Source organism: Miscanthus floridulus, chromosome 9, assembly GCF_019320115.1.
Source record: "Miscanthus floridulus cultivar M001 chromosome 9, ASM1932011v1, whole genome shotgun sequence".
Lineage (NCBI taxonomy): Eukaryota > Viridiplantae > Streptophyta > Magnoliopsida > Poales > Poaceae > Miscanthus > Miscanthus floridulus.
In genome coordinates this window covers 36,789,870-36,934,048 of record NC_089588.1, presented here as the reverse complement: position 1 = coordinate 36,934,048, position 144,179 = coordinate 36,789,870, and the positions used below count along the sequence as shown (strand labels likewise).

Here is a 144,179-nt window from a genome sequence, read left to right as displayed (position 1 = left end):
ATTTTGGATTCAACCACTCATTGCAATAAATCAAATGCACCAGCATGTATGTACATCCATGTTGCTACTCCTTATGATGAATTTTAATATAATGAAAAATGTTCTTTTTCCTATATTTCATGTGCACAAAATTCATAATTAAATCGATTTAACTACATTTCCAAAGTAGCAAATTTTAGGGTGTTACAATTCTACCCCCCTTAAGATGAATCTCGTCCCCGAGATTCAGAAGACGTCGACTGGGAGATAGGGATACTCTATCTTTGGATTCCTCCTTACTTCCTCATGTAGTACCATCGTCTTGACAAGGATCCCACTTTACTTTGCATACATGTTAATCTTACTCCAAGTAACTTATCAAACTGATTCCAAGATTCTAAAAGGTACTCCAAACAATACTCAGGTAACTTCAATCACTAGGCCATGTTTTCTTTTTAGTCCATACTTATTAGACCTCTTTTTTCATATGTTCACCTTTCAACGGAGCCTTCTTACTTTCTTAGTCTAAAGTAGATTTTATTGCCAACCTTCAAACATTAATGACTTCAGATGCTCAAATCAAGTTGCTCAACTCTCAAATGACTATTCTTAGTCCATGGTGTCGTTCGAATCTTCTTAGCATAACTCTCTCTTGCTAAAGACATCGACAACAGCTTTTGCTTCTCTAAGTGATAGCACTTTTCCAAGTCATAAAACCTTGAAGGCTTCAATCCAACAATGATGTCATAAGCTCATAATCAACTTAGTAAAGATGTCCATTAGATTCTTGTGATCCACCTAGATGTCACTTGTTATGCCCAAATAGAATGTACCTCATGCTCCACAATGGATAACTCCAGATCATACGTCAGATGTTCCATCTCATGTTTTCTTGCATAAGCCTCTACTTTTTCTTCTTGCATAAGGACACACCCCACATCTTGACAAGGTGCGTCATAGTAGATATAAAGCTCTTGTCTTGATCTGGCAAAGCTAATACTTAGGTTTTACTTCAACCCTTTTTCACTACTTCAAATACTTAGCTGAGGTTTCTTGATCCAAACGAACTTAAAACCTTCTCCAGTAGCATTATCAATATCTTGATGATCTTGGTTAAACCTCTCTTGAACCTCTAATCAAATCTCATCATTGAAAACTTTGAATTTCTCTCTCACATCCTTGAGTACCACCTTTCTCATCAGATTAACCGATTCTTCCAAGTAAGAGCTAGAGAGCATAACTGAACTTCATATGGCACTTTGTTGAGCATTCGGACCCTTCTTAGTTGGATAGTTTGCATGGGTGTGATTGTCTATCTTATTGATCTCCTCCAAAGGTGTTTGTTCCTCTAAAGGTTTCGATCCTAGGACCTGTGGGTTATGGGCCCACTATGCTTCCGCTGCGCAAACTAGAACATATGATACTTCACCTTGTAAATTCTTCAACTTGGCTACCCCCTTAAGAAAATCAACTAGGGGGCATAAAAAGGGTAGCTTGCACCTCCTTCTAGATGAGCTAACTAGTATCAAGACATTCTGACATCCCAATGAAACTCTTGTGTATGGGCAAGGACAAGAAATCTAACATTCCTCGCGGGATGAAAAATGCAGCACAGTAAAACAGTTGTAACTCTCATTCTATTAATCCAATGAAGTTGTAGCTTATACCATTAGAAATCTTATCAAATCCTCCACAACTTCCTTATAGAAAACTTTTCCAAATTCTACAGTTTAGATAGTTGAAAATAGTGCAAAACAGAAACTGCTCTAGGTTTCAGACAACACAGATGTATCGTCTTATGATTTTCATACTCCATAACCAAAATAGCTATCAGGGTGACTCTTGTGGTTGGAGAAACATATTGAAGTCTACTATTGTCCTGAATTTTTTATGACTTTTGGTCCTCAAAAATAGAGATATAAGCCAAAGAGTGCAGGCTGCTCTGAAAAAACAGAATAGAGAAAACAGAAGACAACCAAAACCCAACTATTTATTTCATTAATCCTTATACCTTAGGCCTATGAACTAAATGAAATTATGGGAACACCCAACAAAATCATTGCAATCATTACAAAGATTCAAAACAAGCAAAGCATAATGACAATTCAACAAAGCAATAAAGATGCATAATTCAATCATTGACTCAACTTGCGATACTATCGTCCTCGTTATACTAGGGGTAACAATCCTAAGACTCATCTTCAGATTATGCAAGAAGGTGGTGAGAAATAGTTCTAAAAGCATATCAAATCAAGGGGGGAGATGAGAAGAAGGACTTTAAAATAAGCACCAAGGTAGAGATGAATAGCAAGGGTAGAGATATAGTAGAAAAGAAAATATCAAGGTTCATAGAGCAAAGGTTTTTATAGCAACTTTTAAACCTTAAAACGACCAGTTTCTACTAGGCTTGTATCCTACAATCAGCATTGCTCTGACACCACTTTGTAGCACCCAGTTTTAAGAGCAAAACCAGATACACACCATATGTGAGCCTAGGAAGTCAATTCTCACATATAGCTACAAATAAAGGTAATATCAATAGACAATGCTCAATGTATAACATACCTAGTATAAAGAATATAACCTTAGATAGCAAACAACGGAAAGACAACTCTGATCTTTGAGTGAAGACTCTAATTCCACAGAAACAACTGACTGGTTAATCACAAGCCTAATTCAACCAAACTCTAGCAATCTGGTACACATCAGGGATTTTTATCCGAATAATTGAAAAATAAAGCAAGCGTAAGTATATGTCGTACTCAACAAATATAACATAGGGTTCATGAGGCTCAAAAGGTTGATACTGATTTAATTGCGATTAGCTTTTAATGAGTCATCTTTTAGCAATTGGGTGGTAACAAGTTTATTCATAAGCCCATACAAACACATGATTAGGTAAACATGAATAATGGATAACATAAATAGTAATAATTAGTGAGCATCTTCATCATCAGTATCATTAGTGTTCATCATCTATTCCGTAAGGGTTCCAAGGCCGCTCGTGACCATGAGCACGACTGATATCCTAGTTTTACACTCTATAGAGGTTGTACACCTTCACTGTGAGTCATGATTTACCCTTTCGCCTGAGGTAGCTAATCTCTTGACCCACTTCCAAAGAAGGTCGGCAGGGTTCACTATGAAGCCTTTCAAAGGTTTGTCTAACAAGTTAGGGCCATTAGATTCACTCAACAAACAGATGTAGAGCCTCTCTTCCCGATGGTATAATGACGCGTAACCTATACACAAGGGGATAGAGGCCGCACTATACCTGATTCGGCAAGCCATTCTTACGCCAATAAAGGTAACCACTAACAAGCTAGAAAAGATCCTCATACTGAGCTAAAGCCAGAGCCATGTTGCCCACACAGCTGTACTGTAAGTCTCGAATGATCACTTACAGATAAGTCCTTAGGGAGAGAAATCTAGAGCACCATAAAAACAGCCCAATGCTCTAGCCCCCTGATTCCATGTTGCTAAAAAACATCTTTTAGTGTTTATTGCATATACCATTAGTCAAGTTATAAGATCATAGTGTTTAATTGAGCACTAGCATCATACTACCCAATGCAATACCCCATAGGTAACAAGGCACAAGGTAACAAAGCACTAGGAAATCCTTAGTGGCAGTCAAGGTAGACACATGCAGTATGAATTAAATGATTAAAGGTGTATAGGACAACAAGGAAGATTCCATGCTATACTTGCCTTAAAACACCGATCCTTCGGTAAGCTTTAATGTTCAATGTCATTCTTCTTCTTCTTCTCGATCACCACGTACATCTCACTAACAAGACGTACTCACCACACAAACATCCATACACATACATGCATAGCATACAATTACATCTATATTAGAACAGTACACCAATCAATGAAATAGAAGTTGAAGAGTTTGAAACATGATTCTACGCATCACTACGATCACATAGACGCGAAGATCACGCTAATCGGAGTTACGAAGATCAAATTATAACTATTCGAAGTTAAGAACAAAATGATCAAATTTTATTTCTGAAAATAGTGGCTTACATGTTACTAATACATAGATTATGAGAATACGAATCTAACGCAACTTGAACGGGTCAAATCAGAGTTAAAACAAAGAAGATATGGCCTACAGAAGATAGTGGTAATTTTGTAAATAGATGAAACTTAATTTTCAAACTGAAATAAATAAAATCTGATTTTTAAATCTGCTAGTGGACCGTGGGCACTAATAGGAGAAAGGGTAGGGGCTCTTTGGAATAAAATCAGGGATGGTGGGTTAGAAAATAGAAAAACGCAGGGGCTCTTTAGAAAAAAATACCGACAAAACGGTATGTTTTAATCTGAGCCATAGATATCAGATTGGACGGTTGTGGTTGGTTGGGGGCGCGACCGGTCGGAGGGGAGGACTAGTGTGGCGGCGCAGCCATTGCCGACGACAATGAGGTCGCCGACGAGCGCGGGAAACGGCCTACGGTTCACGATTGCACAAAACGAGGGTACCGGGCGAGCGAGGAGATGATAGCGAGCTCACCTATGGTATTCTCGATGGCAGAGGAGGCACGGAGATGACGCGGGGCATGGCGAGGCGACGACGGACGGCGGTGCTAGGTTTCATAGCGGTGGCGACGCTACGAGCTCAGGTGGAAGCAGCGACTTGCGCTAGAGCTATGTGGGGGCAATGCGGTGCAGAGTCTCCGGCTTTTATAGGGATCTTGGCGTGGAGGTCACGCCAAATCGGGCGGATACGGAGCGGAGTTGGAGCAGCGGTGGACTCTCGGCTCGGGTTAGAGTCCCGCTCGGGCAAGGCTAGAGGTGGGAGACGACTGACATGTGGGCCCTACAGGTCAGCGAGAGGAGAGCGCGGGGTCGAGCTATCAGCCAGAGAAAGAGAAGAGGGCGCACGCTGGGCTTTCCTTCGGTAAGCTAGGCCACAGAACTGAGGTGGGAGAGGGCGGCTGGGCTGCTGCGAGGTTGCGCGGGAATGGGCCGGCAGGAAGGAGCAAGCTGGGCCACGCAGGCCGAAAGGGAGAGTGGAGAGGGTTTCTCCTTTCTCAAACTTTTCCCATTTTCCTTTTTCAATCCAAATTCAAATATGATCCAAATCAAATTCAAATATAGTTTCAAATGTACTTTTCATTATGAGAACTTTTGGGAGATTTCCAATACTGAACTTTTGCAAACTTTTGAAAACTCTTTTGTTTTCCAATTCTCTTTTTCTTTTCTTTTTAGAGCCCTTTTCAAACTTATTTTCAAAAAACAATTTGAATTTATTTTGAATTTTGGATTCAACCACTCATTGCAATAAATCAAATGCACCGGCATGTATGCACATCCATGTTGCTACTCCTTATGATGAATTTTAATATAATGAAAAATATTCTTTTTCCTATATTTCATGTGCATAAAAATTCGTAATTAAATCGATTTAACTACATTTCTAAAGTAGCAAATTTTAGGGTGTTACAACAATATACGTATGAAAACACCCAAAACACTTCATATATATGCAACATCTAGATCTACTTTTGCCACAACCAGATGAAAACACTTGCAACATACGTATGAAACATTTGGAACACACACTTCAAACAGACGTGTATAGGCATTGCAACATGTGCAACATCTCGATCTACTTTTGCAACATTGATATGAAACACTTGCAACATACCTCTAAAACATCTAAAACACTTGAAGCATACTCTTGCAACATGCGCTTTCAACGCAATGTCACCTTGCTGCTTGCATGAATGGAGGCTCGTCGCTGCAGAGCTTGACACCGACACGGATGTCAGCGGCGACGCCGGTGCGGCAGCGACGTGGGAAACTCGCCGGTAGGGCGGCGTCACACAAAGCTCCTCCCCTCGCCTGCTTGCTAGAGCATCTGTTGTCGAGGCTTGCCGGCTTGGTGGCGCAAGCGTGGAGTGGCCGCGGTGGGCGGATGCCGCGTTACAGGTGGGTGGCGCGGTGGAGACGGAGTGGGAAAGGCGGGCGGTGCAATGGAGGCGGAGTATGGAAGGTGGACGGCACGGAGAGGCGGAGCGCGGTAGAGAGACTTTTTTAGTGGCGCGGGCGAGGCGGTCCGTCCGAATGGGCGGACGCCCACTTCATATCATTAGCGTTTCTTTTCTAGAATATGTTCTATTTTCTTATAAACATAAATAGTAAATAATAAAAAATCTATCTACAAGTTTTTATTATAACCGCTAAATTATTGATACAGTTTTGATTAAGAATAAAACTTATTATTCTTAGAACTTGGATTAGTCGATGGTCCAACTAATAAAACCATAAACTTAAATCTTAAGCTGTTTGTCATTCAATCTAATCAAATAAATCTATCTACAAGTTATACACATATATCAATGCAATCCGCGATGAGTGTTGCCATCGAGAGAAGTCTAGTCATCAACGCTTGACTGACCCGGCGACAACTAACTTCTTACCAATTTTGACCGAATATTAGAATAACAAACTTTTGTTGGTCTTTAAAAGAAATCGGAACTTGATATCTAACTCTACCAACACATGGATAGTATAAAAATTAAAGTTATAATATATTTATGAGTAAATATTATTATGTCTTACCATGGAAGGAGAAAAAATATCTATCAAGATTGAATTTTAGTTCAATATTGATTTAGTAGGACATTATCATATTATTATCGATATTAACTTATATTATGGATGACATGATCAAGTTATAGCTTTTAAATTTTGTAGAAAGGGTAAAAAAACAAAAAATGTAATATTCGTAACCATTGTACGGAAAAACGATCCTCAACCCAAAGTGCACAACAGTACAATCATAAATGGCCTATATGAATGCATACGGAGGAATCGAGGCACCGGCATGGCGAAGCGAGGCCACACATGCGGCGCCGCGTGCGGTGGCACTGCACTGCCGGCCGCTGCCAGCTAGGCGTACGTCGCCGCCGCGGCCGGCCGGATGATTGCGAGCCGCGCGCCGAGCCCCTGGCAGTAGCAGCTGACCCCGGCGCCGCGTGGCCCCACGAGGCATGCAGGAGGGCTCAGAGTCAGAGGTGGAACCCGCGCGGCAGTGAATGCTTCGATCGAGCTAGCTAGCTCTTCGTCAGGGGCCAATGAAGGAAGGAGGAGTGGCCGAGCTGTGCTGGTAGCGTTAATGGCGCTGGGCCTCGTGGACAGCTTACATTGGGTGTGTGTGTGTGTGTGTTCTGCTGGTTTGCTCTGCTCCGGTGCATCAGCCATCGCCCATCGATCGGCCATGCTCGAGCGTGTGCGTGCATGCATCTTCTGCAGATCGAGCTGCTGCTAGCGGGGGTAGTTGCATTGAGGTCTCCAGCAATCATCGGTGCTCGATCCATCATATCCGAGCTGTATGTTGTGTGCTCAGTATTTCACTGTTGGTATACACTGTGCCTTGGGTTGGGTACCCTGTTTTTGTCGTCACCTTAGCATTGCACCAGACCAGAGACCACCCATGACTTGCAAAAATATCTATAACTAATGTCATCGTGTAGCATGTCCATCTCTCGAGGTCGACGGTGTCTCGGCTGCCTCCTAATTTTGTAGCAATGCCTAGAATCGTTCCTACTGTGTTCCTCCGAAGATAACCTAGTGTATTCTTTCTTTGCCAAGAACAACATCACAACGAATCAGCAAAACAGCCTCACAAAGAGCATTTGCCCCAACCACAATCTGAAGCAGCTTTGTGGGAGAGTTCGAGCTCCTTATCACAACAGACAATCACTGTCGGCTACGCTTGAGCCAACAATAATTATGTTTCACTGCTAGGTCGTAAGTCTAGCATTCAGACAATGATGGAGATCCTATTCACCCGGCACTGAAGACCACTTTCACTGGGCCCCAACCACGCACCAGTAGTGAGGCCTCGTTTAGATTGCGAAAAAATTTCAACCCGATAAATAGTAGCACTTTCGTCTTATTTGACAAATATTGTCCAATCGTGGACCAACTAGGCTCAAAAGATTCATCTCGTGATTTCGAACTAAACTGTGCAATTAGTTATTTTTTTTATCTACATTTAATACTCCATGTAAGCAGCTAAAAATTGATGTGATGAAGAGAGAGTGAAAAAACTTGGAATTTGGATGGCATCTAAACAAGGCCTGAGATAAGATAAGAACCATCAATGATATTCCACTGCCGGGTCATAGCTTGACCCGAGAGTGGTATAACGATATTACTGTTGAGTTGTTGCTTGACCCAACAATGTCCTAGCTATAGCATGAAACCCCAACCTCTTCTTCCTCCTCTCGTCCGGCCTGAGCACACGCAGCTAAGGAGGCGTCTTTCTCCACCTTTCTCTTAATTGTTGCCGTCATTTTTCACCAAAATACTTATGGAGGGACTTGGTTTTTGAAGGATTGACATGATCTCCTTGCCTTAAGGTTGGTAACTAGCAATCCTTTGAATTTGTAGCCTGTTTTGCTGATTATACTGTCTTTGATTCACATGCTTGTTCTTTAGATAGCATTCTTCATAGAATTGTTCACCAAGGCATCCGAATTTTGGTGAATCCATTTGCTACAGCTAATTTAAGGTTAGTACCTATGGAACCCATTTAATTTGTAGCTAGTTTGATTAGTTAGACTTGTCCATCAACCCGTGCTCCCGCACGAGGATAACTCTGAGATACTTAAGCAATAAAAATTCTTAATTACTATGTATTAAGTAATAAAAATTATTTCATATAATTAATTTTGTTTTAAATCCAGAGTTGCACACATGTATAGAATTCATTTTGGCATTGAAAGGATCAAGATGCCCAAGAGGGGGGGTGAATTGGGCTAATTCGAAATTCTCTTGCAATAAACAAATCCTACGGATAGCCCAATTAACCCCTTGTGCCTAGAAAAGTGTTTCTATCAAACTAATGCACAACGAACTCACCACCTATGTTCCAACCTTACTCAAGCAAGCAATTCTATGGATGTAAAACAAGTATTGAATTGCTCAAAGTAAATACTCAAAGTAAGTGCTCAAAGTAAATAGGGAGAGAGAGGAACGCGGCGATGTTTTGCCGAGGTATCGAAGAGTCGCCACTCTCCACTAGTCCTCGTTGGAGCACCCGCGCAAGGGTGTAGCTCCCCCTTGATCCGCGCAAGGATCAAGTGCTCTTTACGGGTTGATTCTTCGACACTCCGTCGCGGCGAATCACCCAAAGCCGCTCACAACTTGAGTTGGGTCACCCACAAGCTCCGCCGGGTGAACACCAAACTCCCAATCACCACCAAGCCGTCTAGGTGATGGCGATCACCAAGAGTAACAAGCACGAACTCTCACTTGACCACGCGAAGCCTAATGAGAAGATGGATGCACACTTTGCTACTCTTGATTTGCTAGTGAGGCTACTCTCTTGGATTCTCAAATCACAAACACCTCACTAGGACCTTGCTCTTCTTGGCACTCACAAACGTGTTTCTCAGCTGTTGGAATGAGCAAAAGTTGCTCCACTCACGAGTGGAGCTTCTATTTATAAGGCAGCCTGAAAAACTAACCGTTATGAGCTTCTGCGGGGTGACCGGACGCTCCGGTCGTGATGACCGGACGCTCCAGTCAGTTCTACCCGCGAACCAGTATTTAAAGAGTCGACCGGACGCTGGCAGGGTCCGGTCAGCACTGACCGGACGCGTCCGGTCGTATAAAACCCTTACTGGAACCTTACTGGACTCGACCGGACGCTGAACCCTCAGGGTCCGGTCGCACTGACCGGACGCGTCCGGTCGCACTTTCCCAAGTCTGGACCCTTACTGGAGTCGACCGGACGCTGAACCCTCAGGGTCCGGTCGCACTGACCGGACGCGTCCGGTCGCACTTTCCCAAGTTTGGACCCTTACTGGAGTCGACCGGACGCTAGCTCTCAGCGTCCGGTCACACGACCCTCCAGCGTCCGGTCACAACAGACTTAACCACCTCAGTCAAACGAACTGACCGGACCCTGCGGCCAGCGTCCGGTCGCACCGGAGCCAGCGTCCGGTCAGTGTTTGACCCTCCATTCACTTCCAACTTTCGAACATATGTGAATGAAGTTTGCTCCAAAGGATCTTAGGCATTCATAGGAGCTGCCTCGAGCTAGTTTTAACAAGTGTGCACCACACCTAACTCACTAGACTCAACTAGGTCAAGCTACCCGTTCATACCCCCCTTCATAGTACGGCCAAAGGAAAAAACAAAGTCCTAAACTACTCTAAGTGTCTCTCCAACTCCAATTGACACTTAGAACTAGTTATCCTTAACCTTGTCGTGCGTCCTTTGAAAACCGAAACGATATCCATCGTAGGGGCATGACAACCTCGATTGCCCAATCGATCTCTATTACAATGACCTAACTTAATTGCCTCTGCAAAACACACGTTAGTCAAAGTAATCTTGTATTGACATTAATCACCAAAATCCAACTAGGGGCCTAGATGCTTTCAATCTCCCCCTTTTTGGTGATTGATGACAATACCACCTCGAGTATGTTATGGAGTGAGGTTTTTGACGGGCTTGGTTCATATAAGCTTTTGTCAATAAGAACAAAAGAGTTAGTCAAGCTTATATGACCCAAGCCAACACAATGTACTCAAAGGATATGAATTAAGCATGAGTACTAATAACAAAGCTCATTTGCTTCGAAGTATAACCGCGGAAGCAAAGGGCAAATGAGCATTACTCAAGTGATATGACATATAGATAAAGCAAAGTAGAAATCACACATGTCAAATATCACAATCACGTAGATAGCACTATCACATATATATAATAGTATGCATGAAAGTAAACACACGAATGCATAAGTAATAGTGTATCACACAAATGAAACTCCAAATGTATATAATAAGCTAATACTAGATAACTAGCCCCCCTAAAACTCGCTCCCCCTGAGTCTACATACTCAAACCCTCTCCCCCTTTGGCGTCAAACACCAAAACCTAAGGGTCGGACGGCGGGGCTGCAGCGGACGAGTCGGGCGCTGAAGTACGTGGAGCAAGATGGAACTGGGCGGCATCATCATCTGATCCTGAGCTCTGAACTGACTGACCCTCTGAAGCAGGAAGTGTCGCTGAAGCGGTCTGGGTCTGAGCTGGGGCTGGTGCTGCCTGTGACGCTGCAAGTAAGTCTATCGTAGGATCTGACGAGGCGACAGACGAGGGGAGCCTCTGAGTGGTCATGATAGCTGGAGCTGCTGTAGACGGTCCGGCAGTATGCATGTGAGGCGGAGTAGGCATGCCGGTCAACTCGCTGAATGATGCTCCAAGACTCCTGGAGACTGACGACTCAGGCACGAACAGCGAGGAAGACTGCTCTGGTGTAAAGCCCGTCTGAAAAGGCGTGAACTGCGGGGCAACACCCGGTGAGGCTAACCACTGGGACACCTGTACTGGAGGTGACGTGAACTGAACTGGAGGCTGTCCCTGACTCTGAAGCCCAATGGGCTGTACTGCTGGAGTCGTCGAAGTGGTAGGAGGCTGTGCAAGCTGGGGCGAAGGCTGTGGCATTGGGACCCCAATAGCTGTCACTACATGCTGCATGAATCCCATGAGCTGCTGCTGCATTAGTAGCTGCTGGTGCTGAAGGAGCTGCTGCTGCCGCTGGAACTCGTCCTGACGAGCCTGAAACTGTGCGAAGTTGGCAGCTGTCTCCTGTGCCTGTCGTGTCTGATCCTGCTGCATTCGCTCAAGAATAGCAATGAGAGCGGGGTCTGTCTGTGGAGCAGGTGGAGCAGAACTGGAGCTACCGGCCTCTGCATCGTGTCTGCGTGGAGGCATCTGAGGTATAGGCTGGTAGTCGTCGTCGGAGCTATCACTGTACTCGCTCACCTCCTGCTGTGCCTCTAGCTCCTCCTCCTCAGTAGCTGCAATCCCTCTGATGATCTCATCCTGCTGAGCTGCAGACTCTGGCACGTCGGGGCGATGGCTAGGCTGACTGGGTGCCTGAGGAGTGGCGTGTCTGATCCGCTGTGACAGGTTGTAAGCTGGGAACTCTGTGGTGGCACCTGTATACTCATCCATCATGCCAGGGGGCTTATCCATCACAACTCTGCGAATGAGGAAGGTGATCCAGTGAGCATAGGGAAGCTGCCTGTGACCCTTGAATCCCTCAGCTATAGTATCCTCCATCTCAGAAAGAAGGAGGTCCCAGATGTCAAACACTGTCATCTGCATGATGGCATTGAGAAGCCAGAGCTGTAAGCGAGTCAGGCCCTCCCTGTATCTCAACCTGGGAAGCAGTGTCCTCCTGATGATGGCCTCTAGTATCCTCGCTGTAGGAGTCAAGTCACTGGGGTTCCTGCTCGACCCCTCACCAAACGGCTCCTTGAAGCAATGCCGCACTAAATCTGTAGGGGGCACCTGCCCTCCATGAGGACGCCTGGGAGGCCCCTGCTGTCCATAGCAAACCTCATGCATCTTTACAGGCTGCTCCTGTAGTCTCAGTATCTCCTTGGCTCTGCCACTAGTCACTCTGTGGTCTTTGCCGTTGAAAGCAAAGTGAATGAATCTGTGATGAGGATCAACATAGAGCGAGGCATAAAACTGACGGACCCAAGAAGGTACATATATCCCTGTCCGTCCAATCAGATCTGACAGTCCTGGCAAATATGACAAGTATTGCCGAATGCCCTCTCCGGCTGCTGCCACAATGGACTCTATCTGACAGACCCTCTGTGATCTGAACACTGCCCCACTGTTAAGATATGCATTGTAGAAATCCTCATGCAGTGGCGTGTAGAACCCCTCAGCTGCTCTCTCATCCCTCCTCGGAGGAAACCAGATCTCAAACTCAACAAACCGCAGCTGCTGAACCTGCCTGGCTGTAGCGGCCCTCAAGTCAAGGTGTACCACTGGAGGCGGACCCTCTGGTCTAGGCGGGGGACGTGAACCCCTGCGCCGTGTAACTGGCCTCGGTGGAACTGCAGCACTGGTACGACTCGAGCGGCGTAGCTGAGGTGCCGGCTCGGTCTCCTGACTCTCCTGAGTCTCCTGGGCTGGCTGAGGCTCTGCTGGTGGGGGCTGCTCCTGTGCTGACGGACCCTCCTCAATGGCAACCCGTCGTCCTGCCAACGTGGCAGTCCCAGCTGGACTACCATGACGACGCTCAACCTCCTCAATCGCAGCTCTGACTGCGGGTGAAACTGGCTGATCTGCAATGACAACTCCGCTGCGGGTACCACCTCTCTCGGCACGCTCTGCGGCCTCTGCAACAGCTGCTGCTCTCGCTGTCTCGGCGTCGGGGTACTTGCGCTTCTTGGATGTTACTTGCTTGGTTGACTTGCCTTTGGATCCGGCTGGCTGTCGAGGCGGGGGCCTCCGATCATCATCACCTGGACCACCACCAACATTCTTGGTGCGAGCCATCTGAACTGACAAGATGGTGAACTGTCGCTGATGAAGATCAACTGTCAAACTGCTGCTTTCGAGGCTTGGCCTCGATCCTTACTCGCGAGCTTGGCTCCGAGTTTACTGCCAACTGCCAGACGAAACACAACGGAACCGACTCGCTGCACGATAGAATAGATGGATATACAAATAAATACCATATATCTAATAGATGCGAAATCCTAATAGAGAAAGCAATGTAGATGCGAAATTGAATCGTATGGCTTTCTACCTGACGAAACGCGAACCGAGAAGAGGTAAGATATCACGCGGGGGATTCTCGGAACCGGGCTAGGGTTAGGTCAAACGCCCTGAATGCAATGGGGAATCAGTGCGATTAGAAATTGATCTAGGTCACAATTGAGATCAAGATTGAAATACAAAGATTGCCATACCAATCAATGGGAGGATAGCCCTGGGCAACGATTGGGCAGCGAGGTGACCGGCGAGGTGCAGCAGAGGCGAGCTGGCGCGGTGGCTTGGCTGGAGCGCGACTGGCGAGCGGGGGCCGAGCGTGGAGGCGCGGCGAGGCGAAGGCACGACGGCGCGGCTAGTCAGGCGCACGGTAGCGCGGGCGCAGGCTGACCGGAGAGGTGGCGCGTGGCTGGGCTGCGACGGTGGCTCAGGCTAGGGCACGGCTGCGCGGGCGCGAGGTGAGGCGCGAGGAGGCGGCGGCGCAACAGTGCGGCGGCGACTTGGCGAGGCAGCGGCTCGGCGAGGCAGCGGCGGCGTGGCTTGGTGGCGCGTGGGCTAGGGCACGGCGGCGGCTCGGGCTGAGGTCAAAGAAGAAAAGGAGACCCGGATATATAACCCCCAACACGCGACAGAGAAGGAAACGGGAAAAGAGTCCTTAAGACGCGCGAGATCTACTGACCGGACGCTCCGGTGGTAGCGACCGGACGCTACCACCCAGCGTCCGGTCGATTCCAGAGAGGTCCAAATCCTCTGGAATCGCGACCGGACGCGTCCGGTGGTCCATGACCGGACGCAGGCAGGGTCCGGTCAGTACAGCTTGCCCTTTCTTCATCGACCGGACGCTGGACCCTTTCTGACCGGACGCACAGACGCAGCGTCCGGTCACTCCTTCAACAGCAGTTCACCTCCTGTGAACTGACCGGACGCTGGACAGCAGCGTCCGGTGCAGCGTCCGGTGCACCTTTTCCAGCAATTCTTCAACATACCTTCGCGCTACCTGTTCCCAATCAAGTCCCAACTTGAATAAGATCCAAATAAACACCAATTGGGACTGATGTGAGTGACCTCTCTCAAACCCTCATATTTTTCAAAATATTTTGCCTTAGGCTATAATTCTTTTTAAGAAAATAGGCAACAAGAGGGCAAATGGAACAAAATGACAAAACAACATTCATGCATATGTAATACTTGTAAGTGAATCTAGTTGCTTGTCAAGTTTGATCCAAGGTTAAGCTTCTTCACACGCTTTTCGGCGGTTATCTTAACCATGTTAGACAAGCCCTATATGCATTGCCACAAATTAAACATGTTGTATTTTACAATGAATGCAAGGGACAACACAAGCTCAATTTTTTGTGAAGTTACTAAAATCAAGTACATTGAGCTCGTTCCGCAATCTACAAAATGTAGCTTCATCTAGCGGTTTAGTGAAGATATCCGCTAATTGATCTTCGGATCTTACACCTTCTAGTGATATATCATTTTTAGCTACATGATCTCTTAGAAAGTGATGGCGGATATCTATATGCTTGGTGCGAGAGTGTTGAACCGGATTATTTGCAAGTTTTACCGCACTTTCATTGTCGCACAAAAGAGGTACTTTCTTTAGAACTACTCCATAGTCTAGTAAAGTTTGTTTCATGTATAATATTTGTGCACAACAAGCACCCGCGGCAATGTATTCCGCTTCGGCGGTGGACAAAGCCACACTATTTTGTTTCTTGGAGGACCAAGACACAAGTGATCTACCAAGCAAATGGCACCCTCCGGATGTGCTCTTTCTATCAACTTTGCATCCGGCGTAGTCCAAATCGGAATAGCCAATTAATTCAAATGAAGCTCCTTTGGGATACCAAAGGCCAATGCTTGGTGTGTGCTTAAGATACCTAAGGATTCTTTTTACGGCAATTAAATGTGTTTCCTTAGGACTAGCTTGAAATCTAGCACACATACACACACTAAACATGATGTCGGGCCTAGATGCGGTTAAATATAACAAGCTACCAATCATAGAACGGTAGAGAGTTTGATCAACCGAGTTACCTCCCTCATCTAGGTCGAGATGTCCATTGGTAGGCATTGGGGTCTTGATTGGCTTACATTCATCCATCTTGAATCTCTTGAGAAGATCTTTTGTGTATTTCTCTTGAGAGATGAATATGCCTTCTTTCATTTGCTTGACTTGAAAACCAAGAAAGAATGTAAGCTCACCAATCATTGACATCTCGAACTCCTTAGACATCAATTCACCAAATTCTTTGCATGAGTCTTCATTTGATGATCCAAAGATGATATCATCAACATATACTTGACAAATGAAGATATGCCCATCAAGCTTCTTGGTGAATAATGTGGTGTCGACCTTCCCAATGGTGAAGCCCTTCTCAATGAGGAAGTCCCGAAGGCGCTCATACCAAGCTCTTGGGGCTTGCTTAAGCCCATATAGTGCCTTGGACAACCTATAAACATGATTAGGATATCTAGGGTCTTCAAACCCGGGAGGTTGATCAACATAGACTAGTTCATTAATAAAGCCATTTAAGAATACACTTTTCACATCCATTTGATATAGTTTCATTTCATGATGTGATGCATATGCAAGAAGGATACGGATGGCTTCTAATCTTGCAACCGGTGCAAAGGTTTCTCCAAAATCTAAACCTTCAACTTGAGAGAACCCCTTTGCCACTAGTCTTGCCTTGTTCCTCACAACAACACCTTGATCATCTTGCTTGTTGCGGAACACCCACTTTGTTCCAATGACTCTTGCATTTTTTGGTCGCTCTTCAAGATTCCAAACTTCATTGCGAGTGAAGTTGTTCAACTCTTCATGCATGGCATTGATCCAATCCGGATCTTTAAGAGCATCTTCTACCTTGGTAGGCTCATAGCAAGAGACAAAAGAGTGATGAGCAATAAATGAGGTAAGTTTTTGAGATCGAGTCATCACCCCCTTTGTTGGACTCCCTATGATGAGATCTTGTGGATGATCTTGTAGGAGAGGTGTATTTCTTCTATTGACCACTTGAGGAGGAGGTTGTGGAGCATCAACATCTTGTGCTTGTACCACCATTTGCTCATGGGAGATATGAGTATCTTCATTTTCTACTCTCCCAACTTTTTCACCATCTTGTGGTACATTTGATGAAGAGGGTTGATTAATGACTTGTGCATCATCTTCATCATCTTTTGGCTTGATGTCTCCCACCGGAATATTCTTCATAGCCTCCCTCAATGGTTCATCACCTACATCATCAAGATTCTCATGTGCTCCTTGGGAGCCGTTAGATTCATCAAATTCCACATCATAGGTTTCTTCAACCAAGCCGGTGGCATGATTAAATACTCTATATGCTTTGGACTTCAATGAGTAACCAACAAGAAAACCTATATCACAACGCCTTTGAAACTTCCCTAGGTGTTGCCGCTTCTTGTAGATGTAGCACTTGCAACCAAACACCCTAAAGAAGGAGACGTCCGGCTTCTTCCCATTGAGCAACTCATATGGTGTCTTGACAAGGAACTTTTGAAGAAATAGGCGGTTGGATGCATAACATGCGGTGTTGATTGCTTCCGCCCATAGAGCTTCGGGAGTGTTGTACTCATCTAGCATTGTTCTTGCAAGAGTGATCAAAGTCCGGTTCTTCCTCTCAACTACACCATTTTGTTGAGGAGTATAGGTTGCGGAGACTTCATGTTTGATTCCAACTTCATCACAATAAGCTTCTATGTTTGTGTTGTCAAACTCTTTGCCATTGTCACTTCTTATCTTCTTGAGCTTCACTTCAAATTCATTTTGAGCTCTCTTGGCAAACTTCTTGAAACAAGATGCAACTTCGGATTTGTCATGAAGGAAGAACACCCATGTATATCTTGAATAGTCATCCACAATCACAAGACAATAGAGATTTCCTCCCAAACTTTTGTATGTTGTTGGTCCAAATAAATCCATGTGTAGGAGTTCTAGCACTCTTGTGGTTGACATGAAAGCTTTGGTTGGATGAGTGTTTGCAACTTGCTTGCCGGCTTGACATGCACTACAAAGCTTGTCCTTCTCAAACTTCACATCCTTCAACCCTCTCACTAAATCATTCTTCATAAGCTTCTTGAGTGAGCTCATCCCAACATGAGCAAGTCTTCTATGCCATAGCCACCCAAGTGTTGTTTTGGTGAATAGGCAAGTCTTCAAGTTTGCATCTTCGGAGGTGAAGTCAACTAGATATAAATTGTTGTATCTAAATCCATTGAATATCACTTGATTGTCATCTACCTTGGATACAACAACCTCCTTCTTGGTGAATAAGCATTGAAAGCCAAGATCACACAATTGCCCAACGGATAGCAAGTTGAAGCTCAATGAAGCAACATAGAGCACATTGGAGATGGAATGATCATTTGATATTGCCACTTTGCCCAATCCTTTGACCTTGCCCTTAGAATTATCTCCAAATGTTATTTTCTCTTGTCCATCTACCTCTTCATCTAGTGAGGTGAACATACGTGGATCACCGGTCATATGTTGAGTGCAACCACTATCAATAACCCAATGACTTCCACCGGTCTTGTAGTTCACCTACACACAAGAGATTCAAGCTTTAGGGATCCAAGCTTGTTGAGGACCCTTCACCTTCTCAACAAGTGACTTAGCCACCCAAATTTTCTTAGGCCTACTCTTGTTGGGGGGACCTAAGAACATGACTTTCATCTTTCCACTCGAATCTTTTCTAAGCATGTAGTGAGCATTGAAAGCAAAGGGTCTAGCATGCTTGGGCAAGGGTTGTGGTGGTGGAGTTTGACACTCATGAGCAAAGTGGCCTTCTTGTCCACACTCAAAACATCTCTTTGGCTTTGGCTTTGGCTTTGATTGTTGGTGTTGAGCTTGAGCCTTCTTCTTCTCTACACTTGCCATGTATCCAATGCCACTTCTATCCATCTTCATGACGGTATTCATGAGTAGCTCACTTTGGAGATGCTTGCCTCTAGCAAACTTGCTCAATCCCACCTTGAGATGCTCTTTCTCCATCTTGAGCTTCTTGTTCTCTTCTTTGAGAATATCATTGTTCTTTTCCTCCTTGAGTTTCTTGATTTCTTCTTTTAGCTTCTCATTCTCAAGGATCACCTCTTTGTCATGATCAAGAGTTTCTAGCACAATGGTGTTGTGACTTTTTATTTCTTCAAGATCTTTCATGAGCTTCTCATTGTCACTCTTGAGCTTGACAAACTCATCATAGTCATTACACTCAACCACTTGCTTGCCCTTGCTACTAGATCCATGCTCAATGCTTTCATCAATTAAATCATCACATGAGGTAGCTATATCAATCTTAACAACATGGTTAGTAGCATCATGTGGCTCATTTGGTAAGAATTCTTGTGCAATAATAAGGGTATCATAATTGATCTTTAGAGTTGCATATTCATCTTTTAGCTTATGGTGACTAGTGACAAGCTCATTGTGCACCCACTCAAGTTTATCATTTTTATCTTTAAGCTCTTTCTTAGAAGATTTGAGCTCCTTGAGTTTGGATGATATAGAATCATTTGTTTCTTTGAGCTCATCATTAGCCTTTTCTAATGTATCACACTTAGCTAAGAGTGAATCATTTTTAGCATCAAGTTTTTCATTTGTGGCTCTACTCTTTCTAATGATCTTAGTATATTTTCTTAGTATTTTGACAAGATCATCATATGTAGGTGAGTCATCATCATCGCTATCACTATCATCATCACTAGCATGTTCATCATCACTACTATCATCACTCTTAGTTACCTTGCGTTCACCTTTGGCCATAAGGCATAGGTGTGTAGAGGATGATGGCGATGGTGGCGGTGAAGATGCAAGATCAATAGCAATGGCGGCCACCTTTTCATCGTCACTCTCATCATCGGATGATCCACTTGATGAATCAATGTCCGTGAGCCAATCACCGACAATGTAGGCCTTGCCACTCTTCTTCTTTTTGTAGAAGTCCCTCTTTTTGCCATCTCTCTTCTTGTATGGCTTGTTCTTCTTCTTTTCATCTTCATCACTTGAATCATCTTTCTTGCCCTTGTTCTTGAACTTGTCTTTCTTGGGCTTTGTGCATTGATGAGCTAGATGGCCAAGTTCGCCACAATTGTAGCAATCCATCTCGGAGATTGGCTTTCTTCTTGAGCTTGTAAAGAACTTCTTTTTCTTGCCATCAAACTTGATGCCACTCTTATTTAGCCTTTTTAGCATCTTGGTGGTCTTCTTCACCATGAGGGCAAGACTTTCTTCATCATCTTCATCACTTGAGCTCTCATACTCAAGTTTTGCTTTGCCCTTGTCTTGGCTAGCTTTGAATGCTAAGTCCTTCTCTTTCTTCTTTGTAGAGGATGAGCCATCTTGTGGTGTGATGTGCATGTACATCTCATGAGCATTGATCTTTCCCAAGATTTGTGTCGGTGTAGCGGTGGAAAGATCACCTTGATGTAGCACGGTCACAATGTGCCCATATTTATCAATGGGGAGGACACTCAAGATTTTTCTCACAACATCGGATGGTGACATTTGAGTAAGTCCAAGCCCATTGACTTCCTCTACAAGAACATTTAATCGAGAATACATCTCATTAGCACTTTCTTTGGGAAACATCTCAAAAGAATTTAGCTTTTTAATCGCAAGATGATAGCGTTCCTCACGCTCACTCTTGGTTCCCTCATGGAGCGCACAAACGTCCGACCATAGAGCATGGGCGTCTTTGTGGTTCCTTACACGATTGAACACCTCTTTGCAAAGGCCTCTAAAAATGGTGTTGCGAGCCTTTGCATTCCATTTCTCATAATTTACTTCATCGCCTTGAAGTTGTGCGGCATTCCTAGGTGCGGGGAACCCTTGAGAGGCGGCTCTAAGAATTCCAACATCTAGAGCTTCTAAGTATGCCTCCATGCGGATTTTCCAATATGGAAAATCATCTCCCTCAAAGATAGGAGGAGGTCCATCCCCGTGAGACATCTTGCTCTAAGCGATTAAGCTTAAAAACGTGAGCACGAGGCTCTGATACCAATTGAAAGGATCAAGATGCCCAAGAGGGGGGTGAATTGGGCTAATTCGAAATTCTCTTGCAATAAACAAATCCTACGGATAGCCCAATTAACCCCTTGTGCCTAGAAAAGTGTTTCTATCAAACTAATGCACAACGAACTCACCACCTATGTTCCAACCTTACTCAAGCAAGCAATTCTATGGATGTAAAACAAGTATTGAATTGCTCAAAGTAAATACTCAAAGTAAGTGCTCAAAGTAAATAGGGAGAGAGAGGAACGCGGCGATGTTTTGCCGAGGTATCGAAGAGTCGCCACTCTCCACTAGTCCTCGTTGGAGCACCCGCGCAAGGGTGTAGCTCCCCCTTGATCCGCGCAAGGATCAAGTGCTCTTTACGGGTTGATTCTTCGACACTCCGTCGCGGCGAATCACCCAAAGCCGCTCACAACTTGAGTTGGGTCACCCACAAGCTCCGCCGGGTGAACACCAAACTCCCAATCACCACCAAGCCGTCTAGGTGATGGCGATCACCAAGAGTAACAAGCACGAACTCTCACTTGACCACGCGAAGCCTAATGAGAAGATGGATGCACACTTTGCTACTCTTGATTTGCTAGTGAGGCTACTCTCTTGGATTCTCAAATCACAAACACCTCACTAGGACCTTGCTCTTCTTGGCACTCACAAACGTGTTTCTCAGCTGTTGGAATGAGCAAAAGTTGCTCCACTCACGAGTGGAGCTTCTATTTATAAGGCAGCCTGAAAAACTAACCGTTATGAGCTTCTGCGGGGTGACCGGACGCTCCGGTCGTGATGACCGGACGCTCCGGTCAGTTCTACCTGCGAACTAGTATTTAAAGAGTCGACCGGACGCTGGTAGGGTCCGGTCAGCACTGACCGGACGCGTCCGGTCGTATAAAACCCTTACTGGAACCTTACTGGACTCGACCGGACGCTGAACCCTCAGGGTCCGGTCGCACTGACCGGACGCGTCCGGTCGCACTTTCCCAAGTCTGGACCCTTACTGGAGTCGACCGGACGCTGAACCCTCAGGGTCCGGTCGCACTGACCGGACGCGTCCGGTCGCACTTTCCCAAGTCTGGACCCTTACTGGAGTCGACCGGACGCTAGCTCTCAGCGTCCGGTCACACGACCCTCCAGCGTCCGGTCACAACAGACTTAACCACCTCAGTCAAACGAACTGACCGGACCCTGCGGCCAGCGTCCGGTCGCACCGGAGCCAGCGTCCGGTCAGTGTTTGACCCTCCATTCACTTCCAACTTTCGAACATATGTGAATGAAGTTTGCTCCAAAGGATCTTAGGCATTCATAGGAGCTGCCTCGAGCTAGTTTTAACAAGTGTGCACCACACCTAACTCACTAGACTCAACTAGGTCAAGCTACCCGTTCATACCCCCCTTCATAGTACGGCCAAAGGAAAAAACAAAGTCCTAAACTACTCTAAGTGTCTCTCCAACTCCAATTGACACTTAGAACTAGTTATCCTTAACCTTGTCGTGCGTCCTTTGAAAACCGAAACGATATCCATCGTAGGGGCATGACAACCTCGATTGCCCAATCGATCTCTATTACAATGACCTAACTTAATTGCCTCTGCAAAACACACGTTAGTCAAAGTAATCTTGTATTGACATTAATCACCGAAATCCAACTAGGGGCCTAGATGCTTTCAGGCATGATTGAGACAGATCATCATGGCACAGCTAATGATGTCACATTAGTTTGATTCCTTGGTTGGGTGTTTTCTTTTCCTTCATTTGTTTTGTGTCCAAGTATGGCTGACTTTGGGCGTGTTGGGATTCCCTCTTTAGAAATTGAATTGTGTGGATAATAATATTAAAAGGTTAGTTTGCCTGCAAATAAAAAAAAATTAATAACATGATTGAGTATTGGATATTTAGATGCATACCTTCAACTGTTTTCATAAATTAAAGTCTTTCATTGATTTGTTTCATGAAATTTTTTAGGATAACATGCAAGTCCATAACATTGATGTTTGGCTTGTCATTTGTTGGTTTCTAATCTTTTGCTTCATGAATGGTGTCGCCGACATAAGAGTCCTTAACACATTGTCGTTGCATCTTTGAAATTATTTGGTATGTATTTTTTGTGACCATGAAAAAGGAGGTAGTAATATTATTATGTTTCCATCCTGTCAGATATTGTGTCGCTCCTTTCATAATCATCTCGTTAGTGTAGATGACTTCCTAGGTTGTCATGATGTTCCCCAAGGTAACTTTTTCTATATTTATATGATCAATAGATATGACAATAACTGGATTGATATATTATTCAAAATATAGTATTTATGGAAAAGTTGCATGTGGAAGAAAGTACCTTGTTCATCTCGCCATTATATATCATTGTAGTTTCTACTTTTGAATGTCTCATATGATCGCATTGTGCATCAATGAGCCATTGAAGCCTTGCTAGTGTTTGCTTGTAGTCTGTATTTAATAGTGGGATTGAATTCCACCACCGTCGAATAGATTTGTTTTCATATTCTTTTGACAAAATCAAGAAGATAGATTAGTTAAATGTAGATATAGGTTAGGCGTATTTTTTGACCGGTGGCAATATGTTTTAGAGATTTTGGTGAGATGCTAGGTCACGTTTATTAATTGCATGTCCATGATCAATATGTTGGTTTTTAAGATAGGTTGGCTAGAGGTTAATATTTAGCAACATGTTATTATAATACCTGTTTTTATTTTATTTAAAAAGTAATGCAGATTGTAGGCTACACTCTTTGCTACTACAATGCAAAAAAAAGCTTTTATAGCTTGGACTGCAACAATCAAAATATTGAATCTATTATACTGATAGAAATAATTATTACGTAGTACTATTGTTTTACAAAAACATAGAGCGCTTAAAATGAGATCACCAGTATTGATATGGAGGAATATTTAGTCAATGTATAATAAAATTATTGAAATAACCATGGTTATTAGTTATTTGTCGTAATAACTTATATTAGATTTTACATGTGGATTCAGTGTTATTTTTTATTTTATATTGAAGATTACCAGTATTGAAATGGCATCATTGAAAGCCCTAATTTTGTTTTGAATAATTAATAAAATCATAGGACTAACCTTTGATCTAAGTGTGTGAATTAGATGAGGTAGTCCAATCCAAGTGTTAGAACACGATGATGGTCATGGAGAAGGTGATGGCCACAAATGAGATGAACCAGTGCTCCGACTTGAAAAAGAAGAAAGAGAAAAACAAAAACCAAGGAGATCAAGGCAAAGGTATAAGACACCATAGAGGGTGTAAGTGCGTTTAGGATCGATAGTCGTACTATAAAGAGGGGAAATCTTTGGCTAAGTGGTTATCGAGTGCCACTAGGTGACATGATTCTTACATATGCATTTAGGAACCTAGTGTTGCTAACATTTGACCCTTGAAAAATGCTAACACATGAGCACACAAGTTCTACACTTTGTGGTTAGCAACTTGGAAGCAAGGGTGAAGCGGTTGAGGAGATAGAGAAAAAAAAGTAGGCAAAACCCTAGGACCAGACCCTGACTGCGCTGGGACCAGACCCAGACAGCTAGAGTTCGATCAGTGTTCTGGCACGGCCGAGAAGGCGGTGTAGCGACCAAACCCTGCGCTGCAGTGAAACCAGACCCACGCGACAGAGTCCAGTTGTTCGACTTCGGTGGCAAGTGGACGCGTGGCGCTTCAAGGTGAACCAGACCCAGGCAGGGAGTCTGGTCATGACAATCGGACTCGGTCCAAGGGCTCAAAACCTTCTCTACATGGTTTTTGTCATGACTAAACCCTGTGCTTCGTGAGTCCGGTCATCTAGCACTGTTGAGTCTGGTCAGGTTGAGGCACTGGGCTTGCGTGCGTGGAGTTGTGAGGATCGGACCCTCCTCTGAGTCCGGTCTTGCTTTGTCAAACTGAGTCCAGTCCATATTTAGTGCTCGGGGAGCTTATTGGAAATGACCGGACCCTGAGTGGCACCGAGTCCAATCACTGCTTAGGTGAGTCCGGCCCTAACTTAAGTGTTTACGCGATCAAGATTTGACCGTTGAGATCAGGCGGCCGAGATTCAAAGCGAGGCCATGTGGCGACCATCTAGGGACTGGGCCCAGGTGATCAGACTTTGGGCTAAGTCCGGTCACAGAGTTTGGTCGGCCCTCCGAGGCTCCAACAGCTCTTTGAGCTTGGGGACCTCTATAAATAAAACTTACGCCTTAGGCTCCTTCTCTTGGACATTTTCACCTGTGATACATCCTTGTGAGCCTAAGCAAACACCTCTTACTCATCTCCATCATTGATTCATCATCATTGTAAGATTGGAAGTGATTCCAAGTGTATTTGCTTGAGTGATTGCATATAGTAGCACTTGGGGATCGTTGTGACTGCGGAATTCTTATTGCTCTTGTGGTTGCTGCCACCTAGATGGCTTGGAGCAGCAGAGGAGCTTTGGCATGTGTTGGTGATTGTTCATGGCCGCCTCCGATGATTGTGACGGGTCTTGTACCTTCCCCGATGAAGAGCCTAAAGGTAACTCTAGTAAATTGCTCGTGTCATTGAGTTACCTCACTTGTGGGTAGGTTCTTGCGGCACCATTTGTTGGCTAGGTGTGTGATACCTATTAGCCGCCAAACCACCAAGTGTTGGTCGACACAACAAGGACTAGCATGTCGGCAAGCACGTGAACCTCAGGAGAAAAATCTTGTGTCCCTTGTGTGATTGGATTTCTCCCGGTGATTGGATTGCCTTCATATTGTGATTGGTTCATTCCTCGACATGGCAGTATAATCACCCTACTCACTCTCTTACATTTCTTGCAAACTAGATGCCAAGCTCTTTAGTGTAGTTAGTCTTTGAGAGCTTGTTAGTTTGGTTAGTGTGGCCCTTTAGTTAGTCGTTGAGAGCACACTAGCTTAGTGAGTAGTGACTTAGCTTTTGTATGTGCCTAGTGATTATAGCAACTAGAATTGTTGGGATAGGTGGCTTGCAACCCTTATAGAGTTAGAGCAAAATTGCATTACATCATTTATTATACTAATCAATTGTTCTAGTTCTTTATAGAGTTTTTAAATAGGCTATTCACCCCCTCTAGCCATACTAGGACCTTTCAAGTGGTATCAGAGCTGTGGTCACCGTTTGATTGAAGGCTTAACAACCCCGGTGTCAAAAGATGGCTCAAGTTGTGTTCAACTATGTGGGGAGAAAACCATCGTTCTTTGATGGCACATGCTATGACTATTAGAAGAGAAAGATGAAGATGTATCTTGGTTCAATTAATGATCAAGTGTGGGATGTGACCGAGAGTGACTATGTGATTCTTGATCCCGATAATCTCACCAACCAAGATAAGGCCAACAAGCAATGCAACATAATGGCTCTCAACACCATTTACAATGCCATTGATTCCAAGGTGTTTGAGCAAATTAAGGATTATGAAAGAGCTAGTGAGGTGTGGAAGAGATTGGAGGAAACATATGAGGGCACATCGGCGATGAAGAGTGCCAAGCTATACATCCTCAAGGACAAGTTGACAAGCTTCAAGATGAAGGATAATGAGAGCATTCCGGAGATGTTCCATCGATTGCAAGTGATTGTCAATGACTTGAAGGCTTTGGGTGAGAAGATCAATGATGATGATGCCTCTCATCGATTCTTGATGTGCTTACCTCCAAGATTTGAGACATTGAGATTGATCATCATAAGAGGAGGATTGAAGCAATTAACCCCCAACAAAGTACTAGGTGATGTCATGATACAAGAGACATACCATATGGAAAGGAAAGGGGTTGATCAAGATAAGAAGAAGGATGAAGACAAGAAGAAGAAGAAGAAGAAGAAGAAGAAGAAGAAGAAGAAGAAGAAGAAGAAGAAGAAGAAGAAGAAGAAGAGTGTAGCATTTAAGGCTAGCTCATCATCTAAGAGCAAGGGCAAAGCAAAGAAAGAAGAATCAAGTGATGATGAAGATGCTAGTGACATTGATGATGAGGCCATGGCTCTCTTTGTGCGTAAGTTTAGAAGATTCATGAAGAAGAAGGGCTATGGTGCAAGAAAGAGAAAAGACAACAACAAGAGCAAAGATTATGTGAGAAGATGCTACAAGTGCAAGAGCAAGGATCATGTTGTAGCGGATTGTCCCTACAATAGTGACAATGATGAAGATGAGAAGAAGAAAAAGCAAGAGAAGGAGAAGAAAATGACCTTCCAAAAGAAGAAGGGTGGTGGCTATGTGGTGACATGGGATAGTGATGCATCATCTGAGGAGAGTGACTCTAGTGATGATGACAAGAAGACCCACTTGCAAGCATAGCCAACAAGCCATCCATCTTCGATACTCCATCAACTTGCCTCATGGCAAAGCCTGCCAAGGTAAAATATGATGTGAGTGATAATGATACTTGTGAAAGTGTTGATTGTAGGAGTGATGATTATGAGGAGTACACCAAGGAGGAGCTCATGGACATGTTGGAGCAAGTCCACACTTGCTTTGAGATGAAGAGAAAGGAGTGCAAAGAATTGAGCAAGAAGGTCAAATCTCTTGAGCAATCCTTTGATGAGCTCAATGCTTCTCATGAGAGTCTAAGGAAAGACCATGAGGATCTTGGCAAGGCTCACTCAAAGCTTGAAAAAGCTCACTCCTCTCTCCTCGAGCAAGTCAAGAAGGAGGAAGCCAAGAAGGAGCAAGTGATTGTGTCTTGTGATGTGGGACTAACATGTGATATTCTTGATGAATCTTTTTATAAGCCCATTGTTGTTGCTCCCACTAACCCTTCTTGTAGCACTACCACTTCTACTTTACCTTTAAGTGATGGTCTCACTTGTGATGCCTCACTAATGGTGGAAAATGAGACCCTCAAGAAGAAGGTAAATGATCTCACTCGTGCCTTAGGCAATACCTATGGTAGAGATGCCCGCTTGCTAAAGTGCTTGGATAGCTAAAGGTTTTTTCTCAACAAAGAGGGATTAGACTATACACCCAAGAAAGGCAATGTGGCCTTTGTAACTCACAAGACTAGTTTTGTGAAGGGCAATGGTCGGTTTTACAATAGATGCAAGTAAGTTGGGCATATAGAGCAATATTGCAAGAACAAGAACAAGTAAACTAATGTATCCTCAATTAAGTTTAATTCTTGTTATTTGCTTACCAAGGATGCCAATTGTGTGAAGGCTAAGTTTGTTGGTACATCGATGTTGGGCCCAAAGAAGAAAGCCATTTAGGTACCAAAGAGCTTAGTGACTAACCTCAAGGACCCAAGCAAGTTTGGATACCTAAAAAGAATTGATCTTCTTTTGTAGGTCAATTATAAAGTCGGAGGAAGGCATTGGGTGCTTGATAGTGGGTGCACACAATACATGACCAGTGATTCAAGAATGTTTAATTCAATCAATGCAAATGATAGCAATGGGGGTTGATAGTATCATATTTAGTGACAATGGCAAAGGCAAGATCAAAGGGCTTGGTAAGATTGCAATATCCAATGACTTGAGCATTTCTAATGTGCTACTAGTAGAGAGCTTGAACTTCAACCTTTTATCGGTAGCTCAATTGTGTGATCTTGGTTTCAAGTGCATATTTGGTATGGATGATGTAGAGATCATAAGTGTAGATGGCTCTAACTTGATATTCAAAGGATTTAGATTTAGATATGAGAATCTATACTTGGTTGATTTCAATGCTAGAGAAGCTCAATTATCAACATGTTTGCTCACTAAGTCTAGCATGGGTTGGTTATGGCATAGAAGGCTTGGTCATTTTGGAATGAAATAATTGAACAAGTTGATTAAGCATGATCTAGTAAGGGGCTTGAAAGATGTCACATTTGAGAAGGATAAGCTTTGTAGTGCCTGTCAAGCCAGAAAGCAAGTTGGTAACACACATCCTAACAAGAGCATGATGAGCACATCTAAGACATTTACATTATTGCACATGGACTTGTTTGGACCAACCACATACACTAGCATTGGTAGAAATAAATATGGATTTGTGATAGTGGATGATTTTACTAGATACACATGGGTGTTCTTTCTTGTTGATAAGAGTGATGTGTTTGCAACCTTCAAGACGTTCATCAAGAGAATTCACAATGAGTTTGAAACAACCACCAAGAAAGTGAGAAGTGACAATGGTAGTGAGTTTAAGAACACAAGAGTTGATGAGCTATGTGATGAATTTAGAATTAGGCATCAATTCTCGGCCAAGTACACTCCACAATCAAATGATCTTGTAGAGGGGAAGAATAGAACCTTGATTGACATGGCAAGATCAATATTGAGTGAGTATAATGTGAGTCATTTATTTTGGGCCCAAGTAATCAACATGGCTTGCTACTATAGCAACCACCTTTATTATCACCCAATGATGGAGAATACACCATATGAGCTCTTGAATGGATGAAAGCCCAATATAGCATACTTTCGAGTTTTTGGTTGCAAATGCTACATATTGAAGAAAGGCACTAGATTGAGCAAGTTTGAGAAGAAATGTGATGAAGGTTTCTTGTTTGGTTACTCCACTACTAGCAAGGCTTATAGAGTTTAGAATTTGGCTAGTGGTACTCTTAAAGAGGTTCATGATGTGAAATTTGATGGAACCAATGGTTCCCAAGAGGAAGATGAAAATCTAGATGATATGAGAGGCACTCAATTGGTCAATGCAATGAGAAACATGGACATTGGCGATATAAGGCCTAGAGAAGTGATTGATTTTGAAGATCACAAGAATCAAGTGCTCTCTAACTCAAATATGCAAGCTAGTGGTTCTTATGATCAAAATCAAGCCAGTATAAGTGATGACAAAGTGCAAGGTCAACAAGTGGCTAGTATATCATCTCAACAAAATGATCAATCAAGTGCAAGCAATCAAGTTCAAGTGCTCTAACCAACTAATGTTGTAAGAGATCATCCATTAGACTCCATAATTGGTGATATTTTAAAAGGTGTGCAAACAAGATTAAGATTGGCATCATTTTATGAATATTTCTCATTTGTGTTATCTATTGAACCTAAGAAGATAGATAAAGCTTTGAAGGATGTTGATTGGGTAAATGCTATGCATGAAGAGCTAAACAACTTCACAAGAAATCAAGTATGGGAATTAGTTGAGAGGCCTAAGGATCATAATGTGATTGGAACTAAATGGGTCTTTTGCAACAAGCAAGATCAAGATGAGATAGTTGTAAGGAACAAAGCAAGATTAGTGGCTCAAGGCTACACACAAGTTGAAGGCATTGACTTTGGACAAACATATGCCCCAGTTACAAGATTGGAAGCAATTATGATCTTATTAACCTATGCTTGTGCCCACAATATCAAGTTATACCAAATGGATGTGAAAAGCGTATTTCTTAATGGGTACATCAATGGGCTAGTCTATGTTGAACAACCACCCAATTTTGAAGATGAGAAGAAACCCAACCATGTCTACAAGTTGAAGAAGGCTTTGTATGGATTGAAACAAGCACCAAGAGCATGGTATGAGAGGTTGAGAGATTTCCTACTCTCTAAGGGATTGAAGATGGGCAAGGTTGACACCACTCTCTTTACCTAGAAGATAGGCAATGACTTGTTTATGTTGTAAATCTATGTTGATAACATTATCTTTGGATCAACCAATCAAGATTTTTATGAAGAGTTTGGAAAAATAATGGCAAATAAAGTTGAGATGTCCATGATTGGAGAGCTTAGTTACTTCCTTGGTCTTCACATCAAGCAAATGAAGAATGGCACATTCGTGAGTTAAGGCAAGTACATCTAGGATATGCTCAAGAAGTTTGGAATGGATGATGCTAAAACTATTAGTACACCAATGGGGACAAATGAAAACTTGGATAGTGATGCTAGTGGCAACATGGTGGATCAAAAGATGTATTAGTCTATGATTGAAAGCATACTCTATGTAACTGCATCAAGGCCGGATGTGATGTTTAGTATGCATGTGTGCTAGATTTCAAATCTCAACAAGAGAAAGTCATTTGAAGGCAACAAAGAGAATATGGAGGTACTTGAAGCATACACAAAATATTGGATTGTGGTATCCCAAAAGAGCTAGATTTAAGTTGATTGGATACTCTAACTCTAATTATGCGGGATGCAAAGTTGAGAGAAAGAGCACATCGGGCATATGTCAACTATTGAGAATATCACTTATGCCTTGGCCATCAAAGAAACAAAATAGTGTAGCACTTTCAACCACCAAAGCAGAGTACATTTCGATCAGTAGTTGTTGTGCTCAATTACTTTGGATGAAGGCTACTTTGAGTGACTTTGGAATCAAACTCAAACAAGTGCCATTGCTATGTGACAATGAGAATGCCGTGAAGCTCACCAACAACCCAGTTCAACATTCAAGAACAAAGCACATATATGCCTGTCATCATTTCATTAGAGATCACCAACAAAAAGGGGGCATTTACATTGAGAGTGTGGGCACCGATGATCAACTTGCCAATATTTTCACCAAGCCACTTGATGAGAAGAGGTTTTACAAGCTAAGGAATGAATTAAACATACTTGACTTCTCAAATATATATTGATGCACCCCCATTATATGACATGCCTCTCCTTCGAGCAAAGCAAGGTAAAATTGATTGACATGTCATTCATACATTGCTAAGGACTTGTTTAGTGCACCTAATCATTCCTCACATGTCTTAGACTCATTCATAAAAATGAAATGATTTGATGCTTGTATGGTACCACGATTGATTCTATGTTTGAAATGATCTAGTGGTAGCATATGACATGTTTGTGGGCTTGTGAACATAGTGTTTAATCTAGAAAATGAGCTAAAAGTGTTTAACTCCACATGGTCAAGATAACCCTTGAAATGAGGTGCGAAGAAGCTTGCCCTTGGATCAAACCGAGTTAAATATCTTTTGCAAGTGATCTAAATTGAACCAAATATGAGAAAATGATCCTCACTTTACATGGTTTCACCCCAACCTATCTAAAATTTGAGCTCACCTTTTGTGATATTTGATGTCAAAGGGGGAGAAGTAATTCACAAAGATAGTAAGATGGGGGGAGCAAACAAATGAAATGACATTGTAAGGGGATCAATTAAAATTTAAAGCACACAAGTAGGGGGAGCAAGCTCATAAACTTGTTTGATGCATTTGAATGTGCATTACATATTGCATAGCACAAGTCTTTAAATTCCTTATCCATGCTTGTGTGGCGTATGCTAGATTGTAGAAAATGATTGATGCAATGAAAACTAGCATGCATAGGATAGCTAGATATACCTGATTTTGATTTTACAAGTGGTACTAGAGCCTTGTTTCTAAAGTTGATCTCATGAGGTATCTAGTGGTTGTAGTTTTTCAAGTGATATCTAGCAAATCATGGTGCTAAGGATTTTGTTCAAATGGCAACTCTAATTGGTATCACACTTTAAAGGTCCATTCTTTACACCTTAGCATCATTTAGTAGCCATTACTTCCCCACACTTCCTAATCCATGCATATGTGCAAGCTTTCAAATCCAAACTCTTAGCACATATGTAGAGAGAGCTAATGCTACCAATTCAGGTTTATGAAACTTGTCCATATCCTTTATACATGGTAAAATGCTTGGGCAAGCAACATGAATTCAAAATGCTTTTATTGAATATCTTTGTGAAGGGTTGTCATCAATTACCAAAAAGGAGAACATTGAAAGCTCTAGTTTGATTTTGGATAATTGATGAAACCCTTGGACTAACCTTTGATCTAAGTGCGTGAATTAGATGAGGTAGTCCAATCCAAGTGTTGGAGCTAGATGATGGTCATGGAAAAGGTGATGGCCACAAATGAGATGATTAAGTGCTCCAACTAGGAAAAGAAGAAAGAGAAAAACAAAAACCAAGGAGATCAAGGAAAAGGTATAAGATAGGTTTTTTATTTTGGCACTTAAGAAACCATAGAGGGTGTAAGTGCGTTTAGGATCAATAGCCATACTATAAAGAGGGGTAATCTTTGGCTAAGCGGTTATCGAGTGCCACTAGGTGACATGATTCTTGCATATGCATTTAGGAACCTAGTGTGCTAACATTTGACCCTTGAAAAATGCTTTGAAAAATGCTAACACACGCGCACACAAGTTCTACACTTTGTGGTTAGCAACTTAGAATCAAAGCAAGGGTGAAGCGGTTGACGAGATAGAAAAAGAAAAGGAGGCGAAACCCTAGGACCAGGCCCTGACTGCACTGGGAACAGACCCAGGCAGCCAAAGTCTGGTCAGTGTTCTGGCGTGGCCGAGAAGGTGGTGTAGCGACTGGACCCTATGCTGCAGTGAAACCAGACTCGCGCAGCAGAGTCTAGTTGTTCGACTTCGGTGGTAAGTGGACCTATGGCGCTTCGAGGTGAACCGGAACCAGGCAGGGAGTCCGGTCATGATGATCGGACTCGGTCCGAGGGCTCAAAACCTTCTCTGCATGGTTTTTGTCATGATTGGACCCTGTGCTCCGCAAGTCCGATCATCTAGCGCTACTGAGTCCGGTTAGGTTGAGGCACTAGGCACGCACGCGTGGAGTTGTGAGGATCGGACCCTCCTCTGGGTCCAGTCTTGCTTCATCGGACTGAGTCCGGTCGATATTTAGCGCTCGGGGAGCTTACTGGAAATGACCAGACCCTGAGTGGTGCCGAGTCCGGTCGCTGCTCAGGTGAGTCCGGTCTTGACTTAAGTGTTTGCACAATCGGGATTTGACCATTGAGATCGGGCGGCCGAGATTCAAAGCGAGGCCACGTGGCAACCATCTAGGGACCGGACCTAGGTGATCGGACTCTGGGCTAAGTCCGGTCACAGAGTTCGGTCAGCCCTCCGAGGCTCCAACGGCTCTTTGAGCTTGGGGACCTCTATAAATAAAACTTGGACGCCTTGGGCTCCTTCTCTTGGACATTTTCATCTGTGATACATCCTTGTGAGCCTAAGCAAACACCTCCCACTCATCTTCATTATTGATTCATCGTCATTGTGAGATTGGGATAGGTGGCTTGCAACCCTTGTAGAGCTAGAATAAAATTGCATTACACCATTTATTGTACTAATCAATTACTCTAGTGCTTTGTAGAGTTTTTAAATAGGCTATTCAACACCCCTCTAGCCATATTAGGACATTTCAATCATATATTTATTGACATATAATAAACTTATTTAAATAACAATGGTTATGAATTTATTTATCAAATTTACTTATATTAGTATTTACATGTAGATTTAGATATATATTTATTTTTTTATAACAACGAAGGTTGATAATTTGCATAATGAAAAGTTTTACTTTATGTTATCTTTGTTAGTGACATATGTGGGTAATTTGGATATAAATAAACTTAGGAGATACTCTGCATTATCTTTCATAATGACAAATTTAGATAATTTAAAGACAAATTTATGGGCTACTTTGAATTAAATTTCATAAATGACAGATGTGCATAATTTAGATGTAAACTTATAGAGAGTTAATTTCAGCTTCACATGGCTAGGAAAACTTCGTCCTCTTTATTTATTTATAATAAAGTAGTCTGTCAGCATACATGTATCTTGTTTGTTGGCGTGGATAAATTGCCTTTGATATTTTATCGACATATTAACGTTCTATCAAATTTTTTATTAATAGATTAATTAACCGAGACGTGATGGTACTACAGATGTTATATTTCATTAATACATTACCAAGCGAATGTGATCAGTAAGATTCATCTAATATTTTATATTAATTATAATTGTAAAGGTCCATAAAATGATATTTTACTAATTGTAAAATAACACAGATATTTGTTTTATTAATACAGATATTATGTTAACTAATTGTGAACGTGGTAGTACACATGTTGTGAACCATGTGACGTGATTAATATGATGCATCTGGTATTTTACTAACTAACTATCGTTAGTTCTCAGGTACGACCAATCAAGTTTGTCTCCAATTGGTTAACTTTTTTTTCCTTTCTAATTTTTTTTAATTTGTAGTGGCATAGGTGGGTAATTTTCTAGAAAACAAAAACAAATCCAATGGTTACGGATGACTGGAGTTATTGATTTGATGGCCCGATATTTTTTATTAATGTGGGAATTTCTAATATTTATCTTTTTTTAACGCATCTAGTGAGAATTAACGTTGTGGCTCTATTGGGGCCTCTAATTAGTAATAGTAATTTTTATTAATAGATTAATTAACCGGAATTATTAATAGATTAATTAACCGGAATGTGATGGGTACTATATATATTATATTTTATTAATACATTACCAAGCAAATGTGATCAGTAAGATTCGTCTAATATTTTATATTAATTATGATAGTAAAGGTCTGTAAAATGATATTTTAATAACATAGATATGTTGTTTTATTAATATAGATATTCAGTTAACTAATTGTGAACGTGGTAGTACACATGTTGTGAACCATGTGACGTGATTAATATGACGCATCTGGTATTTTACTAACTAACTATGGTTAGTTCTCAGGTACGATCAATCAAGTTTGTCTCCAATTAGTTAACTTTTTTTCCTTTCTAAAAATTTATTTTTAATTTGTAGTGGCATAGTGGGTAATTTTCTAGAAAACAAAAAACAAATCCAATGGTTACGGATGGCTAGAGTTATTGATTTGACGGCCCGATGTTTCAGATTAATGTGGGAATTTCTAGTATTTATATTTTTTTAGCGCGTCTGGTGAGAATTAACGTGGTAGCTCCATTGGGGCCTCTAATTAGTAATAGTAAGATTGCTTTTAATTTTTGTGATGGCTTAGTTAGTCCATTAAGTTTCTACATTTTAATTAGTGTACATAGAGTAAAATTGTTCATGATGGCCACCATTTTTTTTATGAATCCATGTGACACAAGTATTTTAATTTGAAGCTATTAGTTAACAAGCATTCAATTTTAGGACAGTTTGGTTGATTTTCAGTAAATGGCTTGGCACACCTTGTAAGGTTACAACTCCCCTTTCACGCTTTTATGCATGAAAAAAAATCAGATGATGATAGGATGCTTAGCTACCACAAAAGCGTGTCATCCAGAGGTGATAGCTACACTCATAGTTAATGATTGGGAGCCCTTTTATAATGGTTGGAAATGCTTCCTAACGCTTCCTGATGCCTACCCAAAATAGTTGTTTTTGTTGATTTTTATTCATCAAGGGCAATATGGTCATTGTGAATCCTCTTCCTCCCAAACCGCACGCACCTCGCTCTCTCACTCACCCTAGGCCGCCGCCACCGCCCTACTCTCTCCCTCGCTCTAGCCGGTGCCACCGCCCTTGTACGCAGGGGCGGATCTGCCAGGGGGGCTGCCGGGGCTCAAGCCCCCCCCTACCCTGGCCACGCCATTGGAGCCCCCTTATCCCCCCCCCCCTGAATTTTTTAGCCATTAACAACAGGGAAGAAGGTGTTGCAGTGCTCCCGACGGAGGTTGAAGATGAGTTCCCAGCCCTCCCCCCTAAATGTATTTTCTAGATCCGCCACTGCTTGTACAGTGTCGCGCCGGTGGTCCTGCCTGCACTGCTCTCTCCCTCAACCTCGCATGGCGCTGGCCTGCCCTCCCCCTTAATCGTCGCTGACACGGAGCCCATCGCTCCTCCCTCCTCCTCGGCATCCCCGCCTGACGCGCGCCCTACCCTCGGCCCACTGCCAGGGTGAGCTCGCTCCCCGGAGAGATCTCCTTCCCCTGCAGCCTCCCCTGGCTCCGCTTCTTCATGACGACGGTACAGCTTTTCTCTCAGGCACACGCACATGTTGGAAACCTGAAAACAGTAACACTCTGTAGTTGGACCTCCGTGTGACACGGCCACTAATTTGTACATGTGCTATTTGATTGGGTAGCCACCATGGTTCCAAACTTGTTTCGTCTGAAATTGCCTCACTGTTTGAGTGGCATGAGGCAGGTACATGCGCTTGCAATGCTCCGCCTTTTATATCTGACATTCTGATATGTTTGATGATTTTTGTTAAAAATGAGCAGCAGTAATCCGGCTATTCTCTTCAATCACCGGTGCACCCACATTTCCCACCCAGAAAAGGCAAATATATATATATATATATATATATATATATATATATATATATATATATATATATATATATATGTGTGTGTGTGTGTGTGTGTGTGTGTGTGTGTGTGTGTGTGTGTGTGGAGTAAGCAACAAAGTCTGATTTTGAGCATGGACTTCTAATGTTGCTACAATAATAAATGAATAATCACTGGGTGTAGCTATCTCTAGGTTATGTAATACATGAGGCTGTCACCATTGAATTGATTGCAAGATGAAATTTGGCACTGAACTTGCTATTTCGGCTAGTATGTTTTGAATAGGTTATCAACCTGAAGTAATTACAGTAGTCAGGAAAATGAGTATTTCGTCCTTGTGGCTTTGCTTTCTTAAATGAATCTACTCCTATGTTCGTCCTGTTCCTGTGCAACCAATGGAGATCAAGCTAGCAGCAACCATATATTTCTCCAGGCTCCCTATTGATTAAGCTTCACATGCCTTTCGTCTATACACAGTGGAAATTGAAGCCGTATCTAATGGGTGCCGGCGGACGGCCACATCCCACGTAGATCCCCTGCAACGGAGCGTCCTCGGCGCGTACAAGTCGACGATAGCCACAGTGTGGCGACATGGCGACGCGCTGGGGCGTGACGCTGCTGCGTGCTAGCGTTTTCAGCCCGAGCGAGGACGAGAAGCACAAACACTACACCATCGACAGACATTCGGCAGAACTCATGTCTGGCCTCCGGCGGCAGCACCCATTCATGCATTCAAAACATTATTTTTATAATTATAGATTTACCGTTTTATCCTTAATTAAAATAAATAACTACGAAAAAGAAATTATCACTCTTTTATTTGAAGTCCTAATCCTCTCAACTTTGGAGACGTTGGGAGGCGTTATGGCGCATATGGGCCCACCGACCATAGACACATCCAACGTCTCTCGACGCCTCCCTCGTTGACGCCTCTCAACACCTTCCCTCATATGGGCCCATCAATCATTAACACAGCTAACGCTTCCTAACGCCTCCCCAACTATAGTAAAAAAGTTCAATGATTGGATGTCAGCATGCATCAGCAAAAGAAACTCTCGAAAATATTCAGCCATAAAAATATACGACAAAGAGAAGGAAAAAACAAAATTGGTGTCCAAAGCGTTCAAATCCATTTTTTCCCCACATTAGCCTAAGGCAAACAGAAACTTTGTGGGTGCAAATCCAACTTGTTCTCTATGCAAGCACAAGCACAGGCCTTTGAATTTCGATGTGGCCAATAGTATGCTGATGCAAGTATTACCAGACATGAGGTCAGAAACTTCTCGCTCAGTCTCAGAAGAAGCTTCCGAGCTCGTGCGCGAAAGGGACATTCAGAGACTCTGAACATGTATTCACTGGACTACTAATGGCGACTTAGGAGGGGACAGAAGGATGAGCACTAGTTTAAGGATGCCACGAAACAGTACGTGGGCTAATGTCCAATTAGGGCAGAGCTTTCTGTCTAGCTGTCTGATTTAGTCAGAGATTTGGGCTGACCTGAGACATGTGCCGGCCACAACATTTTCACGTATTATAGGTGAGCACGACATGTTTTGGTTTTTTTTTTTTCTCTTCAATTGATGTCAGCGCGTAGGGTAATGACACGTTTCGTGCCTCTAGTGCTCGCACACTTTAGTTTGTTTATTGTAGTACGAAAGTTACACTGATGTGAGATGCTAAAATATATTCTTGGCCATCTCCCAGTCCCAGAGTAGAAGAGTTAATAAAGCTTGAACATTTAACCACCAATGTAAGTATGTAACAAACCTATGCGCAAAAAAAAAAGTATGTAACAAACCTGAAACATGTACATTAACTGTTGGTTAGTATCAATAACGTAAACAAATTTACAGGGAAACGTGGGAAGTGTGAACAGAAATGAGAGCTTCAACACTGAAATCAAGCTGGATGACACTCATGATCGTTCTACATGGCATGATTATACTTCGTAATAGTAAGTTTGGCACACTTTGACTTAAAATCGTCAACCACACGTCAGTTCAGAGGACATTTTTACACCTCAGATAACAATAATGTGCTGGGAAACACGAATTGTCTTAGGTGAGGGTGGCATGTTTTTTTTCTCATTTAATTTATATAGACACATTGGGACTTCAAATTGTAGCACAAAAATTATGCAACGAATTGCAAAATTCCTATTGTTTTCCAAACAAAATGATAAATTTATTTTTCTCCTAAGGTAATTAAATTACAAACATTTAAAATAGTTTGACTAAGGACACAAATAGAATTACATTTTTTTGGACCGAGGTAGCAACTTCAGCTTACTCATCTTAACTACTACAAAAATAATTTTTGGATACACCTTTTTTTTGGAGGCTGTTGTTAAACTGCGTCTACAAAATATTCAAGTGGGGCAATAGCCATTGCCTCTCGGACTAATTTACATAGGTGGCCTTCTTCAGTGGTAGGTTCCTATATAGTTTGTCTCTGAAAATTGAGAGCTAGCCAACATAAACATAACACTATAGCGTCTCTCCTCTATCTCCTACTATACGCTCTACTCCGAGTCTCTCCCTCTCCTCTTCTACCGATGCCTTTTCTCTCCCACGTTCGCTATTTCCCCCACCGTCATCCTCTCCCATTAACACCATCGATCTCTCTCTTTCCCACGTTCGCTATTTCCCCCACCGTCATCCTCTCCCATTGACACCATCGATCTCTCTCTTTCCCACGTTCGCTATTTCCCCCACCGTCATCCTCTCCCATTGACACCATCGATCTCTCTCTCCCACGTTCACTAGACTGGAATAAAAGAGTTCCATTATCTAAAAAAATATGTCTTCATGAATTCAATAATAAACAGTAGCATTGGTTTATACTTTTTTATTTATTCAAAAATAAGCAAAAGAATTTGTATATATGTCGACCATGTGCGCAGGCATTGTGCTAGTTGACTATAAATTTGAACTTTTACAGAACCACACATGTACAGACCTTTTGCAATGACCGAAGCATGCAAGCATATCCAAATGTGCTTTTAATTTATTATGTTTCCAAATTTTGAATGCGTGCACACAATAAATCCGGGAGTTCTGCATTTTCTTGAGTATTTTTAAGAATATATCTCTTCTTCCCTCAAAATTGAGAAGTGATTTCCTAACCTACACAATCGTGTTGGGCCAAATCTACTACATTCTTTTCTGCTGAGAGCCCATTAGGCCATTACATCAGAGTCCTTTTCTTTTCTTGGGCTGAAACCCATTGCTTCTTCGCCAACCCAGACTTTTCCCTTTTCATTACTCCCAATCATCAACCAAATCGACCAACCCCCAACGTCGTGTTCAATACATCTCTTCTCTCTTGACCTCCATAACAATATCTCTTGCTGTCTCTCAGCCGAGCCAGTGCATCATAAGATCAAGTGGTGGTGGGGCCTGGTGGGTGACGGTGAGTGCATGGGCCGAAAACAAGCACGCTGACATATGGCACATCATTGTACATGTCATCTATGGATAATGGACCGTGCGTGACCATCCTGCTTGACGTAAATATGCTGTTCGTTCAGTTTTGGCAGTTAGCAAATCATGCATATATTGCTCCCAACGACTATATGGACAATAATCCTTAGACCCTCTAAACTACCTAGTACCATACATAGTTGTTAACTTAAAGATTGATGAAAATGAAATATTATATATAGCCCAATGGTTGGAACTTAATGATTGAAATAGTCATGGTTCAGCCCCCCATATGTGCTATAGAGGTCTTTTTTTAAACTTATTACTAAAAAATTGATAGGGACACCGGTCTTAGTGGGATTTAATTAGAGTTTCATGAGCATTAAATAAGCTAACATGGCATATGTGAGCTTTATGGAGATGAAACTTATTTATACTGTTTTCAACCAGTGGCGGAGCTACAGGGTATGCTGGGTATGCACCGGTATACCCTGCGCAACCTGTATGTATAGTATATGTATATGTATATGTATATGTATATGTATATGTATATGTATATGTATATGTATATATGTAAGCAAAGTCAATCGAACAACGCGCCTACCAGCTGCTTTGCGACCCCGACGGCCTTTCAGGCCCACGTGGTGATGCAGGCACGAGGCCACATCACATGACGGCCTTTCAGGCCCACGTGCATGCGGCCACATGACGGGAGGTCAGGAGGGTTCTCACGTCTTCTTCTAGCCGCCTTGGCTTCTAGCCGTTCGTGATCGAGGTCGTGGTGCCGTGGTGGTCTCCCTTCATCGATGGGAAAGATGCTTGCCAGTTGCCGCCTAGCCATTGTAGCCTCGTTCGTTCTGGCATCGATCGAAGGTATTGAAGATTCAGACTTCATAATGACTCTGCAATGGAGTCTTTGCCCACAGTCTTGAATTGATGAATCTGCACAGGCATTCAGGCCAAGCGGCAAGTACCCAACATCGAGATCAACATATCCACGTTCCGCCTAGGCTGCTCTAGTGCTGCCTGCGCTTCCGCGATTAACGACTCCCAGCCCCATTGCCGGCCACCGAAATGAGATTCAATCTCTACTCTTTTCTCTTTTTTTTAATCCTATCTAATATGATTGAGTTATCTCTATATTTGTAACAATATATTGTTTTAGCTGTTTATATTGTATATTTTATGGATGGTTTCAATTAAATCTCCAAATTGAAGACTTGTCGTGTACTTTTAGTTCACTTATATTGATTATATGTTACAAATTCATAATTCTTACGGAATTATCAAATGGTTTTACCAAATTATATATGAATTTTTTTGGCTGGGATACCCTAAAGCAAAATCCTAGATCCGCCACTGTTTTCAACACATAAGAATATTGAAAATTAGTACACAAAACTTCCTTTGAAACTGACCTTAAGAAGACGAGAGCGAGGACTCCTAAAAGGTACGGTGGTCCTCATGAGTCAGTGACAACCAGCAGTGATATACAGCGACACACGCTAGAATACTTCGACATAGATCACACAGTTGAGTGCAGCATGCTTGCATGCGAAGGCAAGAAACATTGCTTGCTGAAGCAGGCACACATGCAGGTACGTCGTCATCTGTAGTGGCCATCCTGCTGTATCCATCGAGCGGCAGTATGCTTACCTTTTTGAAGTTCTGAGTATTTTCACATTTGATGGCTTTTTTTCATTTGAAACGTTTATGGGACTAAATATATGTCTTATTTTTCTGATTTTTATATTTTTTTTTTTGTAATTTTTTCTAACAAATAGACACATCATATACCAAAGCTACAGTTCTCGATGAGATGTAAAACACTACTAGAGAACAGACTTTAGAACGATGTCCCAATTTGGCATTAGCCTCGGCATTTTTTTGCCCCCGGGACTAAAGGTTCCTGCCAAATGGTCGTCCGCGGAGCATGGATCTTTAGTCCCAGTTTGGGTGATGCCCCGGGAATAAAGATTAATCTTTAGTTCCGGTTTGGCCCCCTAACCGGGACTAATTATCCCGGCCTATAGACCAGCTCATTTCTTCCTCCCCGAGCCCGAGCCATTCCATTCAAATTCACTGCCTCTGTTCTTCAGCTTGCTGTTGTTCTTGCTCTCTCCCCCTCCATTGGTGTTGCTCTTCGATTTTGGAGATAACAAACTTAATCCTCTTATGTTTTATCAGTAGCTTATCTCATTTTGCGATGTAGATGCATGTGTAACTTTATATGTTGGACTTTATTATGATTTTATGTCATTTTTAGGATTTTATGTCATTTTTAGCTCAAAATCATATGATGATTTGCATATATGTTTGGATAAACAAAAGTTAAATTAGTTCATCAAAATCACTTGATAGTTTAGTATTGCTAGTATATGTAGCACATTTCATGGTTTAGTTAGATAAATAAATATTTTTATTTTTTTAATATATTACTTTAGAAATGGGAAATTTACAATAGTTTGCAAAAATAAGTATAGAAAGTAACTTGATATGGTGGATTTGATTATGATTTCTATGTCATTTTTAGCTCAAAATCACATGATGATTTACAATAGTAAAATCACTTGATAGTTTGGTATTTTACTATTATACATAGTACATATTTCATGGTTTAGTTAGATAAAAAAATAATTTTAGTTTTGTTTAAATATATTATTTTAGAAAATGTGAAATTTACACTAGTTTGTAAAAATAAGTATAGAAAGTAGATGACAACTGGTACCGGATCATCGGCCTCTTGTTCGGTTGCGAAACGACTGAGGCCAGAACTCCCTCTCATTATCTGCGGCAAGTGTAAGCAGAAGATTGTGATGGAGTACCGAGTCAAGAGACAGGGACCCAGCAAGGGTCGTGTTTTCTACAAGTGCTCGGATCGCGATGTGAGCTTCTTACGCATTTGATTATTATGGCTAATTGACCTACTTTTCTTGAATATTTTTGACTAAATATTTTTTGGCTTTAATTTCAGTAGGAAGGCAATGGATGCGATGGTTGGTACTAGGAGGAAGATTATGCTACATACGTGTAGAATTCGGGTACGCTTGAGGTAGCGGCTACTGATGATGAGGCAGTGAGCCAGCAGGAGAAGCTTATTGATATTCAACAGACGAATGATTTGTCTATTTTAGTTGCGTACGATCATGAAATAATTATGTTACTGAAGTGCATTGTAGTTTTAGTTTGTTTAGTGATAGTTGGGATTGCTTACGTTGTAGCTAGGCTTAGTTAATTAATCAACCATGTGTGTGTCATCTATGTTGTGTAATAAAATACTTAATTATGTTCAAGGTTTTCATAATTTGTCGTGTAATGCAGATTATGTCACGCCATTGGATGTACAATGCCGATCGCCGCTCCCAAGACTTTATTGAGGGCGTGCACTATTTCTTAGGTGTGGCCGAGGCAAATAAGCGGGATGGTTTCATGTGTTGTCCATGTGCCCTATGTAAGAATTTAAAGAAATATTCAATCTCAATGAGTCTTCATTCACATTTGCTTAAGTCAGGTTTCATGTCAAACTATATATGTTGGATTAAGCATGGAGAAAGCGAGGTCATGATGGAAGAAGGTGAAGGAGAAGATTTAGACATTGATGACATTATTGCTCAGTATGGTGCCTTTGATGATACTACAATGGGGGAGAGATGAAGAAGAGGTAGCGGCAGAAGATGATCTTGGTGATGCTCTTGGCGATGCCATTCGTGATGCACAACAAGAATGTGAAAGTGAAAAAGAGAAAGTTAAGTTCGAGCGCATACTTGAGGATCATAGGAAGTTGCTATACCCAACGGCCGAAGAGGGGCAAAAAAAGTTGGGTACAACACTGGAATTGCTACAGTGGAAGGCAAATAATGGTGTATCCGATAAGGCATTTGGGAATTTATTGAACCTCATAAAGAAGATGCTTCCGAAGCCAAATGAATTGCCCACCACTATATACGAAGCAAAAAAGGTTGTCTGCCCTTTGGGATTAAAAATCCAGAAGATACATGCATGTCCTAATGACTACATCCTCTACCATGGCAATGAATACGAGAATTTGGATGAATGCCCGGTATGTAAAGCATCACGGTATAAGATCAGGCGCGATGATCCTGGTGACGTCGAGGGTGAACAACATCGTAGAAAGAAAATCCCTGCCAAGGTTATGTGGTATGCTCCTATAATACTCCGCTTAAAATGTTTGTTCAGAAATAAAGACCATGCAAAGTTATTGTGGGGACATAAAGAAGACCATAAGGTAGACAATATGCTGAGACACCCAGCTGATGGGTCCTAGTGGAGAGCGATAGACAGGGAATTTCTAGAGTTTGCAAATGAGGCTAGAAACTTAAGGTTCGCCTTAAGTACAGATGGTATGAATCCTTTTGCGGAGCAGAGCACTAGTCATAGCACTTGGCCAGTTACTCTATGTATCTACAACCTTTCTCCATGGTTATGCATGAAGCGGAAGTTCATTATGATGCCGATCCTCATCCAAGGTCCGAGGCAACCTGGCAACGACATTGATGTCTATCTGAAGCCATTAGTTAAAGAACTTCTAGTTTTATGGAACAAACTAGGTGTACGTGTCTAGGATGAGTACAAACAAGAACACTTTGACCAACGAGCAATGTTGTTCGTAACAATCAATGATTGGCCTGCTTTAAGTAATCTTTCAGGTCAGACAAACAAAGGATATAATGCATGCATATATTGTTTTGATGACCTTGACAGTATATATTTGAAAAGATGTCAAAAGGTCATGTACCTTGGCCATCGTCGATTCCTTCCTTTGAATCACCAAGTAAGAAAGAAAGGGAAGCATTTTAAAGGTAAGTCAGACCACTGGAAGAAGCCTCATAACTGAACCAAGAAAGATGTACTCGCAATGGTCAAGGATGTGAAAGTAGTATTTGGAAAGGGACAAGGCAGCAAATCTGTTCCCAAAGATGCTAAGGGACATGCACCCATGTGGAAGAAGAAGTTTATCTTTTGGGAGCTACCCTATTGGTAAGTCCTAGAGGTCCGCAATGCAATTGACGTGATGCACCTGATAAAGAATCTTTGTGTGAACCTGTTAGGATTCATGGGTATGTACGGAAAGCCAAAGAATTCACTTGAAGCACGCCAGGACTTGCAGGGTATGAAAGAACAAGACAACCTTCATCCGGAGAAGACAGATGATGGACGTCATTACTTTAAGTCCTGCTAGCTACACGCTTAGCAAAGAAGAGAGGGACAACATGTTCGAATGTCTAAGCAGCATCAAGGTCCCATCAGGATTCTCCTCCAATATAAAGGGTATAATAAATGTGCCAGAGAAGAAATTCCTAAACTTAAAGTCCCACGACTACCACGTGCTTATAACGCAATTGCTTCTAGATGCTTTAAGAGGAATTCTACCTCCACATGTACTTCTAGCCACCGTGAAGCTATGTGCATTTCTCAATGCAATTTCTCAGAAGGCAATCAATCCAGTGGAACTAGCTACTCTACAGAATGATGTGGTTCAATGTCTTGTCAGCTTTGAGTTGGTGTTCCCTCCATCCTTCTTTAATATCATGACACACCTCCTAGTTCATTTGGTGAAGGAGATTAGTATTCTTGGACCTATGTTCTTACATAACATATTCCCCTTCGAGAGGTTTATGGGAGTCTTGAAGAAATATGTGAAAGTCCGTTCTAAGCCTGAAGAAAGCATCGCCCAGGGCTATGGAACAGAGGAGGTCATTGAGTTCTGTGTTGACTTTATTCCTAACCTTGCCCCGATTGGCGTTCCTGAATCACGACACGAGGGGAGACTCAGTGGTAAAGGAACTTTAGGGAAGAAAACATATATCGGCATGGAAGATGATTATTTCAATAAAGCACACTACATAGTTCTTCAGAACTCGTCATTGGTGCATCCGTACATCGAGATACATAAGGAGTTCTTACGATCTAAGTTTCCAAGGAAGACTGAAGCTTGGATTAGGCGTCAGCACATGGAAAGTTTCAGTGATTGGTTGCGAAAAGAATGTCAAGGCGATGACAATATTGATAAGCAACTGTATTTGTTGGCTAGGCAACCATCGTGGCATATCCTCACAGACCAAGGGTACGAGATAAATGGAAATACATTTTACATAGTTGCCCAAGATAAAAGGAGCACCAATCAAAATAGTGGTGTTCGCATAGATGGCACAGATCCAAATGGGAATATACAAACATATTATGGCTGCATAGAAGAGATATGGAAACTATACTACGCACCTAATTTTAAAGTCCCTTTGTTCCGGTGCCAATAGGTGAAGCTGATCGGAGGAGGGGTAACAGTCGACAAAGAGTATGGAATGACAACAATGGACCTCAACAATATTGGGTACAAAGACGAACCATTCGTCCTTGCTGCCGATGTGAGTCAGGTGTTCTATGTGAAAGACATGTCTACAAAATCAAAGAGAGGAAAAAACGAAGACATCAACTCAATGATCAATGAGCCAAAGCGCCACATAGTTCTTTCTGGGAAAATAAATATAGTAGGAATCGAAGACAAGTCAGACATGTCAAAAAATTATGAAAGAAATGTCTGAATTCCACCCTTCATAGTGAAGAAAGATCCAACCATCATGTTAAATGATGAAGACACAAGATCATAACCAAGGGTCATACGTCAAGAAGAAATTCACTGTTGTGCCCGCATGATACAACGATGCATGTTTAATATATTATGTTTTAGAGATGGATATTATGTAATATGTTATGACTTCACATTGTAATATGTTTAATATATGTTTCAAATTTCACAAGTGTGACATAGTTTCAGAAAGTCTATATGAGATTCAAGAATTTATGACTAGTGTTTGATAAAACTTTCTCAAATGGGAAAATAAGCTATGTAACAATTGTAGATCTTGCTGAGATGATCAAACTTGGTATTCAGAGTTTTTTCATCTGAGGTCATTTAGTGTCTCATTTGAGCAAGTTTGACCAAGTCAAATTTGGTCAAATGAAAAAAACAACACTTTGACTCTAGTATTATGAATTCTAAATGACTTCAAATTGAAAAGTTTTGAATACCAAGTTTGTTAAACTCATCAAGATCTACAATTGTTGTTTTGGTCAACTTTTCATTTGAGAAAGTTTGGATGGTTCAAATTTGTGATTTTTAAATTTTAACACCTACAAACTAGTTTTCGGAACCTTAGATTATCTCAAATTGAAAAGTTTTGAATACCAAGTTTATTTATCTCATCAAGATATACAATTGTTGTTTTGGTCAACTTTCCATTTGAGAAAGTTTGGATGGTTCAAATTTGTGATTTTTAAATTTTGACGCTTACAAACTAGTTTTCGGAACCCAAGATTATCTCAAATTGAAAAGTTTTGAATAGCAAGTTTGTTCAGCTCATCAAGATCTACAATCCTTATATAGGCCATTTTTTTATTTAAGAAAGTTTGAACAAAATGTAGTTTAAATTTCATAAGTGTGTGACATAGTTTTAAAAAGTCTATATGAGATTCAAGAATTTGTGACTAGTGTTTGATAAAAACTTTCTCAAATGGGAAAATGAGTTATGTAAAAATTGTATATCTTGCTGAGATGATCAAACTTGGTATTCAGAGATTTTTCACCTGAGGTCATTTAGTGTCTCATTTGAGCAAGTTTGACCAAGTCAAATTTGGTCAAATGAAAAAACAACACTTTGACTCTAGTATTATGAACTCTAAATGACTTTAAATTGTAAAGTTTTGAATACCAAGTTTGTTAAACTCATCAAGATCTACAATTGTTGTTTTGGTTAACTTTCCATTTGGGAAAGTTTGGACGGTTCAAATTTGTGATTTTTAAATTTTGACGCCTACAAACTAGTTTTCGGAACCCTAGATTGTCTCAAATTGAAAAGTTTTGAATACCAAGTTTGTTCAGCTCATCAAGATATACAATTGTTGTTTTGGTCAACTTTTCATTTGAAAAAGTTTAAATGGTTCAAATTTATGATTTTTAAATTTTAACGTCTACAAACTAGTTTTCAGAACCCTATATTGTCTCAAATTAAAAAGTTTTGAATATTAAGTTTGTTCAACTCATCAAGATCTACAATCCTTATATAGGCAATTTTTTTATTTGAAAAAGTTGTAGAATAAAAATACTATATTTTCTCTATTTTTATAGGTTCAACAAAAAATTCCTGTCAATTTTGGTCAAAAACCGAAAAAAAATTGAAACATTAATGTTACAATAATGTGATAATAAATTTCCTATTGAATAATATTAGTTTTATTAATTTGAAGTTACAAATATATTTTTGCATTAACAAAATACTTAGTATTAGTAACATTTATATTCTATATTCATAAAAGAAATTAAAAACTTTAGGTTACAAAATTTTTCTATTTACAATAAATAATTAGTTAATCAATAGTATTTTTTAAAATAAATATTGCAAAGTATTGAAGTTGCTATAGAATTAATTGATTAACCTAGTATTAAACAAGGAGAACAAAATCAAAATTCCAGGCCTTTCCAATTACTCTGGCGGGCTGCAAAAATTTTCAGGCCTTCAGTCCTGGCCCAGGTCAGGAACCGGGACTAAAGGGTGGGCGGCAATTTCGGCCAAAAATACCTTTAGTCCCGGCTGCTAACATAAATTGGGACTAAAGCTCCTTTAGTCCTAGCTGGTAAGCCGAGCCGGGACTAAAGGGTTGGACCTTTAGTCCCGGTTCGGCTTACCAGCCGGGACTAAATGGCGTTTAGTCCCGACCGGTGTTACCAGCCGGGACTAAAGGGTCCCGGCCTATATATATCGAACAGTTCATGTTCTGTTCATCTTCTACTTTTCGATCTACACATCGATCTCGTCTCTGCCGTGCCGCCCGTCGAGCTCGTCTCTGCCGTGCCCACCATCGTCGTCTACCCCCGCCTGGCCACGCCATCCACCCGGCCCGCATCGCGCGCCGTCTCTCGGCCACATCCCGTCTCCACCGCCGCACCTGAGCCCACCCTTCGTCGCCGACCGCTTCCCGCCGGCCTCGTCATCGAGCCCAGCCCGACGGTCGTCGAGCTCGTCTGCCGCGCCGCGCCGTCGTCGTCCCTCGCCCGGCCGCGCCAATCCACCCGCATCGATCTCGCTGTCTCCGCCGTACGCCGTCCTTGCGCAAGGTGCTCAGCTCGGCCCCGTGGCCGACCAACACGCCCTGCCCGACTCGCCATCCGCCCCAGCTAGCCTGCTAGCTAGCTGCTCTCGGCCATATTTTTTTTACAAAGTTTCTAGTTTTTTATATTGTTTTTGATATATATGTTAGATTAAAATGTATGTTAAATTTAATTACTAGTTTATTTAGATAGTTTTTGATATATATGTTAGATTAAAATGTATTAAAATTTAATTAGTAGTTTATTGTTAGTTTTTTAGTTAGTTTTTAGATAGTTTTTGATATATGTTAGATTTAAATGTATTAAAATTTAATTAGTACTTTATTTAGATAGTTTTTAATTATAGTTTTTGATATATTTAGTAATTATTATTCTATCTCTCTTTATATATGTGTTAGATTTAATTTTGATTTAGTAATTCTATCTATGTATATATGTTAGGTTTAATTAGATTTAGTAATTAATTCTATCTAGATATATGTGTGTTATTATATTTAATTGGATTTTGTAATTATATTCTATCTCTCTATATATATGTTAGATTTAATTTTGTTTTAGTAATTGACACATGCATATTTTATTAGTAATTCTATCTCTATATCACATGCATATTTGATTTTAGTAATTTTATCTATATATCACTTGGATATTTTATTAGTAATTCTATCTATATCACATGCATATCTAGAGAGAGATTCTATATGTATACATATGTACTTAATTATTTCTATGTGTATATATACATGTACTTATTTCCATGTGTTGAGAGAGAGAAAATTGTATCTAGAGAGACATTCTATGTGTTATCACATGTATATCTAGAGATATATACATATGCACTTATTTCTATGTGTTGAGAGAGAGAAAATTGTATCATTCTATGTGTATATATACATGTACTTATTTCCATGTTTTTTGATCGAAAGTGTTTTTGATTCGATTCCAAAGCCTATACCTTATTATTGTTTATCCTTATGAAATATTATGTGTTATTATATTTAATTGGATTTAGTAATTCTATATGTGTTATCACATGTACTTATGTTATGTGCCATAGTAGTTCTATCTATGTGTTATCTTGAAGATACAAATGGCTGCTTCGGATGATAACTTGAATGATGACATAATGGTGGATATTATCAACGCCGACACCAATGCGGATGTAGATAACACGAGTCAGTACTTTGCTGATTATGAGGATATCCTGAATATCTCGGTGGTTGAAGATCAACAAATTGTCGCATAAGAAAATACTGGCGAGGTATATTCGATTATCTATCATCTCTTATAGATGCATGCATACGTATATTTATTGTTAATCATTATGTTTCTACTCATGTAGCCGGTCTCTGGATCTACATCAACCACCGGCAAGAGTAGGAAAGTCCGAGGGCGTTTCATAATATCAGAATTCGACACCGACAAACCATTGGGACCACATGCTCAGATATATGTCAATCAATGTGGGTTCATTGTAAGGGATAGGATCCCAGTTAGTGCTCGTGAATGGAAGCAGAAGATATCCGCTCCTAATGTTAGTTTTATATCTGATCGTGACAAGAACCTAGCTTGGAGAGATATCACTCAGCATTTCACATTACAAGTAGATGATGCTTTGAAGGAGCTAGTGAGGGATTGGACAATGAAGAAGATGGCAACATTGTTCCAGAGTTAGAAGAAGACATTGTATAAAAAATTTATCTTGAAGAATGATACGCCGGATTTCAATGCTAAGGCGTTTGTCAAGTTGGGGTCCTATTGGGATGACTTCATAGAATACAAAACATCTCAAGAGAGTGAGGAACGTGTGATGAGAAATCAGCAGAATGCCCGACAGAAGTAATACCATCATCGCATGGGATCAGGTGGTTATAGGAGTGCTATTCCCAAGTGGCAGAACCTAGAAGCAGAGATTACTACCAAGGGAATCATACCTGAAACAATAGAGAAGAACTGACCTCAACGCGCGAAGAATTGGTTCTACGCTCATGGGGGAAGCCTAGACCCAGACACTAGCAAGCTAATTTTCGGCCAAAAAATTGAGAGAGCAACACAGAGACTAGCTCGTGCTAGAAAAGTAGCTGATAGTGGTGTTTTCAAGCCCAACAGAAAGAAGGATGAATTGACATATGCCCTAGAGAATCCTGAACACGGTGGTCGAACAAGAGGCTATGGGGTAGTTCCATGGCTACAAGCATTCCCAACAGACAAGGATACCTACAGAAGCCGCCAGAGAAAGAATGATGAGGAGGCAGACCGAATTCGTGTATTGGAGCAATTTGTTAATGAGTCACGACAAGCATTGCTTGAATCACGTGAACGAGAAAAATCTCTTGAGGCAAGAATGCAGGAGGAGATCAAGAGGCAAGTGCAGCTAGCAATGAGTCAAATGCAATCGCAATCAACGCCAAGAGTCACCATTAGTCCTGTTGGTCAGATGAAAAGCAGTTGTGCTTCCACGAAGCTGCCAGTTATTCAAGATGACACTGGGTTGCGCTTCCCTGTTGATGACATTACCAAGCCTCTAACAACATGTGAGCTGCATATTCCATATGGTAATAATGCATCAATCATGGTGGCTGTCAGGGTTGTATCTCCAATAGACCGAACGAAGACACCAAGAATCCATGGGTCAGTTATTCAACCTGGATATGCTAGCGTCTCAGTCGATAGAGTGCTCAAAGGTTACAGCAATGTTCCTCTTGACATTGAAGGCGGTGATGGGGAGAAGACACTAGGAGAAGCAGACAAGACATTTATTCAATGGCGCAAACGCTTCATCATCATTCCTGGGGCGCCACCGCTTCCCCTACCTCACCCTAGGTACGGATGAAAGTGAATGAAATATTATTTTCCATTAATTTTATATTGACTTCAAAAATAATTGACTCACAACTTATTTTTGTAGCAGGGTCTCCCCCAGCCTAGCCCAATCATTCATTCCCCATCTCATCACAGCATCGCGGGGGCGAGACGACTTCATCCCCATGACGATCTCCAACTCCTACACCGGCCCCATCGCCTCCACAACGATCTCCAACTCCTACACCGGCCCCCACCGCCTCCACAACGATCTCCAACGCCGGTCTCCAACACCGGCCTCATCGCCTCCACGCCGGTCTCCAACACTGCCCTCACCCCCTCCACAGCGACGCACTACAGAGACATCTAAGGTCCCGACGGCAAAGAAGACCCCGAAAAAAAGAGTTATTTCTCAAGAAATACTTTCTGAAAAGACTGATGAGCAAATAGTAGCTGAAGAAGACAAAAAAGTGAAAGATTTTTTTATAGATATCGAAAAGCAGAGACAAGCGAAGCTTAAGGAGAAGCCGTACTTTTACATACCATGAGATCTGCTGAGGCAGAAGGTCGAAGCTCACAAGAAAAAGATGCTTGAACTTCATAAGCCTCCGCCACTATCAGACTATGACCGCTCCATCGTAAAGTCACATGATGCAGATAAGAAAAGGAAAAGAGCATCAGGGAAGGATGTCCCACAGCTCGGACAACAGAAGCAACCAATGCAAAATCTTATTGTTGCTAATGAATATGGTTCCAACATAGAAGTCTATCGACCAGACAACTCTGGTAAAGTGTCGGTTCAAGACATTAATGCTTTTTTTGAAGTAATTGGTTTAACCTTGGATCAATTGACGGGCAAAGCTCCAATCCAGAACCTGGAAGTTGATACCTGGAAGACTTATAAATTTGGCAAAAGTCTGTACAACCCTGTGGCTCTAAATGAATTGGGTACGCAAATGTACTTGCTCAACAAGTGGTACATGCAGGTGTGTGGCAGGGGTGAGGAGTGGATCTTTGTCAGATTTAGAGACCATCATTACTTCTGTGGCGATGACATCTTACATATTAGTTTCGAAGAATTGCATCAACTATACCACATGGACGCTCTGGATAAATCAATCATTAGCTGCTTTTGTTTGTAAGTGATTCTTACTTTTATTTAATAAACTCACTTCCATGCGTACGTGTATATAATTATCATCACATGTAACTTATATTTATATACAGATTCCAGATGTCAGAGCTCCAAAGAATATAAGACACCAGTGTTGGCTTCATTGATCCTTATATCGTATTCAAAACCGATATTATTGTCAAGGAGCAGTGGGTATCTGAAGCACAGAAGAATATCATGAGGTTCTTCGTGAAGCAGCACGACAAGACAACAATACTTTCCCCATATAACTTTGAGTAAGTGTTAATAGTAATGTAGTCTACACATTTTATGTAATATCAATACAACTTATATGCATGTACGTGTGTGTATAAACCAATATAGGTTTCACTGGATACTCATTGTCATTGAGTTAAACTCAAGTCGGTTAGTAATCTTGGACTCGTTGAGAAAAGAGCGGGCACTATACCAAGATATGATAGACATTATCCAGGGGTAATTTCGATCTCTCGCGCACAACTATTATTGAATAGACTTTGCCATAATTTATTAACGATAGTACATTATTGGTCGCACAGGGTTTGGAAAGAGTTTATTCGGCAACACCGCAAGGATTGCAAGGCACCACTTAATGTAGTTGAAATACTAGTAAGTTGTACTCTATATACTTCCACACGTGTTTAATTACTATATCGTACTTCAATTTATGTGTGAGATGATGAGAATAATCTTCTTCTCGTACAGTGGTGTTTGCGGTAGCAACCAGGTAATAACTTGTGTGGATACTACGTTTGTGAATTTATCACTGCGCACATAAGAAGAACTCCTGAAGATGTCCTCAGAGTACTATATATCAATTTTTTATTTATTTTTAAATGAATATATATATATATGTATTAATACTTTTCCTTTTATTTCAAATGCAAGACTGAATGGTTGAAATAAAGGGTCATGCAAAAAGACCATCTGAAAGCAGTTCAAGAGTCAATAGCATGATTTCTTCTAGAAAAAGTGCTAAATCCCAACGGCAAGTTCTACTTTGATCCTAAGGAATAAATGATGTAAATTAAATGTTTATTGATATCGTTATTTTCGAGAACAAGATTATGAAAGTGTTGTATATATACATATATATCTATAATATATATAGTTTCATACTTTATTCGAATATAATAATGCTCGAGATGAGAATTGGATGTAATTATATGCGTGCGTGTATTTATATTAGCAGCGTAGAATACGTACATAAAAACATATTATATATTAAACAAATATGTGTAACTGGACTGAAAACAAATTAAACAAAAAAAAAAGAAAAAGAAAAGGAACCTTTAGTCCCGGTTGGGGTTACCAACCGGGACTAAAGGGTGTGGCCACGTTTGCTCGACTGGAGGGCCTTTAGTCCCAGTTGATAACACCAACCGGGACTAAAGGTCCCTCTTTAGTCCCGGCTCGATGACCCGGGACTGAAGGTTCCACCTTTAGTCCCGGAATCGTTGTCTCGGCGCGGTAACCGGGACTAAAGACCATTATCGCCCGGGACAACAAGACCATCATGTAGTAATGAAACTTCATTGTTAAAAACTTTTCATTCAAGATCATTTGGTGGCCAAATATTCATTCAATACTTGCATTGGTCACAACAAGTGGTATGTGGCGTGGTGGTAGAAAGGGCTTGCCCAATACAAGAGGTCATGAGTTTGAATTTTAAGAAACACACGTATTTATATTTTGTGTGAAAAATTGTATGGCTAATTAGGACTGATTTTCAATTTCGAGAAATGGAAAAATATTTCTATGGGCAGACCACGTTACCGACTGCTACCTGAAAACTGTTTCTGTTGTATGAAAGTATTTTCTTTTCCCAAACATCATTTGCACTTGACTAAATAGTCAGTGGTGTGAACGTGTCCACACGACCTATTCAGTAATTCTCTGCATGGCTTCTTCACACTCCACGGCTAGCTTGCTGTGAAACTGTGAAGTGTGATCATTCACGTAAATGCAAGAGATGACTGCGACGTGAATCACCTATTTATAGCTTGCTGCGATAGTTGGTGTTGTGTTGCCTCATGGTGAGGAGCTTATAAAAAGACCCCCATCTCTCCTGGCCTAGCTACTTGCTCTGTGTTGTTGAAGTCCTACTTGGTTGTTCAGGCAAGTTTGAGGTGCCATGTCTCACTCAGTACTTAGCTTGTAGTACTACTTTAATTGCAATCTTCCACCCAACTCAGCTGATATCTCTTAGCAGCTTCAGTTCTTCCCATATTTATTCAATAGACGTACCGACAGAAATAGACTTCGCAGGTTGAAGCACATGGGTTCCAAGGAAGGACTCCCCCGTACCGTCGTCCACTTCTTGCTCCTAATTGTCTGCATAGCCAGCAAATGTCTAGCAGCATCAGGTCTGAATTCAACGCAGATGGTAACCCTCAAAGTCGATGCCTCACCAAAGCTTGCTCGAAAGATCCCTGATACATTCCTTGGGGTGTTTTTTGAGGTGATGCTGTTTCTTGCTATACACCAAGTTTTATTGCTTGTAATCGGATCAATCCAAGTATACATGATCCCTAGCTGTGTTCTTCGCTTCTTGCAATAACTAGCCAGGTTATACTGCAGGAGATGGGCCACGGAGGAGCTGGTGGAATATGGGCAGAACTTGTTAGTAACAGAGGTAATTTAGCTATATATCAATGATTGAAGCAGAACTGTCAGATCAATCATGTATATTTGGGCTTCAGAAGTTCATTGTACAGCTATGCTCAGAATTTGAGGTTTACCATAACCAGCTTCTGGATTTATTGCTTCAGGTTTCGAAGCAGGAGGCCCCAATACTCCGTCAAACATTGACCCCTGGCTCATCGTTGGCGACGACTCCTCCATTTTTGTAGAGACTGATCGTTCGTCATGTTTCAGTCGAAACATAGTTGCTTTAAGGATGGAGGTCCTCTGCAATGACTGCCCATCTGGTGGTGTTGGCATTTACAACCCAGGATTCTGGGGCATGGTAGTGTTTTCCCCTAAAAACACCTCAGTGCTCTAATGTTTTATTTGGTTTTCTCACGAATATTCAGTATATTTTGATTTTCTGTTCCATACTTTTTTTGTTATCATCAATAATGCTAACGTTTGTACTTCCAGAACATAGAAGATGGGAAGGCATACAATCTAGTTATGTACGTTAAGTCGCCAAAAACTACATGCTTGACAGTTTCACTAACAAGCTCTGATGGATTGCAAAGTCTGGCTTCAGTTAACATAATGTTCGTATCTTTTTCTCATGTTTGGACCAAAAGAGGATCTTTGATTTCACGCTCTCTTAAAATATTGGTTATGCAGAGTTGCAGGGAAGTCGAAGTGGATAAAGGTGGAGAAGAAATTGGTTGTTGAAGGAACTAACAGAACCTCAAGGCTTCAAATAACATCTAAGAAGAAAGGAGTTGTGTGGTTTGACCAAGTATCACTCATGCCCGCAGACACATACAAGGTCTATTATGTTTCTGTTGGATCTTAATACTGTAACTCTGAAAAAACATAAACCATTGGATCTTAATACTGTAACTCTGAAAAAACACAAACCAGACAAAATAGGAAGTGTAAATTTTTAATAATAACACATATAGGTGAATATTGTACTAATTAAACCTGTAAATATGATGCAGTGGCCAACTAGTTCTGCCTGGCACAAGAAAAATATGGTCCCCTGTAACACAAAAGGGATTTGCTTCATGCTCTATTCAGTACTGCTAATAATTCAGTCATGTGCCATGAAATCTTGGACCAGAGTGACCTTGGTGTGTTCAATATATATGTTAGGACTTACTTTCGGAAAACAAACATATGTTAGGACTTGCTTCATCTTCATAGCAACAAATTCTGTTTTCTTCCTATTTATCTGAGTATTTAACAGCCAATTTCTCTACATGTACAGGGGCACGGTTTTCGTAACGGACTCGTATCCATGCTTTTGGATTTAAAACCACGATTCTTAAGATTTCCTGGTATGCTTGTTTTTTTATAGGATTCTTGATGACTGGACATGTGTGATGTATTGTTATATGCTCAGATGTCTTTGAAACAATTTACACATTGCATGCAAATATTGTAGGGGGTTGCTTTGTGGAAGGTGGCTGGCTAAGAAATGCATTCAGGTGGAGACAATCCATTGGTCCGTGGGAAGAGAGGCCAGGGCACTTCGGAGACTGTTGGCAGTACTGGACCGATGATGGTCTTGGATATTTTGAATTTCTTCAGGTACAATATTGCACTGTTTCAACTTTCAACCTCTCCTTTTTCTCACATCATCACCTAATTATTACATTTGAAATCCATCCAAAAGCTTTCTGAGGACATAGGTGCTGCCCCAATCTGGGTATTCAACAATGGTAATGCTTTTTAGGTTTGTCAGATCATAGACACCATTACTCTTTTAAGCTGATGCAAAGTTCAATCTTAAACTCAGGAATCAGCTACAACGATGAAGTTAATACTGCTACTATTGCCCCCTTTGTGAAGGTATGGCTCAAGCTCGCTAGTTCTTTGTTGAGCATAGTAAACTTTTAAGGACCAGTCTGCATGAATGATGCCAAAATTCTTCCCATCTTAATTGTTACTGAAATATATGTCGTGGTGGCTTGTTCCTTCACTCTCATGTTTGTATTTACCAAGCTTCTACACGATTTAGTACCTAGCTTCAGTATTTTGGAACTGTTTATCTTTGCACAGGATATATTGGACAGCCTAGAATTTGCTAGGGGCAGTGCAAATTCAACATGGGGCTCTGTTAGAGCTAAAATGGGGCACCCTAAACCATTTCCAGTCAAGTATGTTGCAATTGGAAATGAAGATTGTGAGAGAAAGTTTTACAAAGGTAAATTGATGGAGTACTTTTTTATTGCATCTATTTTAAAATATAAGTTGAATTACAGAGAAGGTAACATAGTTGGGTGATGCTATCAATACAAAAGCAATTAACAAACAATTGATCAACCAACTTCTCTCTATGCTAGAAATCTAATTATTTTGATTGGGCTTAACCGCTCTGTGAATTTTTCAGCTCCACTCCACAAACTCCATAGTGTAGCAACCAACTCCATGTGTAGCAGCTAGGGTTAGGAGAGGTGGCGGCTAGGGTTCCAGGACTAGGGGTGCTCATATCACACGAAGAAAAGAATGGCAAAGAGAGGAGGGTGCAAGACTGCAGGATAGAACATGAAGCGATACGGGGAAGACTTGTGTAAGGCGTTGTGGTGGTGGGTAATTACCCGGTACCACGTAGCACCATGACAAGATTTGAAACTAATGTTTTTGGAGTAGCACTTGAGGAACTAAAAAAATGTGGATTTAGCCTCTAGATTCACTTTTTTCATGAAGTTAGAGTTGGTGGAGCTGGGGTCTTCAGCTTAGATATGTGGGAGCGGAGTTGAAATTCCGTGGACCTATTCCAGATAGGCCCTTATTCTGCAAGACTAGAAACATAAGAAAATGGTGTTGTTATATTTCATAAAAGAAGAGTCTACTATTTTTTATGCTGCCGGTGCTTACCAATTGTACTCCCTCCGTACTCAAAAGTGAAGTCGTTTTGGATAAGGCTTGGGTCAAACATTAGGAATATAAATCATGAATAACTTCTAAGTTGTTGAGTTTGGATATGTGAAAACCATATGAATAGAGTTATCTTGAAAAATGCTTTCATAAAAATATACATATATCACTTTTTGATAGATATTTTTATAAAAATAAGAAGTCAAATTTATACTTTGGAGACCGTGTCATTGTCCAAAACGATTTTATTTTTTAGTATGGAGGGAGTACTTATTAAATTATTATAATATATTCAGATGCCAAAATTTAATTTAAATCATTGTTATTTCCTCAAATTAGCATATACTCCCTTCATCATCAAACTAAAGGAATTGAAGCATTCTAAATTTGTTTCAAATTATAAGGCATTCTAGGTGAATTAAATCCCAAAAGTCTAAATCACATGCTTACCGGTCATTAGTGTCTACCATCAGGTTTAAAATATGATAAACACTCTATAGTCAAGGGAGGGTTACATGTGTTATTTGCGTTAGCCCATAATCTGTTCTAGAATTTTTAGGGTACAATATATTTGATGACAGATGGAGTAGTAAATGTCACTTCTCTCGCTTCCTTTATCTATGTTTTCTATCTAAAACATTTGCAAGCTAGCTTTAGGGCCTCTTTAGATCTGTCCTCTAAACTTTAGAGCTAAAATTTTCAAATAGGTGCTCTAAAATTAGCTCTCAACTTTAGCTCACCTCATATTAGAGCTTTAGATCTCAAAAATGAGCTAAAGTGCTCTACAGTTTTTAGAGCTCTATAGGAGGATGGGATCCAAACAGGCCTTAGTCATAGTAATATATGGTTGTGTCTTTGAAAATATAAATTTAAAAGTTGTAAAAACAGAAAAAAAAATAATAGGCACAAGTGCAATGCAAATATTAGAATGACAAATTGTGAAGTCTTGAGGTGGTTTTCCCAAGGCAAAGCTAATAAATGTCAACCTTAATACCATTGGTGTAGATTCGACCAAGGTCACTCCTTACAAGGTTGGTCATAGAGTCAATATTTTGGTTAACATTCCCATGTTTCAACGACAGTTCCTAGTACCTGTCCTACCTTCTATATGGGGGGGGGGGGGGGGGGGAGGGGTGGGGGGAAGTGAAAAAAACTGATCGTAACTCCCAATGGTAGTGCACAAATTCAAAATAAATCATGTAGTTTTGCAGACGAATCGTACTTTTAGTTACAAGATATTCTCTACTGCTATTGGACAGGTAATTACCTCAAGTTTTACAATGCAATAAGAGAGGCCTATCCAGACATTCAGTTGATTTCGAACTGTGATGGCTCATCTGCACCACTTGATCATCCTGCTGATATATATGACTTCCATGTAAATTTCTTTCTGCCCTATCTTTTTCTCTTATTTCCCAGTATATATTATGTGATTGATCATTATTCATCGTCAAGGTCAACTTGCTTTCTCTTAGATTCCAACCATACCTCTGTTTAGGTCTATGCCGATGCCAAGACTCTATTTTCCATGAAGAACACATTTGACAAGTCAACCCGCAGTGGACCCAAGGTAAATCCCAAATTTAGTGCCTTCCAAACCACTTCATTTTTGGGAGCAATTGAGATGAAATAGTGCTCCCTTTGTGACTACATATGACGATCTTAAGTTAATTGATCAACTTGTTTGGGTTACTAAAAGAATTTTCATCCATCACATTTAGATAAATTGGGGACTACATATTGGGATGCAAGCGGGTTAATCCGCGAACTCACATATAGGCTTAATATATTGCGGGTTGCTGTTTGCACTCCTAACTACGTATGTCTTAAGTAGTGATTAGATTACTGCAATGTTTAATGTTACTTTCATGTCTACAAACAACTAAAATTTGGTTTATTTTGATCTTATTAAGAAGTGATTGCTGTGATGTTTGATCTTACTCATGTCTGGAAACAACTAGAAACTTGGTTTATTTTTATTTTCTTGCTTATTTGCGAAACCCATATCATATTCATGGGTAGATTGTAAATATTTTCCTAAACATGATATTGGTGCAGGCTTTTGTCAGCGAGTATGCAGTTTGGAAAACTGACGCAGGTAGAGGAACTCTTCTTGCTTCATTAGCAGAAGCTGCTTTCCTTACTGGACTGGAGAAGAACAGGTGGCATATCTCTCTCTTCAAACATGCTACAGTATTTAACAAGATTTTTATATGTGGGTTACTCGGTGACCACACCTGAATCTTGTTGTATCTGGTCATATATTTCCCTGACCTGATGGAATTAGACCCGTTCTTGTTCCAGTGACAAATCATTTTTTATTGTGAGGATAAGATGATCTTTTTTTGGTTCTTTGCCTTGCCAATGTGTTTTTTCCTTGGCAGTGATGCTGTTGAGATGGCTTGTCATGCTCCACTATTCGTAAATGACGATATTGAGAAAAAGTTAGTATTAATGGCTTTATGCTTTCATTGTTGTTTCCTTTTGTTCTTGTTGATCTGGAATTCAGTAATTGTGTTTGAAAAAAAAAACAGGTGGAACCCAGACGTCATTGTCTTCAACACCTGGCAGCATTACGGGACTCCTAGTTTCTGGATGCAGAAGATTTTCCGCGAGTCTAGTGGTGCTATGGTTCATCCAACCACAATCAGTTCCGGCAGCTCTGCAAATTCTCTAGCAGCGTCTGCAATTACCTGGAAGGATTCAGAGAATCGTTCGTTCCTAAGAGTAAAGGCAAGTAAAATTTCTTGCTTTCATCCTAACCTATATCTGCAGGATTCGGACTTGTACTAATTCCGAAAGCTCTTGTGCACTGCAGATTGTAAACTTCGAATCTGATGCTGCTAGAGTCACAATCTCCACAACTGGACTTGAATCTAGCATTGATGTGCTGCGATCGACCGCCACTGTTCTCACATCAACCAATGTGATGGATGAAAATTCTTTCAGTAATCCAAACAAGGTGACCTACAATTTTGGCTTATCCATAAAATTACCTATTAGAGACTGGTTCGCTGTTGGTTTTGGTCTCCTTGCCCTGCTCATCTGTATCCAGATCCCTCTGTTATACAATTGTGCAGGTCGTGCCTGTCAAGAGCCAGCTATTCGAAGCAGGAGCGCAGATGCAAGTCACGCTGGCTCCTCACTCATTCACATCCTTCGATCTTGCTCTCGCTCCGTCCAAATTTGTCACGTTGGCTGATGTCTGAGCAGTGATACCCAAATGTCAGTAATTGAGGAGATGTCAGTATAGTGCTAAAGAATTGTGTACTGTTAAAAATGACACTGAAATTCATGTTTTTATCTATTTGAAGATGCCATTAGAATTCCTACTTTTCATTGTTCAAACTAGGTACCACAAGGCAGTGTATAATTTTAGGAAAAAGATTGGAACTGGTTTTTCCTAATTTTAGGAGGCCATTTCTATGAATTTACAAAGATTAGATCAGATATCAAGATTTTTAATTGCATATTTTCATTAAAAAAAATTGGATATTTAAAAAAAAAACTCTACAATTAATTTTCTTTTTGATAAAGTCTAATTAGTTTCTTCAACTTTCAATTTAGTTAGATTTAGCTCCCTCATTACTACGTGGTGCCATTTAGATTGGCCAACTGTCAACTGTCCAAGGAGCAAATTCAAATGGTTTCAAAAGTTGGAGTAGGTAAAAAACCGGTTTTTGTAGTCACGAGGACAAATCAGACCTTGACAAAAGTTGTGGAGGTCAAATGAAGATTTTCCAAAAAAAAAACGTTTTCCAGCCTTTCCGTGTTTGGCCGGCCCACTCATAGCTCATTTTATTTGCCATGTTGGGCCGTTCATCGTGCCTCACGTTGTGGCTCAGCACGGCCCGGTGTTCGTCCGGTGCCAGCTCGGCCCTTTTTGGCCTCGTGGCGTGCCCTGAGCCCGTGACAGTCGCACTTGGGCCGTAACAAAAAGCTAAGCGTCGCCACCGCCTGCAGCCCACCACCGGAGGTCACTCAGGGAAGACGAGCTGTCGCCGGAGGCCGGAGCTCCCCGGAGGGCCTGGAAGATGATCTGCTGCAGCTTGGATTACCGTCCCCGTCAAGTGGCCTATCGCACCCGCGACATCGAATGGCTGCACTGCCGCCTGCCGGTGAAGAAGATCATCGCCGCCGTTGCGGATTAGTGACGGCCATAGCAGAGGGTATTCATCCATGGAGGCTTGTCCTTAAAGAAGCGCCATGGAGCTCGTAACCTCAAGGTCCGACGCCGATGCTGTGGGGGTCAGGGCTTGGGTAATGTAGTTTCCCCCGTTCTTTTTCCAATGTCTTCCCCCTCCTAGAATGCTTGATGATAGTTTGGTTGACTTATTATTAATATATATCTATAAAAGGAACAGAGAAAACCAGAAATAGCGATGCAATCTAAATTTAGCCCTCGAGAAATCCTCACCTCCTCTCATTTTTCCCTGCTTGCTCCAAGTGCTGTGCGGATAATTTATTTTCCCTCTTTTTTTAGATTGTGATTTATTTTCCCTCTTGAAATTATCTGTACTTTTCTTTGTTAGACTAGGAAAGGGAGAAAAGCTAAAGAAATCTTGAAACAAGAAAGCATATCATGGAGCAGTTAACTCTGATCCAACTTCTGTTTTGCATATTACTTTTCCCACCTTTCTCTCCTCCATTTGACGATTAGAATGGAGAAAGGGGAAGGTGGGGAACATTGTTCAATTTTTGCTGCCAATATATTTTCTTGAAAGGAAGAAGAGCAAGGAATCAAGTTCTGAGGTAAATCCTAATTGTCTTGTTAGGAAATTGCAGTTTTCTGTTATCGCTATTAGCCCATTTCCCTTCTTGCCTCTTTAGCTTGGGATTCCAGTCTAATGCTTATGGATATCGATTGGTCCTGTTTTGGGTTTTCTACACCTCGTGTTACATGTTTTTGGCTGCAGTGGAGAACTTCAATTGTATTGATCATGGTGAAGAAAATTATTTTCCCCTTTATGTAGCCCCAATGATGCCTTTGAGTAAATATAGGGAATCACAGGAATTGTCTGTTCCAGACACAGGCCCTAGAAGGTGATATTTTTTTCTTCATCATTGCCTGAATTCCTAAGAATCTTTTTCTGAATTCTGGGTTGTGGAGATAGAACTGTACAATTTGTGGGTGGCAGATAGACATCAGTCATTGTTAACATTCAATCTATACATCTAAATTTTAGTCAGTTCTCTGAATTACAATTTAATGTATGATTGGAGTTTCTTGTAATTAGGTTTCCCCCCTCTGAAATTCCAAGGAAATACCAGTCTGGACTCCATAGAATTGCATAAAGACCTCATTAATAGTTACTAGTTTGGAACTTTGAATAAGAATTTCATCAAGGCTATTGTTGGACCAAGAGTGCCTGGCTTCATGCACTAATTTTTGTGGTAATGAAGATATTCGCCAAGAATCAGCTGCAAAGGTTAATACACATCCGATGCATTCAGTCAAGTGGAAGGGCATAAACGTGCTTCTAAGTCACCTTTGTCCTAAGTGTTCTAAAAAACATGATGGCACAACTTCAGGAAGCCAAACCACTGGATGCACATGTTGGCAATGGTTCTTCACACACCGTCTACTAGTAATGATTCTGCAACTGTAGCAACTGCCAATGGTGGAAATACTGAAGTGCTCACTTCTCAGGCCAGAAGAAAATGGTTTTGCTCCTAGTTACAAGTTGGACAATGCAGAGACGTCAGTTTCAGCTGTTGGCCACCATAGGAAACCAAGCATGCACCATAGACTGAAAATATGGATCAGCAGTGGGCATAATGGCATAATAGGAAAATATGGGAATAAGTTGGAATTGGGTGTCCCCCATGTAGCTAGGCCATTATCAGATGAACATGCGAAACCTGGATGGCCAGATTGGCTCATAAATGTGGCACCAGAGGCAGTACAAGGTTGGTACCCTCGGCGACCAGATTCATTTGAGAAATTAGACAAGGTAAATTGTTAATATGGTGATACAAGTTGCTTAATCTGGTACTAGTTTTCAATGTTATTACTTCTTGGAGCTAACCTTTTCTGTTGTCCTTTTATTTTAACTATTTAACTTCTTTCCAATTGCAGGTTGGACAAGGAACTTATAGCAGTGTCTACAAAGCCCGAGACCTTAAAACTGGCAAGTTTGTCGCACTCAAAAAGGTGCGTTTTGTCAATGTGGAGCCTGAGAGCGTGCGCTTTATGGCTAGAGAGATTCTTATTCTACGGAAACTCAATCATCCAAACATCATCAAGTTGCAAGGGATCATAACATCTTCTGCTTTCACAAAGCCTGTATCTTGTATTTGAGTACATGGAACATGATCTTGTTGGTCTTGCTGCGACTCCAGGCCTTAAGTTTACTGAGCCACAGGTGATTGTCATACTATCCTGGTTCATTTGTAAAGGTGACATGAACTTAAATATTTTCACATGAATCCAGGTCAAATGTTTATTTCAGCAATTACTCAGTGGCCTTGATCATTGCCACAGCAATGGAGTCCTGCATCGGGACCTAAAGAGTTCCAACCTCTTGATTGATAATGATGGTGTTCTGAAGATTGCGGACTTTGGTCTAGCAACCTCATTTGATCCTGACAATCAGCAACCACTGACTAGCCGTGTTGCAACATTGTGGTACAGACCACCTGAACTTCTTCTCGGTGCTACCAAGTATGGCCCTTCTGTGGATTTGTGGAGTACAGGGTGCATTTTTGCAGAACTGCTTGCTGGCAGGCCAATCTTGCCTGGAAGAACTGAGGTACAGGCAACTGTCACAATTTTTATGATACAGGATAGGCTATACCAGTATCTTAGTTTACACAATTTTACCTTATGCTCGTTTAGTCTGTATTGTGATTTCGTCAAACAATGTTATGGTAGGTGGAGCAACTTCACAAAATTTTCAAGCTCTGTGGATCACCTTCTGGTGACTATTGGAGTAAACTGGAAGTACCACAGACTGGGATGTTCAAGCCCAGCTGCCAGTATAGTGGGTGCATTGCTGAGACATTTAAAGATTTTCCACAATCAGCTCTAGTTCTTCTAGATAACTTGCTTGCACTACAACCAGATGCTCGTGGAACAGCTGCTGAGGCTCTCCGAAGTGATGTAAGTTCTAAACACCTTTTACTCGTCACTGTTGACCTTTTTGTTGGTTTGGAATATGACATGCAACAGCTTCTGAAGTCTTGTTTGTTATTTCAGTAGTTCAAATTTAATGATACGAAAGCACTTAAAGTTATGGCCTTGATTGCAGTAGAGCAACAAATAGGGCTCTAAAGGACACTAGTATTTGGACAGTTATCCTCCTACCACCAATGAGGCTCAGTTGACAATTTCAAACCAGATGCTACCTTCCCCAGTAAAAATATATTTCCCTTTCTATATATGCCTAACTGTAGTGAAAGTTGGATAGTTTTCGTGAGTTTTTAATGACTACTGCTGAAATAAGAAACTCTATTTCTGCATCAATTAGGAACTAGTTCAAAGTATGAAGATAAATCATATTTTTCTCGAACACGCAGGAGAGCTGCGTATCGTTATATTAAGAAGAAAAAAAGGGTAAAAAACCCTTACTATGAATGAAATTAGTCAATACCTTTCCCCTAAAAGATTAATTAATGCTAACTAGTGTGCCTGGTCACTGAGCTGAAATTGCCCTGTGCTTGACTACCAGTCGAAACATGTTATCATGTGAAGTGCAAGTACTTGGGTCGCTTCCAGGGGAAATTTACAGTGGTTTCTTTCTGTGATTTTCTATCTAGTTCAGAGGTAGTTTCTCAAAACCTAGTCTGGGTCCATACAAATTGATCAGCTGTCTGATATTCAAAGACATCCTTTTGGAGATTTTTGTACTGTGGCACCTAATGCATGGATCCAAAATCTGTAGTTTTTCAGGAAAAAACCACTTGCTTGCAGCCCCTCAAGCCTACCAAAGTATCCCCCAAGTAAAGAGTATGATGCTAGACTTCGAAGGGAAGAAGCAATGAGGTACCATTTTTCCTAATATTTTCTTATTGGCTTCAGGGTGTGCGAGGTTGCAATCAAGAAGAATTATTGGTTATGTTGATGTATTGTCTTCTTGTCTCAACAGGAAAAGAAAGGCAGCTGAGAGTGTAAGTGGATTTCGATCTGTCGAAACAGATGGAAATCATTTCGCAAGCGAGAAAACAAAGGTTGCTATGATTAGACCTGAATCTGCTGATGCAAGGAATGAAGTACTTGGTTCTCAGAACAGCAACCTGGGCTCGAAGGGCCCAGTTGTGGTAAGTAGAGTACTTCTTAAATACTGATTTTACATACTGTTGTACTCAACGAAAGAATTGTGGTTGGTACCATCATATTTTCCACTTACTATTTCTCAAAGTATTTTGTTCTGCTCTGTTGACACGGATATACAATTTCTTTTTTGTAATTCTTGGGATTGGTTAGTTCCAGATTCAATGGATACAGAGGTTTTATGTTCTGCAATGATGTGAATCCTATGCTACCGATTGCGGATTGCGCTTGTTTATGTAATATTTGCAATTGTTGTATAAGCTGAGATGCATAGAGTTTGCGTGGACATTGCACATATTGACTTATTTTTCTATTGGAGCAAGTTTGCTGCTTTGACATTTTTTTCCTCTCGAACAGCGCAGGAGAACTTTTGACATTACATCAGAGTATTTTTGGTGTTTTTCTTTGTCTACCATTAACAACTTGTTTGCTATACTTCTATCTGATCAGAGGTACGAGGGCAAAAGCAGAATATATCAGCATTCAGGTTCAATGATTACAGCAAAAGGAAACATGGAGCGGATGCTCAAGGAGCATGAAAAGAATATCCAAGAAGCAGTGCGCAAAGCGCGCCTCAACAAGAGCAGAGAGTTGTGAAGCAGGTTGCTGAGGATAAACTGTTGACCATACTGTCATTTCCATGTTTTGACTCATGCTGCCCTAAGACCAGATCAAAAGATTAAGTCGCTTTTGCGTTGATTCAATCCTAGAATTTTGGGAGATCAACCACCTTAGCTGGATTGGCATGGAGTTCAACTGCAGGTTGTGCCCAGCAGCTTCTGAACATCACCCACTTATTGTTGTGCCCTCTGCTGCAGCGTCTTTCTTCTTCCCTGAAGCTTCGAAGCACATATCAGTGGTAGCCTGGTAGGAGAGGCCGATGGCCAATGGTGTGCTGTTCTCAGCTAGGCTTACACCCCCCAAGGCCCCAAGCACATGATCCTCTAGATCATTTGAAAAATTGGCACAGAAAGGCCTTCGACAGCCGCTATTCTGCTGTACAGACAGATTCGTAGCAACTTATATCTCTGGGTTCCCAAGGATCCTGGTGCAGCAGTCATATATTAATGCGTAGAGGTCTAGAGGAGAGAGAAGAGAAACTTACAATCAGCTTATGCACAAGAATCAAGAAGTTCTGTGAGACAGACAAGTGGGACAAGTGGGCTATAAGTGGGCTGATAGATTGGTTGTAATTTTCCATACAGCCAGCAGCCGGCTGTATCATTAGCGTTGCTCTTATATCTCTGGATTCCCAAGGATCCTAGTACAGCAGTCATATATTAATGTAATAAGTTATTATGCCTCTCACAGGGTAAGTGCTCCCTTTACCACACTCCAGGTGTTTGTAAATTGGTCCGGTTTTCTGACCTTGCAATATGAACAGCGTGTTCGTTATTCAAGCAATTGTCCATGATTTTGGGCTCCACAAGAAGCAAAACTTGGAACTACCATTTCGGCTGCAAAATTGAGCTTCCATTTCCCACAAATCTTTTCATTTTTGAAAATACTATGAATCAAACCCTGATCTGGTAACAAATCAAATGAAGAAGCAATGGTTTCAAGTTCCGTGTTCTACAAAATGTTGAGAAGTCATTATTGTGAGATCACAAGACATTTTCTACAGCATTTCTCCAATGAAACCTAAACAAAAGATGTCCGTATATCTGACTTTACTAATTGTTTCATTATGTCAGACAGTTTCTTCCCTTGGAAGTTATGTTCTTTTTCAATCGTTAGTTACAACATCCAAGTTGCGGGTGTGATCCTGTTGTATATATTTATGTGTATTCTCGATTTGTGGGTGCAGAAGGAACAAAATATAAATCTGACTGTTGTAGTAAGAGAAAAAGTAAATTGGAAAAAATGAGCTAACGGGTTGATGCTTGTTGTAGATGTCAAATGTGGTGCTTATACGGTGAAAATGATTTCTTGTGAAAATTTGTTCTTGGCCTGTTCAAATAGGCAGAGTCACCTCTATCACCAATTCCACCTCTTTTCATAATATTTGCCACAAATCCTTTCATTTCACGTAAATACTCTGAATCGAAACACTGAAATGATGACGACTCCATAGAGTTCAGAAAGAAAAAAGCGTCTACACAAATGACGAAATAAAGCTCAGTAGGCTTTTATGGAATGTTCATTTCGTCATCCTGGAGTTCATATATAACTCCAGATCCCATTCCCGCCAAGGATTATACACAGACACCGACAAAAAAAGCAAAACAAAAAAAACACGAAATCACACACACACCAATCACAGCGTCAAATGCTGTTTCACCAGAACAGAAAAAAAATTCTGAACTTCAGATTAAATTTATGAATGCTTATTCGATCTAACTCCTGTAACAGTAGCATATATTAATTAGGAGTATATCATTATTAGCATATTAATGACTATCTCAAGGGCAAAATGGCATGGCGTCCTTGTCCCTGTGGCTCGGAATGGAGAAGTGCCGGAGCCTGCCAGCTTCCTCCTTGAGGTACGCCTCGCAAAGGAACGCCCTGGTGAAGCTCTCCTCGGCCGTGCCATCCACGCCGTGGACCAGCACGTCCGTCTCTCCCGTCCCCGGGCGCCGCGCCCTCGCCGCCACCGCGGCCGTGTATATCGCGCCCGGCACCGGCGCGTCCACCATGATCACGTCCCACTCCGCCTCGTAGAACGCTGCCGGCAGCCCGCGCGGCGCCAGCGCGCACGGCGACTGCTCCAGGTGGTCCGGGTCGAGAGGTTTCGTCGGGGAGGCAACGGCGCAGTCGGAGGAGTTGTGGAGGGCCAGGAGGTCTTCGTCGGACAGCGTCGTCATGGTGGCTTCTTGTTGGAAGGCGACGGGGTGGGCCTGGAGGTCGATGCCGGCCGGGTGCGCGGCGCGGGCGGAGGCGATCCGGTCGGCGTCCGCCTCGAGGAAGAGCGTGCGGCCGCCGTGGTTGAGCGCCGCCCAGAGCGCGCTGTCGGGTCCCAGCCCGAACACCAGGAGGCCGCACGGCGCGCGCCGCGCAAGCACGCGCGCGGCCGCGCCGGCCTCGGCCTCCGTCTGGCGCGGCGTCTCGTTCGACGTCGCGTACTGGACCAGCGCCTCCGCGACGGATGCCGGCACCTTGGCGCACTCTTGGTGGTGCTGCTCCTGCTGGTCATCAGCGTGGTGGGCGACGACGGCCGCGGGCGGCGTGGAGGCAGCGACAGGGGCAGCGGTGGTGGTGGCGGCGCCGGCGCCTGCTCTGGCGCCGCGCGACGCGGCGGAGTGGAGGGTGCGGAGGGTGAAGAGGAGGAGGAAAGCGGAGGTGGCGGCGGCAGCGAGCAGGACGACGCGGCGCGGGGTGACAGTGTGCTTGAGCTTGGCCTTGGCGGAGATGAGGTGGGTCTTGAGCTTGGCCTTCCGCGCGTGCATGGGGCTCGTCATCGTGCTCAGGAGCACACTGCACACTCCCTACTCTGAGCGAGAGGATGTGTTTTGCTTTTTTTAGCCTTTTTGGCCTTTCGAGTGCCGACAGTTGTGCGTTGGGACGGCAATACTTTGGTTTAGACTTGCATTGGTTGATGCTTCAAGATTCAGCAAAACGTCGTAACATCAGCAGCTGGTCTGTGAGGTGTGTGATGAGGACTAGGCGCCTAATGTTTGGTGCGGCCGCGTGGGTTAGTTAGATCTTCACCTGGAAATACAAGAAGCAGCTCCCCCAAGATATACCATCTCATGTATCCTTAAAATGCTCATAGAAGATGATCTTCTATCGCTAGTACACAGAACGGTTTTACTGTAGGTACTTTTTCTTCGGCACTACTTCAACGGTACTTTTTAGCGAAAGAATATTATTTTTTCTCTCGTAGAAAATCAGCATCAGCCGCAGCCAAATTTCAGCAAAACGAACAGGGCCGGCGCTTTTGCTGGCTGCTAGTGTAAAATCAGCAAACTTCAAAAAAAAAAATTACCAGCCGCCAATGTGAAATCAGCAAGCTTTATTAATGCTATCTAAAAACCGCCACTATAAATATTTACACTCATAATTTTCTTAAGAAAACCGCATTGTAAATGATTTCTCATATTGCAGATCAGGCTCAAAAAATAGCAAAATAAGTTGTATTTGCGCAAGAGACACAACATATGCGGTTCCTAGGATTGAACTCAACACCTCACGTCATACACCCCTTACCACTACACCCCAAACTCAGTTATGACTTAATAGCAGAAATATCCCATTAGTATTCACTCCAACATATTTTGAAATGGATATTTGAAGCCTTAAACGGATTAATAAAAAGACTACAAAGTTGTAGATCTCGTCGAGATCTACAACTTGCTTTTGATCATTTTCTCATTTGAGGTCATTTGAGAAATTCAAAAAAAAAATTATTAATCTTAAAGCACAATTTTCGAGCTAAATGAAAAGGTTATCAACTACAAAGTTGCAAATCTTTTCGAATGCTATTTTTTCAGACCATTTTTTCCATTTGAGGTCATTTAAAAAAGTCAAACAATATATTTATAATGACGCTAGGTTAAGGAAACTGTCATTACTGGTGGTAGACTAAAAAACAGTCAGTAAAAATAAATCTACAGTTTGGTGTTGTGCACTTGGAAACTATTCTTTTTTAGTTTGGCTTCGTTTTCTATTAGAAACAAGAGTGTTTTATTCATAACGTATAATATAACTAGAAATAAAATATAAAAAGTCTAGAAGATTGAAAAAAAAAAGACTATATAACTAATCTGAACTTTGATGTTGGTCTACTTAACTCACGGACCAACAAATTCAGGTATTCAGGGCGCGTTTAGATCCAAAAAATTTTAGATTTTGGCTCACTGTAGCATTTCGTTTGTATTTGGTAATTAGTATCTAATTATGGATTAATTAGGTTCAAAAGTTTCGTCTCGCGATTTCTCGACCAACTGTGTAATTAGTTTTTTTTCGTCTACATTTAGTACTCCATGCATGTACCGTAAGATTTGATGTGACAGGTACTGCGCAAAATTTTTTGGGAACTAAACGGGGCCTCAATCTGATCTATCCAAAACCATTTACTAAGCCATAAATGGTTTTCATTGGAGGTTTCGATGCTGAGCATCTATACACTGGTAGAGAACCGAGCTTTACTCCCGGTGGGGAACCCCCTCTAGTCCCGGTTCCCCACCCGGGAGCAAGCATCCGGGACTAAAGGGGGGGTCCTTTAGTCCCGGGTCAGGAACCGGGACTAAAGGAGGACCTTTAGTCCCGGTGGGTAACACCAACCGGGACTAAAGGTGCCTCCTGACATGCCACGATGGCCGGCACCTTTAGTCCCGGTTGGTAATACGAACCGGGACTAAAGGTTTTTTTCTTTTTTCTTTTCTTTTCATTTTTTTGTTTTCTTTTCAAAATAGGTTTTTGAAGTCGTATTGTACGCTGCTAATTATATATTTATACGCGCGTATAGTATGTTTCGGTTCAAGCACAATGAACGTATTAAATCACACAATTCAAGCATAGAAATATATATATATATATATATATATATATGCATGCATCATATATATATTTACATGCATGCATGCATATGTGTATTTTACATTATATTATTTCATGTGCATATATTACAAAAGATTGCATTATAGTTGTTGTGACATAACAAGTTTCTTCTCATCCTCTAGCTTGGCTTCAATGGCAGTGTTGGGTCGAAGTAGAACTCGCCCTTGGAATCGATGACCTGCTCATTAAAAAATCCGGCTATAGACTCTTGAATTGCTTTGATTTGGTCTTGCCGTATGACCTTTTCCTCCAACCATCGAGTCTACAGGTTTGAATTAAAGGAAAATAAATTAATATATGTACATATATATATATAAAGACATAGTAACACAATCAATAATAATAATTAAATGAATATATAGTGTATTTTTAACGTACTTTGAGTCTCTCTGTAGGAGTTCTTTGGGAGAGCACCTTGATAAACTTGCAAACATAGTAACCACAGTAGTTGTTCCCCTGTTCCTGCCTCAGACACCACTTTACGAGAAAAAGATTTGTCATCCAATCTGGTGATCCGGTGAAAGCTATATGTTTAATTAATAAAGATGATGCGATTCAGGGGACTTACTTTCAATGGGATTACATTCAGTGGCGCTTTGCATTTTTCCATGTGTTGCTTCTCAATAAAGGTTTTCCAAACACTGCCCAATAAAAAATTTGCCACGTCATCAGATATAGTTAATCATCATGTTTGTGTGTATATATAGTTGCTAGAGATCCCGAAATTACCTCTGGATAATATCTATCATATCTTGGTAGTCTTGTTGTGGTTTTCTCATCGAGTCATAGATTATCAAGTGACTTTTCACCAGATCGATGTCCATCAATATCCAGTGATTGCTGCATGTGTTTATAGGATATAACGCATAACACTCATTAATTAACTAGAATCAACATATGAGCCATTAAGGCTATGATCGACATGATTAACACTCACTTGAAGTTATAGGGAAAGAGTATATCCTTCTTGTGGCGTTGGTTCACTAAGAAGTTCATGAGGTTACTCTCTGACTCAGACTTCCAATTAGTCATTGGAGTAATTGGGTCTTTGAATACTATATGGGGATCAACAAAACCAATTTCATTGCAGCCTTCCTTTCTGAGCTCTGTCATTGTAAATCTGCATATATATAGTACTTGTTAGGATAATTTATATGCATATACACACATATGATGAGTTTAATAATAGATCGAAAGAATTATTACTTACAGGCAATAGCAGCTAATGATAACTTTGTCCAGAGAGGTAAGGTGGCATAGTTGATGAAATTCTGCAAAGTCAACATACATAACATCATCGCCACGGAACCAATGTTCGTCTCTAATTCTGACACCAACGCAGATGTCTCCACTGGTAGACGCCTGCATGTACCACTTGTTTAGCAGGTACATTTGCGTCCCCAGATCAGATAAGGCTTGAGGGTTGTATAGACTCTGGCCTAGTACAAATTTTTTCTTCCAAATATCAACCTCCGCCGCACTCTCAATGTTTCCATCACCAAACATCTGGTAAAGGTCGAGACCAGTCTCATCAAGAAATTCACCAAGGTGATCCAAATCGACATCCGGAGGTATGTTTGCCTGATGCATTAATCCTAAATTCGAACCATATTCATTACCAACAACTAGCGGGGGGATTGATTGGTGCGCTTGTTGTCCGAGTTGGGCAACTCCTTTCCCTGCCCGCTTCTTTTTCTGTGCCACCTCAATTGACTTGGTGAGAGTGCGGTCATAGTCTGATAACGTTGATTTGGACGGCTTACGAGATTCCCGCTGTTGATGCTGGTAAGAAGTCACCTTTTTTCTTAAAATATCCGGAGCTACGAAGAAGTACGGTTTCTCTGGGTTTCTCCTTGCTTCTTGATTCATTTTAAGTTTGTCATAGAATCTAGACATGTCTTTTTTATATGCATCAGTTCCTTCTTCCTTCTCTTCAGATATTATTTTGGGAATAGCCCTTGGTTTCATGGTGGCTTTCTTTGCAGGCGGGGACTGATTCTTCGTTTGAGGGGCTGGCCTCTTGCTAGGCTTCTTGGTAGGCGGGGGCGGGGGAGGCGTTGGAGACCTCCTTGGAGGTGTTGGCAGCGGCGTTGGAGACCTCCTTGGAGGTGGCGGCTGTGGCGTTGGAGACCTCCTTGGAGAGGGTGTGGATGCAGCCTCGTCTTCCAACACAATGTCATCGTACAGAGCACTATGATGATCTGGCGATTGAACAATTGGATTTAGGTTGGGGGAGGATCTGCTACAAAAAAAGGAATGACATATTATTATGAGCAGATTGTTAATTATTTAAGCCAATACAAATTAATGATGTAGTGTTTTCATCCGCACGTACCTATGGTGAGGTAGTTCAGAAGGAGGTGGAGCCGACATCCCTGGAATGATGATGTAGCGCTTGCGCCATAGAATGAATGTCTTCTCCGCTTCTCCTAGAGTCTTCTCGCCATCACCTCCAGGAATGTCAAGAGGCAAATCACTAAAACCTTTTTCAGCTTTATCTACCGAGATGGTGGCATATCCTTCTTGGATTATATTCCCATGAATCCTTGGTGTCTTGGTTCGGTCGATAGGATTAACAAGACCGATAGCCACCTTGATTGTGGAATTCTCCTTCGGAATGTGTAGCTCACACGTTGTACAAGGTTCAGTGACGTCATCCACAGGGAAGCGCAGTCCTGTGTCCCCTTGATTTGGTATCTCCGTGGAAGCGCAGCTGCTTTTCAACTGAACAGATTGGCTAATGTTGATTCCTGGCTCTGATGCCTGCTTGCTTGCACTCACTGCTATTTGCACTTGCCTTTTGATTTCCTCCTGCATTCTCGCTTCAAGGTTTTTTTCCCGCTCCTGTGTTTCACGCACCGCTTCCTCCAACCTCTGGAGCCGGTGTGCCTCTTCTTCCTTCTTTCTCTGGCGACTTCTGTAGGAAGGTCTGTCCTGAGGGAATCCATGCTCCCACGAGACACTTCCTTTGCCTCTAGTTCGGCCACCATGTTCAATAGTCCCGATGGCGTATGTCAGCTCATCCTTCTCTCTGTTGGGCCTGAACGCACCACTAGCAGCAGCTCTCTGAGCATAAAACAATCTTTCTGCTGCTTCTTGCAGTCTTGCGCCATAAACGCACTTCCCTGTCTCCTGGTCTAGTGTTCCCCCATGAGCGAAAAACCAATTCTTTGCACGTTCTCCCCACTCGAGTGATTCTGGTCTGATACCCTTGGCAAGAAGGTCTGCTTCCATTTTGTTCCACTTCTTAATGGCAGTCGGGTAGCCATCTGATCCCAAGGTATGGTGGTATGTCTTCTGTTGGGCATTACGTTGGTTCTTTATCACCCGACTCACACCCTCTTCTGAAGTCTTGTACTGTACAAACTCATCCCAATAGGGCCTCTGCTTTGAGATCGGGCCTGGGACAGTAAAATCTGGTGCTATGTTCTTCTTGACATACGTCGTGTATAGGTGTTTCTTCCAAGTCTGAAACTGGGTGGCCATCTTCTTCATTGCCCAATCCCTAACTCGCTCCTTCAATTCATCACCATCTATTATATCATCATAATCATCTGTTTGGAGCGTGAAATGTACCAAGACATCATTCCAAATTAACGCCTTGTCACGATCGGAGACAAAACTGATATGAGGAGCATTGGTCTTCTTCTTCCATTCACGGGTACTAATCGGGAGCCGGTCCCGTACAAGGTAACCACAGTGGTGCACAAATTTCATTTTATTCGGCCCCCCCGGTTCTCCTGTATCCACATTGAACTCCGAGATGATGAAGCGACCCTCCAATGGCTTTTTGGGACCTCGAACATTTTTACTCTTCGTTGTAGTTGTTGATGTCGATCCAGAGGGCTACAAAACATAAACATTATTTTTAATGTCATGAGCACACATAAGACATATGATAATATATATATATAGCTAATAATAAAAAATATATACTTGGCCAATATGTTGTTGCTCATTTTGTTCAAGAGCTAAGTACTGACTCCCGTCATCTACATCCTCTTGCACGTTATTTTTAGCACCATCATCGCCGGCAACTTGAGTGCCAGTGTTGATCAAATTCATCATCAACTCCTCCTCATCCATATTTCTCGGGTCGGCCATCTAGCTTCAAAAAACAAAACCAATATATAGTACGTCAAATCTTTGCTTATTACTAGGGCGAATTAGGGCACGAGAAAGGGCGGTGTGACAAGAGTGGCGGTGCTCCACTCCGCCGTATATATGTCTGTACACATGGGTGAACGAGGGCGGCGGTGCTCCGCCGTATACATAGAAACGCATGGACGAAATGCATATGAATACAAATGACGTATATATACGTGTCGGCGCGGTGGCCGGTGTGCTGACGACGATGACGTGAGGCGGGCCGGCGTGCTGACGACGACGACGACGTGAGGCGGGCCGGGGCGGTGTCGGTGCGTGATGTTGTGATCCTATGTACCATGTGATCAACCATGTAGTCATTCATCATATGAGAAAATTCTATGTTAATAATATAAGTATAAGCCATTATGAAATGTAAGTATATGTGTCTTATTGCTCATATAACCATTACTATTTCCGAAATGATAAGAATTTATTTTCTTCTTCTACAGGCGATCTCTGATGCTATGATAAAATTTCGTTAACAAACATTGATCTATGAAGATAGAAAAAATTCTTCTATTGAAACTGCATCTTGAAATAATGGCATATCATATAGTGATGAATATATGGCGGTTGATGGGCTGGATCATTAGCGGATGGTTCGTAGCGTTGTTTCCAAATAATATATAGCGTGTTTATTATACAAGCCATGGATTTACATCGATCTAATTAATTTCTAAAGTAATTTCATTGGTGATCCTTAATTATACTTGTCATTTAGAGTTCCAAATATTCAAAACTTGCCTTAAGATATGTTTTTATTTAAAATCATTTAGAGTTCCAAATATTCATTTTTAGTTTCTATAGATTTTGTGATTCAAAATTTGGAATTTTCAATCGACCTCGACCGTTGACACATGGCTTACACCAAAGTTGTAGTTTTCGACGTGATCTATAACTCGGCAGTGGAGGGCTCGGACGAATGTACAAAGAGATCGACGAATATATCACCTCGAAGCTCGGCAGTGTACGTACTGGAGGGCCTCGGGCCGGCGCGGTGGGGCAACGCGCGGTGGAGGGCCTCGGGCGCGGAGGAGGGCGCGGTGGAGGGCCACGGGCAAGCGCGGAGGAGGGGCACGGGCGCGCGCGGTGGAGGCCGCACGAGGAAGAAGATGGCGGCGCCGGTGTCACGGAAGGCGAACGGACGCGGCGCGAGGTCGAAGAAGAGGGCGGCGGTGTTCGACGAGGAAGAAGACGAGCAGATCGATCTGCCAGGCGCTGGAGGTTATATAGCAGAGGAGAATTACTCCCGGTGCCAGCCACCAACCGGGAGTAAAAACCCTTTACTCCCGGTGCGTATTACCAACCGGGAGTAAAGGTGCCTTTACTCCCGGTGCGTGTTACCAACCGGGAGTAAAGGTATACCTTTACTCCCGGTTGGTAACACGCACCGGGAGTAAAGGCTTTTTTTGGCGGGCCACGAAACTGCAGCCCACCTTTACTCCCGGGTGGGCTTCCCACCCGGGAGTAAAGGTGGCCTGCAGTTTCGTTTCCCGCCTGTTTTAAGCAATAGTCTTGTTAAATACAATAGAAACGCAATAGTTTTTATTAAATACATAGTAAATTAAATAAAAGGCATAAAATTATTTTGTTAAAAATATGAATTTTATTTTTGTTTATTGCACATAGGAAAAATCGATAACCTAACTTTTTTTATTTTTTGTTAGAATTATAAAACATAATGTAACTAATATTTATTATTTCGTTAATGCAAAAATGTAGTGTTTAATTAAAATTATTAAAATTATTGGTTTTGGACAGGAAATTTGTTTTCACATCATTTTAACGTTAATATTTTAATTTTTCATCACTCAGTATCCTAATTTACCTTTTTGAGAGAGAAATCCCACCAAATCAAACATTGATTTAATTTGAAATATGACATAATAAACATCTGAATTCACAATTATTACATAATATCTCAAACACACACTATATTAAATTACTATATCATCAAGTGGGCACAGCAGTGAACTTCTTCTTTACGTATGTCCCTTGGTTATGATCGCTTCGTAACCATGGAGTGTCCTCATCATTTACCAAGATGCTAGGGTCTTTGTTCACTTTGAAGGGCGGAATTCGGTCATCCTTTTCATATTCTTCTGACATGTCCGACTTGTCCTCAATTCCCACGATGACTCTTTTCCCTGAAAGAACTATGTGGCGCTTTGGCTCTTTGGTTGAGTCATTATCGTTTTTCCCTCTTTTTGGTTTGGTAGACATATCATTGACATAGAACACCTGATTCACATCCTTGGCAAGGACGAATGGTTCGTCTTTGTACCCAATATTACTAAGGTCTACTGTTGTCATTCCATACTCGTTGTCTACTGTTACTCCGCCTCCGGTCACCTTGACCCATTGGCACTTGAACAATGGGATCTTCAAAGTAGGTGCATATTCTAGTTCCCATATTTCATCTATGCGTCCATAATATGTCTGCTTATTCCCATTCGGGTCTGTGGCATCTATGCGGACACCACTGTTTTGGTTGGTACTCCTTTTATCTTGGGCTACTGTGTAGAATATGTTCCCATTTATCTCGTACCCTTTGTATGTGACGATATGCCATGATGGTTGCATAGCCAATAAATACAGTTGCTCATGGATGCTCTCATCACCTTGACATTTTTTTCGCAACCAACCGCCGAAAGTTTCCATGTGCTTATGCGTAATCCAAGCTTCAGTCTTCCCTGGAAACTCGGATTGTAAGAGATCCTTGTGTGTCTCAATATACGGATCTACCAAAGAGGAGTTCTGTAGAACTGTGTAGTGCGCTTTATTGAAATAATCATCATCCGTACCAATATATGTTTTCCTCCCTAGTGTCCCCTTTCCGCTTAGTCTCCCCTCATGTCTCGATTCAGGAACACCAATCGAGTCAAGGTCGGGAATAAAGTCAACACAGAACTCAATGACCTCTTCTGTTCCATAGCCCTTGGCGATGCTTCCTTCTGGGCGAGCACGGTTGTGAACATATTTCTTTAGGACTCCCATGAATCTCTCTAAGGGGAACATGTTGTGTAGGAACACAGGACCGAGAGTGAAAATCTCCTTGACTAGGTGAACTAGGAGGTGTGTCATAATATCAAAGAAGGAAGGAGGGAACACTAACTCAAAGCTGACGAGACATTGAACCACATCATTCTGTAGTTTAGCTAGATCAGTTGGATCAATTGCCTTCTGAGAAATTGCATTGAGGAATGCACATAGCTTTACGGTGGCTAGACGTACATTTGGAGGTAGAATTCCTCTTAATGCAACTGGAAGTAATTGCGTCATGAGAACGTGACAGTCATGGGACTTTAAGTTACAGAATTTCTTCTCTGTCACATTTATAATACCCTTTATATTCGAGGAGAATCCAGATGGTACCTTGATGTTGTTTAAGCATTCAAACATGATTTCCTTCTCCTCTCTGCTTAGAGTGTAGCTAGCAGGACGTAAGTAATGGCGTCCATCATCTGTCTTCTCTGGATGCAGGTTGTCTCTTTCTCTCAAACAACGCAGGTCCTGTCGTGCTTCAAATGTGTCCTTAGGCTTTCCATACACACCCATAAAGCCTAGCAGGTTCACACAAAGATTCTTCGTCAGGTGCATCACGTCGATCGAGCTACGGACCTCCAGGACTTGCCAATAGGGTAGGTCCCAAAATATGGACTTTTTCTTCCACATGGGTGCGTGACCGTTAGCGTCTTTCAGAATAGGTTGGCTTCCATGTCCTTTTCCAAAGACGACTTTCACATCATTGACCATATCGAGTACATCCTCACCGGTTCGGTTGCGAGGCTTGGTCAGGTGGTCTGCTTTCCCTTTAAAATGCTTACCTTTCTTTCTTACGGGGTGATTTGCAGGAAGAAATCGACGATGGCCAAGGTACACGACCTTTCGACATTTTTTCAAGAATACACCTCTAATATCACCGAAGCAGTGTGTGCATGCATTATATCCCTTGTTTGACTGTCCTGAAAGATTACTTAGAGCAGGCCAATCATTGATTGTTACGAACAACAATGCTCGCAGATCAAAGTGTTCCTGTTTGTACTCATCCCACACACGTACACCTTCTTTATTCCACAAAATGAGAAGTTCATCAATAAGTGGTCTCAGGTACACATCGATGTCATTGCCAGGTTGCTTCGGGCCTTGGATGAGCACAGGCATCATAATGAACTTCCGCTTCATGCATAACCAAGGAGGAATGTTGTAGATACTTAGAGTAACAGGCCAAGTGCTATGACTACTGTTCTGCTCTCCAAAAGGATTGATACCATCTGTACTTAAAGCAAACCTTAAGTTTCTTGCGTCATTTGCAAACTCCGGGAATTCTCTATCGATTGCTCTCCACTGGGACCCATCAGCAGGGTGTCTCAACATATTGTCTACCTTACGGTCTTCTTTGTGCCATCATAACAATTTTGCATGTTCTTTGTTTCTGAACAGACGTTTCAAGCGTGGTATTATAGGAGCATACCACATAACCTTGGCAGGGATTTTCTTACGTGGACGTTCGCCCTCAACATCACCAGGGTCATCTCGCCTGATCTTATACCGCGACGCATGGCATACCGGGCATGCATCCAATTTCTCGTACTCTTTGCCACGGTATAGGATGCAGTCATTAGGACATGCATGTATCTTCTCTATTTCTAGCCCCATAGGACAGACAACTTGTTTTGCTTCGTAGGTAGTGGCGGGCAATTCATTGTACTTCGGAAGCATCTTCTTTTGGATTTTTAGTAACTCTCCAAATCCCTTGTCAGATACACCATTCTTTGCCTTCCATTGCAGCAATTCTAGTGTGGTTCCCAACTTTTTCTGCCCTGCATCACAAGTTGGGTACAACAATTTCTTGTGATCTTCTAGCATCCGCTCGAACTTGATCTTCTCCTTTTCACTTTCACATTCTCTTTGTGCATCACGAATGACCTGACAAAGATCATCAGCCGGCTCATCTTCTGCGGCTACCTCTTCTTCAGCTTCTTCCATTGCAGTATCATTGAAGCACGCACCATCAGGAATAATATCATTGTCGTCCCATTGTTCTTCTTCATCTTCTTCCATTACAACACCGGTTTCTCCGTGCTTTGTCCAACAAATATAGTTTGGCATGAAACCCGACTTGAACAAGTGTGAATGAAGAGTCCTTGAGCAAGGATATTCCACCGTATTCTTACATATGGCACATGGGCAGCACATGAAACCGTCGCGTTTGTTTGTCTCGGCCGCACGTAATAAAGAATGCACGCCGTCAATGAACTCTTGTGAGCGGCGATCAGCATTATACATCCAATGACGGCTCATCTGCATTACATGACATAAATATCATATTAAAACCTAGATTATAATTAATTATTTATACAACATGCGTGCCACCACAAAAGATACAAATTTATGAAAGCATCGCTACAATGTAGACAATCCCAACTACCACTAAAAGAACTAAAGCTAAAATACATTTCAGGAGCACAAGGATTTCGCGACCAATCTCAACTAAAACAGACAGATCCCCCGATTGTGCAACATCTTTGGGCTTCTTCGGCTGGATCACTGCCTCATTAGCCGCCGTATCTGCCTGTTGTGCAAGATATTTTTGCACGAGTTCAACATACTCTTCCTCCCAGTAGAAGCCTGAACATCGTCCACTGCCATCCCACTGAAATTAAAACAAAAAACTAGAACTTTAATCACAACCATCATGAAAATAGGTATAAACTAACCATAATCATTAAATACGATAAAATAACTCACATTGCGATCCGGACACTTGTAGAAGATACGATCCTTGTTGGGACCCTCCTTCTTCACTCGGTACTCCATCACAATCTTCATCTCATCACGACACTTGCCGCATGGAATGAGAGGAAGGCCCGGCCTAAGTCGCTTTGGAAACCCATGAGAGGCCGAGGACCCGGAAGCAGTTGCCATCTACTCTCTATACTCATTTTTTAATACACTATAAATTTCTTCTTTTATAAACAAATAAAATTAACAAACTATAAAATTATCTAGATCTCTAAACAATGATATTTTTAATGGTCATTGTGTTCTCGTCTTTTACTGCGGCAGGTAAGTAATTCATATGATATTTCCGCAAATTAACAGAAGAATGGGAATGTACACACATAACAGACTACTACGACGATATCGGGACGTGTGAATAAATAACCATCCGTACTAGTTGACCTTGCTTACGTGATCATCTCGGCGAGCATTTCTCCACCGGACAGCACCGTACTTGGTCAAGGAAGAGCTCCGATTCTATGAGGAAGGGAACACGGTCTCCCACGACCGTTGTCGCTCTCCCTCGTAGAATCAAAGCTCCTCCTTGATGTCCGTTACCGCTCGACAGAGAACATGCTTGCCGAGCTGAACACGGTCCGCAAGTTCAACTAGTACGGATTTTCTATAATTTTCTAACTATTTTCTAAGTTTTTATTTATATATACTACGTTTAGGTACGGTGATTGACAGACTACTACGACGATATCGGGACATGTGAATAAATAACCATCCGTACTAGTTGACCTTGCTTACGTGATCAGCTCGGCGAGGATTTCTCCACCGGACGGCACCGTACTTGGTCAAGGAAGAGCTCCGATTCTACGAGGAAGGGAACACGGTCTTCCACGACCGTTATCGCTCTCCCTCGTAGAATCAAAGCTCCTCCTTGACGTCCGTTACCGCTCGGCAGAGAACATCCTCGCCGACCTGAACACGGTCCGCAAGTTCAACTAGTAAGGATTTGCTATAATTTTCTAACTATTTTCTAACTTTATATTTATATATACTTTAACCTTCTTTCATGTAAATATGCAAGCTTAAAGTGATTTTGAGCTCAAATTGCTTACAAATGAAAAAAAACCACAATAAAGAACCATAAATATATATAGTGAATAAAATGGCATAAGAAAATGGTAAAAAATGAGAGTATGAGATTGGTAACCTTTACAACTGAAGAATCGACGGAGGAATCGAAGAATGGATGGAGGAACAATGGAGGGAGGGAGGAAGCAAGAACACTACTGCAGTGAGCTTCAAAATGTGCTGAGCTCGGGCTCGGAGAGGAAGGAGGAGACGGCCGATTTATAAAGGGAGAACATTTAGTCCCGGTTGATAGATCCAATCGGGACTAAAGGTAACTTTCCAACCCCGGGCGCAGCCATGGCCCGGGAGTAGACCTTTACTCCCGGTTGGAGCCACAAACCAGGAGTAAAAGTATACCTTTAGTCCCGGTTGGTGGCTCCAACCGGGACTAAAGGTCCCTGCCACCTCTGTCTGGCGCAGTAGCCGTTGGGCAGGGACCTTTAGTCCCGGTTGAAGCCACCAACCGGGACTAAAGGTATTTCTAGTCCCGGGGGCAAAAAATTCCGAGACTAGAGCCCATTTTGACCGAGGATCAAAGGTCTGTTCTCTACTAGTGATAGGCCCCACATGTCAATGCCACTGCAACAGGTCCACCTGTTAGCTACCATATCCTTCAACCTTCTATCATCCTCTTCAACGTATCCCTCTACGTGACCGGCCGTCGCACGCTCTCGTCAACAAGGTCACACGAGGTCAAGTGCCACGGTCACCACATGGACCACGTGGAACAGTGTAATTAATTAGGATTTTCGTGTGTCATGGCGTATTTCAAAAAACCCTCTAAAACTCTTATATGCCTTTAATCCAACCCAAAGCTCGCTCATTTTATGAATCACGAATCCAATAGTTTTTTTCCTTTCATGCACTGGCATGTGGGTCCTAGATGGCACAGAGGTAAAAACTCCACTGTGCTTAGTGGCCGACCAAATTGTTGTTGTTAGGTGAGACGGTAGAATACTTTATTTTTTAGGTTAGAAGGTGAAGTAGACCACATAAGATACGAATAATATCACTGAGAAGTAAATAGTAGCACAAGAGAAATGAGCAATATCATAGGAGGAATCGGGTGCTTTATTCTCATCATGACATAATTTCGTATTTTGGGCGGATCTTGTCCTGGTTTCAATGACTTTGATTTCTTTTGTGTCTTACGTACTTTGCATGTCTTCTAAGGCCTTCAATATGTACACTTCTATATTTGGGGTGGTTGATCCTTTGATCTTCGTCATAGCCTATACCAAGGTCTCTTGTATCCTTAAGACTAAGCATTTGTATACTATAGCAAACCTTGTTAGTACCATTAGTTATGTTGTCACTCAACTATCAATGATCCATGTTTCTTACTAATATCATTTTAGATACACATTAAATGTACAAACAAATTATTTATGCAAATTTTATATCCCATATTTGTATATAATTTGACTATACATGTTAATCAAAAGGGACAATTGTCTGGCGGACATCCAAAGTGATGGTTGTTTGCTGGCGGACACTCCGTTTTGAGCAATTTGCCAGAAGACACTCTGGTTCGGTGAAATTAGGCCACAGGACACCGTGGACCGGTTGCAACCGGTTTAGGAGAGAAAAAATTTCGTTTTGGACATCCGGTGCCCTCCCCAACGCGACTCGACAACTCCTCTCCCGCTCCCCTCCCCTCTCTGCGGCTCTGCCCCACAGCATCGTGCGCCCCTCCATCTCACCGGTGGCGCGCTGGCGCGAGCCCAGGCCCCCGCGGCCCTCCTCCCTCACCCCCGACCCGCCCTAGATCCGTAGCTGTCGGTGCCCATCCTGAAGGTCCCCCCCCGCCACCCGCACCACCCCGACGCTCACGGCTACGCCCACTGCTGCACCCGCGACGTCAACGTCCACCTCCCTCTGCCTCGGCATCGGCCCCGCATCCCCCGACGGGTGGCCGCCGGAGTCGGAGCAGCCTCCAGCCAGACGCCGGTGGGGTACGTGCAGCTTCCCGTGGGCATCACATGCCAACTCCTGCTTAGCGGGCGCCAGCTCCCTTCCTCCTCAAGCACGTCTGCGACGACGCCGTCAGCGGGAGCAGCGCTGCGCTGCGGTGGAGGCAGAGTCGAGCAGCACCGCCACCGCGGAGACCTCCGACAACGCGAGCACGGTGCTCGCCAGCTCCTCTAGCGCGGCGGCGCGGGAGGCCATGGAGTCCAGGCAGAGCCGGGAGACGAGCGCATCTTCCGCGACGGAACAGGAGGCGGCGACAGAGGAGGATGGGGCCGGCGCGGGCGCAGAGGCACGCGTTGGAGGCGAGGAGGATGGGGACAGCGCGGGCGCGGAGGCGAGGAGAGCGAGGCAGCGGTGGAGGAGAGCAGCGAGATGGTGTGGAGGTGGCCGAGCTTGACAGGCACGTCCCCTACGGTGGATAGGAAACAGAAAGAAAAAGAGAAAGGGAGAGAGGAAGAAGAAAACGATAGAAACAAGAATGTTATTTCATTTAATTTCACTGAATCAGAATATCTTCTGGTAAACTGCTCAAAACAGGTGCCCGTAAACGACCAGCCAGACGATTGTCCCTCATCAAAATTATTAGTAAAAAATGACCCGGGGGGTGGGGTCCACGAGAGACCGATCGTCTCCAGTCCAGTTCAGTTGGCCAGTTCGACACGAAGCACACGGCAAAACCGGAACAGAAAGCCTTGGAAGGGCCGAGGAAGAAGCAGAACAAGCTGAGAAGGGGAGAAGATTCGGATGGGGGCGAAGAAGCAGGGAGGAGGCGGCGGAGGAGACCAGAAGGGCCTCCTGTGGAGACTGCCGAAGGTCACCTCTAAGGAGCTCGGCAAGATAGGCCCCGCCCTCGGAATCGGCATCGGCTGCGGCGCCGGCGCCGGCGTCGGATTCTTCGGCGGTAAAACTCCCCTCCTTCCCATCTCTTCTTGTAAATAGTAGCATTTCTTTGGTTTCTGGTCAGTTCTTGTCTAGAGGAACCGTCCGCATTGCTCTCTTCTCTTCACGCCCCGATTGATTCGGTCGATTAGGGTACCCTAAATGAGATTTAGCTTCGGTAGATTGGTGCGTACTTTATTTACCATCCCTTTTGTTGGTTGCCGGGACGCTTGGCTATTCTATAATCTCTCTTCTTAGTGATTTGTTCTTGAGGCTATGTAGTTTTGGCCATAGGTCATCATCACTCTGGTTACCACTTACCAGGTCGGGGGTTTTAGTGAGGATATATGGCTTCCCCCAAGTCGCAGTTGTTCAAATAGATTTGTTTCCTCGGAACCTGCGGATTGGTTTTGAGGATTTCCTGATCTGGCGTTGCTTAATTTATTCCTGAGAGATTTTATCTTTTTTCCGAATCAGTAGTGATTCTGATTTTTTTCTTGAAATGGTTTATTAGTAGATTGATTACAGGTGGTATACTATCAGGATTGCAGGACTTGGCCTTTTTCATGTAATATAGGTTTACTCAAGGGTTTATCAGTTACAGATTGTTGCGATTGGTGCACGATCACAGTCCTAAATAAGGAATCTTATCAGAAGATATTTCACTATTTTTTTGCAACATTCACTGGTTCAGTTAAAACGTCTTATCCTAAGGTTGGGAACTTGACAGTGTAGGCATTATTCCTAACAATTTATGTTTTTGCTAAGTGTTGGCACCAAGGCAGTGTTCTGAAAAACTTGGGCACTATCTGGCAGTCGGGTGACACTGGAAGTAGTCAGATGCTCATAGAACAATTATTAAATATCTGAAATGATGTGCATTTCACTGCTTAATCCTTGAGGGCGTTAGGATAATTATTCCTGCCTAACAAGCTGTGGTTAATTTCCTGATTATTTGTGGACTAAATGTTGTGTCACTTCCAAACAAAAAACAAACGTATAACTCCTGGACTTTGGGTTTCTTACTTAATTTTTTGATTTATGTGTATTAAAAAACTATGTACTCCCTCTCTCCCAAAATAATTGCACATCTCGCTTTTCGACGAGTTAAACTTTTTAAACTTTGATTATAACAACAACAACAACAACAACAACAACAACGCCTTTCAGTCCCATGCAAGTTGGGGTAGGCTAGAGTTGAAACCCACCAAGAGCCCGAAGTCACGGTTCAGGCACTTCGATAGCTGCTTTCCAAGCACTCCTATTCAAACATAGATCAGTAGATATATCCCAAGCTTTCAAAACTCTTTTTATGGCAACATATCAGGTGCAAACCAACTAATCTGTGTAAACTTGGAAACTACCAATCAGGACCACTAGATGCTGATCCAATGAATGGGGTGAGAGGTGGGATTTTTTTGCGCTTAAGCCCCCCACCCGCCGTCCTTTTTTTTTGCGCTTAAGCCCCCTCACCCTATCCATTGGATCAGCATCCAGTGGTCCTTATTGGTAGTTTCCAAGTTTACACAGGTTGGTTGGTTTGCACATGATATGTTGCCTCTTTTTATTGCCTCCCCTATGTTAATTTCGGTCTTCCTCTACCTCTACTCATATAATTAGCTTGGCTTAGAACTCCACAATGCGCTGATGCCTCTGGAGGTCTCCTTTGGACATGGTCAAACCACCTCAACCGATGTTGGAGAAGCTTTTCTTCAATTGGTGCTACCTCTAGGCGATCATGTATATCATCGTTCCGAACTCGGTCCATTCTTGTGTGACTACAAATCCATCGCAACGTACACATTTCTGCAACACTCAGTTGTTAAACATGTCGAATCTTTGTAGGCCAACATTCTGCTCCATACAACATAGCCGGTCTAATCGTCGTTCTATAAAACTTACCTTTTAGCTTTTGTGGTATCCTCTTGTCACAGAGAATGCCAGAAGCTTGTCGCCACTTGATCCACCCTGCATTGATTCTATGGCTAACGTCCGCATCAATATCTCCATCCCTCTGTAGCATCGATCCCAGATACCGAAAGGTATCCTTCTGAGGCACTACTTGATCTTCCAAACTCACATTTCACTCCTCCTGTGCAGATCCGCCAAAGTCGCATCTCATGTATTCGGTTTTAGTTCTGCTCAATCTAAAACATTTAGACTCAAGGGTCTGTCGCCATAACTCTAGTTTCCTATTTACTCCCGCCTGGCTTTCGTCCACTAACACTACATCATTAGCGAACAAAATACACAAATGGATATCCCGTTGTATGTTCCTGGTAACCTCATCCATTACCAAGGCAAAGAGATACGGGCTTAAGGCTGACCCTTGATGAAGTCCAATTTTAATCGGGAAGTAATCTGTGTTACTATCGTTTGTTCGAACACTAGTCACAACATTGTTGTACATGTCCTTGATAAGGGTCATATACTTTGATGAGACTTTATGTTTGTCCAAAGCCCACCACATAATATTTCTTGGTATCTTGTCATAAGCCTTCTACAAGTCAATGAAAACCATGTGGTGGTCCTTCTTTTGCTCTTAAAACCACTCCATAACTTGTCTTATTAAGAAGATTGCTTCTGTGGTTGACATTCCGGGCATAAAACCAAATTGGTTTGTTGATATCTGCGTCGTTCCTCGCAGGCGCTGCTCGATGACTCCCATAACTTCATAGTGTGGCTCATCAACTTAAATCCCCGATAATTAGTACAACTTTGGATATTTTCCTTGTTCTTGTAGATTGGTACCAATATGCTTCTTCTGCATTCCTTAGGCATCTTATTCGATCGAAAGATATTGTTGAACATCTTGGTTAGCCATACTATGGCTATATCCCCGAGACATCTCTACACCTTGATTGGGATACCATCAAGGCCCATCGCTTTGTCCCCTTTCATCATTTTCAAGGCTTCTCTAACCTCTGATTCTTGAATCCTCCGCACAAAGCGCTTGTTAGTGTCATCAAACGAGTCGTCCAGCTGAACGGTGGTGTTCTCGTTCTCACCATTGAACAATTTATCAAAATACTCTTGCCATCTATGCCTGATCTCATCCTCCTTCACCAAGAGTTGCTCCCTCTCATTCTTTATACACTTGACTTGGTTAAAGTCCCTTGTCTTCCTATCGTGAGCCCTAGCCATCCTATAAATGTCCTTCTCTCCTTCCTTCGTACTCAAACGTAGGTAAAGGTCCTCATAGGCCCGCCCCTTTGCCTCACTCACCGCTCGTTTTGCTATTTTTTTGCCACCTTTTACTTCTCTATGTTCTCTGTACACCTATCATGATACAAGCGCTTATAGCACTTCTTTTCCTTAATAGCCTTTTACACATCTTCATTCCACCACCAAGTGCCTTTCGAGTCGCATCAGCTCCCTTTGGTCACTCCAAGCACCTCTGAAGCAACCTTCCGAACACATGTTGTCATCTTCTCCCACATGCTGTTTGCATCGCCTTCATCCTTCCAAGGGCCCTATTCAATGACCTTTTCTTTAAAGACCTTTGATACATCTCCTTCTAATTTCCACCACTTCATTCTAGCAACCCTAGCTTGTTTGTTCCCACGAGCTTGCACCAGAAAGCGGAAGTCAGCCACCACCAGCTTGTGTTGATCGACCACACATTCTCCAGGTATCACCTTACAGTCCACGCATTTTCGTTTATCCCTCCTTCTTGTAAGGACAAAGTCGATTTGATTAGAGTACTGGCCGCTATTAAAGGTCACTAAATGGGACTATCTCTTACGAAAGAAAGTGTTAACTATCATCAGATCAAAAGCTATGGCGAAGTCTTAAGACTTCCTCTCCCTCCTGGTTCCTACTATCATATCCGAAAACCCCATGAACCGCCTTGAAACCCGCACTTGATGTACCTACATGGCCATTAAGATCACCTCCTATAAAGAGCTTCTCGCTACTAGGGACAGTTCTAACCAAGCGATCTAAGTCTTCCCAGAAAAGCCGCTTAGCACTCTCATCATGGCCTATTTAGGGGGCATACGCACTAATTACGTTTAAGACCATATCACTAATGACAAGTTTAGCCAAGATGATCCTATCCCCTTGCCTTCTCACCTCCACCACACCATCCTTGAGACTCTTATCAATCAAAACACCTACTCCATTTTTATTTGAAGTTATTCCTGTGTACTAGAGCTTGAAGCCGGTATTGTCCACCTCTTTCGCCTTCTGCCCCTTCCGTTTAGTCTCTTGGACGCATAAGATATTTACACGTCTCCTAATCGCTGTGTCCACTAACTCTCTTAACTTACCCGTAAGGGACCCTATATTCCAGCTATCTAAACGGATCCTAGTTGGCTCGACTAGCTTCCTTACCCTTCGCACCCGCCGAGTAGGTGTGAAGACCCTTGCTCATTTTGCACCACACCCGGGTGCCGATGTGACGCGCCACTAAGGATGTGACGACCCGATCCTTGCTCACTTGACACCGTGTCCAGATCGCGACACGGCGCGTCACAGGGGTGACGACCCGGCCCTTACTCATTTAACACCATACCCGGGTTCCGACATGGCGCGTCGCTAAGAGGGTTACGCCCCAACGGGATTCTTTTGGGTTTCATCTCCGTAAAAGTGGCTAAATTTTTACATTGGCTCGCCGCTCCTAACATAACCCTCCTCCTTTACCAGGGCTTGAGACCTGCTATGCTGGGACACCAAAGGCGCCCCACCATAGGCGGAGTTTTTTTAAACTTCGATTAGATTTTTAGAAAATATGATCCACATTTGTATCTCCTAATATGTTTAGTATGAAACTATATTCCAGTATTAATCTAATGATACCTATTAAGCATCACAATATTTTTTTGGGTATATCTTTGGTCAAACTTAAAAAGTTTGATCCTTGAAAAGCGAGATGTGTAGTTATTTTGGGACAGAGGGAGTAAGCATGTATGCTCTTACAACATCAAAATTTTCCATCTCAGACCATTTGATGTTTGAATTGAATCACATCATTACCAAGTTATACATGTGCATGGTTGTCAGCAGAAAAATATCAATTCCTAATGCCAGTGGCATAGTGATTGTTGATATTGTTAGCATTCTGAAAATTGAGTGGATGAATTAATACCTGCCACTTCAGAATTGAAAAAAAAAATGATACACTATCTGACGGATGCGGATCTCATGTCCACTTTAGCCAACTAAATAAATGGAAGATCCGGTTCTATATTTTAGGGGATAAAAGACCTAGGGGAGGGGCTGAGGGAGTGAGTGTATTGACCTATATCCTATGGCGTAAACCATACATAGGAAAGCCCCACATGGCACCAGGTGAGTGTACATCTAAATATCTAGAAGACTGTGAAGGATACAATGACCTTGTTGTAGTTGAACTTTGAGGCTGAAAAGCTCACTTGGCTTAAGCACAGGGTGAAATTCTGAATGATAAAATATGGTACGGAGAATCATGAACTCCAGACTCCAGAGACATACATGTATGAAATGATTTTTACTTATCAACTGGTTCTTGTTGCTCACACCTAACATTAGAGCATATATATGCATAATTTTTATTTTCAAAGCTTAATATGTTTCTAGATTGGTGAAACTAGGAGTTATGGAGATTTAGTGGTTGTGTGCCTGTGTTATTATTTTACACTAAGCGTAGAAAAGATGTTTTAAGTAATTTGTTTTTCATCATGAATGTTATATGTCTGCACACTTATATTTTTTCCATGATTACTTTAGGTGCAGGATTAGGCTATGGATTTCCTGGACTCACATTAGGCTTTGGAGTTGGAGCTGGATGTGGTGTAGGAATTGGCTTTGGTTATGGGTTGGGCAAAGGAATTGCATATGATGAAAACAAAAGATACTCCAATGTTGGCAAAATGTTCCAGGAAGCTCCACATCTTCCTACGTAAGTTTATTGTGGACACAAGAAAAGAATTTGGCAAATTTGTTTTCACAGGTGTTTGATTCATGGTGTTGCATTGTAGGTAGCTTTTTCTACATACGGCATGAGTCCTAAGTTTGCAATAATAATTCTTTTACCTGATTTATTTGTGTGGTGGCTAGTTTCAATCTTTCCACATCAACAATAGTCTTATTGAATTAATGAAGTCTTTTTAGTCTTTATAATGCTTTGTTATTGTTGATTAGTGTTAAGGATGACCTTGTAATAATACTCACAAATCATGCGCCATAGTGCCAGTAATTCATTTCAACACTATATGGTCTGCTCACTACCAAAAAGAAAAAGGAAAACTCTCCAGTTTAATTTGAAATTAATGTTGCGTGGTCAGAAACTCAAATCAGCACGTGCTGTCAATACATTTGATTTCAAATATATTATGGTGCCATGAAGCATGATATGCTAAACTGCTGTTTTTCCCTCTGAATATGGTGTGCAATCTAGAAGTCAAGGTGGAAATTGCAAACTTTTTTAATGGCACATATGGCATATGGCATTGCTAACTTTTATAATGCAATTGCAAAATATTTAATGGCAAACAGGGAAAACTTTTCCCTCTGTACCATTATAAAAGTTTGCAATTCCATATGTGCCATTAAAAAAGTTGAGTGGACACAGTGCCACTGGTCCGAACTTTTTTGCCCTCCATGCCATTCCGTCCATATTTGCCTCTAACGGTGTCAAACAGATGAATGAAATGACCATTTTGCCCTCAAGTCAGTTAGAGTTCTAATTTTCTTTCGTTTCCTCCTGCGCCACTCAAGTCAGTTGGAATCAGCACGACATCGAATCAAATCGTCAAAACCGAAACTGAAGATTGCTCTGCACTCGTTCTGTTCTTGGCTGGCATTGAACAGCCACCATAGCAATCAACATTCAACAGGGACCTCTGCACTTTTCCTGTTCAATTCTGTCAATGACTTGGCCATCATGAAGTTTATTCCCATCCTGATCCACGACATGGCACACTGCAGAAAGGCAAAGCAAAGCCACACACCCACCACAGATCACACATCAGGATTGGAGAAAAAAAGGAGGATAGAAAGATCACAACCCAAGCAAAAGCCAGACTTTGCATCACCCCACAAAGGCACCATCTTTCTCTCATCTATCTTCTTAAACTTTCCAAAGACAGTAGGGAAGGAGGCCGAGGCACGGCACTCACCATCCATGAACCACCCTCTGTCGGAGGAAATGTAGGCCTGATTGATGGTCAGCTTCAGATCGGTCAGCATCTGAACCACATCTAGCAAGGTCCCATACTTGTTGGTGCTGTCCACCTGCAGCCAGAAATCGAGCAACCTCGCTCACCGGTCCTGCATGCGCAACGGCAACGTCGTGCCTGCCTGTGATGCGCGCGGGCCCAGCGTGCAGACTGCAGAGATAGGGGAGAGAGAAGGTGTGGTGGAGCGGAGGGGCATAGAGTTGAGAATGAGTGGCCTATTCAAGCAGGGGTATTCTGGACATTTTCACTGGCTGGCCCCACATGTCAGGGCTGCCAATCCATGAAAACCCAACGGAACATGGACGGAATGGCGTGGAGGGCAAAAAAAAAAATCGGACCAGTGAAACCTGTGTCCGCTCAACTTTTTAATGGCACATATGGAATTGCAAACTTTTATAATGGCACACAGGAAAAGACTCAAATTTAATAATGAACATTTTGAAAGCCCATATAATCTTACTGTTATCTTCTCCTGCAGCTGCTTGTTGGCAGCCTTTCATTCTTGCACAAGAGGACAGAAAGGAGGAATGGTTCGCCTTCATGCCTAGGCCAAAAATTTAGGAACTTGTGTGACATTGCTGCTTCATAGTATCTGCTTATCCTGAGGTCTCTTTGCCAAGAACTCATGCTGTGGTGGGCAATATGTATGTGCAGTTGCTGTACATAACACATGCCTTCGTAGGTCACCTGCCTATCCCAATAAATTGCAAGAGCAAGCAACAGATGTTAACTACAAAAGTACCCAAGATATAACTGACACCTGTAATTTAGTAGGGTTAGTATGGATTTATATTGCAATAACCTCCTTAATCCACATTCTGGTGTCATGGTAATATTATATTATTCTGTGTCTTGAAGAAGTGCTACTGAACTATCACCTGTAATTTTTAAGGACATGTACAACAATGTTGTGACTAGAGTTCGAACAAGTGATGGAGACACGGATGACTTCCCGATTAGGATAGGACTACATCAAGGGTCAGCTTTGAGCCCTTATTTGTTTGCTTTAGTGATGGATGAGGTCACAAGGGACATACAAGGGGACATCCCTTGGTGTATGCTTTTCGCGGACGATGTAGTGCTAGTTGATGAAAGCCGGACAGGAGTGAATCAGAAACTGGAGTTATGGCGGGAGACTTTGGAGTCCAAAGGTTTTAGACTTAGTAGAACTAAAACTGAGTATATGAGATGTGACTTCGGCACTACTACTCGGGAGGAGGAAGATGTTAGTTTGGAAGGTCAAGTAGTGCCTAGGAAGGATAACTTTCGATATTTAGGATCAATGCTACAGAGGGACGGGGATATTGATGAAGATGTTAGCCATAGAATCAAAGCAGGGTGGATGAAGTGGCGGCAAGCGTCTGGTGTCCTATGTGACAAAAGGGTACCACAGAAGCTAAAAGGCAAGTTTTATAGGACGGCGATTAGACCTGCTATGTTGTATGGTGCAGAATGTTGGCCTACGAAAAGACGACATATTCAACAGCTAAGTGTCGCGGAAATGCGTATGTTGCGTTGGATTTGCGGTCATACAAGAAGGGATCGAGTTCGGAACGATGATATACGTAAGAGATTAGGGGTAGCGCCAATTGAAGAAAAGCTTGTCCAACACCGGTTGAGATGGTTTGGACATGTGCAACGGAGACCTCCAGATGCACCGGTGCGTAGTGGAATCCTAAGTCAGGATAGTAACGTGAAGAGAGGCAGAGGAAGACCGAAGTTGACTTGGGTAGAGGCAATAAAAGGAGACTTGAAAGGATGGAATATACCCAAAGACTTAGCCTTAGATAGGAGTGCTTGGAAGATAGCTATTCACGCGCCTGAACCTTGATTGCTTCTGTTGGGTTTCAACTCTAGCCTACCCCAACTTGTTTGGGACTTAAAGGCTTTGTTGTTGTTGTTGTTGTTGTTGATAGTCTCCACTGAAAGAGAATCTTTAAAATTTTTGAACAGACTAAGCGCACTCAATTAGATGATTGTCTCCACTGAGAAGATGGTTCTAATTCTCCGATTAGAAGAAATACTGTAGTCAGTAGCCATAAATAGTAAAATAGCATGAGATTTATTTGGTCTCCCAGCTTATTACCTTTTCCAGGGTATGTCATGTCTTGGACAAAACTTCACCAATTTGCTAATAAAAGAACATTCTTATCGTTGTGTGATGTTGCTCATCATTTCTCACTCCTCTTTTCCAGGGACACTGTCGTTGGTTTATTTGACGAGCTGGTTATAAACACCAAGAAGTTTGTGACAGCAACATCAAAAGGAATTGAAAAATGGCGTTGAGCTGCACCGCTGCATTGTCATCTCTATTAGTCATCTTGAACTTTTTTTTTGAGACGAATCTTGAACTTTGTCAACGGAGATTGCTTGCAAGTAGCAATTATCTTGAACAGGCAGTAAGACTTAGCCCTAGAGTGCAGCCTGTTGCATCTCATGACTTTCTATTGCTCATCAGCTAGTAGCTTTGTATTTAGGTAGGATCCTGAGACAATACATATGATTTCTGGTCGATGTTTATTAGTTACAGTGCACTGTATTGTGGGTTGCTCATCACTTCTGTTAAATTGGAGGAAATTTGATGCTATGAGCTTCAGATGAACTCTGTTTCGTGCTTGTGCGTGTGTTTTTCACCCTTCTGGTATCAGTGTGTGGCCTGCAATTGTTGTCTTGGCTGGCTGGCTCGCTCTCTCCCTCTGGTTCGTTACTCTGGGTCTCTATCTATCCTGTTTGGACCTATCTGCTGTTTGGACCATTTAGCCCCAACTGACAAACAAGTTCACAAGAGGCCCTGAAGCTGCCACATCAGCACCCTCTAAAGTTGTCACATCAGCACTCTCTAAAGTTGCCACATCAACACCCTCATCTGCCAAGTAAGCACAGCCTGCCCAATCCCATGCAAGCAACAGATAGCCCTCATGGGCACACAGCCAATGGCAGCTCCCATGGCCAAATCTCTGCTGGGCCCACAGCATCCTCCGATCCTCATTTTCATCCATTTAAACTAGCTCACCTTTTCCTCCACAAACACCCATCAGCCATCCCCTCCTGCAAATCTTTCTCTGAATTGTGGGTCTCCAGCAATGGCGGCGCTCGCTCCATCGAAGATTCTGGGCACCCAGCTCAACTTCGCCGGCTCCTCCCGCTACGCCACCGCAGCGCCCACCGCGGGGGCTCATAAGATTGTCTCCCTCTTCAGCAAGAAGCCTTCCCAGAAGCCGAAGCCCGTTCCAGTATCGTCCTCTTCTCCAGACATCAGCGACGAGCTCGCCAAGTGGTATGGTGAGTAAACCTGGCCCCAACTGCTAGGAATGCACCAACTTCTTAGGATTCAAATTTGCTTCAGGGTTCCCTTTTGTTCGGCGTTTGATAGAGCTTTGCCATGAAATCTTCAGAAGCTTCTTCTGTAGTAATTGTCTCTTGTTTTATGTTTGAGATATAGAACTTTGCCCATGAAAATCTTCAGAAGGTTCTTGTATAGTAATTGTCTCTCGTTCTATGTCCCATTAGGTCCTGACAGGAGGATCTTCCTGCCGGATGGGCTCTTGGACCGCTCGGAGGTGCCGGAGTACCTCACCGGAGAGGTCCCTGGAGAGTAAGTCACATGACTCCAATTTCGCCTTCTATAAGGGTTTTTGTTTGTTTCAGAAAATTTTGATTTCAGGTTAGTACTACAAGTCAGTTTAAACAAAAGTAGAAATTTCATAGACCAGAACAAAAGAAGTTTTTTCTTGAAAAAAAGTATTTTGTGGTCAATATCAGATTTTTCACCAAAATGGCGCAACATTGCTGTTTGTAGAATTCGTTCTGAAAGTACACAAGTTTCTCAAGCTCTTAAGCCAGCATTTGAAATTTGAACTAATCTTTGTTACACTTTTAAACAACAATCTTCAGCGATTAAGGCCGTCCTTTCCTCTACTTTTCTTGAAATGAAATGCTGCAGAAAATCGACGTTAACGTATCTGAACTGAACTTTTTTGCTCTTCCAACTTACAGCTATGGCTACGACCCTTTTGGCCTGGGCAAGAAACCAGAGAACTTCGCCAAGTGAGTCTCAGATCTCTATCCCAAACATATAATTTCACAGCCTGACCATTGAGATTCTAGTCTCATTCACGTACAATATATACAAGCAAAGAATTGGATTATAGTCTCCACTATTCAGCAAAATCTTATCCTACCATCAACGCCGTGCAGGTACCAGGCCTACGAGCTGATCCATGCCAGATGGGCCATGCTCGGTGCCGCTGGCGCTGTCATCCCAGAGGCCTGCAACAAGTTCGGCGCTAACTGCGGCCCTGAGGCCGTCTGGTTCAAGGTCCTGATCACCACCTCTCAGAATCATCATACTACTTCAGTAGCAATTTTTTTTCTTTCTCAGATCAGATTCAGATATATACCGTTCCCAAAAGAAAAGATTCAGATATATACCGGAGAATTGCATGTCATTGCATTTATTTAAGAACAAAATAGAACACAACATAGTTTTACAAAGATTTCACATTTTAGTTGGTAGATACAACAAAGTAGCAATATCAGAATCTGAAAGTCTGAACTGAAAGCTCATGGATGGTGTCTGTCACTGTCACCTGAATGCATGCAGACCGGCGCCCTGCTCCTGGACGGCAACACCCTCAACTACTTCGGCAACAGCATCCCCATCAACCTGGTGGTGGCCGTGATCGCGGAGGTCGTCCTCGTCGGCGGCGCCGAGTACTACCGGATCATCAACGGACTGGACTTTGAGGACAAGCTGCACCCCGGTGGGCCCTTCGACCCGCTGGGCCTGGCCAGCGACCCCGACCAGGCCGCGATCCTCAAGGTGAAGGAGATCAAGAACGGCCGGCTCGCCATGTTCTCCATGTTCGCCTTCTTCATCCAGGCCTACGTCACCGGCGAAGGCCCCGTCGAGAACCTCGCCAAGCACCTCAGCGACCCCTTCGGCAACAACCTGCTCACCGTCATCTCCGGCGCCGCCGAGAGGACGCCCAGCCTGTGAGGACGGACGCCACGAAGAGAGCAAATGCCAAGTCATGCGCTGCTGCTGCCGTCTTTGATTTTACCGGGAAGAAAGCTGTATGTGAGGGTCTGAACGAAGTGAAGAATGTGCCATGCCCATGCGTGTAAATTATCAAGAATGGGAAGAATCATTTTCATTCTGATCTCTGATATGACTGCTGGTTCAATTTGTGGCTGAGATGTGCTACTTAAGTTTTTGGAAGTTAATTAGTTCGTGCACTACTGAGATATGCTACTTAAGTCAATTTGTGCCTGACAGCCTGAGAATGAGATATGCTACCAAGTCCCCTCATTTAAGATTCCATTTTTTTTTTGAAACAAACTGGGCAGGAGAGCTTCGGATTATCATATATTAGTAAAAAGTAGAAAGCTCGGACTGGACTTTAAGATTCCAAATTGGAACTCTTGAAACATGCACTCTGTGAATGGAGAGTATTTGGAAGTTAATTAGTAGTTCGTTTTGAAACACGGCGAAGAAATCCACTTCGGGCTGGGCTAGGTTCGGACCAGGCCAACAAAAGCAGTTATTACTGGGCCTACATTCTGTACCCAGACCAACCCATTGGCAAGGGCAGGCTGGGCCGCCCTCTCTCTTTTTTGTTTTTTTTTAAAAGCCAGACCAGATTTGCTCAAGTCTAAACAAGACTGACACTTTTTGTTGCAATGAGAGGGGTTTCACAGCGGAGCATTGGACATCAATTCAATTTGTACCCACCAAATAGTGTCTTTGATTTTTTGCTCAAAAAAGAATATTGTTGTTTTAGATGAATGATTGATGAAATGTGTTTAAGGTTTAAATGAATTGACATGTTGTTTTTAAGTATTGGTTCTGATCTTAGGGATTTTTAATTGGCACATATCCTTTTCTCCTCGTGATGAAGTGACTACGATCTATTATTTCCTCCGCATGCATATAAGCTAACACTAGACTGGACATCAGTCCCGATTTTCCAACCAGGATTACAAATCTAGGACTAAAGGGGGTCTTTAGTCCTGATTCTGGCAACCGAGACCGAAAGTGAACCTTTAGTCTCGATTGCTATTACCAACCGGGACTAAATGCCCCCTCAGAAATTGCACCGGGGCTGGCACCTATAGTCCCAGTTGGTGTTCCCAACCGGTACACAATGTTCTTTTTTTTCCATTTCATTCCTTTTCATCTTATGGTTTCTTTTGAATTCAAATTTTTTTGTTTCGATTAGATTTTCATATACGAATTCTACGCTGCTAATATACGTCCACGTATAAGGTTCCGTTCAAGCATTATACATAAATAACACACTAAAATGTATGAAACTACATATATACAAATATTTCAAGATGTTGTACATGCATGGAATATGTACATAATAAAGTCACAAAGACCTTTGTACTGATCATGTCCTTTGAATTTTATTCAACCCTAATTATCTTCAATCGTATGGCTACTAGGTATTAATTCTTTATGGTCATAGTGGTACGCGCCTTTGGCATTTATGACCTCATCCACAAGAAATCTTGCCAATGCCTCTTGAATTGCTTTGATCTGGTCACATCGCATAACCTTTCGCTTTCTCCATTCAATCTTCAATTCAAATGAAAGGAAAAGTATGAATATATATATGATTATATATATCAACACAATAGTAATAAATAAATTGTGTATATTTTTTACGCACTTCAAGGATCTCTTCACATGTTCTCCTTGAGTACTCCATCATGAACTCGCAGACGTAGTATCTACATAAGATGTTCCCCGATCCCTCCTGCAGACACCACTTTACGAGAAAAAGATTCATCATCAACCAATAAAGCATGGTAATAATGAATTGAACTAAATAAAGATGCGGTGACCTAGCTAGTACTTACTGGGTATTGGACTACATTCAGAGACACTTTCCACTCACCTAGCTACCTTTTCTTCAACTTCCCCCATTGCAGTATCATCAAAGGCACCGTATTCAGCAAAACCACGAATAATCATGTTGTCATCATCTCCTTCTTCTTCTTCATCTTCTTCCATTATAACACCTCTTTCTCCGTGCTTAGTCCAACAAATATAGTTTGACATGAAACCCGATTGAAAGGTCCTAATGGCTAGAGGAGGGGTGAATAGCCTATTAAAATTTTCTACAACAACACTTAACAAACCGGTTAGACAATTATGAGGTGAAGCAAGTGTTGCGCAAGCCTACTAAAAAACAAGCCACCTACCACAATTCTAGCTTATATAGTTTCTATCCACACAATAGCTATGACACTACACTAAGTTAGTGTGCTCTCAAAAGCTAACTAAAGAGTCACACTAACCAAACTAACAACCTCTCACACCTAGCTACACTAAAGAGCTTGACAACTAGTTTGCGGTAAAGTAATGAGATTGAGCAATTTGTTTATAACGCCATGTCGAGGAAGGAGCCAATCAATCACAAGAATGAATACTAATGAAGACCAATCACCTCGGAATCAAATGATGAACACAATGATTTTTACCGAGGTTCACTTGCTTGCCGGCAAGCTACTCCTCGTTGTGGCGATTCACTCACTTGGAGGTTTACACGGTAATTGGCTTCACACGCCAAACCCTCAATAGGGTGCCACACAACCAACACAAGATAAGGATCACACAAGCCACGAGTAATTCACTAGAGTACCTTTTGGCTCTCCACAGGGAAAAGGTCAAGAACCCCTCACAATCACCACGATCGGAGCTGGAGATAATCACCACTCTCCGCTCAACGATCCTCGCTGTTCCAGACCGTCTAGGTGGCGGCAACCACCAAGAGTAACAAGCGAATCCCGCAGCGAAACACGAACACCAAGTGCCTCTAGATATAAACACTCAAACTATGCACTTGGATTCTCTCCCAATCTCACAAAGATGTTGAATCTATGATGGAGATGAGTGGGAGGACTTTGGCTAAGCTCACAAGGTTGCTATGTCAATGCAAATGGCCAAGAGAGTGAGCTTGAGCCAGCCATAGGGCTTAAATAGAAGCCCCTATGAAATAGAGCCGTTGTACCCCTTCACTGGGCACAACACAGGGTGACCGGACGCTCCGGTCATATTGACCGAACGCTGGACCTCAGCGTCCGGTCACGTGATGTGTGCCATGTGTCCCCTCTCTTCAAATACTGAGCACTCGATCTCAACGGTCAGGTAATGACCGGACGTAGCAGCTCAGAGTGACCGAACACTGAACCCCAGCATCCGGTCGTTTCCAATAAGCACCTAGAGATGACTTTTCATGACCAGATGCGCCCGGTCATGCTTGACCGGACTCACCCAGCGTCCGGTCACACGACGACTCCCCTGTGCATGACCATGTCAGTGTGACCGGACGCAGACAGCCAGCGTCCGGTTGTTTCAGCGCCAGCGTCCGATCGACGACCGACGCTGCGCTTCTTCTGCTGCTACTGACCAGACACGCCGGTCCTTCAGGGACCAGCGTTCAATCACTTACAGTGACCTTCGTCTTTTCTGTCTAGGGCACCGGTGGCACCATTGGACTGTCCGCACTCTACAGGCGGACACTCCGCTGGTGAAGTTCCTAACCCTTGCTCAAATGTGCCAACCACCAAGTGTATCACCTTGTGCATATGTGTTAGCATATTTTCACAAACATTTTCAAGGGTGTTAGCACTCCACTAGATCCTAAATGCAGATGCAATGAGTTAGAGCATCTAGTGGCACTTTGATAACCGTATTTCGATACGAGTTTCACCCCTCTTAATAGTACGACTATCAAACCTAAATATGATCACACTCTCTAAGTGTCTTGATCACTAAAATAAAATAGCTCCTACCATTTATACCTTTGCCTTGAGCCTTTAGTTTTTCTCTTTCTTCTTTTCAAGTCCAAGCACTTGATCATCACCATGGCATCACCATCATCATGTCATGATCTTCATTTGCTTCACCACTTGGAATGTGCTACCTATGTCATGATCACTTGATAAACTAGGTTAGCACTTAGGATTTCATCAATTCACTAAAATCAAACTAGAGCATTCACCGATGTAAACAGGTGTTCGTAAATTTTCCTTGAGCAAGAATAATCCTTCTCATTCTTACATAGAACACATGGGGAGCACATGAAACCATTCCGCGTGTTTGCCTTGGCCACATTTAAGAAATCATGCATGCCCCTCATGAACTCTAGAGAGTGGCGGTCAATGTTGTACATCCATTGCCAGTTCATCTGCATTACATGACGTACACCATATCAAAAACTTGTAATAACCCATATTATACAACATGCATGGTTAGTAGTTAATTAAAAGATCCAAAATATCCATCAATCAACATGATTAATTAATATCTTATACCACACAACTGTTTCACGTACTCTCGAACATTAATTTATTAATGTAACACTCTAAAATTTGCTCCTTTTGAAATAGATGTAAATTGAGGTAATTTTTAATTATTGTGCTCATGAAAACATAGGGAAATAATAATTTTTCATTAAATTAAAATTCATCATAAGGAGTAGCAACATGGATGTGCATACATGTTGGTGCATTTGATCTATTGTAATGAGTGGTTGAATCCAAAATTCAAAATGAATTCAAAATGCTTTTGAAATTGGCTTTGAAGTAAAAGAAAAGAAAATTAGAAAACAAAAGCATTTAAAAAGTTGTAAAGATTTATTTTTGGAAAACTTACCAAAATTTCTCATTTTTATTTGAATTGAAAAGTGTATTTTAAACCATATTCAAATTTGATTTGGTTTACATTTGAATTTGAAAACAAAATGGAAAAAGATTTAAAAAATGAAAAATTCCCTCTCCTCTTAATCTGGCTCGAGGCCCAGCTCTTCCTTTTTCCAGCCGGCCTACTCTCTTCCTATGGCCCAGCTTTTCTCCTCGCTTCTTGCTTCCCATAGGCCTGCTCCCATCCCGCTGGCCCATTTTCTCTTCACCCTATCCCCACGGCCCAGCCGAAGGCCAGCGCACCCACGCTCCCTCTTCTCTCTGGCTAGCAACCTGTCCTTGCCGAGTGAGTCGCCGATAGGTGGGCCTGCTTTGTCAGGGTCATCCCCCTCCTCTACTTGTGTCTGGCATGGACTCTACTCCACCACCGAGAGTCTGAGGTCGCCCAATGTTGCCTTGCCTTGCGCCTCAAGCAGCCCGGCCTCATAAATACTGAGCCCCGCACTCTGCCGCCTCCTCATCCAGCTTTGGAAGCAAGCCATAGCCGCCCTATGCCCTAAGCAGCACCGCTGTCCGAGTTCGCTGAGAAGAAGCTGACACCGCTGTGCCAATTAGCCGCTCCTCCGTCACGGTAAGATCATCCCCAAGATTCGCGTAGAGTTCTCAAACCAGCAGAGCCCATTAACTCCCTCTGTCTCGCTCTGTTTTGGTCTCCCCCACGTCGTCGTCGCTCCGCCACCGCCATTGCTCATAGCCACCCACCTCTGCTAGATCTTAGCCACCATAGATGGCCGTGCTGAGTCCGTCGTGTTTCCCTCTAGCTCCCGGTGCAAACCCCAAGCCAAATCAAGCTCCGTAGGCTGTTTTCCCAATTTCTCTGATGAGGAATTGCCTTTGTCGGTGAAGTCACCGCCGTCTGCTACTGTTCTAGCCCAGCGGTACTTCCCCTCCCCTTCCCTGATATAATCTACACCCTCCGTTTTAGATCTAACGACCACCAAAGGCCGATACCTCTTCGCCTATTTTTTTTTCAAAAGAGTCCCTGGGTTTCCCCATAATTCTACTCATCGTCTCTGATTTTATTCCATAGAGCCCATATCCTCCTTCTTATTTCTACCCGCAGTCCATTCATCGTTTTAAAATCAGAATTTGATTTATTTTATTTCAAAAATCAAGTTCCACTTATTTACAGTTTTGCCACTACCTTCTGTAGGTCGTATCTTCTCCGTTTTAACTCCGATTTGACCCGTTCAAATTACGTTAGGTTCATATTTATGTTGTCTATGTGTTCATACTACTGTTAAGTATGTTTTCAACTTTTAAAATTCATGATTAGATTTAATCTATTATTTTATTAAAGGAAATCTTGTTTAAATCATATCTTCTATGTTTTAGCTCTGATTTGGCCTGTTCAAGTTGCACTAGATTCATTGCAACGAGATATATGCGTTAGTAACAATGTTTATCATCTATTCTGTAAGCATCTTTAGCATGGGATCTTTCTTGTTGTCCTATTCACCTTAATATCACTTTAATCATATGCATGTGTCTACCTTGGCAACCGTAGTAATTTTCCTAGCTATTTGATATCCTGGATTCCTTGATTCCTATGGGTTATTGCATTGGGTAGCTTTGTTAGTGCTCAAACTAAAGCCATGATCTTGTAACTTGACTAATGGAATATGCAATAAACACTAAAAGATGCTTTTTAGCAACATGAAACAAGGGGGCTAGAGCATTGGGTTATTTTTATTGTGCTCTAGATTCCTCTTCCTAAGGACTTATCTGTAAGTGAACATCCGGGACTTACAGTATGACTATGAGGGCTACATGGCTCTGGCTTTAGCTCAGTATGAGGACCTTTCCCAAGCATGTTAGAGGTTACCTTTATTGGCGTAAGAATGGCTTGACGAATTAGGTATAGGACAACCTCTACTTTTATATGTATAGCCGTGATGGAATTGTGCCATTGGACAGGGGGGGTTCCTATATCTGTTTGTCGAGTGAATCTAATGGCCCTAACTTGTTAGATGAACCTTTGAAAGGCTTCATAGTGAACCCTGCTGACCTTCCTAGGTAGTGGGTCAAGAGGTTGATCACCTCGAGCGAAAGGGTAAATCACGACTCATAGTGAAAGTGTACAACCTCTGCAGAGTGTAAAACTGGTATATCAGCCGTGCTCATGGTCACGAGTGGCCTTGGAACCCTTACAAAATAGATGATAAACACTGATGATACTAATGATAAAGATGCTCACTAATGAATATTATTTATGCTATTTATTATTCATGTTTACCTGATCATGTGTTTATATGGTCTTATAATAAACTTGTTGCTACTCAATTGCTAAAATCATGACTCATTAAAAGCTAATCGCAGTTGAACCAGTATCAGCCTTTTGAGCCTCATGAACCCCATGTTATATTTGTTGAGTATGACATGTACTTACGCTTGCTTTACTTTTTAAATCTTTGGATAAAAATCCTGGATGGGTACTAGATGGCTAGAGTTTGGAGGAATTTGGCTTGTGATCAACCAGTCAGTTGTCCCTGTAGAATTGGAGTCTTCACCCAAAGATCGGAGTTGTCTTTTCCACTGTTTGCTGTCTAAGGTTATATCATTTATACTAAGTACGTTATATATTGAGCATTGTCTTTCGATATTACCCTTATTTATAGCTATATGTGAGATTTGACTTCCTGGGCTCACATATGGTGTGTATCTGGTTTTGTCCTTAAAACCAGGTGTGACAATTAAAGCTTTGATACAATGTAGACAATCCCAAATAACACTAAACAAACTAAACCTATAATGCACTTTAGCAGAATAAGGATTTCATGACCAATTCCATCTAAAACAAATGGATCATTCTTCTGCTGGTTCACTGCCTCATCATACATAGGTGCACTCTCATCACCCGCCTCAGTCTCCTTTGCAAGAGATTTTTGGACGTGCTCTACATACTCATCCTGCCAGTACCAACCGTCATATGATCCAGTGCCATCCCATTGAAATTACAACAACAAATCAAGAACTTTAATCAAAATCATCATGAAAAATGGCTACAAACCATAGCAAAACATGACAAAAAATTACTCACTTCATGGTTCGGACATGTGTATAAGATGCGCCCTTGGTTGGGACCCTTCTTCTTCACCCTGTACCCCCTCACAATCTTCTGCCCACACTTGCCACATGCAATAAGAGGGAGGTCTGGCCTCAGTCGCTTAGGGACCCCATGCGAGGCCAAGGACCCAGAAGCAGTCACCATCTACGACTCTCTATACTCATTTTCGTCAACTACTATAAGTTTCTCATATTGTGAACCATGAAATTAAATGAGATATATACTAAAAAACTTTTATTTCTTAATTTACTAAACCATGCATGAAATGAGGCAATGAAAGGTGCATACTAGTTTGGATGAGCTACTATAAGATTCCTTCATCTACATATGCAAACTATCAAGTGATTTTGAGCTCAAATGCCATATAAATAAAAAATATCCATCATTATTTCCAATCTAGAAAACAAAAAAATTCTCTATTTCTGGACCATGAAATGAGGCAATGAAAGGTGTAAACTAGTTTTGATGAACTACTATAAGCTTGCTTCATCTTCATATTCAAACTATCAAGTGATTTTGAGCTCAAATGGTATATAAATAAAAAAATCCACCATCATTCCCAATTAAAAAACCACAAATTTCTCTATTTTTAAACCAAGAAATGAGCCATGCTAGTGATGAAACATGAGAGGATGAAGTTGGTAACCTTTAGAACCAAAGAATGGATGGAGGAATGAAGTCTTCACCAATCCCGCAAGCATGAACTCCTTCCACGAGAAAGAACAGAGAGTAGGCAGAGAGCTTGAAATGGTTCGGGTTGGGGGAAGAAGGAGAAAGTATATAGCCCGAGACATGTAGTCCCAGTTTATGGTATAAACCCGGACTACAGGTAGAGTTCTAGTCCCGGTTGGAGCCAACCGGTATTAAAGGTTTAGTCACGGCTGGTAGCTCCAACTGGGACTAGAGGGTGACCTTTAGTCCTGGTTTGAACCATGAACCGAGACTAAAGGTCCCATCCTGCTCCTCTCCTGCAAAAGCTACGCCTCAAGCTATTGGGTAGGGGACTTTAGTCCCAGTTGGTTGCTCTAACCGGGACTAATCCTATCTTTAGTCCTGGACCAAAAAATGACCAGGACTAAAGCTTAGAACCAAAAGTCTGTTCTCTACTAGTGTAACAAGCAAATAATGGTAGTGATGAGCAATAATTTATTGATATGCAAAGGGACATTTGTTTAGCTTTATATATGATTGATAGCAGGGTAATCTCAAACACCTAATAAGAATTAAAATTGGAGGTTTACTTTATTGGAATTTGTCTCTCCATTCTTCGTGAGCCACTCTAAAATCTAAGATGAGTTATTTTCCTCTCTTTTTTCCCCAATAGTCGACGGTCTTACAACTATAGGTTTTGTTGAATGTCATTTGCCTGTATTTAAACTCATTGACTTTATATGTCTTGGAATATTTAAACTCATTAACTTTGCTATGCCAAATTTGCTGTCTTTTCGTAGCCAAAGACACTACTATAGAAAAACTTAACCGAGGCATTTGGCAAAGGGGCTCGGAGGTGGGCGAGCTTTTGAATTGCCTCGGTTAATGCCTGGGATTAACCAAGGCGGTCATTTTTATTAACCGAGGCGGTCATAATTAACCGCCTCGCAAAATCGATTTACCGAGGCGGTTCCTAAAATCTATTAATGGGCCTCCAAAAATGCCTCCATTTTCGGAGGCGGGCCACCCTTAATGTACCTGAGCCCACTCACAGTCCATCTCTGCCCATCATGGCCCAACAGCGGGGTCACAATATATATATATCAGATGAAACCCTAGCCCATCTCCACTCCCTCACTCATCTCTCTCTCACACAACGCCTCCCCTCCCTCACCCGAGTGGATCTCGAGTGCCATCTCCGCCACTCCCTCCATCTCCCGTGCCTCCCTCCCTCTCCCTCTCCCTCACCCGAGCGAATCTGGAGGCCAGGGGGACAAGCTCGCGGGCGCTGTGGCCTCGCGGGCCCGGTGGTCTTGCGGGCATGGCTGCCCGGCGGTGCGGCGCGACAGTGCCCCTCCTCCCCCACTCCCTCCTCCTCCGCAACGACGCCCCTTCTCCCCCACGTAGCCGATTTGTTGGCGGAGCGGCCGGATCTAGCCGCCCGTGCTCCCCCAGCGGCGGATCTGGTTCTGGAGGCGTGGATCTGGTAGTGGTGCGACCGGATCCGGTAGCGGAGGTGCGGCGCAGGGTCGACCCTTCTCCGGTGGTGGTAGGTGCTGAAATCCGGCAAGCGGCAACGGCGACACACACATCCAGTGGGTGACGGCGACGGCCCGTGGATGGGCTCGCTGGGCTTGTCCATGGGTTTTTATTTTTTTATTTTTTTATTTGATTAACCGAGGCGGGCGATCGACCGCCTCCGTTAAGGCCAGATTAACCGTGACCTTTTCATGGAGGCGGATGGGATGCCCGCCTCGGTTAAGTTTTCTGTAGCAGTGAGAAGTAGTCTCACATGCATTTTCTTATGGCCTGTTTGGAACTACTCTACTCCGATTTTTCTAGTTCTGCTCCACCAACTCTACCGTAGGGCAAACTCCACTATGGAATTACCAGAGCAGGTGGACCTGTATCAGCATGTAGCTTTGCTCTGCTTATAGGGATGGGAGGTTTTGGTGATAATGGCCAATATTGCCCTTAGAAGTTGTATGTTGTATATTATTATTTTAAAAATCATTTGCAACACTATGTTAACAATTTTTTTTTAAATAAACTCTTTCATATTAGCAACTTATTAGGAAGTGAAATTTCCATGGCGCCTTCTAATCCTACAAAACAATTTTGCACTAGAGTTCAAAAACCAATGCTCACCGAAGCAGGAAAAAGAGAATCTAAAGAACAAATAAATAATATTCTATCTAAAAATCAATCCGAACTCATCAGTGCTCCTCTGTGCTGCGAGCATGAAGGTCTAGGAGGCCCTTGGGCAACTGGTGCTAGGCCATGGCCACCTGCAGCCACCTCTGAGAGAGGTTGTAGCCAGCCGTGGCAGCGGCCTGGTCGGCTGCAGCCTGGTCATCGGTGGCAGCAGCTTGGCTGCCCGCCCTCCGCGAGGAACTAGCCACCCACCGCTGGCCACTAGCTGCCCAACCCTAGGAGCCGGCGCTAGAGTAGATTCACAAACAGAAGGATTAGAGATTTAGGAGTTCAGGGAAGATAAGATGGAGGAGATTTGTGATTCAAAAAGGGATCCATCCCGACCAGCATCGTTGGATCTATCCATCCCGGCTATGATCTCACCGGAGCGTCGCTAGAGGCGGCGACGCTAGGGTTTCGCACTGGCTTGTGCACCCACAGAAGAGAGAAGTCGCAAGCAAAGCTGGTAGAAGAAACACGGGAAAAAAAGAAGTGTCAAATCTGTAAGAATGATTCTTTAATGAGTGGCAGTGGTGGGTAATTCCTCGTCAACTCCATGAGGAGGTACATAAACCTTGTTTCCATAGTACCCCTAGAGGAGCTCGGTAAAAATGTGGTTTTGGCACTTAACTAACTCCACTGTTTTTTTAAACAGAGTTTTCGGAGTTAGGCCTGTTTGGCTAGATAAGTTTGGAGCAGAGTTGAAAAAGACGGAGAATAAGGCCTTAGCGTTAAGGACTGCTGTTCGTTGTCTCGTATGCATTGTTTGCACTGATAAATAAATTAAAATATGTACCTCTGAAGAAACAAAAATGCACATGACAGCTGAGCTGGTCAGGTCGAAGGTATCAAAATAAATAAATGAACATATATTTCGCGGATCTCCCATAGTATGGTCCTTGCCCTTGCATGAATAAATGGTAGTACGTGCATATGAAAAACGCAGAAGACAGGAGGCGGGGACAAAGATAGCTCACACACATACATTCCGGCCGTTCCGAGTTGTACACCACGGACACGGACACGGACACGGATGGCCCAGCGCTGCGAATAAGTAATTTGGTTGCGTTAATCCTGGGGCGTGTCGGGACGTACCTACGGATTATTGCCGCAGGGCTCTTGGTGGTGCTTTGCATTGCTTCTGCTTGCAGGCCCCCAGCCATGAATGGGAATGGCTGCAATACTGCTGCTGCTAGCTGATGCACGGCAGTCTCGGCAGGCCGGCGCCAGCGCTGTCATTGGCCGGCCGGGCCGGACCACAGGATCTCGCTGATCTACTCCCCCATCATCCGATCCACATGCCAAGTTTGGAGCTTTGGGCACGCCATATCTCAACAACCGGCCAAATTGTGCTTCGTTTCTCAACATCTAGCTTATCAACCTGTGCTCCAACACGACCTATGACAGTACGTTACATGAGTTGTTGGGGGATTCAATCTCATAAAAACACAGCCCCCGAACTTAAAAATTGTCTAACGAACTTTTTTCCTATAATTGACATGCAGGAATAAGGGCGAAGATAAAAGTGTTGACTGCGCCGAATTCAGAAAGAAGAGAAAGAGACTAGACATCCGAGTCACAGTTGACGAGCAAGTTGCGAAGTCAAAAACAAATTACCCTGACTCAAAACAAGGAAGCGAAGACGACGCGTCGACTTCGCCTCACAAAAACAAAGAAAGAAGCGAGTGACTTTTAAAGTCAGGACGTACACGAAGACAAACTATTGGCGGACAAGTTTCAATAGCATAGAAATAGAAATGTAAAGTTGGTGGATAAAATGACCATCCTATCCTCGTAGTTTGAAGGGGTCGTATTCCATTATCTTGGGGGTATTTTAGTCATTTGTATAGAAATACGAAGGCTATGACCTCTATAAATAATACCCCACCTGACATGTATTGTATGATCATGAAATGAATAAGAATCCTATTTTGATTCTGTTCATTCGGTGCTTGAACTCAAAGTTATCTTCACCCAACATAAGTACTCCCTCCTTCTCAAATTATAAGTTATTCTAACTTTTTGTAGAGTCAAAGCATCTCAAGTTTGATCAAAATTATAGAGAGAATTACAAAAATTTATGACATCAAATAGGTATGCTATAAAAATATAATCAATGAAGTATCTAATGATGCTTATTTGATATCATAAATGTTATTATTTTGTTATATAAATTTGGTCACACTTGAAATGCTTTAACTCTCACAAAAAAGTTGAAATGACTTATAATTTGTGACGGAGGGAGTAGTTGAAAATTTCATGGAAAAATTAACAGCACAACTAATTAAAAATTATTATTTTACTCTACAAGTCTATATATGTTCATTTCGATCGGAACGCTGAACCCACTTAGATACTCTATAACCCTATTTGCTTACGGTAGATCTAACGATAACTTTATATGCGTTTTCATCCTACACATGTGTTTCTATGGATTTTATTTAAACATATTTAGTTGAAATCTCAGCTTAAGTTATATAAACTTTTCTTGCATTCCTTTTTGTGATATCATGAATCTATATTTTGACAATCAACTTTTAGTCTTATTACTTGTTGCAATTTCTGTATACAGGTGTTAACCTCAAACTCTAGATGGTGATATATTTTTATCTTTTATTGAAAATTTTGTTAGATATTTTCAGTAAAAGATGGACTTTAGGTCATAAACTCCACTCTTGGTTACTACAATAACATAAACAAACTTAAAATATTTTTCCACGGGTTGATGAACTATAAAACTATATATTTACGGTAATGTGTGGTTGTATGCATGATCTATATGGTGACAGCATCATTTATATTTATTTTGAATTAATAACAGTTGTACAACTTGGTAGTTTACAAATATATAAAAGACACTTTACGATTATTTAATTCTTTTCCACAATAACTTAATAATTTGGACATGTGTTTGAGAGTTATTTTTTTTCTATTTTATAATGACAATTGTGGGTAATTTAGATACAAACTAAAAAGATTACATTATATTATCTTTCACAATGATAGAGACTAATAATTTATAAAAGTAAAAAGTAGGAGTTACTTTAAATTATCTTTTTCATAATAGAATTTGGTTGTTTAGATGTGGATTTAGAGGTTATATCTTTTTTTTGTAATGTCAGAATTGGGTAATTATTTTAGAAAGCACAATAGAACCAACCGTTATTCTCTATAGTGATTAGAGTCAACCGAATTATGGGCCAGATGTTTTTGATTATTATGATAATTTCTATGGTATATACTTTTTTCACTAATGTCCCTTGTGATTCTTTGTTGAGGGCCTCCATCATGGATCATTTATATGTAAATTTAGGGGGTATGTTAAATTACCTTTTATAATGGAAGAGACGGGTAATTTAGACGTAAATTTAGGGATTACTTTAGTATTGTTCATGGCAAAGGCGCGTTTTACTGTTTAGGAGATAACACACATCCAACGCCTATTATTGGTGATGTTGATTAAAATTTACTAAATTAAAGACTAGATGTTTCTGTCTTTTTTTCAAATATCAAAGATTTACCTATTTTCTAGTGCGTCTCATAAACATTACCATGTAAGAAAATGGGATAGTTGTCTCAAATCTCCGTGTGGATTGAAGTTGTGGCACTTACCTTGAGTTTACTTGTTGCGTGTTGATAAAACATCATGCAATGGTGTTGAGTACTCGAGTCTCGAAGCCAACTGCCCCCTGTCCTTTGCCGTGGCAGGTCACATGCATGCTTGCATTGCATGCCTGCGTGCGTGGATGAGCTCGATCGCTAGCTAGCTCTTGGGCCTCGTGCGGTATTTTAGTACTCTATATATACACAGCGCCGTGGATTGATAGGGTCTTTACTCTTTAATTCATTTGTCCTTCGATTATTCCTACCAAACCTAGCTATATTTCCCGTACGTGTTCCCTCAAACTGGCCTCGTACGGAGAAACCGTACGTGTTTTTATCATGCCCTAAGCATGCTAGGATTAGTGGCCTGGTGAGGATCCATCATCCATGCATGGAATAGGATTATAGCTAGGAACAAGCAGCTAGCTAGGCGACGACTGGTTGACATGGCCAAATCAACTTTGTGTGCGTGCCTTGTGGCCATTCGCCGGCACAACAGGAGGAAGTCGGGAACTTGGGTCATGACTGGCTCCGCTCTCCCCACAGCAGCTGCAGTGACAGCATGCATGTCCAGTGATTAGGCTTTGAGTACACCATAGATTGTGGAAGCTAGCCAGTAGATTTTAAAAACTTTGTTGGGACATAGGAGACCGTTGGATCCATAGATTGCAAAAGCTAGGATAGGCATTTTTTTAGATGGAAAATTTACCAAAATGCCCTTGATCTTTAGTTTTTTATGAGGCTGCTATGTGCTATGTAACTATCGCTCCTAGCATAAAACACTATTAAGTGACCACACAAAATGGAAAGTGTATTGTACTTGCAAGGTTCTTACATATTTACATAAAATTCTGTACAGAACTTCAATTGCACGGCATTAAATATTTGCCCATACAAGTAGACTATCCCAATACCTCTAATTCCACGTAGCAAACAAACCATTAGCAAGGTTATTACGAAATACATTCATGTCATTATCATCATCACCTGATCCACTAGTACCACTACTTGGTTGAGATGAAGATGGCATGGACATTGGCAATTGGCATGTCGTTCTCATCACGTACGCTCACACATGCATGTCAAAGCTTGTACATCTCATTGCACCTTCGTCTCATATCAAATTATGAAGGGTCATACATGCCAGTATTATTTTAGATTTCTTTATCATTGGATAACTTGGTAAGTTCAATAAAATCTTCTACATTTTGAAACACAAAATATCCACTCAACAACATTGCAAAGTGACGAATGTACATAATTGGATACCCTCCCTTTTCACGCATGGTCTTGGTCCTTTTCGGAACTTGGGCAAATGGTATTTTGTTCCCTTGTACGGCGCAATATATCCCAGTCGGTTAGGGTAGCCGAAGTTGGAATCTAAAATCCCTCCAAGGCTAAGAAATCCATGGACCCTCAAAGGATCAAGATGCCCAAGAGGGAGGTGAATTGGGCTAATTCTAAATTTTTTGCAATAATTAAGTCCTACACTTAGCCCATTTCACCCCCTTGTGCCTAAAAGTGTTTCAATTGTTCTACCGCATAAGAGTTTTGCACCCTAGGTTTCAATTTTGCTCTAGCAAGGCAATTCTAAGAATGTAAAGACATGAATTGAATTGCTCAAATGTAAATGCTCAAAGTAAAGAGAGAGAGAGGAACACGGCGATGCTTTCCCGATGTATTGGAGAGTCGCCACTCCCCACTAGTCCTCGTTGGAGCACCCGCACAAGGGTGTAGCCCCCCTTGATCCGCGCAAGGGTCAAGTTCTCTCTACAGGCTGATTCTTCGACACTCCGTCGCGGTGAATCGCCCACAACCGCTCACACCATGACTTGGATCATCCACAAGCTCCGCCGGATGATAACCAAGATTCCAATCACTACCGAGCCATCTAGGTGATGGCGAACACTAAGAGTAACAAATACAAACTCTCACTTGACCAAGACATGGCTAATGAGAGAGAGAATTCCTTATTTGATACTGGGAAAATGAGTCGTTCTTTTCTTGGCCCTAAAATTTTCTTCGTTCCCTATTTGACACTCACTTCAACTTTCATCCCTAATTTGACACTACCGTCAAATCCGTTAGCTAACGGTGTTAATTGGCTATTAAAAAGACGTTTTTGCCCCAAGAAAAAAAAGTGGCGAAGCAAATTTGAGAGGAAAAAAACCACGTCCATCTTAAGAATGTATGATGCATGTAGTCCATCTTAAGAGCTCGGGACTGCATATGCTCTTAAGAATGGTAGACGTCGACCATAGACCACGTCGACCACGTCCCGAGCAGCTTTGCCGAGCTCCGACCACGTCGACCATAGACCACGTCTACCACGTCCCGAGCAGCTCTGCCAAGCTCCGACCACGTCGACCACGACCACGTCCCGAGCAGCTCCGCCGAACTCTGACCACGCCGACCACGGACCACGTCGACCACGTCCCGAGCGGCTCCACCGAGTTTCGACTACGTCGACCACCAGACCACGTCGCAATGATGATTGCCGCGAAGAACGGCGCTATGACAACCGCGACCACCATCACAACAGGCCAAAAAGCTCGAGGACCGGACGACTTCATCACCGCTGACCGGATTTCTATCCAAAGATAAGTACACTTCTGATATTTATATTCAATATAATTTTCATTACGACGTTTCTCCACAAACGTCCTCGTCATGATTATTATTCTTCAAATAACGTTTGTCCATGTATACAATCTTAAATATAACATACAGCTATACTTAATGCAAATCCTCGACCAGTCATGTTGACGCTCGATGTTTCCAGAAAAGGCCCTGTCTCTGGCTCCTCCCTACACGTGCACGAGCGTCTGCCCTCTGCGTTATGGGTGGTCGGCAGCGGCTCCTTAGCGACGCTTTGTTCTTCCTACACGTGCACGGGCTTCACGCCCCGCGTTATGGTTAACGGGCTAGCTAGGGCTGGAGGTTCAGCTACATACTAACTGGTCGGACGGTTTATATTAAGTATAAACACAAACATCATATTAACACTGATGTTCACAAAGCACCAACTGCTTTATCACATCATGCTCGTTTGCAAATGACTGCTGATCGTATTTTCTTCACCGTTGATTTTTTCTCCATAATTTATTATTTTGTATATCATGTACTACCATTCTACATATTTATCTACAGGAATTTCGAGCTATGCTCGGGAACTTCGTCGCTCGCCTCTCGACCTACGCTCGGGGACTGCCTCGATCACTCTCCGACCACGGCTCGGGGACTTCGTCGCTCGCTCCTCGACCTGTGCTCGGGGACTGCCTCGATCACTCTCCGACCACAGCTCGGGGACTTCGTCGCTCGCTCCTCGAGCCGTGCTCGGGGACTGCCTCGATCACTCTCCGACCACGGCTCGGGGACTTCGTCGCTCGCTCCTCGACCTATGCTCGGGACCTGCCTTGACCGCTCTCCGACCATGGCTCGAGGACTTCGTCGCTCGCTCCTCGACCTGTGCTCGGGGACTGCCTCGACCACTCTCCGACCACGGCTCGGGGACTTTGCGTCTTGACTACATGTGACTGGCAACTCGCATATAGTTGGGATATTTTTTCTCACTTGGACCTTGCTACAAGGCTCATACCTCGCCTTCCAGCAAGCTCGGGGACTACATCGGTACGATGCACCTGCCGGTGCATCTCGTATCGCCTGTACGACGATTGGATTCTCAACTTAACTGGGAATTCTTTTTAGACCCTGGCACCACATGCCTACGTCACCTACTACCAGGCTCGGGGACTAAGTGGGCACACTTCACCTTGCGGTGAATGTGTTTGTTTTTCGACCACTACGCCTCTGATGATTAAGGACGCTACGCTTCAAGACACACTTACATTTCTTTTCAGAAATACAAGTGGGCACACTTCCCAGGACAAAAATCTTTTTCTTTCTTCTTAAGAGCACCATACATTCTTTGGACAACCTACTTCTTCGGTGACAACGGTGGTCGGAGATGTCAAGAACTCAAGCCTCACTGTTCGGAGAAGGTTAAAATAGCGTGTCGCATCAGAATACATGGCTCTCGGGGACTAGCTGTGGGGGATATACCCTCGGGTACCATAAGATGGTACATGGGCCGCACCATCCGAGGTGGCCAAGCCCGTAAGATCAAGGTGTGCACATCAAGATTACAAGTTGTACTAGATATTATAATAGTACCAAATTGGATACTTTACTTGTAACCTTGTCTCTTCGGAGTATATAAGGAGAGACAAGGGTCCCCTAGACGATAGGTTAATCTATATACATCTCAATACAATACACCAAAGACACAGGACGTAGGGTATTACGTCGATTAGACGGCCCGAACCTATCTAAATCACTGTCTCTGCGCCTTGTGTCACCATCTGGTTTCTGATTACACGCACCGTCTACCGAAAATCTACCACCACGGGCACCCCCCTTGGTGGACTGCGACCATATTTCATCGATAGTGGTGCGCCAGGTAGGGGTCCCCTTTAGGGGTCGTGCGCGCTGATCCCTGGCGAATCAGATGGCATAACTCAAGATCAACATCCTTCGCGACAACTCGACTGATCGCGTCGACATCCTTCAACGATCACGGTGCATCTCCGAGCAGCACGCGTCGCCAATTCAAAGCACTGCTATCCCGGCAGCGACTTATCGATGACCGACGGCCCGCTAGATGGCAAGATTGCCTCGGCATCACGTGATGATTTGCGGCGGCATGCTATCGCGCATGGTGATCCTGGACCATGAATAGTCGTACAAGCAATGAGCAGCGTCAATCGCGGTGACTTCTTGACTCCCGCTCAGATCAGACTCCTCGTGCTTGTACGGATCTGCTACTCAAAGTATAAACGGATCTGCATGCATGCAAATATGCAACCACGGATCTACAGGGGCACATGCATGTGCACGTGTATACGTACGTGTGCATCATGCGGCCGCAATCAAGCCGAGCACTGTCTATTCATCCCGTCTTGTGACAAGCTCTCCAACGCCGACATGACCGCCGAGATGATCTTCCGAGGCATCGAACAAGCTATCCGACTGCATCAAGCCACCGTGCTATATTACAGAACCATGCAACCATGCAACCAAGGAAGCATATATGTGGTATACAGGGCCATGCATCAATGGAGTGCGTATACATGTATATGTCACCGTTTCTTGCATAGCAACTGATACTTCGTACAAGTCCAAGTTAGATCACCACACAAGCCAACAACGACTACGAAGACAACGCACGCATCGAGCCGTCTAACGAGCCACGTCGAGCCAAGCGGGCCGATCGAGCAGCTCTGCCGAGCTTCGAGCACGTCGACCATAGACCACATCGACCATGTCCCGAGCAGCTCCGCCGAGCTCCGACCACGTCGACCATAGACCACGTCGACCATGTCACGAGCAGCTCTGCCGAGCTCCGACCACGTCGACCATGACCACGTCCTGAGCAGCTCCGCCGAACTCCGACCACGCCGACCACGGACCACGTCGACCACGTCCCGAGCGGCTCCACCGAGTTTCGACCACGTTGACCACCAGACCACGTCGCAATGATGATCGCCATGAAGAACGGCGCTATGACAACCGCGACCACCGTCACAACAGGCTGAAAAGCTCAAGGACCGGACGACTTCATCACCGCCGACCGTATTTCTATCCAAAGATAAGTACACTTCTGATATTTATATTCAATATAATTTTCATTACGACGTTTCTCCACAAACGTCCTCGTCATGATTATTATTCTTCAAATAACGTTTGTCCATGTATACAATCTTAAATATAACATACAGCTATACTTAATGCAAATCCTCGACCAGTCATGTTGACGCTCGATGTTTCCAGAAAAGGCCCTGTCTCTGGCTCCTCCCTACACGTGCACGAGCGTCTGCCCTCTACATTATGGGTGGTCGGCAGCGGCTCCTTAGCGACGCTTTGTTCTTCCTACACGTGCACGGGCTCCGCGCCCCGCGTTATGGTTAACGGGCTAGCTAGGGCTGGAAGCTCAGCTACATGCTAACTGGTCGGACGTTTTATATTAAGTATAAACACAAACTTCATATTAACACTGATGTTCACAAAGCACCAACTGCTTTATCACATCATGCTCGTTTGCAAATGACTGCTGATCGTATTTTCTTCACCGCTGATTTTTTCTCCATAATTTATTATTTTGTATATCATGTACTACCATTCTACATATTTATCTACAGGAATTTCGAGCTATGCTCGGGAACTTCATCGCTCGCCTCTCGACCTATGCTCGGGGACTGCCTCGATCACTCTTCGACCATGGCTCGGGGACTTTGTCGCTCGCTCCTCGACCTGTGCTCGGAGACTGCCTCGATCACACTCCGACCATGGCTCGGGGACTTCGTCGCTCGCTCCTCGAGCCGTGCTCGGGGACTGCCTCGATCACTCTCCGACCACGGCTCAGGGACTTCATCGCTCGCTCCTCGACCTATGCTCGGGGACTGCCTCGACCGCTCTCCGACCACGGCTCGGGGACTTCATCGCTCGCTCCTCGACCTATGCTCGGGGACTGCCTCGACCACTCTCCGACCACGGCTCGGGGACTTTGCGTCTTGACTACATGTGACTGGCAACTCGCATACAGTTGGGATATTTTTTCTCACTTGGACCTTGCTACAAGGCTCATACCTCACCTTCCAGCAAGCTTGGGGACTACATCGGTACGATGCACCTGCCGGTGCATCTCGTATCGCCTGTACGACGATTGGATTCTCAACTTAACTGGGAATTCTTTTTAGACCCTGGCACCACGTGCCTACATCACCTACTACCAGGCTTGGGGACTAAGTGGGCACACTTCACCTTGCGGTGAATGTGTTTGTTTTTCAACCTCTACACCTCTGATGATCAAGGACGCTACACTTCAAGACGCACTTACATTTCTTTTTAGAAATACAAGTGGGCACACTTCCTAGGACGGAAATCTTTTTCTTTCTTCTTAAGAGCACCATACATTCTTCGGACAACCTATTTCTTCGGCGACAACGGTGGTCGGAGATGTCAAGAACTCAAGCCTCACTGTTCGGAGAAGGTTAAAATGGCGTGTCGTATCAGAATACATGGTGCTCGGGGACTAGCTGTGGGGGATATACCCCCGAGTACCACAAGATGGTACATGGGCCGCATCATCCGAGGTGGCCCGGCCTGTAAGATCAAGGCATGCACATCAAGATTACAAGTTGTACTAGATATTGTAATAGTACCAAATTGGATACTTTACTTGTAACCTTGTCTCTTCGGAGTATATAAGGAGAGACAAGGGTCCCCTAGACGATAGGTTAATCTGTATATATCTCAATACAATACACCAAAGACACAGGATGTAGGGTATTACGTCGATCAGACGGCCCGAACCTGTCTAAATCACTGTCTCTGCGCCTTGTGTCACCATCTGGTTCCTAATTACACACACCGTCTACCGATAATCTACCACCACGGGCACCCCCCTTGGTGGACTGCCGACCATATTTCATCGACATTAGGGATGAAAGTTGAAGTGAGTGTCAAATAGGGAACGAAGAAAAATTTAAGGCCAAGAAAGGAACGACTCATCTTCCCAGTGTCAAATAAGGAATTCTCTCTGAAAGGTGGATGCACACTTGCTACTCCCTATGCACTAGTGAGGTCCTTAATCTTGGATTCTCAAATCTCAATCACCCCACTAGACTCTTGCACTTCCTTGGACTCCAAAGGTGTTTCTCTGCTGGACAAATGGGCAAGAGAGGGGAATTGTTCGAGTAGAAGTATAAATACCCCCACTCAAAAACATAACCGTTGGGGCCAAATCCCTTTTGTCTGCGAGGTGTCGGATCGGCAGACGCCTAGGCATTGGACCATGATGTTAGGGTCCGACCCTCATAGAACAAACAGTATGCATACTGTGTAGAAAGAGCCGTTGCAGTCGCCCCGTGCTATAGTATAGTTCGACGGCTACCCGTCGGCCCAGTCCGCCACCTAAAAAACCTCTCGGTGTAGTTTTTGGACACCATCGGACTAGGATCCCCCATGGGTCCAATGCCTTCCTGTTCCTGGGTCCGATGCTATGCTGAACAACTCCCTTACGTGAACAATGGTCGTGCCCAGTCCGATGACACAACTCCTCAGCGTCCAACAAAACTTCTCCACGCCGCTTGCTCTATGGATGTGCGACGTAGGCGTCGGACTCAGGAAGGTTGGTCCGACGACCATGCCTCAACATGGTCTGACGCTTGATCAACCTTTCATTTCACTTCTAATTCAAAATCTTTATGAACGGGGATTGTTCCACTTGATCTTTGGGCTATCCCTGAGCTACCTAATGCTAAGTTTGATAAGTGTGCACCACACCTAACATATTAGATTCACCTAGGTCAAGCTAATAGTTCATACCCCCTTAATAGTACGACCAAAGGAAAACAAAGTCCTAAACTACTCTAAGTGTCTCTCCAACGCCAATCAACACTTAGATGTAGTTCGTCCTTAACCTTATCATCCATCCTTTGAAAATTAAAACTATTTCCATTGATAGGGGCATGAAAACCATTGATTGCCCAAACAATAGCCATTATCGTGACCTAACTCAAATTGCTTCTACAAAACACATGTTAGTCATAATGATCTTATGTCATCATTAATCACTGAAACCCACTAGGGGCCTAGATACTTTCAATCTCCCATTTTTTGGTGATTGATGACAACATAACCTCGAGTATGTGTATAAGAGATGGGTGAGGTTTTCAACATGCTTGGTTCATATAAGCACTTAGACAATAAGAACAAAAGGTGTTAGCCATGCTTATACAAACCAAGCCAATATAATGCACTCAATAGATATGAAATAAGCATGAGTATGAAACATAAAGCTCATTTGAATCGGAGTATAATGCGGAAGCAAAGTAAATGAGCATAACTAAGTGACATGACACACACACACACACACACACACACACACACACACACACACACACACACACACACACACACACACACACACACACACACACACACACATATATATATATCAAAGCAGAGAGCACACATGTCACATAATCCATCGCAACATGCAAACACACATATAATACAATGCATGAAGTATCACGCACAAAAGAATGGGTCCATCTCACACGCTCCCCCTAAGTCTAACATACTCGCTCCCTCTCCCCCTTTGGTGTCAAGCACCAAAACCTTAGGGTCAGTCGGTGGGGCGGGAGCAGACGAGTCGGGTGCGGAGACACGTGGGGTAAGCTCAAATTGGGTCACGTCATCATCGAACTCTAAACTCTGAGCTATCAAACCCTCTAGAGCAGACTCACGCTGACCCTTAGTAGCTAGAAGTGTAGGTGAAGTGGTCTGGGTCTACTCAGTAGTTGGGTTGGCCAGCTAAGACTCAGAAGTTAAAGCGATGGCCTAACCCTGTGGCTCAGAAGCTGTCTCTATAGGAGTCACATCTGCCACTGTCACTAGGGCCTCTAGTAGTGACAATTGAAGGCGGCTGACTCATGGGTTGTGGCTGTGGCTCTAACGAAGGAATCATCTCTATGACTGGAGCTGCTGAGGTAGGAAGAGATGCTCTAAACTTTGGAGGTGTGGCCTACCCTATAAGCTCATTGAAGGTGGCACCCAAACTCTATGAAACTAGTGTGTTTATCACTAGCACGACATCTGACTAAGTAGGAGTGAAGCCTGTGATAATCAGAGTGAAGTCCTGAGCCTGCCCTGTCCCTAGAGAAGTGAACCACTAAGAGACCTAGACGGAGGGCAAGGCGAACTGTGTTGGTAGCTACTGAGTCTTACTCTGAAGTCCACTGGACTGTAAAGCTGGAGTCACTATAGGAGGACTGGTCACTGCTAGGCCAAGTGGCTGCACTCAAGGTCGATACGCAGGAGCACCAGTGAACTGCACGATGTGCTCCATGAAACCAAGTAACTGCTGCTTAAGTGCCTGCTATAACACCCATGTTTTTGCATCATAATAAAATCCACTAAAATTTGAACTTTTTAAAATTTACAACAAATTAAAACTTGATTAGTTTATTTTCTGCAAAACTATTTTAAAAATATTTTCCAAAACCCTGCATTAAAAATCCACCACATGCGTTTGTGTGTCGCGTTGTATTTAGTTGTAGCGCTAGGAATATTTTCTACGATTAGAAAATCGGTTCGCATTTAAATTCCATTGCTCGCACTTTGTTTGCTTGAGTGTATGTTTGAATCCTTGTTTGAATGCTTGCTTGATTACTTGTGTGTATGTTTGCTTTTCTGGAATTAATTTGCAGCACCAAAATAACCTCCCTTAATTATCAATTGCATCCTCGAATTATTTAAAACCTTTTCTTTATATTATAGAGGAAGATAATACATCATAAATATAAATAATATTTTATTCCTTAGGAATCATAATAGCCATCGCATTGATAAATTATAAGTTTAATTATTCTCCCTAATATTCCCTTCTTAGTTACATTTAGTTAATTTCTATACATATGAGATCATTACTCCTAATTTCTATCATAGTTATAAAGTAATATATAATATATAGGAAATATATCATATTAAATACATAGTTACATTTTCGTAAATATATAGAACTACATCATGGATACGATATTATACTTGTATTACATTCCTCTCTCAATTGCATTTTAATTCTTTACACTGAAAATATGGAATACAAAAATGATTTATAGTTTCCATAATTAGTCTCTAATAGTTAGAAACACATCATGAATATAAAAGTATTGCATTACATTCCTTTTCTTGATTTACATCATCTATCTAATACAAATATATTTCATTACCTTCATTGATTTTCTAGTAACTAGAGAATACATCAATTATCTGTAATATACATATAGGTATACATGCATTGTTACACTGCTTGTCTATTATTTACAAAAATAGAAAAAGAGAAATTCTACTGTGTACGTTCTCCCTCCTGCCAATTGGGCTCAGCTCGGCCATCTCTCGGCCCGGCCCAGGACGCACGGTGTCGTCGCGTTGCCTCCGCGGCAGGTTCACTGTGCAGCACCGCCTCTCTTCCCCGTCTGTCTTCCTGGTCTGACCTCATCCACTCGAAAACCTCGTCGACAGCTCGCCACCGCTCCGTTGGCCGCCGGAGATATTTCTCCGAGCCAACCGCCTCCGCCTTGCTCATTCACCTCTGCTCGCGGAGCCGAGACCACCATCGCGCTCGCCCGTGACCTCGCCATGGCAACCACTGGGATGCCGCCGAGGAGCACAAAGCACCGCGCCGCCCGCCGCCGCCCTCTCTCCCTCTTCTCGGCTCTGGCCGCCCGCCCTGCCTACTCTCTCTCCGCTGGCGCCCAACACCCTTCGTCTCTCCCTCAGTCCCCTCCCCGTGCTGCTTCTCCTTCAGAGGAGGACGGCAACAGGCCGCCAGGGGCCGTCGCTGGTGCCTCGGATCTTCACGCCGCGCCCTCCACTTCTCCCTTCGCCCTGCTCTCTCTATCTCTCTTTCCCTCTCTTCCTTTTCCCTTCTGACCGTGCGGCGTGGGAAGCGAATGAAGACCGAGTTGGGCATCCAATGACCAATGCTGATGCCCCGGTCACATCGTGTGAGCCTACGGGAGCCCGCCACGTCGCCACACTGGGCCCACTCCGCAGCCTCTACCCCCTCTTCCCCTTTCTAAGTAGACACCGTCTACATAGACCAGATAGAGAGCACTAGCCGGTCTACAGATCGGTGTTTGGACCATGAGCACAGTGCGTTGGTCAGCCCTGACTCTGACAGGGGACCACGCGTCAGCCGCAGGGTAATTGCTAGGTGCACACGACAATTGCACACAGAAAATGAATATAAGCTTATTAATTATAGAAAAATTCCCAGAAAATTTGTAAATAAACTAGAGTAACCCTAGATCATACCTAGATATTTGCCACTGATTTTCCATTAGCACAGATTGTAGAAATAATTTACATGTTCCATTCCATTCGCGTTTAGCCGATAAACTTTAATAATTTATATCTTCCTCATCGTAATTCTGAATTCCGTAATTCTTTCACTAGAAATCTTTTACATGGGAGAATGCACCAAAAGACGCTTTCTAACGTTGAATTATGCAAAGAATAAATAGAAAGGTCCATCAATTTAAGATATATGTGCAGAATACCACTTAAGGAGCGGCCCAGGAGCACTCACTGACCCACCATGCGAAGGCGGTGGTGATGGGAGCCAGTCAAGGGCCGGCCGCCCCCTAGGGTCGGCCGCCCCCACCTGGCGCCGCTCGTCCTCTCCTTCATGTGGCGGCTGTGTGCCTCCATGTAGAAGGCAATGGTGCATGGGCTTCGCGCCAAGGATAGCCATAGCACCGCCTCTCCTTCATGTATAAATAGAGGGGCAACCCCCCCTCTACAACACACTTGGGAAGCACACAACACAAGATACACAATGTAGCAAGAAAAGGAGGAGCTCCACTTTCATATCTTAGCTCTTTGGCTTAGTTTAGGGAGTGAGTGAGGAAGGAAAATAGATGGAGAAGTACCAGAATTGTTGGCTACTTTCATTTGTGTGCTTAGGGCCCCATGTACACATAGCGGAAGGAGTGCCAGGAATGTTGGCTCCCTCTTCACTTGTACCTTGGTGAATCTAGTACTATTTAGAGTGCAAAGGTTTGTGTTTTTCTTTGGTGGTGAGTTCTACTTTAAGTTAGTCTTGTTTACTATTTACTTGTGGATTCGTCGTCCGTTCTCGTAGCGGATACTCTGGTAGAGGGCCTGAAAGCTCTAGTTTGGTTTTGGTGAATTGATGAAACCCTAAGTGCTAACCGAGCTTTTCAAAGTGATCATGAGATAGGTAGCACTACTCCAAGTGGTGACGCAAATGAAGATCATGACATGATAATGGTGTTGCCATGGTGATGATCAAGTGCTTGGACATGGTGTCGGGTACCTTAGAACAGGGTACCCCGAGCGAACAATCAAAGGGGTCACTTAAGTCCCATCAAAAAACAAAGCTAGAAGGTAAGCCGTGGGCCCCTCACCCGCCACGTCCGAGCCCACCAGGCCCTCCACCTCGCCTCGAGCCTCGCGCAGGAGGTCTCGGTGTCCTGACACAATCTCCGCCTCGCGCGAGGCTCTCCACGGAAGGCCTCGGCAGGGAACACGATCTCAGCTTCGCGCAAGGCTCTCCACGGAAGGCCTCGGCAGGGGGTGCCTTCTCATATCGCGCGAGGCTTCTCACGAAAGGCCTCGGCAAGGAGTCCGATCTCCGTCCCACACGAGGCTCCGCTCTCTGTCTCGCGCGAGGCCTCATTCCCCGTATCGCGCGAGACTAGCTTATCCATAGTTTGTTGCCCCCGCCTCGGCCGATCTTCCCGATAGCACGTCATGTCTCATTAATACTTCAACCACTCCCACAATCTCAGCCGGATGATGGCTCGACGCTATAGAATGGCCGACAGGACCTGAGGTCGCATCAACGCCATACCGGCTGGGACAGGGCACGGCGGGGATTACCGGCCACTGTGTTGTGACGCTGTGCCCACGATCAGCGCCCACACTGCACTATGCTCCGCGATCCCCACCTCGAAAACAATGCGACATGGATAACTTGGCTCGGGTTATCACCGCCTCCAAGCCGACGCACCAGGTCAGCCGCCCACTCGGGGCCTCAGCACTATGCACCAAGGTCTCAGCTATCTCGGGGTTTGTGCCCGCCAAGACCCCCCACTGCGGTGCAGCCTCAGCACCGACCAAGCCTCAGCCTCACGCACAGTCCGTCCACAGCAGCTTGCATGTCCACCGCCGCACCCACTCTAGGGTAGTCCCAGGGCTCTCACGATGCATAGGATCGGATGGGACAGGCACACCGCCCTAGTGCTCCAAGGACGGACCACTCCGACGACCACACCGCCACAGGAACAGGCCACAGGGCTTGGACATGCCGCCCCTATTGGCACGACGCCGCATAGTTGAACACATGTACTGTCCTTGTCCTCCCTTCAACTATAAAAGGAGAGGACTTGGGCCACTTAGAAAAAGGGAGGAAAAAGGAGGAACACATTGTAACACACGCACACCTCACAATCGCCTGAGAGCAACGTCTCAGACGGCCCATAGGACACCTTGCCGAGACTTGGGACTAGCTCCCTCTCTCCCCTAGCTTGTAACCCCCTACTACGAGCACTTCGGTGCAAGGAATGCAAGATCGATCTCTCAGACTGGACGTAGGGCATCGATTGCCTGAACCAGTATAAACCTTGTGTCTCTTTGCATCAGCATCCGGAATCGGGAGCACGCAGTTCAAATTCACTGGTTGGTTGAGGACCCCTCGGTCCGAAACACCGACAGTTGGTGCGCTAGGTAGGGGCCTCTGCGTGTCAGTTTCGTCATCCCAACAGGTTCCGGATGGCAAACCCCGTACGATCATTGCGTCTCGGCACGGTGGTTTGGTTTGGGAGCCTAGAGTTCATGTCCCTAGGGCATGAGTATGACATGGTACTCCTCACTCCTCGAGCCCCACCAACTGACGATGAAGTCGTGCACCGGCAGCCTAGGCGTAGGCGGCGTCCGGGCGGCCGCTCTCGCCGCGCCCGCCAGGCACAACGCGAGCAAGACCACCCTGACACTATGCGAATTCAGGATGGCATGCCGCTCCCCGCTGATATCCTATGACCAGCTATTGGCACAGGGTCCCTGGCTGGGGACCTGTCTAGCCTAAGCTTGGATGAAGGAAAATCGCCGATGGCACACGGTGATGCCCTATCATCAAGCCCCGCTCCACCGCTCCCTGAGGAGCCGATCCTGGTGGAGCAGAGTCTGGCGACGGCACCATCCCCATACCCCTTTGGGTTGAGAAATGCCGCTGCCTCCTACGCCTACGCTTACACTGTTGCTTACAAGGATCCCTCAGAACGACGCCAGTGCTTCATTCTCGACCTAAGAACCCATGCCGACTCCTCGGAGGAGGACGAGGCATGGCCCGGAGTGGATTTCTCCAAACTCCATGACCCTGGGGCTATGCGCCAGTTCTTGGCCACAAGCGACTACTGCTTAGGCTACTCCGACTCCGACGACGAAGGCACCTATGACCCCACTTGCGAGTGTTTTCACGTTGGGCTTGGGATGCCGAGAGCGGGCGAGGAGGACGAGGGGGCAGGTAGCCGTTCCCCGCTTCACCCAGGTACAGGCGCTGCCACACCTCCATGTATTGTCCTGTCGGCCGCACAAAACGAGACCCTCGCCCTTGCGCGACCTCAATGCCTAGACCTGGAACAACTCCGTGAGCTCTAGACCAAGGTCGAACAAGACCAACTCCTCCTGCAGCAGCTTCGAGATACTCTCGAACAGTAACAGCGAGGTCACGGCGAAGGCGAGGGAGCCCGATGGAGGGCCCGCGATGTGCACCACCGCATCCATGACGACGAAGGGAGTGAGCAGCCCCTAGTCTTCAATCGCGCTAGCCAGAACATCGCGACTGCGGCAATGCTAGTTCACGCAATGCCCGAGCCTTCTACCACGGAGGGATGGTGGGTCCACGGCGAGCTCCGGGATCTCCTAGAGACCGCCGTGGTTCAGTAGGCCGAGAGTTCCACCTCCCGACAGCACGGGGGCATCTCGAACCTGCCCGCGGCACCGCCTCGGCAGGACAGGGAAGCCTTAGCTCATCCCGAACCTGCTCGAGCGCCGATAGCCCACAGGGTCCCCGTGCTTTTGGACCACCTCGGTAATCGACGCGAGGTGCAGGGAGACCATGAGGTGGTCAGCAGGCGGCAACGGCATGACAACAAGGGGCCCGCTCGGGGCTACCACCCACACCGAGGTGGTCACTACGACAGTGAGGAGGACCGCAGTCCTTCTCCTAAACTGCCAGGCCCTTGGGTCTTCAGCAGGGCCATCTACGCTGCCCTTTTCCCGACCCGGTTTCGACAACCAGCCAATCTCGTGAAATATAGCAGCAAGACCAACCCCAAACTCTGGCTTGCCAATTACCGCCTGGCCTACCAGCTAGGTGGCATGGATGATGACCTGCTCATCATCCGCAACCTCCCCTTGCTCTTATCAGACTCAGCGTGAGCCTGGCTCGAGCACCTTCCTCCCTCACAAATCCATGACTGGCGCGACTTGGTTAGGATCTTCGTCGGGAAATTCCAAGGCATATACGTGCACCCTAGGAATTCCTAGGACCTTAAAAGCTGTCGTCAGAAGCCGGACGAGTCTCTCCAAGACTTCATCCGGCGCTTCTCCAAACAACGCACCGAGTTGCCCAGCGTCGGCAACTCGGAGATCGTCTAGGCTTTCCTCTCTGGCACCACCTGCCGAGACCTGGTTCAGGAGTTAGGTCGGAACGTGCCGCGCACCGCTGCTGTGCTCCTTGACATCGCCACCAACTTTGCCTCGGGCGAGGAGGCTGTCGGAGCCATCTTCCCCGACAGCGACACCAAGGGAAAACGGAGGGATGAGGCCCCCGAGGCCTCGGCCTCCCACCTCCCCAAGAGAAAGAAAAAGGGGCGCCTAGGGAAGCAGGAGGTCCTAGAGGCTGATCTGGTCGGGTCCATAGAACGCAAGAATCCCCAAGGCCCAAAGGCCCTAGGCCTTTCGACGACATGCTCAAGAAACCATGCCCTTATCACCAAGGCCCGGTCAAGCACACCCTCGAGGATTGCTCCATGCTGCGACATTACTACACCAGGCTTGGGCTCCCCGATGATGACACCAAGCAGAAGGGCGCTGGTGACCAGGACGAAGACAAGGACGATGGGTTCCCCGAGGTACGCAACGCCTTCATGATCTTCGGTGGACCCTCGACGTGCCTTACGGCGCGGCAGCACAAGAGGGAACGCCAAGAAGTCTTCTCGATCAAGGTGGCCACCCCCCAGTACCTTGACTGGTCTCAGGAGGTGATCACCTTTGATCGAGATGACCACCCTGACCATGTTCCGAATCCCGGGTAGTACCCGCTGGTCGTCGACCCGATCATCGGCAACACCCGACTCTCTAAGGTGTTGATGGACGGAGGCAGCGGCCTCAACATCCTCTATGTCAATACCCTAGAGCTCTTGGAGATCGACCAGTCAAGGCTCCAAGGCAGCGTCGCCCCCTTCCACGGCATCATACCAGGGAAGCACACGTGACCCATCGGGCACATCGACCTTCCCGTCTGCTTCGGCACCCCCTCCAACTACCACAAGGAAGTCCTTACCTTCGAGGTAGTTAGGTTTGGGGGAGCCTACCACGCCATCCTAGGGTGGCCGTGCTATGCCAAGTTCATGGCAGTACCCAACTATACCTACCTCAAGCTCAAGATGCCAGGCCCTAGTGGTGTCATCATGATTGAGTCCACGTATGAACATGCATACGACTGCGACGTTGAGTGCATCGAGTACGCCGAGGCCCTTGTAGAGGCCGAGACCCTCATCGCCCACCTTGACCAACTCAGTGGCGAGGCGCCTGACTCCAAGCATCACGCGGGGGCGTTCGAGCCCACGGAAGCCATCAAACTCGTCTCGGTTGACCCCGCCTGCCCCGATGACCGAGCGCTAAGGATCAGTGCCACCTGGCGACCTGGTGTTAAGGCTAGCACAGAGCAACAAGGGCCACCACAAGATGACCCCGCCATGGGAAGGACCGTACATCATCGCCCAAGTACTGAAGCCCGGGACCTACAACCTGGCCAACGAGAAGGGCGAAGTCTTCACCAACGCTTGGAACATAGAACAGCTACGTTGCTTTTATCCCTAAATTTCCAAGCATTGTATATGTCGTTTCTCAAAATACAATTATAAAGCATTCTTTAGTTGGTCTAATTTTTCGAGAAACCCCCCAAGCCCATCGTAGGTCTCGGCAATTCAATAACACGGCAAGGGAGACTTGGCTCTACCTCGGCAGAACCAAGCCTCCCTCGGGGGCTAGATGGGGGACTCCCCCCTAGGTCCCACGCACCATTCTTCAGTTGTTTTTTGCAAAAATTCCTACGCCAAGACTCTAGCAGACTCTGACGAATTAGTTGTAAAAACTCCTTGGACCAAGGTCTGTTTCCTAAGCAAGAGGCTGGTAGAGCCGCGAGACGGCCTACGCCTTTGGGCTACGGCACTCCCTCACTACCTCTCGCCCAAGGGACGCCTTAGGCCTCAAAGGGGTGTTTTGCAAACAAAATCTAATCAGAAGCAACAGAGGGTAGAGGCTCAGAAGCATAAGAAAAACAACTAAGAAACACAAATACTTCAGAAATAGAGGCCTTGATGGCCATAAACGTCATGATACAAAAATAACTCCTGCTCTATTTTTACATAAGCCCCTGGGGCCTAGATCAAGGCTTAGGGCCTTCAACACCGGCGGGTGGTAGGGGAGGAACCACCTCCTCTTCAAAGAGCGTCGCCAGCGCCGTGCCAGGGCCTTCTGCCGCCCCCATCAGCTTCGTGACCGCCGCGTCAGCCTCCTCCTCATCATCAGGCAGGACATACCCATCACTAATGGCCGGGAGGTCAACGCCGACATAGTGAGAAGAGATGACGGCTAGCGTGTGCTTGACACCCATGTGTAGCGCCCCTCGGAGTCGCTCGCGCAACTAGTTGCTCAGTGCAATCAAATAGCTCCCCAGGGAGTTGCTTGACTGAACCCCTTCAACCTCCAAGGCCTCGTAGGCAGAAAGGGCAGCACGTTTCAGCGCCTCGTGCTCCCCGATCTCGGTCTCGAGCACCGTCTACACCGCGCTGGAAGCCTCGGTGGCCCGAGTGATCTCCGCCTCTGACTCTGCACCACAGAAAATGGAATGAGGTCAAGCGAGGGAAAAAACAACCTAAGTTAGGGGTGGAGGCCCACGGAACTCACCCTTGGCCTTCTGCTCCCAGCGTCGGGTCTCGACCTGACAGGCCTCGGTCTTCTCCTTCCAGCATAGGGCCTCAGCCCAGGAAGCTTTGGCCTCCTCCTTCAAGCACTGGGCCTCGACCCGAGAAGCGTCGGCCGCCCTGGAAGCTTCGCTCCCTAGCTCTATGTCACACAAGGGAGTTAGGGAGCGAACACAAGGAAAAGAAAACAAAATGAGGGGACTATAACTCACCCCCGACCGTCCCCCTCCAAATTACAGCCTTGGTCCGTGAGGCCTCAGCTGCAGCAAGGGCCTTGTCCAAGGCACCTTTCGTCAGCTGGTGCGCCCTCTGTTCTGCCCCCAGCTGCCCCACGAGATCCATGGCCGAGGCCATAGCTTCAACTCCGCGCGGGTGAGCTCCTCCTCCAACTCCTTCACCCGCACCGCCAGAGGGTGAGCTCCTCCTCCAACTCCTTCACCTGTGCCACCAGAGGGGCGAGTTGCGTCTGGGCCGTGGCCACCTTGACCTTCGCGTCGGCACAACGAAGGTGGAGGTCCTCTACCTCCGTGCTCCGCACCGATAGGAGCTCGTTGGCGCCGGCAAGAAGACCCTTCTGCCGCTGAAGCTGGTCCCAGACGCCCCTCTCCCACCGGAGAAAGACCGACTTCCCAAGGGACCGGGTCTTGAGCTCCTGAGGAAGTAGAACAGGGGTCATTGATTGCAACAAAACCAGAAAAGGACAACGTCACGTGGGAAAGGAAAATGCGAACCTGGGCGACTCTAGGCAGTTCATCGGCCACCACGGACAGAGCCGTCCATAGCGACCGCTCCACCAGCTGGCGGTATTGCTCGAAGGTGCCCCAACGCCCGCCCTCGGCTGCATCTTCGAGGGCGAACAGAGGCTCCCCCTTAGGGTCGTCCCGGCTCCGCCACTGTACTCGCGGGTGATCCCACCCGCGAGGCTCAGGTCGCGCCCGCATGAGGGCCGAGCTTCCCTCGTCCAAGACCGGTGCTGGCTGTTCCATGGCACCAGCATCCTCGGCGTCGACCACCTCTCGCGCCCGGGAAGTATCATCGGAGGAGATCGGATAGACCTCTGCCTCCCGGGCGCTCTCTCACAACAGCGGCGATCCCTAAACCAAGGGCGCCACCGAGGCCTCCGCTGCCTTCATCTCCGCCTCCTGGACAGATGGCCTCGCCGCCATCACGATGGCCTTGGTGATCTCGGGGGCTCCAGCCTCTGCAATTATGGCCTCGATGGTCTCAGGGGCTTCGGCCTCTGTCATCGTGGCCTCGGCAGACGCAGAGACACCGACCGCGGCCACTGTGGTCTCGGCGGTCGTGGGCGCCGTGGCCTCCGTCACCTTAGCCTCGGAGACCCCGGGGGCCTCGGCAACCAAGGGCACGCCGGCCCCATCCGACTCATGAGCCTCGCCCCCACGAGGCGGAAGCGCTCCCTCCCTTGTCTATGTAGGGGCCGCCTCAACAACCCCTCCCTGGGCGGCCGGCCCCTTCAGGTCGACCCTCACCGATGCCGCACCGCGTTGGATAGCGGCTTGTGCCTCCACCACCTAGTGGGCGGAGGAGCCGGGACTCGCCTTAAGTGCCTTAAGGGGCACCAAGGGGAGTTCATCCGCAGGCCGCTTCCGACTAAGGAAAAATAACCTACAGGGTCAGCGCGAGACCAAAAAAGCGAACGGAGGGCGCTATGACCCGGCCAAAAATACACTTACCTTGATCGGGGCGGCAGCTGCTTCGTCATGGCAAACCTCATCCGCAACGGCGGAGGTGGCGGCAGAGGCGTCGCCTCCGTATCCATTGGTGCTGGTCGGTCCTCAATGGACCCCGGCGCCCCCTCGTTCCTTTGCGAAGGCGGTGGCGTCGACTCCACCGCCACTTGCTCCACCACGGTCGCCGGGCCCACTGGGCTGACGGCGCGTTTGCCCAATGCCTGCGCCTCGGGTGTGTCGGCCTCAGCCCCGGAGCGGGCAACCGCCGGCCCTGGGTCCGCTTCTCCTCCTCCTCCCGAGAGTGCCGAGCTGCTAGCCAACGCCCCGGGCACCACATCCACTATGTTAGGAAGGTGGTCCAGGGGACCTCACCTTGCCTCGCCCCTGTCATCCCCGTCCGAGGCCTCCGTCGATAGCGACATCGATGGGGATTCCTCCAGCGGGAGACCCTCCTTCCTTTGTTGACGGCGGCGCTTATCCAGCTCCTCGCGCACGAGGAGTTGCTCCGTGAGTTTTGCCGCCTTGGCGTCTTTCCATTTTTTCTATGCGTCGGCGTGCGCACGGTTGATCGCCCGCCGCCTCGTGTCCTCGGGAATGAGCGGAGGAGAGGAGCGCATGTCCCTCATCCCCTGTAGGAACGACGGACGCGCATAAGGAAACAAGGGGTAAGGGGAGATTGAGGAGGCTTAGAGGCTATAGCGGCACATGACTTACCAGCAAAAGGAACCCCCGCGATGGCCGCATCACGATAGGGGTCAAGTTGCCGCCTTGCAGCTTCGCCTCTACCGTCTCCCCCACCCGACAAAGAATTTCCTCGTCAGAAAGGGCAGAGGAGGACATCCGGGTGCCCTCCATGGGCTCACCCGGCTTCATCTCGAATAGCCGCCGGCACCGAGCCATCAGCAGCAGCACCCTCCGGCGGTGGAAGGCAGCCACGACCACAGCCACGGTGAGACCGTGGCCCCGCAGCCTCGCTAGCCCCTCTAGAAGCGGCTACAGCTTGGGCTGGTCGTCCTTCGGGATGCCATACTTCCACCTCTCTAGGCAACTCCCCACAATCCGCCCAGTGTAGGGGGAAGTCCTCCATCATCGTTGCGGAGGTAGAACCAACTCGTGTACCACCGGCGATTGGAGGACACGAGTTGGGCTGGGATGTAGAGGTGCAGGCGGTCCTGACGCACTTGGAGAGTGCAGCCGCCGGCCCTCGTCGCCTTCCTCTTACCCGATGTGCCCATTGGCTTGGTAGTATGCCTTGCCCAGAATAGGTGGAGCCACAACTCCTAATGGGGAGCAATCCCCAAATACCCCTCGCAGACGGCAACAAAGATAGCCGCCTGAGCGATGGAGTTGGGATTGAAGTTGTGGAGCTCCACGCCGTAGTAGTGCGGGAGCACCCGCATGAACTGGTCCACTAGGATGCCGAGGCCGCACTCGTGAAAAGAGACAAAGCTCATGACGTAGCTGTCGCGAGGCCTTGGCTCCGGCTCGCCGTATGGAGCAATCCACTCTGGCCTGCTGGGGTCTATCACCGGGCGAAGGAGTCCACCGTCGACAAGCGACTGAAGCATCTCCTCGGTGACGTCCGACGGGTCCCAGGGGTTCGCCTCAACAACGATGATATCGCCGGCCATGGGTGCGATGGAGGAATCGGGTGCGACAGTGAGTTTTTTTCTCTCTCCCATGCTCTCGTTTTTTTCTCGCTTTCTCCCTAGGCTCGCTCTTCTCTCCTCTTCTTCCCGGCACCCGATGCTCTAGCGGTGGCTCAATGAAGGCAATGCTAATGCAGGCAAGGTAAGATGAGGAGGGGCGAGACTCTTCGGGTATTTATGCAGGGAGGAGGCGAAACGAACGGGCGACGAAATCGAGGAGATTTTCCCCCCGATCTGGCGTAGTTAACCACGAGCCGATTTCGCCGGCCCACACGCCCACGTCTCCCGCATTAAATGCGAGGACAGTTGCGTCCCATCCACCATGTCATGCTCGACCACTATGGTAGTAGGCATCGTTTCGTCTCCCCATGAAACCGCCTCAAAAGGCGCACCACCTGTTGTCGAGCCAATGGGGAAGATATTCCCCGTAGCCTATTCCTTTTGTATGAAGGAACCAGGCTCTGAGCCTATTACGATCCAGGGGTTCGAAGGCTAGGCCCCAAAGGGTTTTGATAGCTGCCCCATGATAATAGAGTCAGGGACAACCGTGGGCGAGCCTATACAGGGCCAAGGCCCAAGCAAGTGAAATGCTTGGGACACCCAAAGTCGTGTCCGAGACCGGCAGGAAAGTCTCCGAATGGGATCCCACCGTAGGGAGGCATCGAGCCACCGAGGCCCAGCGAACGGCCTCGGCACCCACTGGGGACATCCTCTGGTACTCTTGGAGTGTGTCTCTAGACCGCTAGCTATCCCCTAGCGAACAGGGTTCGGGCCTCCACTCGGACTACCCGATAACAGCTCACCGGAAGTGCCACCGCTCGTGCCCACCGAGGGTAGCGAGGCACATTCCACCCCTCCTTCCAAGTGAAAAGGAAGCGTGAGGGTCGCACAAAAAGTCAGGGGAACCCCCGACGGCCTTCTCGTTCTATGCAGAGGCTAGGGGGCTCTTCCTGCAACCTTGCCGAGACCCAGTGACCCTGGCTCGCACTCAAAGGGGCTCGGCAAAACAAACCCTCCTTCCGAGCAAAAAGGAAGCGTGAGGGTCGTATAAAAAGATAGGGGAGCTCCTGACGGCCCTCTCACCCTGTGCAGAGGCTAGGGGGCTCTTCCTACAAATACGCTGAGACCCCACAACCCGGGCTCGTGCCCAAAAGGGGCCTCGACAAACAAACCCTCACGCGCGAGGGGCATATAAAAAGCCAGGGGAACTCCCGACGGCCCTCTTGCTCCACGCAGAGGCTAGGGGCTCTTCCTGCAACCTTGCTAAGACCAGAATGGGCTCAGCAAACAAACCCTTCGTCCGAACGAAAAGGATATGTGAGGGTCGGATGAAAAAGTTAGGGGACCCCCGACCGCCCTTTTGCTCCAGGCGGAGGCTTGGGGGCTCTTCTTGCACCCAAGACCAAGACAAATGGTCCCAGCCCACGCTAGAGGTTTAATTACAAAACACGATAAAGGGCACCGAGCCCGTTACGGTCTAGGGGTTCGAAGGCTGGGCTTCCAAGAGGTTTCGACAGCTGCCCCAGGGCAACAGAGTCAGGGATGACTTCAAGGCGAGCCTACGAATGGCCCAGGCCTGAGTGAATAGTCGCTCGGGGCATCCTAAGTCATGTCCGAGACCAGCAGGGAAGTATCCAAATGGGATCCCACCGTAGGGAGGCACCGAGCCACCGAGGCCCAGCGAATGGCCTCAGCACCCACTAGAGAAACCCTCTGGTACTCTTGGAATGCATCTCTGGACCGCTAGCCATCCCCTAGCGAATGGGGTACAGGCCTCCACTCGAACTCACCCGATAATAGCTCACCGGAAGTGTCCACGCTCGTGCTCATCGAGGGTAGCCTAGCACATTCCACCCCTCCTTCTGAGCGAAAGGAAGCGTGAGGGTCGTACCCGAAGTCTGGGGGACCCCTGATAAACCTCTCGCTCTGTGCGGAGGCTAGGGGGCTCTTCCTACAGCCTCGCCGAGACCCCTGCAACCCGAACTTACGCTTATGGGCTCGACAAATGCGATAAAAAACTACTCGCTTAAACGCGAAAATGAAAAAAGCCCCTGGAGGAGTAACTCCACTCCTCCAGGGCCTCGGGGGCTACACCCAACGGGTGCGCTCGCGCGCACCCACGGAACCTCAAGAAACAAAACCCAACTCCTACAGGGGCAGGTATAAACCAAGCCTTGGCAAACCCTCAGGGAGAGTGCACGCACTCCCCCGGAGGCTCGGGGGCTATTGTCGAGTACCTTAGAATGGGGTACCCCGAGCGAACAATCAAAGGGGTCACTTAAGTCCCATCAAAAAACAAAGCTGGAAGGTAAGCCATGGGCCCCTCACCCACCACGTCCGAGCCCACCAGGCCCTCCGCCTCGCCTCGAGCCTCGCGCATGAGGTCTCGGTGTCCTGATGCAATCTCCGCCTCGCACGAGGCTCTCCACGGAAGGCCTCGGCAGGGAACACGATCTTAGCTTCGCGCAAGGCTCTCCACAGAAGGCCTCGGCAGGGGGTGCCTTCTCTGTATCGTGCGAGGCTTCTCACGAAAGGCCTCGGCAAGGAGTCCGATCTCTGTCTTGCACGAGGCTCCGCTCTCCATCTCACGCGAGGCCTCATTCCCTGTATCACGTGAGACCAGCTTATCCATAGTCTGTCGCCCCCGCCTCGGCCGGTCTTCCCGACAGCACGTCATGTCTCATTAATACTTCAACCACTCCCGCAATCTTAGCCGGACAATGGCTCGACGCCATAGGATGGCCGACGGGACCTGAGGTCGCATCAACGCCATACCGGCTGGGACAGGGCACGGCAGGGATTACCGGCCACAGTGTTCTGAAACTGTGCCCACGATCAGTGCCCACACTGCACTGTGCTCCATGATCCCCGCCTCGAAAACAACGCGACATGGACAACTTGGCCCAGGTTATCACCGCCTCCAAGCCGGCGCACCAGGTCAGCCGCCCACTCGGGGCCTCGGCACTATGCACCAAGGTCTCGGCTATCTCGGGGTTTGTGCCCGCCGAGACCCCCCACTGCGGTGCAGCCTCGGCACCGACCAAGCCTTAGCCTCATGCACAGTCCATCCACAGTGGCTTGCACGTCCACCGCTGCACTCACTCCAGGGCAGTCCCAGGGCTCTCATGATGCACAAGATCGGATGGGATAGGCACGCCACCCCAATGCTCCAAGGACGGACCACTCCGATGACCACGCCGCCACAGGAATAGGCCACAGGGCTTGGACATGCTGCCCCTATTGGCACGACGCCGCATAGTTGAACACATGTACTGTCCCTGTCCTCCCTTCAACTATAAAAGGAGAGGACTTGGGCCACTTAGAAAAAGGGAGGAAAAAGGAGGAACACATTGTAACACACGCACACCTCACAACCACCTGAGAGCAACGTCTCAGACGGCCCATAGGACACCTTGCCAAGACCTAGGACTAGCTCCCTCTCTCCCCTAGCTTGTAACCCCCTACTACGAGCACTTCGGTGCAAGGAATACAAGATCGATCTCTCAGACTAGACGTAGGGCATCGATTGCCTGAACCAGTATAAACCTTGTGTCTCTTTGCATCACCATCCGGAATCGGGAGCATGCAGTTCAAATTCACTGGTTGGTTGAGGACCCCCTGGTCCGAAACACCAACACATGGAAAAGAAGAAAGAAAAATAGAAGGCTCAAGACAAAGGTATAAATGGTAGGACCCATTTTGTTTCGGTGATCAAGACACTTAGTGAGTGTGATCACATTTAGGTTCGATAGCTGTACTATTAAGAGGGGTGAAACTCGTATTGAAATGCGGTTATCAAAGTGCTACTAGATGCTCTAACTCATTGCATATGCATTTAGGATCTAGTGGAGTACTAACACCCTTGAAAATATTTGTGAAAATATGCTAACACATGTGCATAAGGTGATACACTTGGTGGTTGGCATATTTGAGCAAGGGTGAAGAAGATAGAGTTGAAAAAGAGTTAGTCGCGCTGGATCGGATGTGTCTGGTATGGAGACCAGACGCGTCCGGTATTAAGGACCGAACTCTAGCTTAGGCAGCGACCGGACGTGTCCGGTGTGAAACAATGAAGTCGATGTTTAGTGTAATAGTTGATCAGACGCTGGGAGCGTCCGATCCAAAGTGACCAGACGCTTTCGGTCGAACCTAGGAGCTTACTAGACTCGATCGGACACTGTGTCTCCTATGTCAGGTCCAGAGTGACCGGATGCATCCGGTCAGCCTAGGGAACTCACTGGACTCGACCAGACGCTGCGGCTCAGTGTCCGGTCAGAGCGTCCGGTCACAAGTGAGTGTGGGAAGCAATGGCTAATTCATTTTGAAACTAGACACATGGTGATCAGGGAGCGACCGCACGCGTTCGGTTGACCTACCGGACGTGTCTGGTATTCACGACCGATGCATTCGGTGCACATGAGTTGCGCGTCCGGTCGATGCGCAGTCAACCCAATAATTAAGCCAATGACTCTATTTCGCGGGGCTTCTATTTAAGCCCTATGGCTGACTCAAGCTCACTCCCTTGGCCATTTGCATTGACATAGCAACCTTGTGAGCTTAGCCAAAGCCCTCCCACTCATCTCCATCATAGATTCAACATCTTTGTGAGATTGGGAGTGAATCCAAGTGCATTGCTTGAGTGTTTGCATCTAGAGGCACTTGGTGTTCGTGTTTCACTATGGGTTTCACTTGTTACTCTTGGTGGTTGCCGCCACCTAGATGGCTTGGGGCAACAAGGATTGTCGAGCGAAGGTGATTGTCTCTGGCTCCGATCGTGGTGATTGTGAGGGGTTCTTTACCTTTCCCCAGAGGAGAGCCAAAAGGTACTCTAGTAAATTGCTCGTGGCTTGTGCGATCCTCATCTTGCGTTGGTTGTGTGGCACCCTATTGAGGGTTTGGTGGGTGATGCCAATCAGCTCATGAACCTCCAAGTGAGTGAATTGTCACAACGAGAACTAGCTTGCTAGCAAGCAAGTGAACCTCGGTAAAAAATCATTATGTCATCATTTGATTCCAAGGTGATTGGTCTTCATTGGTATTCATTCTTATGATTGATTGGTTCATTCCTCGACTCGACGGTATAACCATCTTGCTCACTTTCTATTTATATTACCGTAAACTAGTTGTCAAGCTCTTTAGTGTAGCTAATCGTGATAGCTTGTAGTTTGGTTAGTGTGGCTCTTTAGTTAGCTTTTGAGAGCACACTAACTTAGGATAGGGACATAGCCATTGTGTGGTTAGAAACTATAGAAACTAGAATTGTGGTAGGTGGCTTGCATTTTTAGTAGGCTAGCGCAACACTTGATTTGCCTCATAATTGTCTAACCGGTTGGTTAAGTGTTGTTGTAGAAATTTTTAATAGGCTATTCACCCCCCTCTAGCCATTAGGACCTTTCAAGTGGTATTAGAGCCAAGGTCACCGTGATTTGAGGCTTAACAACCTTCGGCGTAAAAGTGGCTCAAATCAACAACACCAAGAAGCCACCCAATTTGATGGCATAAATTATCTATATTGGAAATCAAAGATGACCACACATATCAAGTCAATCAATAGAAGAGTGTGGAAGGTGGTAGAAACCAAAATTGAGATTGATGATCCAGAGAATCTCACTGTGGCCGAAGAAGTGCTTCTCCAAAACAATAACATTGCTCTAAGTGCCATTTATGATGCAATTGATGAGAGAACATTTGAGCAAATCAAGAATATTGAGATGGCTCATGAGGCTTGGAAGAAGTTAGAAGAATCATTCAAGGGCACCAAGGCAATAAAGGGTGCAAAGGCATGCATTCTCAAGGAGAAATTTGCTAGCTTCAAGATGAAGGATGATGAAAGTGTGCCGGATATGTTCCATCGGATGGAAGTGCTTGTCAATAATCTCAAAGCACTTGGTGAGAAGGTGGAGGACAAGGGCTTCGCTCATAAGTTCTTGAGATGCTTACCCACAAGATTTGGCATGTTGATCACCTTGCCAGTGAGGACCGGTTTGGACACAATGACACCAAATTAAATCTTGGAAGATATCATGACCGATGATGCTTATAGAGATAATGATGAGAAGGAAGAAAATAAAGAGAAGAAAGATGAGAAGAAGAATGAGAAGAAGAAGAGTGTGGCATTCAAGGCCACATCATCCAAGGGCAAGGCAAAGCAAGAATCATCAAGTGAAGATGGAGACTCAAGCTTTGATGAGTTTGATGATGAGAAGATTGCTCTCTTTGTGAAGAGATTGGGCAAATTCATGGTGAAGAAGGGCTATCATGCAAGAAGGAAGAAGTCATCGTCAAAGAACAAGGATGAAACAATGAGGTGTTTCAAGTGTGGTAGCTAGGATTATCGTGTTGCTCAATGCCCATACAATAGCGACCATAGTGATGACAACAAGAAGAACAAGAAGAAGGACAAGAAGGAAAAGAAAGAAAAGAAAGAGAAGAAGGGCAGAATGACCTTCAAGAAGAAGAAGAAGGGTGGTTCATATATGGTCACTTGGGATAGTGATGCTTCCTCAAGTGATGATGATGATAGTGACAATGACAAGACCACCAAAAAGAAGGCATTTGCAAGCATTGCTATCAATGAGAAGCCCTCTCTCTTTGACACTCCATCATGCTTCATGGCTAAGGCCACTAAGGTACAAATTTATGATGATGGAAGTGATGAGGAACATGATAATGAAAATGATAGTGATAGTGATCATGATGAACCCACTAAAGATGAATTATTTGACATGCTAGAAGATGCTAAAGAACACTTTGACATTAAGAGAAGCTTAAAAAAGCTCATTCCTCTTTGCTTGTTGAGCAAAATAAAAAGAAGCATATTGAGACTTGTGATGTAGGCTTAACTTGTGATATAATGGATGAATCATTATCTATGCCTATCATTGTTGCTCTTGCTAACCCTTCTTGTAGTACTTCTACTTCCACCTCATCTAGTAGTGATGGTTTCACTTGTGATGCCTCACTAATGGATGAGAATGAGACTCTCAAGAAGGAGGTCAATGAGCTCACTCACATCTTGGCTAAGGCCTATGGTGGTGAGGACCGCTTGCTTATGTGCTTGGGTAGCCAAAGAGCCTCTCTCTACAAAGAGGGATTGGGCTATATCCCCAATAAAAGCAAGGTGGCCTTTGCTCCTCACAAGACTAGTTTTGTGATGAACAATGGTTGGTTTTGCACTAGTTGCAAGCAAGTTGGTCATATAGAGCAAAAGTGCATGAAAAAGAAGCCACAAGCTAATGTATCCTCCATTAAGCTTGATTCTTTCTATATACTTACCAAGGGTGCAAATGGTGTAAAGGCTAAGTTCATTGGTGCACCATGGATGGGCTCAAAGAAGAAAGCCATTTGGGTACCAAAGAGCTTAGTGACTAACCTTCAAGGACCCAAGCAAGTTTGGGTACCTAAAAAGAATTGATCTTCTTTTGTAGGTCAATTACAAAGCCGGAGGAAGGCATTGGGTTCTTGATAGTGGGTGCACTCAACACATGACCAGTGATGCAAGAATATTCAATTCAATCAATACCAATGGCAATGATGGATATGATAGTATCACATTTGGGGACAATGGCAAAGGCAAGGTCAAAGGGCTTGGTAAGATTGCAATATCCAATGACATGAGCATATCCATTGTATTGCTTGTAGAGAGCTTGAACTTAAATTTGCTATCTGTGGCTCAATTGTGTGATCTTGGATTCAAATGCATATTTGGGGTAGATGATGTAGAGATCATATGTGTAGATGGCTCTAACTTGATATTCAAAGGCTTTAGATATGAGAATCTATACTTGGTTGATTTCAATGCTAGTGAAGCTAAATTATCTACATGTTTGTTCACTAAGTCTAGCATGGGTTGGTTATAGCATAGAAGGCTTGGTCATGTTGGAATGAAACAATTGAATAGATTGGTTGAGCATGACTTGGTTAGAGGCTTAAAAGATGTTGTGTTTGAGAAGGATACACTTTGTAGCTCTTGTCAAGTCAGCAAACAAGTTAGAAACACCCATTCTAAGAAAAGCATGATGAGCACTAGTAAAGCATTTGAGTTATTGCACATGGATTTGTTTGGGCCAACTCAATACACTAGCATTGGTGGTAACAAATATGGCTTTGTGATAGTGGATGATTACACTAGATACACTTGGGTATTCTTTCTAGTGGATAAAAGTGATGTGTTTGCAACATTCAAATCATTTATTAAGGGCATTCACAATTGTGGGGGTATTAACCCCTATTCCCTTATGGCTAGGCTTGGGCCGGCCTGGATCAGGGGGTCTAGTCCACTAGAAGATGACGCGCAGCCCATCCAACCTATTCGGAATCCCGCACAAGGAATCAAGACAGATTTGGAGATCAAGCAAGATCCTGGTCGGTTAGAATAGGAATCCTTATCTGGCCACCTATGGCAATTATAACTAGCTAGGATTAGTTTCTAGATCTGTAACCCTGCCCCCCAGACTATATAAGGCAGGCAGGGGACCCCTCTAAAAAACATCTCTCATTGACATACAGCAATACAATCAGACGCAGGACGTAGGTATTACGCCTTCTCGGTGGCCGAACCTGGATAAAACCTTGTGTCTGTCTTGCGTCACCATCTTGTTTGTGGCTTGCGCATCTGTCTGCCAACAATCTACTACCTTGGGCATACCCCTAGGTAGACTGCCGACCATATTTCGTCGACAGTGGTGCGCTAGGTAGGGGGTGGGCATACTGCTCTCCAAGTGAACAAGATGGTCATCATCTCTGGCTCCATGGCTACACCGAACGGCCTCACGTTCACCATCGGCCAGATCACCTAGACCACTGGCTTCGACGACTTCATCGCCATGACCACGGAGGAGGCGCGGATTCAATCTACGTCAACCACTGCTTCACCTGCATCAGCTATGGCTCCAACCACGATGGGTATGGCTCTGACCATGGTGGATCTAGCTTCGACCATGGTGGATCTAGCTCTGACCATGCCCGCATCATCTTCAGCCACGCCAACAACCCGTCGTCCACTTCCTCGCTATAAAGGGAAGCAGATCGACAACACCGACCTGCTCGACTCCATCGATCGGGTCGGCACCAAACTTGCTGAAACCCTAGCTCTAGTAAGTTCAATTCAAAGTCAACCTAATGAGCAGGTAACCACTACCCACAATAGATCTACCCAACTAGCTCGGACCAGTCGTCCTGCACGACTCGGTATGGATCTTGGGGTCACATCTATTCCTAAAGGGTGCTCTGCTTGTCGTCGGCCAGCCTCCACGATGGGTCTCCAGCTCTCTGAGTACGAAGCCTCGACGGAGAACTACCAGGCCCAGCCCTACGGCCTATGTAACTTCTTCAACATGGTCCAGATTGAGGATTATCGAGAAGGATTCATCCACACAGTCCAAGAGGGTGGCTCCAGCTCCTCGTGTGGCATCGTATCTAATGCCTCTGTCCACACCGAGCTCCAGCATCATGA

The 144,179-nt window shown here is 44.2% G+C and overlaps 4 protein-coding genes and 1 pseudogene across 6 annotated transcripts; 4 read left to right on the top strand and 1 right to left on the bottom strand.

Moving 5' to 3' along the window:
* Positions 1-55,290: 55,290 nt before the first annotated feature.
* LOC136483647 (alpha-L-arabinofuranosidase 1-like) lies at positions 55,291-61,984 on the top strand. 2 transcript variants are annotated; one of them, XM_066480766.1, is made up of 17 exons: positions 55,291-55,516; positions 55,636-55,690; positions 55,827-56,023; positions 56,158-56,279; positions 56,356-56,503; positions 56,948-57,017; positions 57,125-57,270; positions 57,356-57,401; positions 57,479-57,531; positions 57,742-57,886; positions 59,820-59,938; positions 60,059-60,130; positions 60,619-60,722; positions 60,945-61,004; positions 61,095-61,293; positions 61,379-61,522; positions 61,641-61,980. In XM_066480766.1, the coding sequence occupies exons 1-17, from the start codon at positions 55,334-55,336 to the stop codon at positions 61,767-61,769; spliced, it is 1,992 nt and encodes a 663-aa protein (XP_066336863.1). In that variant the 5' UTR covers positions 55,291-55,333; the 3' UTR covers positions 61,770-61,980. The 2 variants fall into 2 exon arrangements, with proteins under 2 accessions (XP_066336863.1, XP_066336862.1); XM_066480765.1 differs by having other exon boundaries at positions 55,312-55,516; positions 61,616-61,984.
* Positions 61,985-62,501: 517 nt separating this feature from the next.
* Positions 62,502-68,549, top strand: LOC136483648 (probable serine/threonine-protein kinase At1g54610; annotated as a pseudogene).
* A 377-nt stretch (positions 68,550-68,926) lies between these two features.
* LOC136481744 (glucuronoxylan 4-O-methyltransferase 2-like) lies at positions 68,927-70,323 on the bottom strand. The gene has a single exon (XM_066479053.1). The coding sequence runs from the start codon at positions 70,228-70,230 to the stop codon at positions 69,235-69,237; it is 996 nt and encodes a 331-aa protein (XP_066335150.1). The 5' UTR covers positions 70,231-70,323; the 3' UTR covers positions 68,927-69,234.
* Positions 70,324-85,951: 15,628 nt separating this feature from the next.
* On the top strand, positions 85,952-96,241 carry LOC136483646 (glycine-rich protein 5-like). 2 transcript variants are annotated; one of them, XM_066480764.1, is made up of 3 exons: positions 85,952-86,219; positions 91,913-92,078; positions 95,553-96,241. In XM_066480764.1, the coding sequence occupies exons 1-3, from the start codon at positions 86,063-86,065 to the stop codon at positions 95,641-95,643; spliced, it is 414 nt and encodes a 137-aa protein (XP_066336861.1). In that variant the 5' UTR covers positions 85,952-86,062; the 3' UTR covers positions 95,644-96,241. The 2 variants fall into 2 exon arrangements, with proteins under 2 accessions (XP_066336861.1, XP_066336860.1); XM_066480763.1 differs by having other exon boundaries at positions 85,963-86,219; positions 91,907-92,078.
* A 135-nt stretch (positions 96,242-96,376) lies between these two features.
* LOC136483645 (chlorophyll a-b binding protein CP26, chloroplastic-like) lies at positions 96,377-98,583 on the top strand. The gene is made up of 5 exons (XM_066480762.1): positions 96,377-96,639; positions 96,868-96,952; positions 97,354-97,404; positions 97,555-97,675; positions 97,961-98,583. Exons 1-5 carry the CDS (start codon positions 96,441-96,443, stop codon positions 98,354-98,356), a joined length of 852 nt encoding a protein of 283 aa, XP_066336859.1. The 5' UTR covers positions 96,377-96,440; the 3' UTR covers positions 98,357-98,583.
* The last annotated feature ends 45,596 nt before the right edge of the window (positions 98,584-144,179 follow it).

Coding starts and splice junctions, on each gene's coding strand:
- LOC136483647 (XM_066480765.1), top strand. CDS start 55,334: ATGGGTTCCAAGGAAGGACTCCCCCGTACCGTCGTCCACTTCTTGCTC. Junction 56,024..56,157: donor ACCCAGGATTCTGGGGCATG/GTAGTGTTTTCC, acceptor TTGTACTTCCAG/AACATAGAAGATGGGAAGGC. Junction 57,402..57,478: donor AATCTGGGTATTCAACAATG/GTAATGCTTTTT, acceptor TCTTAAACTCAG/GAATCAGCTACAACGATGAA.
- LOC136481744 (XM_066479053.1), bottom strand. CDS start 70,230: ATGACGAGCCCCATGCACGCGCGGAAGGCCAAGCTCAAGACCCACCTC.
- LOC136483646 (XM_066480763.1), top strand. CDS start 86,063: ATGGGGGCGAAGAAGCAGGGAGGAGGCGGCGGAGGAGACCAGAAGGGC. Junction 86,220..91,906: donor CGGCGTCGGATTCTTCGGCG/GTAAAACTCCCC, acceptor TGATTACTTTAG/GTGCAGGATTAGGCTATGGA. Junction 92,079..95,552: donor GAAGCTCCACATCTTCCTAC/GTAAGTTTATTG, acceptor CCTCTTTTCCAG/GGACACTGTCGTTGGTTTAT.
- LOC136483645 (XM_066480762.1), top strand. CDS start 96,441: ATGGCGGCGCTCGCTCCATCGAAGATTCTGGGCACCCAGCTCAACTTC. Junction 96,640..96,867: donor CGAGCTCGCCAAGTGGTATG/GTGAGTAAACCT, acceptor ATGTCCCATTAG/GTCCTGACAGGAGGATCTTC. Junction 97,676..97,960: donor CTGAGGCCGTCTGGTTCAAG/GTCCTGATCACC, acceptor GAATGCATGCAG/ACCGGCGCCCTGCTCCTGGA.